This window comes from Lithobates pipiens, unplaced genomic scaffold, assembly GCF_037356315.1.
Source record: "Lithobates pipiens isolate NorthernLeopardFrog02 unplaced genomic scaffold, aLitPip1_a1.2 Scaffold_19, whole genome shotgun sequence".
Taxonomy (NCBI): Eukaryota; Metazoa; Chordata; class Amphibia; order Anura; family Ranidae; genus Lithobates; species Lithobates pipiens.
The window spans coordinates 535,129,764-535,273,942 of record NW_027507764.1 but is presented as its reverse complement, the minus strand read 5'-3'; the positions used below and the strand labels follow the sequence as shown (position 1 = coordinate 535,273,942).

At 42.4% G+C, this 144,179-nt stretch overlaps 1 protein-coding gene across 1 annotated transcript; it reads left to right on the top strand.

Moving 5' to 3' along the window:
* Positions 1-25,457: 25,457 nt before the first annotated feature.
* Positions 25,458-130,547, top strand: TMEM74 (transmembrane protein 74). The gene is made up of 2 exons (XM_077493219.1): positions 25,458-25,604; positions 126,442-130,547. The coding sequence occupies exon 2, from the start codon at positions 126,497-126,499 to the stop codon at positions 127,304-127,306; it is 810 nt and encodes a 269-aa protein (XP_077349345.1). The 5' UTR covers positions 25,458-25,604; positions 126,442-126,496; the 3' UTR covers positions 127,307-130,547.
* Positions 130,548-144,179: the final 13,632 nt, after the last annotated feature.

The following is a 144,179-nucleotide window of genomic DNA, read 5'->3' as shown; positions in this document are numbered from 1 at the left end:
CCTACAGTACAGACCCCTCCCCCTACAGTGCAGACCCCTATAGTACAGACCCCCTCTACAGTGCAGGACCCCCCTACAGTGCAGGACCCCCCCTACAGTGCAGGATCTCCCCCTACAGTGCAGACCCCCCTCACAGTGCAGACCTCCCCACAGTAAAGAACCCCCTACAGTGCAAAGACCCCCCTACAGTAAAGAACCCCCCCTACAGTGCACAGACCCCCCTAACAATACAGGCCCCCTACAGACCCATAATGTACCTCGGAACACACATGGAGAGCCCAAGGCAGTGGCATTGCAGGGTGGAGGTGCGAACCCCGAGTGAAACCTGACAGCTCAGTGATTCGGGACCCGGTGCAACAATCCTCTTCTCTCTGTGGTCGCGTGACGTCGCGCCGTTCTGATCAGTCTCGACAGCAGCTGTCACTCACAGCCGAGCAGAGTGAAGCCGCCTCCCCCTCCTCCTTTATGTCTACACAGTGCTGTGCATGCAGGAGGAGGGGGAGGTGGCTTCACTCGGCTGTGATTGACAGCCACTGCTGAGACTGATCAGAACGGCCTCTGCCTAACCCACGCCACTGTCTCCTCTTCAGTTGCGGAAGGGGGAGGGCGCTGGCCTGACACCCCCCCCAGTGTGTGGCACCCGGGGTGGCCCGCCCCCCACTTAGTACGCCACTGAAGCCTATAGACGTGGTGTATCTGGATTTTGCAAAAGCGTTTGTTACATTTCCCCATAAATGTTTACTGTACAAAGTAAAGTCCATTGGCATGGACCATAGGGCGAGTACATGGATTGAAAACTGGCTACAGGGGCGAGTTCAGAGGGTGGTGATAAATAGGGAGTACTTCGAATGGTCCTGGGTGGAAAGTGGGGTCCCCCAGGGTTCTATCCTGTGACCAATCCTATTTAGTTTATAAATAGGGAGTATTCCAAATGGTCCTGGGTGGAAAGTGGGGTCCCCCAGGGTTCTATCCTGGGACTAATCCTATTTAGTTTATTCATAAATGACCTGGAGGATGAGGTAAACAGTTCAATCTCTGTATTTGCGGACGATACTAAGCTAAGCAGGGCAATAACTTCTCTGCAGGATGTGGAAACCTTGCAAGAAGGCATTTGGGTGGCAAAAATATGAATGCAATTTACTCACTGGGGGGGGGGGGGAACTCTGGAGAAGTCTAGGATGAAAAAGGACCTGGGAGTCCTAGTAGATGACAGGTTCAGCAATGGCATGCAATCTGCTGCAAGCAAAGCAAACAGAATATTGGCATGTACAGTGGCGTCTGGTGCTCAAAATTTCAGTGGGGGTACAAACAAAGTGAAACTTTTTGGAAAATACTGAAACAAAAACATAATTTTCAGCCTCACTGTGCCATCAAATGCAGGCGTTGTGCCCCATCATATGCAGGCACTGTGCCCAGCAAATGCAGCCACTTGTGCCCATAATATGCAGCCAACTGTGCCCATAATATGCAGCCAATTGTGCCCATAATATGCAGCCTCTGTGCTCATCAAATGCAGCCAACTGTGCACCATCAATTGTAGCCTCTGTGCCCATAATATACAGCCACTGTGCCCCGCAAATGCAGCCAACTGTGCTCCATTAATTGCAGCCTTTGTGCCCATCATATGCAGTCAATGTGCCCCCTCTGCCTGCCTGCTGTCTGCTCGGCACTTACCCCATCGTGGTGGCGGGTCAGGTGGTGAGTTGTGGGACGAGTAGCACGGCGATAGATGCTGAGTCCTCCATGCGTGTCTTCTTCCTGTTTTGCTAGGCAGCCAATGGAATCGCCTCTGCCTTCAGCCAATCAGGTGCCCAGTATTACATCCACACTTCCTAATTGGCTGAGAGGCGGTTCTGTGTTTGCAAAGCAAATATTAATTTGCTTTGCTAACACACCTGGGTGCACTGCGAGCGCACTGGTTTGCACTCACACCTTTTTTGAAGCCTATTAGAGCACCGGATGCCTGAATAGGGGGTGGCTACAGCGGCCGTGGATAGATTCATGCAATGCATGAATCCATCCATAGTACACAGAGGGGGTGGCTGGAGAGAGGGGACAGCACCCGTGCGCTCTTAATGAATGCACCACCACTGGGCATGCATTAAAAAGAGTATTAACTCCAGAGATAAAACTATAATTCTCCCGCTCTACAAGACTCTGGTCTGGCCGCACCTGGAGTATACTGTCCAGTTCTGGGCACCAGTCCTCAGGAAGGATATGCTGGAGCTGGAGAGAGTCCAGAGAAGGGCAACAAAACTAATAAAGGGTCTGGATGATATTAGTTATGAGGAAAGTTTACGAGCACTGAACTTATCTCTGGAGAGGAGACGCTTGAGAAGAGATATGATTTCAATGTACAAATACCGTACTGGTGACCCCACAATAGGAATACAACAAAAGGAAATTTAATAAGACACATGGCCATTCACTAAAATTAGAAGAAAAGCGGTTTAATCTTAAACTCCGTAGAGGGTTCTTTATTGTAAGAGCGGCAAGGATGTGAAATTCCCTTCCACAGGCGGTGGTCTCAGCGGGGAGCGTTGATCATTTAAAAAAAACTATTAGATAAGCACCTGAACGAACTACAACATACAAGGATATACAATGTAATACTGAGATAAAATCTCTCACATCACACACATTGGGCTTGATGGACTTGTGTCTTTTTTCAACCTCACCTACTTTGTAACTTTAGAAATTGACATGGCTGCGAAGGGCCCTGTCTGCAAAATTGCATCTCTTCATTCACAGAGATCTGTGAATGAATGAACTACCAGTCCTGTCTACCACTTCAGTAGATGGACTTTTAGTTCTCAACTGAACACAAACAAACGCAGTGATCACCACACTCATAGTCCATTGACACTTACCAGCTACTGAAAGTTCATACTTTGATACAGACACAGAGCTGGAGGAAGAGTCTGCAGGAGCCTGGTATTGTACCCCCTATCCACTGAGCTTGGGTGCAATGCTTTGCAGGCTCCTTTGAAAAAAAAGCTAATAAATGCTCATTTGTTCCTGCAATTATATGTGCATTTGTTATTTTTCTTTGAAAGGTGGACTTAGCCTTTAAGTCTATTGGCGTTCTTTGATTAAAATAATAACCGGTATGGCAAATTACGACTACTATAGCCACAATTTTATGTAATCAGTTAGCTTATTTGTGTCCATGCACCCTTTTTGTTCAGGACAGGTTTCCTTTGGTTTATTTCATAGATAGACAGCTCTCAGAGCAGAAAATAAATCCATAGCTTTACACGTGTTTGATATTCATTCTCGGATCTGGCATAGTAGTCACTAGATAACACTTGTAGTTGCCATGACAACGTCAATCTCACAAAGCTAAATGCGGCCGTGTCTTCCAATAATGAAGCAATGTTTGAAATTTGAACCTTCACTAGCAGAAATGCTATCAGACGGGCAGGATGTTGTTGTCAACACACAGAGAAAACAACTGTCTCTCTTGAAAGAGAACTTCACTCGAGATGAAGATTGGCAGTTAAAAAAGGAAGCAAACAAAACAAAAACGCATAAAATCAGATTATGTGCTAATAGAATTTCTTTCTTTCTTTGTAAGCTGCAGAGATAAATGCACCGAAGGCTACAAAAGCTGATGGAAGCAGATTTGTACTCAAGGCATGAAGATTTGGTGGGGTCCAAGGCTGGACTATCATACAAGAGTGTTATGTCCCGTACACATGAGCGGAATTTCCGCTCAAGCTTGGCTTGCATACACACAGTCACACAAAAGTTCACTGAACTTTCAACCGCCAAGAACGCGGTGAAGTACAACACTACGACGAGCCGAGATAATGAAGTTCAATGCTTCCGAGCATGCATTGAATTGTTTCCGAGCATGCGTAGGAATTTTGTTTGTCGGAATTAGTGCAGATGATCGGAATTTCCAATCAGAATTTCTTCCGACCAAAAAATTGAGAACGTGCTCTCAATCTTTTGCTGGCTGGAATTCCACTAGCAAAAGTGCGATGGAGCATATACACAGTCACATTTTCTGACCAAAAGCTCTCATCGGTCTTTTGTTGGTCGAATTTCCAATCGTGTGATTTATGAAAAGGAAATGTGCAAGAGTGGAGAGGAATGACTATAAAGATTAAAGAGGGTCTGTCTCTGCTCCAATCGGGATAAGTGGCAAGGGGGTTATTTACAAAAAGCAAATCCACTTTGCACTTGGAAGTCCAGTTACTGTAGATCCGAGGGGGACATGCAAGGAAAATAAAAAAACAGCATTTTAGCTTCCACAAGATTGGATGATAAAATCAGCAGAGCTTCCATTCATTTCTGATCTTCCCCTCAGATCTACAGTGACTGCACTTCCAAGTGCACTTTCAGTGCACTTGTAGTGCAAAGTGGATTTGCCTTTCATAAATAACCCCCAAAGTCTCTTTAATACCATCCCCTAATCCAGTGTTTCTGAACCTTTTTGCAGTAATCACCCTTTGAAATTATACAACATTTTGGGCACTCCAATCTAAAATGGGGTTCCCCGTCACATCGAATTCTCCCTTTCACATCAGTCCTCAGTTCCCTCCATTTCATATTAGAGTCCTGACTCTCCCCCCTTTTCATTAGTGTCATCACTAACTCCCCCCCCCCCATTTACATTAGAGTCCTTTGTCCCCCTTCTGCACATCAGTGTCCTACCCTCCATTCTTCTCTACAGCACGACTGTGGCAGCATAGCAGTGGACAGGAGGTGGAGCAGGTCTACAGAGGTGGATTTCCATACCCTTCTAAATGCAGGTGCTGCCATGGCTAATGTCCACCCTGAATTAGTATTGTGTGTCCATGGCGTTGGCTGCTGGACTGCTTGCACCATGGAAATTCATGAGGTTGGGGAAAAATACTAGATGCAGTGCAGCACCCCTCACAACTCCAGATGGCAGATCAGGGTCCTGCAGTTGAGAAAGACTGCCCTAACCCTCACTTTTCACTCCTTCCCCACATGTCTCCACTGCTTCATGCCTGCACAGCCCTTACCCTGTTTAAGCTGCATGCTGAAGGGGGGGTCAGAGCTTACGCAGAGATGATGATGTCCACAACCACTGCATCCTGGGAGGTAGGGCACATGCCCTCCCATACAGGGGTCAAGTCCTGGGGAAAAAAGTGTGGGAACTCCCACCCAAGATCCACTCCCCCACCAAAAAAAAAAATGATACGCTCATATGCATATATATTTCACAGAAAATACAGTGCAACATAACAGAATAATCACCACAAGAACGGAGGGGGACAGCAGAACAGAGGGGGACATGGAGGAAAACTGGAGGGGGACAGTAGCATATATACCATGCAGAAGGGCACGTACAGGCAGACTAAAGTACCTGTACGTTGCCCTTTAAGAGGCGGTTTTCGGGTGCGCGGGCGCCCGCCGGGAACTCCGTGAGTGTGATCATGGGTCCCGCGGGCTCGATGTCCACGGGGATACCCGCAATCGTCTCACGGTGAGGAAGAAAGGGGAGATGCTAATGAAAATAAGCATCTCCCCGTTCTGCCTAATGACACTGAAGAAATCCACCAATTAAATTTGAAGGAAATGACATACAATTTTTCCAGGATTTAACACAAGAGACTTTAAAAAGAAGAAAGACACTTAAACCCCTATTAAAAATTCTTCAGGAGCAAGAAATACAATATACTTGGTGGTTCCCAGCCAGCTTAAATGTAACAAGAAACGGAGTTAGCACCAGATTGAGATTTGTGGAAGAAATCCCAGATTTCTGTAGAAAATTAGGATTTGCAGCTTTGGGGGGGGGGGGGGGGGAAGGAGTAGAGGGGGCAGAGGAAGTGGGTGGGAGAGCATGGCAAGGGCCTCGCTCCTGGTAAAAAAGGGAGAAGGAGGGCCTGAGCATCAACTAGATTTCCACCTCAAAAAAAAAGGGGGGAGGCAATGGAAAATGTGTTTGCTTCCATGACCATAGGGTCAAAACATCAACGTATAGTGAGAGGGAGGGGGGAGGAGGGGTGAGGGGGGAAGGTTCCAGTGCTCTTTTATGAAGAAAAGGGAAGGAAAAGAGAAGAGAAAAGGAAGAAAAAAGGGGAAAGAGGGAAAAAAAATACAACCGGACCAAATACAAAAGTTGTGAATGCCCCGCGTGTCGCCGCGGTGGGTACCCGATCTGGACCTCAAATAGGGGGTCTGGGGGGGCCCCCCGCAGGGATGCTCGGGGAGCTGAATGGAAATGGTTGAGAAGAATAATGTCCAACTTGTGTCGTACAATGTACGGGGTCTAAATTCCCAGAGGAAAAGAAATATAATTATGATTGAACTGGAAAAATATAATGCTGAAATAGTCTTCTTCAGGAGACGCATATTACACAGGATTCAAATGTTAAAATACGCTCAAGAGCCTTACCTACTTGGTTTTATGGGGACTCCCCAGTAGAAGGGGCAAAAGGGGTGGCGATAGGTATAGGAAAAGTTTTGAAATATAAAGTAGGAAGGTAGATCCGGAAGGAAGGTTTCTTTTCCTGGTGGGAAAGCTAAACAATGAAAAATATACATTAGCCAATATATATTGCCCAAACATTAACCCGAAAAAATATTTGGTAAAAATGTTGACAGAGCTAAACCAATTTAAACAAGGGAGATTAATATTGGCGGGAGATTTTAATTTTCCCTTGTACCACAAAATGGACAGTACGGCAAGCACGATGGAGAGAGAACTTAAACAAATGAGGATAAATAAAAAAAAGTTTTTTGAACTTCAAATTGTAGACCCCTGGCGAATACAACACAGGAATATAAAGGACTATACATTCTATTCAACGGTACACAGAGTATATTCCTGCCTGGATTATATTATGGTTGAACACAGAACATTAGATGACATTTCAGGAACAAAAATTGGGATAACAACCGTATCAGACCACGCACCAATATTGTTAAAATTAAATCTACAAGGAGAACGTAAAGGCCGAGGAACATGGAGACTAAATGAAGATCTGCTGGAAGATAAAGAAAACCAAGCTATTATCAAGGAGGAGATAGAAAGATACTTTAGAAAAAATGATTCGCCGGATATCACAAAAGCTACTATCTGGGAGGCCCATAAGACAGTAATTAGGGGAAAATTGATTGCAATAGGATCTAGAAGAAAACAAGATCGGAAAACAGCTAAGATGAAAATCACAAAAGAAATTCATGAATTAGAACAAAAACATAAAAAACAAGGGAACAAGGGGATATTACAAGATCTGATGAAAAAACAAGAACAACTAAAGACCATAATAGAAGAAGAAGAAAGAAGTAATTATTACAGGGTAGCCCAGGAGAGATACAAATGGGGGAATAAACCAGGGAAATATCTCGCAAATATAGTAAGAAAAGAGGAGGCAATAAATTTCATTGACAACAAGATCAAAAAAGAAAAAGGTGAAATAGTTAACAAAACCTCAGAGACTGCAGCAGCATTCCATCGTTACTATAGTGAACTATATACAATAAGAAAAGAAGAGTCGGTTCAGGAATGGGAAACCAGAAGATGGAAGATCCAAAATTACTTGAAAGAAGCAAAGCTACACAGAATTCAAAGGGAGCAATTACTTGAACTTGAAAAAAATACTCCATCTGGAAAAAGCCCAGGACCAGATGGCTACACAATTAAAATATTACAAGCAATTTCAAGAGCCCCTGATCCCCAGAATGTATGAATATTTCAACAATTTGGGAGAGAAAGAGAAGACCGGGAAAGAATCCCTACTGGCATATATCACGATTATCCCAAAAGAGGGGAAAGATAAAACCAATTTCTAGTTATAGACCTATTGCTATTTTAAATACGGACATCAAAATCTATGCTAAGATCTTGGCCACTAGATTAAATTTTTTTATATCACATTGGGTAAATCCCGACCAGTCCGGGTTTGTACCCAGAAGAGAAGGAAGAGATAATAGTTTAAAGACAATTCTTATGTTAGGCAAGCAAAAGAGGAGTGGGTCCCCAGCTCTACTCCTATCATTAGATGCAGAAAAAGCATTTGATAGGGTAGACTGGGGATTCATAATGGAAACACTTAGACATTTAGGAATAGGACCAAGATATATGCAATGGATTAAGAACTTATACAATGGACCAACTGCGATGGTTAGAGTAAATGGAAGACTGTCTACTGAGATAGGGATGAGTAACGGTACACGACAGGGTTGTCCGCTCTCGCCCCTCCTATACGTCCTATCAATGGAACCATTGTTGGCGACCCTAAGAAACAACGAGGATATAGGAGGGGTGAGAATGGGAGAAAAGACCCACAAGATAGCGGCATACGCAGACGATGTGCTGATGTATGTGACAAACCCAGAGGTGACCTTACCAAATATCCTGAAAGAGGTAACAAAATATGGGGAGCTATCAAACTTTAAAATAAATCCAGTGAAAACAGAAATCTTAAACATAAATGTGGAGGAAGAGGCGGCACTTAACTTGCAAAAAACAGCAGAGCTTTTTTTGGATCATGAAAAAAATCTTTTCAAAATATGTCTGGCAGAACAAGAAGCCGAGAATAAAATATGCACTAATCACAAGGAAAACGGAAAATGGAGGATTGGGAACACCTGACGTAAAGAAGTATTATAAAGCGATAATATCGACACGGTTGATAGAATGGACGATGAGGAACACTGAGAAAAAATGGGTTCTGATCGAAAGCACACTAAGTGATTGCACATTGCATAATAACATTTGGGTTCCACAAAAATACAGGACACTCGGACAAGACACACTTTATAACTAAAAATCCGTTTAGAGTCTGGGATACAATAAATGAGAATTGGGAGTACAATTCCCCTTTAATGGCACTTTCAGGGACTACATTTTTTGCACATGGTAACGTGATGTTCACGACACGAAAAATAAAAAACTTTGCAACTGAAGGACGTAGTGGTGAAGGGTAAAGTAAAAACAAGATAAGAAATAGAAAATGACACTGGATGGAGAATAAACAATTGGAACTACCTGCAATTAGCACATTTTGTAAAATCACTCGTACAGCCAATAAGAGGAGAAAGAGAAAAAAAGCAGTTGGAAAAGCTCTGCTATACCCAATACTCGGTAAGGAAAGGAATATCCAAAATATATAACATACTTACGGAAATGGAGGGCCACAGAAGACCAGTATATATACATCAGTGGGAAAAAGAACTGGATTCAAAAATAGATGATGAACAAGCAAAGAGGATGATAAGATCGGTATACGACGGTGCCCAGGATATGAATTCCATTGAGATGAATTATAAACTATTAGCCAGATGGTACCTGACGCCGGTAAGACTAAATCGATTTCAACCAGAGATCTCCCCATTATGCTGGAGAAAATGTAACCAAATGGCAACAATGTTGCACATATGGTGGAAATGCCCAAAGAAAGAGGAGTACTGCGTATTGTAAATGAAATAACAAAGGAAAACATAGAATATAAAATACAGACATGCATGTTTCAAGATTTCAAAGCATCGAAGAAGCAGATAGGGTAAACAATAATACCGATACTTCTTAACACGGCAAAAGGACTGATCCCCAAAAATTGGTTGAATCCCGAAAAACCGGAGATGAAAGATTGGTTCGATAAAATTGAGTACCATAAAAAAAAAAAAGGAAAACTTAGAGAGGAGGGATAAAGGAATAGCGGGGAATAACATCAGAAAATGGGAAAGCTGGGAAAAATTTAAGTGTACAGAAAACTTTATACTTATAAAAGAAACTGGTCGCAGGAAGTAGAACAGATGAGAGCACAAGGAACAGGGGTGGGGATGGGGTGGGTGGGGTAAGGGCAAAATTGGGGAAACAGATAAATTAAAAGAGAAATATTACTTGTTTTATATGGAAAACTGAAAATATTCTAACTGAAATAAGAAAGATCAATAAAAAGTCATAAAAGATGAGTACCCACAATGATGTGAAAACGAGAAGAGACCAACATTTGAACTGAGCAAGTTGAAATTAGTCTCTCGCGGAATTTCGCTGAAGTGGAAAAAAAAAGAAAAGACAAAAAAAAACCCAAAAAAACATTACAACCACTTTCACCTACAGGTAAGCCTAGATTAAGGCTTACCTGTAGGTGCAAGAAATATCTCCCAAACCTAAAAGGTTTAGGAGATATTTGCAGAACTGGCTGCACTGATGTCTACAGCATGCCATTTCTACTGCCGATCATGCCGTTAGTGGCGGCACCAGCGCGCATGCGCGGTAGTGATATAATTGCGGCTCTGGCCAGTCACAGCGCCGGAGCCGTGATACCCGGAAGTCACTCCCGGATACATGGCGGCATAGGAGGAGGGGAACGAGGACCGCTTCGGGGGCTTCGACCTCAGGAAAGTAATTCATAATGAGCTAATATGTATAGCATACTAGCTCATTATGCCTTTGTCTTGCAGGGGTTATTTTTTTTTTGAGGCTTTACTTCCTCTTTAAGTGGTTAAATTACTTTACAAAGTATTTTGGGGGAGCAAAATATCAGGTAAGTAAGACAGTTTTTACTGTCCCCTGGAATAAACAAGTACCGTAGTTAACACTTGAAGTGCAGATGCAGCCCTGGCCGTGCTAGATAACATATATTCCATAAATAAACATCAAATAAACGTCGGATCATCACATACATACTAAATCACTCTAAAACCCAAAATATAATTAGGTAATTAATACTAAGCCTATAGAATAATTCCAGCACAAGAATTACAGAAAATACAAAAAATAATTGATATAAACCAAAAAGAGAGCAGCACTCGTGGGTCTTGAGTGCCATCAAAGTATTCATACCCCTTGACATTTTCCACATTTTGTCATGTTACAACCAAAAACGTAAATGTATTTTATTGGGATTTTGTGCGATAGACCAACACAAAGTGCCACATAATTGTGAAGTGGAAGAAAAAAATTCTAAATGGTTTTCAGATGTTTTTACAAATAAATACCCAAAATGCTTGTCACATTTTACAAATGACCTCTGATTTTGGACATGTTTTGTGACTTTTCATGTATTTTGTACTTTTAGTGGTGCTTTACCGTCACTTTAGGGGTGCTTTCCGGCCACTAGCGGGACGCTTTTAACCCCGAAAAAGGGTTAAAAGCGCCAGCAAAGTGCCGCTGCCCATTGATTTCAGTGGTCAGGGACGCTTTAGGAGCGGTGTATACACCGCTCCTAAAGCGCCTCAAAGATGCTGCTAGCAGGACTTTTTTTTTAGCGTCCTGCCAGTGTACCGCTGCAGTGTGAAAGCTCTCGGGCTTTCATACTGGATTGATAGGAGAGGCATTTTGCAGGCTCTTTGCAGGTGCTATTTTTAGCAATATAGCGCCTGTAAAGCACCTCAGTATTAAAAGTAGCCTAATATTTGTTGTTGTTTCTACACGTGTGTAGTCAATTTGGGGTTTGTCCATGGCAGTCTAATCAAGCACCTATTACATTCAGCTGTATTTGTGTTATTGAAGAGCTAAGTCCACAGGTGCTATCAGGGTTACGATTAAGTGAATTTCTTCATGAAATGCGTCGACCATGCTACAGTACTCATGTATCGTGAAGTTCTGATGTCCTGTATGGATTTTATGAAATAAAGCTTACTATTCAGTAACGTTCGGAGTGCGGTCAGCCTTCCTTGTACATATCAGGTACTTTTACCCCTGTCCTGACCAGGCCAATTTTCAGCTTTCAGCGCTCTTGCACTTTGAATGACAATTGCACGGTCATGAAACGCTGTACCCAAACTACATTTTTTTATCATATTGTTCACACAAATAGAGCTTTCTATTGTTGGTATTTAATCACCACTGCGTTTTTACTTTTTGCTAAATAAATGCTAAAAGACTGAAAATCTTTTTTTTTTTTTTTAATGTGTTTTTCTTTTTCTTAACATATTGTCACCAGTGCAGGACAGCAATACCATATAACGGGTAGGATGTGTCAAAGACACTGGTGACAGTACCATACAGATTTTTTTAAATTACATTTTTCTTATTTGTTCTTTAACATTTTTCAGCAACATTGTACTACTCTAGAGAAGATATCAGGATTTTTTTTTACACATTTGCACATAGCAGTGCATTACATTTCTATAGGCAAACATTTCACTGAATGAAACGGATTCATTCAGTCTGTTTTGTTTTGATTAGTTGGGATTGGCCAGAGTTAATCATGTGGTATAGATGGGCTGTGATTGGTCCTATCTGTACCATGTGATCACACACTGACCAATCACAGCTAGCAACACAGTTGTATTCAATGAATCGCGTGAAATGAAGTCACCCATTGTGTACAACTGCTGTGTGACCTTCCTTGATACGGCGATCACATGGTACCATCAGCGAGCCAATACTCAGATTGGTCATCAGCCATGTCCCATGGTTGGTACATCCTGATATGATGTCCCATCCATTAAGGGTGCACGGGCGCCGCCCCCTCCCCCATCGCAGCCTTCCCTATCCAGGCTTCTGGCCCCTTTCGGGACACCGGCGCATGGATTCCAATGCGGAGGGGCTGTTTTTTTTAAAGCACCGATTAGAGCCAGAGGCTCTAATAGGCTTCAATATAGGGTGGGCTTGGGTCGCAGAGAGTGTGCTCCGATCCCAACCAGGTGTGTTGCAACAGCGAATGAATATTTTCTGTTGTAACACTGACCTCCTCCTGGTCAATTGGGAAGCTGGTTTTGACACCAGTCACCAGATTGGCTGAAACTTCCAGGCAATCCTATTGGATGTCTAGGAGGAGGAGGGGAGGAGCTGGAAGCCACCATAAAGGAGAGGATCGGAGGTCGCCGCATCATGCTGCCTGCCACCCGCCACCATGGGTTAAGTGCCGCCCGACCAGCAAACAGCAGGAGGGGGGTGGTTAGCCACTTGGGGGGGGGGGGGGGTGGTTGTTTGCTATCCTTTTCCCAAAAAAACACCAGTTGCCACTGGAGTGCAGCCACCTTCTCTGGCGAGTTTCCGAGCTAGACTAAGGACTATAGATCATGTGATTTGTAGTGTACTTAGAGCAACTAACATGTACTGCTTGCTTCAAAAGAATAGAAGTGAGGGGGGAAAGGAGATGTTCACAAGCTCACAGAGGGCATTACAAGGGGGCAGGAAAGGGGGGGTAGAAAAATATATTTTATGAAAACTAGATTACAGGACCGTCAAAGTGGTTGTAAAGCCTTAAGGTTTTTCACCTTAATACATTCTATGCATCAAGGTGCAAAACCTTCTGTGCTGCTGCTCCCCCACCCCCCCTCCTTTTTCTTACCTGAGCCGATCCGATCCAGCGATGTGCAGCGACTCCAGCCGCCATCTCTCTCCTCATTGGCTTCCGCTGCTGTTAATCAAATCCTGTGACACAGGAACAGGGATAGGGCCAAATCCCACTGCCTGTGTCAATACACGCAGCAGCAGGACTCGGGAGCGAGCACGCACAGGTGCCTCCATGGAAAGAGGTTTTCCGTGGGGGCACCTGATGAGGAGCAGCCTGGAGTGCCAGCAGGGTCCCCAGAAGAAGAGAAACGGGGGTGCTTGGTGCAAACGCATTGCACAGAGCAAGTAAGTATAGGCATGTTTGTTATCTTAATACAAAAAAAAAAAAAAAAAAAACTTTACAACCACTTTAAGTAATAGATGTGTATAGATTATTTTTGTAAAATCAGGATATTATTTAGTGTCACTTTAACTATCTTCAAGCTCCACAGCAATGTCAATCTCTTTACTGTTACTTTGTATCCCTCAAAACTGTTCCCCATCAGCAGAGGTAGTTGTTTTCCTTATTAATAGTTTATTTCAATATAGACAATCCTAAAGTAGTTTTAAAGTCAAATAGTTGGTTACCTTAATGCATTGGGATAAAAAAATCTTTCAGTAGCTGTTCCTACCCCCCGCCCTCCCCACTCCCCTAAATACTTATCCGAGTCCTACATCAGTCCAGCAGTGTGCCTCTCTGCATGTCTCCTCTCCCCTCTCACAAAGGCTTGGCTGAGAGCAGCGGGAGCCATTGACTCCTGCTGTTGTCAATCAAATCATGTGAGCAGAGATCAGGAGGCGGGGCGAGGTACGCTATGTGTGTCTATGGATGCACACAGTCAGGAGCGAGCCCACCCATCTGCCCCTATAGGAAGTGGCTTCTTATGGTGGCACATGGACAAAGATAGGAGCTAAGAGTGCCGGTGGGGGACCCCAGAAGAGGAGATTTGGGGGCAGCTCTGTGCCAGGTTATTGCAGGTAAGTGTAACATCTTATTTGTTTTTATTATATTATATTTTTGCTTTACAACAACTTTAATACATGCTGTTATAATTGTGAGATTACTGTGATTTGTATTAAAATCTATAATTTATAACAGAAAAGCAAACTCTAATAATTAAAAATGAGTATGAATAATAAATGTTAATATGTTGCTGGTGCTTAGTTCATCTTTACAGAAAAAAATATCAAGGTGAACTAACACTGTACATCCTCCACCCCCTTCCCCAGTCCCTGCTGTAGTTACCTCTGAGCAGGGCATTTTTTCTCAGCGAATAGGTGCAGGAACTCCCCCTTTCTGAGTCACCCCTTTTCTCCACCTCTACCAACCTGCGTGCACCCTCTACCTACCTCCCATTACTGAGCTTTTAGAAAATACAGAACCAAGTATAATGTTGTGGTGATAAAGAATTTGTATGGAATTTGTTAATGATAACAAGAAAAGCAGTAAAATAGGTCCCCTGTAGCCAGTAACAATAAAGCCCCCTCTAGCAACAATAGATCCCCCATTAACAATGGGCCACCCAAAACAAAATCCCCCGGCAGTAACAACAGATCTCCTCAAAGCCAGCATCAATAGACTCTCCAACAATAATCCCCTCCCTCAACAGTAGATCTCTCCCAACCATAACTGACCCCTCAGCGATATACGACCCACCCCCAGCAACAATAGGTCCCCCACCTGTAAGAATAGACCTCCCTGCAAAAAATAGGTCCCCTCCAGGTAGAATAGAGCTCTTAGCAGCCAGCATAAATAGACCTTGCAGCACACCCCAGCACCTCTTAGCATTACATACTGTCAGCACTGGAGGTGTCGGAACTGCGTTCCCCTGCTTTCCCGCTGAAAAAAAGCCCTGCCTCTGAGGATGCTGAATTGCCAGTGCCCACGCAGCTGGCCAGAGATTTAAAATCCCTGCTGTTCTTGCAGCGCATCCAGGATGGACCAGAGTGATTCACTAGGACAGTGCTGGCCAATCAGAGCCTTTATGGTCCATCCCAGAATCGATGCACAGAAACGAAAAGCAGGGAGTTTAAATCGCTGGACCTGCGACCATGGCACTGATGGCTCAGCATCCCCAGAGGTAAGTACAGTGGGGATGGGGACCGGGGGGGTATTGGGGAGGCTGTGCGGTGTTAGTTCACCTTTTCTATTTTTCTGTAAATGTGAAATAACCCTTTAAACTAATATTATTGTTGTTATTACTTGTTATTTACTTTAAAAAAAATATATATATATATATTTTTTTTTAATATTACATTGTTTAAAATATTTACCTAATTTACCTAAATTATATTTCTATTTAAATTGAATTGAAATTGTATTTACCCAAATTGCATTCCATTTAAATTATATATATATATATATATATATATATGTATATATGTATATTGTTTTTTTTTAAACTGTTAAATAGTGATGGCCGAACGGTTCGCCCGGCGGTCGTTTCGCGGCGAATTTCCGACTTTCGCCGTCCGCGGGTTCGAACGCCTTTTTCCGTCGTTCGCCCCGGCGGACTTACGTGTTTAATGTATACAAGAACTTTAACCTTTCGTGACACGTTTATCATGTGTTACAGGACAACCAATTGAGACATGACAGCTCATGGACACTTGGACATTCCCCCTAACCTATAAATACACCCGATCCGGTGGCCATTTTACATTCTTTCTTCTGTCACTGTAGGGAAAGGATCCTGTGTGGAGTAGGGACAGAGAAAACGCTAGCTATTTGGTACACAAAAGTTCTTTTCAGGACTGGTATAGGTGTTAGGTCAGCAGCCTGAGTTTCTTTTGTCAGTTTAGATAAAGGGACAGAGCGCTGTATGCTGCTATTTTAGGGACAGCTCAGCCAGATTAGTCTTTCTTCATCATCATCATCATCATCATCATTAGCTGTTACTATCAGGTCCACAAAAGAGCTGTTCCAGCTAATCGTTCCAGCCTACTCTTTTTTGCCAATTTGTATAGGGACAGGCAGGAAGCAGTGTGTCAGGCAGTGAGGATAATTTTAAAGACTTGCTGTTACTATTAGTTCCACAAAGGTTCTTTTCAGGACTGGTATCAGTGGTACGGTAATAGGCTTGTACACGTATAATATTCTTTCTTCCAAATATAGAAAGAATATTATACTTGACTGCTGCCCTTCTGCTGCAGTCTGCTAATCATTCACAACTCACTTGTTCCACAAAGCTCTTTATCAGGACTGGTAACTTGGTCTGTCTAGGGTGCTACGGTACATAGGCTTGGGTGCGGTACAGTCTGCTGTTCTGTAAGGACCGCTATCGGTCCACAATACATAGGGTTGCCGTGCACTACTGCTGACCGCTGCCCTATACTGCAGCAGTCCTTCATTGGTATAGGGACTGACGTACAGTCTGCTAATCACTAACACACAACCTGCTTGGTCCACAAAAGTTCTTATAAGGACTGGTAACTTGGTATAGGGTGCTACGGTACATAGGCCTGAGTGCGTTACAGTCTGCTGTTCTGTAAGGACCGCTATCGGTCCACAATACATAGGGTTGCCGTGCACTACTGCTGACCGCTGCCCTATACTGCAGCAGTCCTTCAGCGGTATAGGGACTGACGCACAGTCTGCTAAACACTAACACACAACCTGCTTGGTCCACAAAAGTTTTTATAAGGACTGGTAACTTGGTATAGGGTGCTACGGTACATAGGCCTGAGTGCAGTACAGTCTGCTGTTCTGTAAGGACCGCTATCGGTCCACAATACATAGGGTTGCCGTGCACTACTGCTGACCGCTGCCCTATACTGCAGCAGTCCTTCATTGGTATAGGGACTGACGTACAGTCTGCTAATCACTAACACACAACCTGCTTGGTCCACAAAAGTTCTTATAAGGACTGGTAACTTGGTATAGGGTGCTACGGTACATAGGCCTGAGTGCGTTACAGTCTGCTGTTCTGTAAGGACCGCTATCGGTCCACAATACATAGGGTTGACGTGCACCACTGCTGACCGCTGCCCTATACTGCAGCAGTCCTTCAGCGGTATAGGGACTGACGTACAGTCTGCTAAACACTAATACACAACCTGCTTGGTCCACAAAAGTTCTTATAAGGACTGGTAACTTGGTATAGGGTGCTACGGTACATAGGCTTGAGTGCGGTACAGTCTGCTGTTCTGTAAGGACCGCTATCGGTCCACAATAGATAGGGTTGACGTGCACCACTGCTGACCGCTGCCCTATACTGCAGCAGTCCTTCAGCGGTATAGGGACTGACGCACAGTCTGCTAAACACTAACACACAACCTGCTTGGTCCACAAAAGTTTTTATAAGGACTGGTAACTTGGTATAGGGTGCTACGGTACATAGGCCTGAGTGCGTTACAGTCTGCTGTTCTGTAAGGACCGCTATCGGTCCACAATACATAGGGTTGCCGTGCACTACTGCTGACCGCTGCCCTATACTGCAGCAGTCCTTCATTGGTATAGGGACTGACGTACAGTCTGCTAATCACTAACACACAACCTGCTTGGTCCACAAAAGTTCTTATAAGGACTGGTAACTTGGTATAGGGTGCTACGGTACATAGGCCTGAGTGCGTTACAGTCTGCTGTTCTGTAAGGACCGCTATCGGTCCACAATACATAGGGTTGACGTGCACCACTGCTGACCGCTGCCCTATACTGCAGCAGTCCTTCAGCGGTATAGGGACTGACGTACAGTCTGCTAAACACTAATACACAACCTGCTTGGTCCACAAAAGTTCTTATAAGGACTGGTAACTTGGTATAGGGTGCTACGGTACATAGGCTTGAGTGCGGTACAGTCTGCTGTTCTGTAAGGACCGCTATCGGTCCACAATACATAGGGTTGCCGTGCACTACTGCTGACCGCTGCCCTATACTGCAGCAGTCCTTCATTGGTATAGGGACTGACGTACAGTCTGCTAATCACTAACACACAACCTGCTTGTTCCACAAAAGTTCTTATAAGGACTGGTAACTTGGTATAGGGTGCTACGGTACATAGGCTTGAGTGCGGTACAGTCTGCTGTTCTGTAAGGACCGCTATCGGTCCACAATAGATAGGGTTGACGTGCACCACTGCTGACCGCTGCCCTATACTGCAGCAGTCCTTCAGCGGTATAGGGACTGACGTACAGTCTGCTAAACACTAATACACAACCTGCTTGGTCCACAAAAGTTCTTATAAGGACTGGTAACTTGGTATAGGGTGCTACGGTACATAGGCTTGAGTGCGGTACAGTCTGCTGTTCTGTAAGGACCGCTATCGGTCCACAATAGATAGGGTTGACGTGCACCACTGCTGACCGCTGCCCTATACTGCAGCAGTCCTTCAGCGGTATAGGGACTGACGTACAGTCTGCTAAACACTAATACACAACCTGCTTGGTCCACAAAAGTTCTTATAAGGACTGGTAACTTGGTATAGGGTGCTACGGTACATAGGCTTGAGTGCGGTACAGTCTGCTGTTCTGTAAGGACCGCTATCGGTCCACAATACATAGGGTTGCCGTGCACTACTGCTGACCGCTGCCCTATACTGCAGCAGTCCTTCATTGGTATAGGGACTGACGTACAGTCTGCTAATCACTAACACACAACCTGCTTGTTCCACAAAAGTTCTTATAAGGACTGGTAACTTGGTATAGGGTGCTACGGTACATAGGCTTGAGTGCGGTACAGTCTGCTGTTCTGTAAGGACCGCTATCGGTCCACAATAGATAGGGTTGACGTGCACCACTGCTGACCGCTGCCCTATACTGCAGCAGTCCTTCAGCGGTATAGGGACTGACGTACAGTCTGCTAAACACTAATACACAACCTGCTTGGTCCACAAAAGTTCTTATAAGGACTGGTAACTTGGTATAGGGTGCTACGGTACATAGGCTTGAGTGCGGTACAGTCTGCTGTTCTGTAAGGACCGCTATCGGTCCACAATAGATAGGGTTGACGTGCACCACTGCTGACCGCTGCCCTATACTGCAGCAGTCCTTCAGCGGTATAGGGACTGACGTACAGTCTGCTAAACACTAATACACAACCTGCTTGGTCCACAAAAGTTCTTATAAGGACTGGTAACTTGGTATAGGGTGCTACGGTACATAGGCTTGAGTGCGGTACAGTCTGCTGTTCTGTAAGGACCGCTATCGGTCCACAATAGATAGGGTTGACGTGCACCACTGCTGACCGCTCACCTATACTGCAGCAGTCCTTCAGCGGTATAGGGACTAAGAGTTTTGTCACAGGGTCATTTAAAAAATGACATGCAGAGGAAGAGGCAGGCCCTTCCGCAGGGGTGGTAGGGGTAGGGCAGGAGCAACAGGCTTGAGCCAAAGTGGGAAGTTGCAGAAGGTGCGTTCAATTACTTTAAAGGATGCACCAGACTTGGTTGAGTGGCTCGCTCAGCCTTACTCTTCTGCACCCTCCTCATCCTCTCGATCTGCACCCTCTTCTTCACTCTCTGCTATGTGCACCCCCAAAGACACTACCACCAACAACACGACCACCACCACCACCACCACATACCTTCCGCTTGAGTCACTGGAATTATTTTCCGATCCATATCAAGAGGACATTTCTGATGCGCAGCCACTCTTGGTATTGGATCAGGAAGAGGAGGTAGCAACAAGCGCTACTCAGCAGTCTGACGCCAGTACCCAGATCAGCCCAAGGAGGAGGTTGGTCCCCGGTGTTGCTGCCTACTCTACTTATAGCGGTGGGGAAGGTGACGTTGATGATGACGTGTCTAGTGATGTCACGTGGGTGCCCACAAGAGAGGAAGAGGAGGGGAGTTCAGAGGGAGATATGGACCAGCAGATAGGGAGGAGAAGCAGCAATGACTTACATTGCACAGCAGGGACAAAGCAGACTGCAAATGTATCAGGAGCGAGTCATCGACCATGTACGGTCACATCTGGCGCTCCCAGGACACCGGCACATGGCTCCGCAGTGTGGGCTTTTTTTAACGTGTCCGCTGCTGACAATAGCGTTGCCATCTGCAATCTTTGCAGTCAACGCGTTAGTCGCGGTAAGCCCAATACTCACCTAGGGACGACCGCCTTAAGAAGGCACATGAGCAGCCATCACCGAGCCCAGTGGGAGCAACGGAACACACAAAGCCACACTGCAGGCTCTCACCGTCCAGCCTCGTCTTCTACTTCTCCTTCTCCTCTCTCCTCACAATTGTCCTCCACTCCACCTTCCATCACGCCAAGCTCACATTTTTCTGCAAAAAGGCAGGCTTCCGTGGGCCTAATGTTTGAGCGTAAAAAAATGATGACGCCGGATAACCCTCTTGCCCAACGGTTGGCGGCTGGCTTGTCAGAACTCATAGCCCGCCAACTACTGCCATATAAACTGGTGGACTCGGAGGCCTTTCGCAAATTTGTGGCCATTGGAACACCACAATGGAAGGTCCCAGGAAGGAAGTATTTCTCAGAGAAGGGCATCCCAGAGCTATATGGCCATGTTCAGCGGCAAGTGAATGTATCTCTGGCACACAGTGTCGGTGCCAAGATACATCTGACCACAGACACGTGGTCTAGCAAACACGGGCAGGGAAGGTATATCAGTTTTACTGCCCACTGGGTGAACCTTCTGACGGCCGTCAAGCATGTAACCCGTGGCACCCGTGTAGATTTGGTTTTACCGCCACGGATTGCATGCAGGCCTGACTCTTCTTCTCCTCCTCCTACTCCATCCTCCTCCCTCTCCTCCTCAGCTGCCTCCTCCTTTTCCGCTGCTAGCGTCTCTTCCACTGCACCGCCCAAGCTCCCCAGAACCTATTCCACATGCCAGGTGAGACGTTGCCATGCCGTGCTGCGTCTGTTGTGCCTGGAAGCAAAGAGCCACACTGGCCCGGCACTCCTTTCAGCTTTGCGTTCACAGGCAGATGAGTGGCTAACACCGCTCAATTTGACAGTTGGTAAAGTGGTGTGTGACAACGGTGCCAATCTGCTTAGCGCATTGAAACAGGGCAAAATCACGCACGTGCCGTGCATGGCACACGTCTTAAACTTGGTCGTGCAGCGATTCCTTGTCAAATACCCTGGGGTCCAGGACATCTTGCGGCAGGCAAGGAAAATCTCGGCCCATTTCAGAAGATCTTACACGGCCATGGCTCGCCTTGCTGACATTCAGCGGCGACACCATCTGCCGGTCAGACGTCTTATTTGCGATTGCCCGACGCGATGGAACTCAACCTTCTATATGCTTGATAGGCTGCTCCAGCAGAAACGTGCAGTTAACGTCTACCTGTATGAACTCTGCGAAAGAAACGGTTCTGGGGAGCTGGGTTTTTTTTCACCGCGCCAGTGGCTGCTCATGCGCGACACATGCAGACTTCTGCGGCCATTTGAGGAGATCACCAAACTGGTCAGTCGCAGCCATGGCGCCATCAGTGACATGGTACCTTATGCCTTCTTTCTGGAGCGTGCATTGCGTCGTGTCATTGATCAGGCTGTGGAGGAGCAGGAGCGGGAAGATGAGGAAGTCGCAATGCTGGATGAATTCCCAGGGGGGGCTACTCTATCTGAGACAAGTCAACAACAGGAGTCTGATGAGGAGTCAGAGGAGGATGGTGCCGGGGCGGATGAGCAGGAGCAAGAAGAGCATGCTTTAAACCTTTCTGGGATCCCTGTTGTGCGAGGATGGGGAGAGGAGAATGAAGAGGACGACATTATCCTGGATGATGAGCAGGAGCCAGGCCACCACACCGCTTCCACTTTAGTGCAAATGGGGGCCTTCATGCTCCAGTGTTTTAATAGGGACCCCCGTATAAAAAGCATGAGGGTCAAGGACCAGTACTGGGTGGCAACGTACTTAGACCCCCGGTACAAACACAAAATGGCGGAAATGTTACCGCCGTCGCAGAGGGCTGTCAGAATGCAGCACTTCCAGGCCTTGCTTCGAGAAATGCTGCATTCTGCTTTTGCGTGCGCTGGCAGAGGAGCAATTCCCACTCCCAGAGAAGGATTTGCGGGTACCAATCCAACAGCGCCTGCAAGAAGAGGCCGGTTTGAAGATGTGTTGGTGACTTCGGATATGAGGTCATTCTTTCAGCCGACCCATCGACAGGTGTCATCCGGATCCAGCATCAGGGAACGCCTAGACCGTCAGGTGTCCGACTACATTGGGTTAACGGCCGATGTGGACGCTCTGAGGAGTGATGAACCCCTAGACTACTGGGTGGGCAGGCTTGACCTCTGGCCAGAGCTTGCCCAATTTGCAATCGAACTGTTGGCTTGCCCCTCATCCAGTGTCCTGTCCGAAAGGACGTTCAGCGCAGCAGGGGGGATTGTGACCGATAAGCGTACTCGCCTAGCTCACCACAGTGTTAACTACCTCACATTTCTAAAAATGAATGAGGCATGGATCTCGGAGGAATTCAACACATGTGATCAGTAGACCATGTATATGTCTATAAACAATTTTTGGAATCAAGCACACAGACCTTCTTAATTCATTTGGCTCACTTCCCTGACCCAAAAAAGCACACCGTACTATATGCCCCTACCCTCCTCTTTGAAGAGGTTGAGCGGTGTCATATTTCTACTGGGGCTGCTTATTATGAGGGGTTCCCACCATCCCTGTGCTGTGCTGACTTCCTCCTGGGTGTTCTTATTATGAGGGGCTCCCACCATCCCTGTGCTGTGCTGACTTCCTCCTGGGGGTTCTTATTATGAGGGGATCACACCATCCCTGTGCTGTGCTGACTTCCTCCTGGGGCTGCTTACGGTGCTGCTGTCAGCGCTGTATGTCACGGAGCTGCTGTCAGCGCTGTATGTCACGGAGCTGCTGTCAGCGCTGTATGTCACGGAGCTGCTGTCAGCGCTGTATGTCACGGAGCTGCTGTCAGCGCTGTATGTCACGGAGCTGCTGTCAGCGCTGTATGTCACGGAGCTGCTGTCAGCGCTGTATGTCACGGAGCTGCTGTCAGCGCTGTATGTCACGGAGCTGCTGTCAGCGCTGTATGTCACGGAGCTGCTGTCAGCGCTGTATGTCACGGAGCTGCTGTCAGCGCTGTATGTCACGGAGCTGCTGTCAGCGCTGTATGTCACGGAGCTGCTGTCAGCGCTGTATGTCACGGTGCTGCTGTCAGCGCTGTATGTCACGGAGCTGCTGTCAGCGCTGTATGTCACGGAGCTGCTGTCAGTGCTGTATGTCACGGAGCTGCTGTCAGCGCTGTATGTCACGGAGCTGCTGTCAGCGCTGTATGTCACGGAGCTGCTGTCAGCGCTGTATGTCACGGTGCTGCTGTCAGCGCTGTATGTCACGGAGCTGCTGTCAGCGCTGTATGTCACGGAGCTGCTGTCAGCGCTGTATGTCACGGAGCTGCTGTCAGCGCTGTATGTCACGGAGCTGCTGTCAGCGCTGTATGTCACGGAGCTGCTGTCAGCGCTGTATGTCACGGTGCTGCTGTCAGCGCTGTATGTCACGGAGCTGCTGTCAGCGCTGTATGTCACGGAGCTGCTGTCAGTGCTGTATGTCACGGAGCTGCTGTCAGCGCTGTATGTCACGGAGCTGCTGTCAGCGCTGTATGTCACGGAGCTGCTGTCAGCGCTGTATGTCACGGTGCTGCTGTCAGCGCTGTATGTCACGGAGCTGCTGTCAGCGCTGTATGTCACGGAGCTGCTGTCAGCGCTGTATGTCACGGAGCTGCTGTCAGCGCTGTATGTCACGGAGCTGCTGTCAGCGCTGTATGTCACGGAGCTGCTGTCAGCGCTGTATGTCACGGTGCTGATGTCAGTGCTCTGTATTACGGTGCTGCTGTCAGTGCTCTGTATCTCCTGCACCCTCTTGTTTGCCTACCCTGGTCCCTGACCTTCCCTCTCCTCCATTGCCTTCATTAGCTCCATAGTCCTGAATTGTCAGAACAATTTCCCAAATAAAAAAAAAATGCTTGTAGTTATCGATCCCAAATTCACCTCATACATGTATTATGCTATTGTCCAGGTGGTGGGACTACGTGCTACCCCCTAATAATTACCCCGTGGCCGCAAATTCGACCTAAAGGTTTGCGAAATTCGCCTCCCATTGAAGTCAATGGAGCCCGCGGCGAACGGTCGTTTTCGCGAACGTTTGTGTCCGTTCGCGTTTCGCGTTCGCGAAACGTCCCGTCGGAAGTTCGTCCATCACTACTGTTAAATAGTTTACAATATTTACTTAAGTTAGGTTTATTATAAATATATATATATAAATTTAATGGAACATATATTTACTTAAATTGTGTTGCATCTAAATAAACATGCACTTTTTTTTTTTTTTTTACTAATTAAAAGATGCAATCCTTCTAATAACAACCCCTATCTTCCTGGCCATTCCTCTGAACACACAGGACCAGAGCATCCTTCTTCCCAAACTACAACACCCAGCAGGCTTTGCACACAACCACTCCCCAGCTAAGAACATCCTTGCTGGAAGCTGAAGGTGAACTAACCCTTTAAACTAATATTATTTATATTTAAACTACATTGAAATGATATTTACTTAAAAAAAAAAAAAAAAAATATATATATATATATATATATATATATATATATATATATATATATATATATATATATATTTATATATTTATATTAAATAGTTGAAAATATTTACTTAAATTATATTTATAATTAAAATTTTAATTATATTTACTTAAATTGCATTGTATATAAATATGTATTTATTTTAAATGTTACATCATTGTTTAAAACATGTACATAATCTATTTATATTTAAATCAAATTGAAATTATATTTACTTAATGGCCATCCCCGACAATCATGCTAGGTCTTATTTTCGGGGGAAACAGGGTACATACATTTTTTTTTTAATATTACATTGTTTAAAATATTTACCTAAGTTACCTAATTTACCTAAATTATATTTCTATTTAAATTGAATTGAAATTGTATTTACCTAAATTTGCATTCCATCTAATATATATATATATATATATATATATATATATATATATATATATATATATATATATATATATATATATATATATATATATATTAAACTGTTAGATAGTTTAAAATATTTACTTAAGTTATGTTTATTATACATATATATATAAATTAAATGGAACATATATTTACTTAAATTGTATTACATCTAAATAAACATGCACTTTTTTTTTACATTATACTAAATTAAAAGATGCAATCCTTATAATAACAACCCCTATATTCCTGGCCATTCCTCTGAACACACAGGACCAGAGCATCCTTCTTCCCAAACTACAACACCCAGCAGGCTTTGCACACAACCACTCCCCAGCTAAGAACATCCTTGCTGGAAGCTGAAGATGAGCAGAACACACTGAGCTGGGGATACAAAGTGCTGCTGCTTTCCCAGCACCTCCTGCTGCAGACCGGACAGGGGAGCAACCACACACTCCCACCAGTAAGTACCGGGACCCCTGGAACAATAAGCCAGCCGGATTCTATTCCTGGCAATTGGCTGTATTTAGTGCATTGTGACAGTTCATGCATGCTGCTTTCTGTCTCTCTTGTGAAAAGGCAGACATTGCCTGACATCTCCATGCATATGTCAGTCCTTTTATGATTTCCTCTTTTATCTTTAATTAAAGTCGTGCACTTTTAAGAGGTTTCGCATCAATTATTTCAGTTCTTTTATTATTTTAAATTGTATTTGCTTTCATTTTTTTTATTTTGTTCTTGTTATATTATATCACATATGATTCTTCTTACATACACGTCATTGTTATTAATATTATTTTTTAAGTACATGTAAGAATAAATGTGTAATGCTTTTTGATAAAAAATACTTTTAGAATGTATTCATAGATGTATTTTTATTGTAATACTGTTTAACCACACTTTATTTATAGGCTGTTACATTGTTGTGCTTTGCTCGTGTGTTTTTGTTATTATAGACCAAGAGTAGGAGTAAAATTATAATACATGGCAATTAATAATACTTTGAGAGTATAATGATATAAAATTGGAATTTGTGGACTCATTTAGACCGTAAATCTTGTTGGATTTTTTTTTTGGATGCAGATTTAATTAGAGACGGATCTTAAGCTCGTCTTTATTTCTGCTGCTGTAGCATCATCGTGCCTCCTAGGAATATCATATTTCCTTGGAGAATCCTCAGCATCTCCGGGTTACAATAACCTGCCCTATAGAGTCTGTTTATTGTCTGGTCACAACCTGCTTTAATCTGGATAATGCATATCTTCCTCATTACCCTCGGGGAACGTGGAGAGTTTGCTCTGACTCCATCGATCAGGCGCTATGGGTTTTTTTTTTTATATATATAATATATGGACAGTTTTTTTTCTCAGTGGCGGCTTTAAACAGCTGCCATCGATGTGATTTATGAAGGTTAAATGGATCCTGACTTTGTGTTTCAGCTTTTTCCTGTCCTTATTTAGTTTCCATCTACGTTATGGATTTGGATGCCTTGTAGGATGAGTTAGTGTTCTCTGTCGCTTTCCAAGTGGAAAAAAGCACAGCTTACATTAGGGAAAGATGGCAGGCAGGCTGTTATTAAAGTAACCGCTGTCCATTTACGGGCAGATGTCTCACCAAGAATTGATGGCGTTCTCTGGAGTTGTACAAGGTTTCCCATGGATTCACCTACCTTTTGTAGGTCAACTTGTGTGGAAGTTGACCTACATTTTGAAACACAACATTCCTCTTGCTCAGCACCCTTCATCCTTGTTTTGAGTTTCCACAGTGGCCGGCCATGTGACCAAATGCCCTGGCATTTAGTCATGTTATTTCAGCTAAAGTTTCATGAAGACAGACTTTCAGGAAGAGCAAGCCAGTCGGTGATCCTTCCATTCTGGTGAGATGATGTAAACCAATAGCTAGCTATGTGAACATGACAGTATTTTCTGCAGTAGGGTATTGTATCAAATCCTTATATTACCAGGAAGAGTGATCAGGACACATTAGGGGGTTTATTTTTAATCCATAAGGCCCCCCGTTTTCACCTGAGCATTTTTCTGCTTGAAGCTTGTAGCTCTAAAAACGCACAACAAGCAAAATCCCATTCATTTCATTAGCCTCTGATCACATCTGAGCGTTCTGTCGCTTGAAGCAAAATGTCTGTCACTCAGAAAAGTACATGAGCTTCTTTTTGGCTGATTACAAGAGTTTTTGGCCCAATAAACTTCAATAGAAACACCTGACTTGAGCGTTTTAATGAGTGTTTTTTGCTCAAATAGCAGCTCTCCACCCCTAATTTCCTCTCCCTGTCCTCCTCCTAGTGCTTTCTACTGACTAAACAAAGAAAAAAACACTTGTAATACACTTCTAAAGCACTTTAAAGATGTTTGTAAAAAAGGCTTTCAAAAATGCTTGTAAATCACGATGCTCATTTACAGCTTAATCAAAAAGCATATTGTGTTTTCTTAGGTCAGTAATTCTCAGCCAGGGTGATGCCGCATCCTGGGGTGCTGTCTGGACATCTCCAGGATGCTCTAAGCATGGGACCCAGTTTGCCTGCCAGCACCATAACAGCCAATGACGCTCTAGTGCCAGGACACATGGCATCATTCATTGCTATGTTGCTGGCAGTCGGTTTGCCCGCACTAGGGCAAAATATGGTTCTGATCCAGGGCACGTGGCATGTAGGGCCATGCCCAATACTCAGGAGAAGATGAAAACCCACCTCCTCTAGATGTTCTCCACCTCTCGCTCTTTGTTGCACTTCTGGAACCAAAAGATAGGGCTCTGATGTGATGGGATGACGCATGTGTAGGGGACTTCTGATGTATAGTAGTGACCACTGACGGCTAGTGCTCAAAATGTTGGGGGGGGTGTCACAAACTAACATCACCCCCACCCCCACACGGGAGACGGATGGCAGCTGTCCTAAGACTCCCTGGCCAATAGAGACTTACTGATTGGCTGGGAGGAGAATGAGGGAGACAATATTTATTCGCTATTGTCACACAAGTGGGTGTGCTCGGGGCACAGTGCTCCACGAGCCCACCCTTTTTTGTAGCCTATTAGAGCCTCTGGCTTAAAAAAAATATAAACCCCATTGGAATCCATGCGTCCGGTGCCCTACATGTAGATTAGGGGCTGGACACATGAATGGGAGGATGGGCCACCACTGGGAGTGAATTTGATGTAATGGAGGTTCTCATGTATGGAGGGGGGGGGCTCTGACATAATGGGAGGGGGTTAACCTGATGAGGGACTTTTGATGTGATTGGGGGACTCTGATGTGATGTGAATACCTCTTATGTGAAAGAGCCTTCTGATGTGAAGTTAATTGTCCAAGGCTCAGGTTTTCCATTGATATGTAATATTTACGTTTTTACATTATAGTCTGGGGAGCCTCAAGATTTTATATACTTTTAAAGAATGCAGCGTCTGAAAAAAACAAGTTGAGAAACTCTGTCTCAGATCACACAGGAGTTACCCACAATGCAGTATCTCAGCTGCAAATCATACCCAAATTCTTTTGTAGATTAGAGATTAGACTGCACGTGGGGGTACCTTTCTCGTACGTGTGCTTATCAATGCCCAGGAGTAGGTGGGGCCACATTCATGTGAAAGTCAACATTATGGTGGCACCCCAGCTTAGAGATGAGCCGTACATTGTGTGCAGTATTTAAATATACAGAGTTTCTCTATAGAATGTGCTATCCCATGTTGCTACACACCTTGCTTGATGTATATTGAATTTTGAAGGGACACTGCTGAGCCTGTGCCCTCTCTACCGGTCCAGCATACCTCTGCCATCTCACTCCCAGGGACAGAATGGGGTCTTACCAAGCACCTAGTGTGGATCTCGTGCGTGCTCTCACTTAACTCCTTCACTCTCTCATACAATGCGTCTAGGTATAGGGGGTCTGCATACTATGGGATCGTTCATGGATACTTTGGAGGAACAGACCACTGCGGAGGGAGCCTGTCCCCTTAGTCAGGTACCACACTTCATGACTGGCTGCAACACACTTCCCACCAGTTCTTGGTTTCCTGTGGGAACTGCTCTCCATCTCCAACTGCGTTAACCTTTCGTAGTTGTTTTGCTTCATACGCCATGTGTGCTTTACTGGCCCTGTTCTTTTGATATGCCATATGTTACCATGCACCCCTTTGAATAACTTCAGACCAGGCTTAGAACGCTTTAGTAACTGTACTGTAAACTCTCATGGCCATGTCCATATAAACAAAACACAGCCCATCCCTAACTGACTAAACTAAGACTGCCCAGGTGCAAGTGAATAAGTGGTGTCCTCCGAAAGTTTGGCAGATGCCCCGATGTCCAGTGTTCTGTTCAACTACATGGCGCAGCAGCCTTTTCTCAGTATCTCATGTGTGGAGTCAGCGATAGCCCCAGACTTGTCCTTCCCCCTCTTAAATATGCACAGGGAAGGAAGGCAGGGCTCAAAGCCCTGAAAAAGAGTCCAAACCCAATTAACCCCCATCCCAGCCTGGGGAGGCTAACAGAACCCTCATTGTAGGCAACCTGCCTACAAGCTGAATTGCTGCTAGCTTTGCTTGGATTTGTGTCATTTCAAGCAAAAAGCAACTGGTTCTCTTGAAAGGGAAAACTTCCCCAACTATTCCAGACCCCTGTCTGAGTCCTTCTGAGTCCTTGCTCAGTTGTTGGGAACAGGGTTTCCAGGTATGGAGGAGCATGTGATCTCCCTCATATGATAGTGCTCAGGCAATAACTGTTGTGCAGATCCATCTTGCTTAGGGTGAACTCCTGCGGGGTGCGGATGGTTGAGTACACCTTGCTTAGGGGTGGGCTATCCGGATGCAGTATCATGGTTCATTAAAAGAGGCAGGTAACATTTTCTCTTTAAGTACATCCTTTCCAGATGATACAGTATCACACAAAAGTGAGTACACCCCTCACATTTTTGTAAATATTTTATTATATCTTTTCATGTGACAACACTGAAGAAATTATATTTTACAGCCACGGTCAGTTTTAAATGGCAATTTTTCCTTTAGAAATGTAATTTTGCTGTGGTACTGTTATAAACATGGCAAAAATACGCCACTTTACAGGCATACTATAGACACCCCCCAGGCATGATATTTAAAGGAATATTTCATTTTCATTGTTTCACTTTAAGCATTAAAAAAATCGCTGCCCCCAAAAAACGTCAGTTCTTACAAAAAATGTTTGCATTGATACATGTCCCCTGGGGCAGGACCCAGGTCCCCAAACACTTTTTATGGCAATAGCTTGCATATTAAACTTTAAAATTAGCACTTTTGATTATTTGTGTTCGTGTCCCATAGACTTTAAAGGTGATCATGTGTTCTGATGATTTTTTTGCCTGTTCGCATGTCCTGCTGCAAATTGAACCGGGGGGGGGGGGGTGTTCGGCTCATCCCTACTCCTCACCTGCTTGCCGTCACACACACTTGACCCCATCTGAACCAAATAAGTTTATTTTGGTCTCATCAGACCATGGGACATGGTTCCAGTAATCCATTTCTTTAGTCTGCTGGTCTTCAGCAAACTGTTTTCAGGCTTTCTTGTGCATCGTCTTTAGAAGAGGCTTCCTTCTGGGATGACAGCCATGCAGACCAATTTGATGCAGTGTGTGGCGTATGGTCTAACCACTGACAGGCTGACCCCCACCCCTTCAACCTCTGTAGCAATGCTGGCAGCACTCATATGTCTATTTCCCAAAGACAACTTCTGAATATGATGCTGGGCACGTGCACTCAACTTCTTTGGTTGACCATGGCGAGGCCTGTTTTGAGTGTAACCTGTCCTGTTAAACTGCTGTGTGGTCTTGGTCACTGTGCTGCAGCTCAGTTTCATTGTCTTGGCAATCTTCTTATAGTCTAGGACAGTGATGGCGAACCTTGGCACCCCAGGTGTTTTGGAACTACATTTCCCATGATGCTCGGCTACACTGCAGAGTGCATGAGCATCATGGGAAATGTAGTTCCAAAACATCTGGAGTGCCAAGGTTCGCCATCACTGGTCTAGGACATCTTTATGTAGAGCAACAATGCTTTTTTCAGTTCTTTGCCCTTTCGGGATATTCGGAGTTTGGAAGTTCGAAATTTCGGAAATTGGAAAATTCTAAATTTCAGAAATAAAAAATTTCGGAAATTTGGAATTTCAAAAATTCTAAATTAGGAAATTCAAAATTTCATAGATGCGAAAATTAAGACTGAAAATCCGAAAATTCAAAAACCTGAAAATCTAAAATAATAACTAACTAATAACTATAAAATTATAGGTATTTGAATTTAATTTCAAATTTGGATGTTAGCGAACGTAACGAGTAGGAATTTATCCGAAGTTACAAATTATCTGAAATAACGAATGCATAGTTACATAGTTACATAGTAGGTGAGGTTGAAAAAAAAAAAAAAACATCAAGTCCAACCTATGTGTGTGATTATATGTCAGTCTTACATTTTATATCCCTGTATGTTGCGGTCGTTCAGGTGCTTATCTAATAGTTTCTTGAAACAATCAATGCCCCCCCGCTGAGACCACCTCCTGTGGAAGGGAATTCCACATCCTTGCCGCTCTTACAGTAAAGAACCCTCTACATAGTTTAAGGATAAACCTCTTTTCTTCTAATTTTAGTGAGTGGCCACAAGTCTTGTTAAACTCCCTTCTGTGAAAAAGTTTTATCCCTATTGTGGAGTCATCAGTATGGTATTTGTATATTGAAATCATATCCCTCTCAAGCGTCTCTTCTCCAGAGAGAATAAGTTCAGTGCTCGCAACCTTTCCTCATAACTAATATCCTCCAGACCCTTTATTAGCTTAGTTACCCTTCATGGTACTCGCTCCATTTCCAGTACATCCTTCCGTATGCCGTATCTAAACAAATGAAACATAATGATCTAATAATAATAAATAACAACAATAATAATAAAACGTTATTATTATTATTTATTATTAATAATAAATAAAACTTTTTTATTATTATTATTAATTATTAATTTGTTTCATTCCATTTGTTTGGATGCAGCATTCGTTATTTTGGATAATTCGTAACTTCAGATAAATTTGTATTCATTACGTTCACAAACAGCTAAATTTGAAAGGAAATTTCAATGCCTATAATTTAATAGTTGGTTATTATTAGTTAGTTATTATCTCGCATTTTACTGATTTTCTTTCTTTTTTTCAGATTTTCAGATTCGGAAATTCGAAATCTGGAAATGTGGAAATCCAGAAAATCAAAAATTTGAAAATCTGAATTTGCGGATTTACGAATTTTCGAATTTCCAAAAAAAGCAAAAAAACAAATGAATTGTAAATGAAAACGAACAAATTTTTTTTCAGTGCACATGTCTACTTGTAACATTAAGGAGTCACATGACAACGGGGAGGGAAAATGGCAAATTAGACCCAATTTGGACATTTTCACTTAGGGTTGTACTCACTTTTGTTGCCAGCGGTTTAGACGTTAATGGCTGTGTGTTGAATTATTTTGAGGGGACAGCAAATTTACACTGTTATACAAGCTGTACACTCACTACTTTACATTGCAGCAAAGTGTAATTTCTTCAGTGTTGTCACATGAAAAAAATATAATAAAATATTTACAAAAATGTGAGGGGTGTACTCACTTTTGTGAGATACTATATATGTCATTAATACATATCTACATCATCTGGATAGAAGGGATTCCAATTTTTGGAATTCTACTATGGAAAGTGAAAGCAGAGCTGATGTGCATATTTATTCCATGGCAGAGAATCAGAAAGTTTTGAAGCCAAGTATCAACATGACATCAAAGCAACTAACAATTTTTTTAAGGCAGAGTTCCACCCTATTTTCCAACTTGTTCTTAAAAGAATGACCACCCCTCCACCACTCATTTTTGGATAATGTTTTTTTTTACTTACGTTATGTGATGTACTGAGTGTACTTCCGTCCTACCTCAGCCGCGGCCCACGGCGTAATTTCTTCACAAATTACAGTGAAAATATTGCACTACTTCAGAAACATTACCGAAACAATCACCAGGGAATAGAACGTGTATTTTACATGAGCATGGTAAAGAGAGTGTTCTAGAACACAAGCACACTTACTATTCCCGTCCCCAAACCTGGGCAATACAACAGGTAGCCATGAATATGAGTACAAACCTTCAACGATGCAACCGTATAGACTAAGAGAACAGGGAGGGAAGGGGGGGAGGGAAGAGGGGGAAAGGTAAGTCAATGGTCTGACCTTCCTATGCTCATATCTGCTTTCATTTAGTAAGGAAGTCACTACATCTAAACCTGGTGTTTTATTTATTATTTTTAGTCCAGACCGTCCACACTTTCCATTGGGTATCAAACTGTTTCTTGTGCCCAGATCTACCAGCTAGAAGGGACTCATAAACATAATGGGTTGGAGTGGCCGTAAAAACCTCTGTGACATTTGGTGCCTTGTCTGCCTTCCAGTGCTTTGCTATTAATGTTCTTGCTCCTAGTAGGATATGGGTGATCACTGTCCTAAATTCAGTCGGAAAGGTTTCAATACTTAGGTTCAGTATTGCTAGGCATGAGTTGGGACGAGTCAATACCCTGGTCATGGTTTATATCACGCGGAAGATGGAGTTCCAAAAACTGGTTAAATATTTGCACGTCCAAAACATATGTAGCAAATTCCCTATTGCCCCACAGTTTCTCCAGCATTGCGGAGAGTGCTGTGGTCCAAACATAGATATTCTATAGGGTGTAAGGTACCACCTAAGAGCTATCTTCTGGGACAGCTCCCAATGGCTTACACATTCAGAAGCTTTGTATGTTGTGCGAAATGTGCATTGCCATTGTGCATTCGTGAAGCTCCTTCCCAAATCCGTCTCTCATTTTACAAAAATCAAGTTTATGCTGGAAAGAGTTGTAGAACAAGGAAATCCCCTTAGGAGGGGTTGGTTTTGTGGTGAAAATTTGCCATATTTCCTTTGGGATCTGTATGTAACGTGACTTAATAGATACTAAGAAGTGGGTAATTTGAATATATTTATAGAGGTCCGAGGTCGGAAGATTAAATTGTTTCCTTAATGCAGCAAAGGGAACGGGGGCTTCGTCTAGGTAAAGGTCATCAGTCACTTTAATGCCTCTGTGAGTTTGGGATGGCGTGAGACAAGATTGATAGAGGTATAGGGATATCTATTTGGTCGTGGTTTAGGGTTGAGATGTCACAGAGATCCCTCCATGGCAGCAAGGATGCTTGGATGGTGAAGGGTAGGCCCTGTAAGGGAAAATGTTTCCAGATGTCTAGGAGCAGAAGGTCTTTCAAAATTTTAAACGGGCTTAGGGCTTTTTCGATATTACACCATGGAGAGTCGGATGATGGGTCAAAACAGTTTTTAATTTGGGTTAAGGTTGCCGCTCTAAAGTAGTCTTTGATGTCTACATAACCCATACCTCCCACCAATCTATGCTTAACCAAAAGAGCCTTAGTGCACCTTGGTTTCTTTGATTTCCAGACATAATTGGAGAGTAAAGCATTGAGAGCTTTGATATATGTGTTATGTATTGGAATTTTTAGGGTCCTAAAAACATACACGTATAAACAAGTATTTGTGGTAGTAGCAGCATCTTGAATGAGGCCAGTCGTCCCGTCCATGTTAGTTCAATGTCAGTTAGTCTTTTTGTTTCCTTGGAGAGTGAATTAGGGGCATATAATTGGCTGCCGCTAAGTTTTGTAGATTTTTTGTCAGTTTTATTCCTAGGTAAGTGATGCTTGGGCCACTCCATGCTTACGGGAATTTTGCTTGTAGGTGGGATTTTACAGTGGGGGGATACCCATTTCAAGAATAATTGATTTTGTGAAGTTAACTTTATAGAATGAAATCCTACTAAATTCAATTAGGGTGTTATGTGCATGTAGGAGTGACACCTTTGGTGATGTTAGAAATAGGCTAATGTCATCTGAAAATAATTTTATGTTGTGGGATTGTCCTTGGATGGTAAAGCCTGAGATCTTGGGGTGGGTTTGAATGTTCTCCGCTAGGGGCACTATAAGTAAATTAAAGATTGAAGGGGAAAGGGGGCAACCCTGCCTAGTACCATTAGATATTGTGAAGGTGTCTGAAAGTAGGTTGGATGTGTAAACCTGTGCGCAGGGAGATGAGTGTCATTTCCTCCTTAACCTGACTGCCTTCTGGGACCTACGTGTGTCCCAGAAGACGATGCGGCATTCAGAATGCGCCGCGTGACTTGCGCATGCGCAGTAGGAAACCGGCTGCCAGTTCCCCTTAGTTACAATGGCAGTGCCTGCACCTGAGTAAATGGACAGATTGGCCTGGGAGGGGGGGGGGGGACATCGCGGGGTTCCCTGGACAGGTAAGTGTGAGGTAAGAGCTGACCTATAAAAAAAAATAAAAAATGCAGCTGAAACACCACTTTAAGGACAGTAAAAAAATCAGATTCAGTATTTCTTTTGATATGTTTCTTTTAAACATTGCGCTGTTTTTCAGTTGCACAACCTAATGTTTTATTAACTTGTCCTTATTGATGCCCCTTGGGGGTAATTTTTTTTAAATATAGCAGGCCATACACAGGCAACTTCTTGGTCTCTGGATCTTTCTCTTTTCAGCTGGGGGTGGCCTGATCTAAAAGGTATATGATAGATAAGGCGTGTCTAGGTGGTGTGCATATCTATGTTGTATTAGGGGACATTTGAAGCAATAGTGCAAGAGCTGCATCTCAATAAAGGATACATGAAATAAAGAGGTCTTTCAGGGACTTACCTTTAACACACTCATCCAACCAGTCAACAGTCAGATGCTTCGTTGGGCTTCGGGCATTGGGCAGGGAAGCGCAGGTAAGTTCTTACTGGTGGATCCTTCTAGCAGTCCAGGAGGGGAATCAGTGGGCATCCATAAATGTCCTGATTGGCACCTTGATCTATAATGAAGTTGTCCATGATATGGTTTTTCCTAGCTTATAAATTCAGCTTTCATATCGGTTTTTATTTGCATTCTGTATGCCTTGTCCCTAATGTGATGCCATTCTCTTTGTTTTTGCCTTTGTCTGGTTTTAAGACTGCTGATGCTCCCCAAAGCCCAAGTAAGAATGCATGCATATGAAGCATCTTTAAAGTGTGGCTACTTTGGGTGAAGAATGTTGCAGAACACGATGTTGGCCATACATTAAAGGATCATTCTATTTATATGAACGTATATATGTCTGTAGGACCATATCCATGCAGACCAATGTTGTCATATATGGACAGCTATTGCTTCCTACTATAATATATTGCTGAGCTTTTTTATATTATATAATGAGGTATTATGTTATTTTGCTGCATGTTGTAGCTTTACCATGCTGTCTTTATAAAATAAGGGTGTACAAAGTACCATAAACCAGGGAAACAAATAAGATTTCACTTTACTGCAGCACTTTTGAACCATTGATAGACAAGTTCTCGTTAGCTGTGGGGATTGCTGTACGTTTAATGTTTGCCTTATTTATTTTATTATATTATTTTTTTTATTTTTTATTTTATTATATTATTTTGCCTTATAAGTCTCATTACTTCTTGGTGCCATAATTGGTAGTATTTTCATTGCTTCCCTTAAAAAAAGAGCCATTCAGCTTTCTGTTTATCTGGCAATATAAACATTATTATGTTACTAATATAAAAAGAGGAATTTAAGTCGTTGATGTAAATCTTTTCTTTTTATCAAGACAGTTAGCTAATGGTACTGCATTACTGTGCATTCTAGTAGGATTCCACAGCAACCTCTCCAAAACAAATATACTCGGAAGAGTTATTACAGCTTTGTTGATGCTTCCTCCGCTTAATGACATTGCCCTCTCTCACCCAGCCTGTTGAGTAGTACAGCATGGAGTGGCAGGCGATAAACACACAGAGTCCCGATTTCCAAAGAACATTGAATTGAACAGAAAGTCAACAGCACAACAGGCCCGGCAGGGAGGTCACCTATACAGAGCCGATTACAGGCATACAGAGAATGACAGTGTTCAGAAGACTAGGGGGGTGCCGACAGCGGCTGCCATGAGGAGTAAAGTGCGGCCTGGCCAGTCCACACCCAAATGGGAAACTTCCTGAAGAGGTAGACATAGGGTCCTAATCTCTCCCTACTTCACCAGAACCTTTCACTACCACTACCACTGTTTCTGCCAGAAGGGGAACCTGCCCCTACCCTGTTCACTCACATAAAGCACACCAAATCCAGGGGCAAGAGTCCTAAATAGACTCTTCCTGACCTAAGATGAATGCCAGGGTCAAGTGGAATGTTTGCATCTAACCAGTAGACATGTGCATTTGTTTTCGTCCTAATGCATTTTCATCCGAATTTCAGGTATTTTCGTTATCGTTTTAACAAACGATAATGAAAGTGCAGAATCTGAAAAACGAAAGATCCGAAAATAAATAAATGCTTTATTTTCGTTTTCGTTGTGACAACAGTTCGATATAGATAGGAGATTCGACATGACACTGACAATAACAATCTGTGTCTATCGAACCTGTGGTCGAATGTGCCTAACCTTAACTCTATTAGTCCGTGGGAGTCTATGCCCGGAAGTGGGTGCAAATACCTGTCTTAGACAGGTATCTGCACCCCCTCCCCCCTGAAAGGTGCCAAATGTGAGGGGTGAGGGTTCCGAAAAGCAGAGGTTAAATTTTTATGTGAACCTTCTCTTTAAGTATATTTTCCTGGCAAAGTAGGACTTTGCAATTAATTGCAATTCATCTGATCACTTTTCTTAACATTCTGGAGTATATGCAAATTGCCATCATAAAAAACTGAGGCAGAAGACTTTGTGAAAATGAATATTTGTGTCATTCTCAAAACTTTTGGCCACAGCTATATGTAGGAATGTAGCCCCCCTTCCTTACTTGCTCCTGCCATTGACTATGGGGTTTGTAATGTACATAGAGCAGGGCAAGTGACTACCCCTACATACCTTCCCAAATTTTTGAGCTGGTAATGAAGGACACCTATCAGCAAAAGTATGCAGGCATAGGACCTCTGCCATGCCCCCTTAAAGGAGAATTGTAGAAAAAAAAACAAGATTGGTTAAACCAACAAGTGCTTTTTTACCACTACTATTCCGTTATATTGGCTTTTGGAATTTACAAATGCAGCAATTTAGAAATCAGATGAAATGTTTAACGATGGGAAAAAACTTTTTGATAGATAAAAAGGGTATTTTATATACAATATATAGATCAGACCAAAATGAGGGACAAATGAGGTGGAATGAGGGACATTGCTGCAAATCAGGGACAGTCCCTCAAAATCAGGGATAGTTGGGAGCTATGCGTCTAACATGCAGTGCTTGTTCCAAACAACAGGAAGTGAAGAGAAAAAGGAGAAGTTTAGGAGCTCAATTAGGATGTTACACGGAGGCAAAAAAAACCCCCCAGTAATAAAATAAAAAATAAATAAAATAGATTACAGGGCCATTAAGAAGTAGATGTGTATGGATTCTTTATGGGGAATAAGGATATAATTTAGTGTCACTTTAAGGAAAACAATCTGTCACAGAAAATTCCCTGCCTAACCATAGGGAGTTGGGAATTTCTATACATCCTGTTTGCTATCCATATGCTGAAATCACAGCTATCAGGTCACCTCAAGGGTGTCTTTACTTTACCAATGCACCTTGAAAACATTGTAAGCAGATTCCACAAGACTGCGTACAACACTGTGTCAGCATCTGTTCAAAGATATCTATAACTGCCTTAGAGGCATTTGCTGGCAAGAAATAAAAGAATGGCGCATTGATATCAGCATCAGAGATTTGAAAATCCCCAGGAAAGAAATACTCAGCATTCTATGATTTCCAGGTGTTAGAAGAAATTAAACTTCTGATGCTAACTCTTCTAGGGTTTCAGGTTAAAGAACAAGGCTGATACACAAACTTCTTTTAGTTTTAGGCTAAGTTCACATTTATGCATGTCAGGAACACATGAAAAATTGCGTGCTTGACTGAAAATGTTCTGCCATTTAGCAGCTATTGTTAATGGCACCCCTACACATCTTCAAACACTTGTGTTTTCATGCACGCCAAACTGCACGGTGTGCATGGTTCAGCGTGTAGGTGTGAACAAAGCCTTATGCCGCGTACACGCGACCGGACTTTTCGACAGACTAGGTTTGACGATCTTCCCAACGGACTTTCGAATGAACGGACTTGGCCACACATGACCGGACTAAGTCCGTTCGAAAGTCCGTTCGGTTTGAACGTGATGACATCAGACGGGACTAAACAAGGAAGTTCAATAGCCAGTAGCCAATAGCTGTACTGTCCTGTATTTGGTCCGTCAGACTAGCACGCAGATGAACGGTTTTCCAGATTTTTAGTGCGTCTGAATTGAGTCCATCGGATAGATTTGAAACATATTTTATTTCTAGGTCCATGTGATTTTTTTTCCCCGAAAAACGATCGGACTAGCCCACACACAATCAGATTGTCTAACGGACTGATTCCGTCGGACCTAGTGTGCCGGAAAGTCCGGTCGTGTGTATGCGACATTAGTGTCTACCTTCAAAAGTCATTCAATTGCTTATAAGTAGGGTTGCACCCATACCATTTTTGTACGAGTACCGACACTTTTGGTCAATTGCTCGCCGATACCCAGTACCGGTACCTTACGGTGCGATTTGCGTCAATACTAAATAAATGGGCACAAATTGCACTGCAAATAATCGCATGCAATTCGAAAAGGCATGCGGTGGTGCGATTGTATGTCGGTCCAATTACAGCTGATCACAGCGTAAACAGGAAAAGGCGTTTATCGGCTTTTCCTCCACTCGCACTGACAGATGCGAGCGGAGAAGAGCTGATCAGCTGTTTTCCCGACACTGACGGGGGGGTCTGCTCTGGTTATCAGTGCACCCCCCCCAGGATGCCCACCGGGTAAAGTCCACCCAGGACCACCAAGTATGCCCACCCATGGCCACCAGGGTTGCTTGCCAATCTGTGTCCATTAGAGGGGACAATCAGTGCCCATCAGTAATGTCTGCTAATGCCTCCTTATCAGTGCTGCTGCCTATCAGAGCCATCTCTCAGTGCCCATCAGGGCCTTCTATCAGTGTCCATCAGTGACACCTATCAGTGCTGCCAATAAGTGCCCATCAGTGTCGCCTGTCAGTGCCACCTATGAGTGCCCATCATTGCTGCATATTAGTGCCTCATCATCAGTGCCCATCAATGCCACCTCATCAGTGACCATCAGTGAAGGAGAAAACTTACTTATTTACAAAATGTTATAACAGAAACCAAGAAAAACTATTTTTTTTTCAAAATTGTCTGTATCTTTTATTTGTTTATAAAAAAAATAAAAACCCCAGTGATGATGAAATAACACCAAAAGAAAGCTCTATTTGTGGGAACAAAATAATAAAATTTTGTTTGGGCACAGTGCTGCATTGTCATTTAAAATGTGACAGTGCTGAAAACTGAAAATTGTCATGGGCAGGAAGGGAGGGGGGGAGGGGGTGCCTGGTAGTGAAGTGGTTAAAGGAGTTGTAAAGGCGGCAGAAGTTTTTTTGTTTTTTTTCTTAAAGTGGTTGTATACCCCCAATGCGGAAGTTGTACCTATAGGTAAGCCTATAATAGGGCTTACCTATAGGTACTGTAAATGATGTCATGTGCCCTCCATGCCGTTTCTTCACTAGCAAGTACCGGGGCTCAAGAGTGACGTCACGCGACTCCGGCCAGTCACAGAGCTGGAGTCTGCGGCCTTGGAAGGGAATGGGGCAAAGATGGATGTGGCCACCAACAGGGACAACGCGGGCTTCTATTATAGGTAAGTTGCACATAATGGGCTAGTATGCATTATGTTTTTACTTTGCAGGGGAAAAAAGAGGAAGTAAAACCCACCAGGGTTTGCTTTTGGGTTTAATATTGGGTTTAATATTGCTTTAAATAAGCATATTCTAATGTGTCCAACAGCCACCTAAGCATATTTAGTACCATCTGCTTATGGAAGCCATTTCCCTTTCTTTTTTTTTGATAATATGTAGATTTGAATGGAGTTTTTATATGACTCATCCGCACTTCTGAACCTGAATAAGTATTGGCCTTTCCATGAATCTCAGTTTTCACTCTGAGTGGCTTTGTAGCTGAATAAAGGTAATGCTGATCCTGCCGGGTATTTTTAGTCCCTTTAACTTCTCGCTCTATAGCAGTATTCATCTGAAGACCTTTCCATTACACAATGCTTCTGTACGCTCTAGTCTTCCCCTTCTCCTCCTATTGCCCACCTATGTATGGTACATTCACCACATTGTCTTTCTGGTTTTTTACCTATACGTTTTTTTTAATGTTTCATTCATGAAGTTGCCATGGTTACTTGACCCTGCACTTTACATGGGGGAAAAAAACAAACAAATGACCTTCCAGGCACACGGCATATCAATTAATTTTGCTGCACATAAACAGCAACATTATGTAGTGCTTGAAGTAAAATGAAATGCCTTTTTTTTAATGGCTCTACTCCATTTGAGTGGGTGAAACATTCCGCAGTATGCTGTTTAGTGAACACTAAAAGTTATTGTAAAGTCTTGTTGTTTTTTTTTTCAATAAAAATAACAAACATGTTATACTTACCTGCCCTGTGCAGTGGATTTGCACAGAGCAGCCCAGATTCTCCTCTTCTTGGGTCCCTCTTCTGTTGTTCCTGGCCCCTCCCTCCTGCCAAGTTCCCCCACAGCAAGCTGCTTGCTATAGGGGAACCCGAGTTGAGTCACAGATCCCTGTGTCCATGTAGACACGGAGCTGCGGCCTGGCCCTGCCCCTTTCTCTCCTGATTGGCTGACTGACTTTGATTGACAGCAGCGGGAGTCTCAGCCAATCAGGAGGGAGAGTCTCGAGCGGCTGAGACACTCGTGGACCTTGCTGGACAGAGATGGGGCTCAGGTAAGTATTGGGGCGGCTGCTGCACATAGAAGGCTTTTTATCTTAATGCATAGAATGCATTAAAGTGTTTGTTAACCTATGTTTTTTTACTCTGCCAGCCCCCATCCACCTATAACACGCAGTGTAAAGCCCTACACACATCAGATTTTCTGCCGATTTTTTCCAATTTACCAAACCATATAATATGAGGTCAAACCTTAGGAGTTTCAATTTGTATGCAATCAGGCAATCCCTTGCACTACACAGTTTTGGTAAATCTGAAGACAAAAATCTGCAGAAAATCTGATTTATGGGGCTTAAGTGTATGTGGTGAACAAAGCTTCTATATACTTTTTTGCAAATCTCTTCAGGCCCGTCACATTACTACCGGCCACTCTTCTACTACGATCCAGGGCTTCAGTGGGAACAGCCGAAGTCTCCTGCTGATGTCAGCCGGGAGATCACATGACCAATGTGCTGACCGCGTGGCTCCTCCCACTGTATCTCTTAAATGGGGTGGAGAGCGGACGGGAGTCAGGTCACCGCTCTGAAGAGATCTGCAAAAATGTTATTTAGAAGCTTTATTTTCCACATAAACATACACTGGGTGTTATACCCGGGTACAAGAGAGGGGAGGGCAGCACGTTTTTTTACGTTTTAATGCCTACTAATAGCATCAGGAGGAGAGGGAAGGGGCAACTCTCGCACACATACAGAGCTGACAGGTAGGAAGGGAGGGGGGAGAGAGGACACAGGAGACGGAGAGCAGGGCTGCGGATGACAGAGGCACGGAAACTGACTACTGTGTCAGGGCTCAGCAGTCATGATATTTTACAGGGGGGAGAGCATAACCAGGTGGGATCAGCCAGGTATTTCAGGTGTTACGGGGGGGGGGGGAGGGGGGGAAATAACACAGCACAAGCACTTCAGGCTAACAAACACTTTAAGATAAAAAACCTTCTGACTTTACATATCCATGTGTTACTAAACCCACAACAGGAAAATCAGTCTGTATATGCAGTAAAGCATGTCTGTTATAATCCCCTGCATTGTGTAAAAAGTCTGTTTTATCCTTTCTTCTCTGATTCGTCCCTTTTTACCATTGTCCCCAAACCATCCCCAGATAGAACAGAGTCACACCTACAGTTATAACGGTTATAACGGACCTGTTGGCAGCAACGGAGGCAATCGGGTCCTTATGCTGGCTGGGCATGGAGTTGGAGACGAGAGAGGGAAAGACCCCCACATTTCTCCATTACATTGCAGGGCGGAGGCAATGTCAAAACATCACGACAATCTAAGGAAAACACAGTGCTGCAAAGAGCTAGGAGGGTGCTGCTCACCCCAAGTAGATACAAATGAAACCAGTTCCCCCACAAACGGGGTTTTTAGGCAGCAAGAGACAGTAATAGAAGCCAATAGAAGTAGTATAAAAGGTATTTTAATATTATTTGGTAAAAACAAACATGAGCTTCACCTGAACATTTGTATAGCAGACAAAATCATGTGTATAAGGTACATATAATGTCACATGGAAGTATATTAACAGACACAGCTATATGTTACACTGTATGGGTTAGTAGCAGTGAAAACATGAATTTAGCTATATGTTACACTGTATAGGTTAGTAACAGTGAAAACATGAACTAACGCGTTTCAACCCCAAAGGGGGTCTTCTTCAGAGATGATAGTCTGTTAAAAGAAAGACAAGGTTACACTGAATAAATAAATCCGGTGTTATGCATGTTGGGAATACCCAATATTAATTTAATATGGTTTACCCGATGATGTACTTCCAGGTAGGTAAGGTGGATTATAGTACTTCGGATAGAATTCCCCCAGAGGGCAATGTCCCAATTTCCTTTATGCAACTGGAGTGGTACCTGGTCCATATGTGTCGCCAGACCGTCAGGGGGAAGAGGAGACAGCGTCACAAGCCCACTGACGTGACTCACGGGAGGTCAAACAAATGCCTTGCCCCCCAGAACAGAGAAGAATCCGGGGGGTAGGTGCGAGTAAGGGTACCACGATGATACAGTGGGTCACACCTGCAGCAAAATCCCAACAACAGGCAAAAAATTAAAAGGATTATTTAATATTGGAAACATGGGGTGCATACGTGGTATGAGGTTGATACTATCATAGCCTCATTATGTATACCAAGAATTATATATATATATATATATATGTGCACCCCCAATTAACCAAATATCCATGTAGGGTGCTTTCTAAAAAAGAAAGGAAAAAGAAAAAAGGGGACCATGCCTGGAGGTATCTAAGGTGCCTAGGAAAAAGGGGAGAGGGGGAAGGGAAAGCCAAAAATGAGTGAATGTGTTGATGAGTGCTGCTGTGTAAGCCATAACAACAAGGAAAGAGGGGGATGGGAAGAAAAGAAAAAGAAAAAGAAAAAGGAGTGATGAACAGTGGACTGGTGGAAACGGTGAAAGTGTGGGCACTCAAACAGGAGAAGAAAGGAAGAGAAAAAAAAAATATATATATAATTGCGCTGGAAGATGGTGAAAAAAGTAACGAAAATATAAAACGTGCAACAAGAAAAACCACATGTAAAAATATACAAGACAAAATGCCTTGAAGTAGGTGACAGCAATAGGAAACATAACCAATAAAAGTATCAAGTGCATAGACGCATGTACATGCGTGAAAAAATATATGTGTGTAATGATAGTGGGAGAAAGTACCAAGCAGATATATTAGCCTCATTAGAACAGCCAGACCAGTAGTGAGGTCATTACCTAGATTATAAGACCTGGTGGGAGACTATTTCAGAAGGTATTGAGGAAAGGACGGCTACTTGAGCGTTAGTCCACAATGGGTAACTGGCGCAGTCCCTGACTCATGTTTACTAAAGTCCGATCTGTAAGTTAGTTAGATCAGTCCTCATACCAAACAACTAATAAAGAAAATTACTTTGGTGCAATGCATCACCAAAATGCAGGTCAAATACAAAGGAAAAATCATGCTCACCAAACAACAGGTGCAGGTTTCTTTCCCCCTGGGTAAATGTGCACTTCCTGTGAAGGAAGGTTTATATTTAAAGCCTGAAAATTGGCTGCAGGTGCATGCGCCCACCAATCAGCCGGTGTACACCCGGACGCATTGGCCGCCAAAACAGGATCAGCCTCGTGTGGCCGCCCCGGCGTCCTGGAAGGCCGGAAAACGGCCCCGAAATAACGTCACTTCCGTCGCAATCGCGTGGCGTCGCAGTGTCACGGACGTCCGCTAAAACGAGCGGACGCGCGTGAGGTATGCGTGACGCACGTCCGCTAAAACGAGCGGACGTGCGTGAGGTGTGCGCCCGGAAGTGTCCGAGGATGCCGCCGGCAAGGGACTATGGGTCCCCCATCCCTGGGCGGGACCATCCGCCCCTTCAGCAGGGGGGGGAAACCAACGGAGAGGTTTGTCCGTAATAACCAGACAAAAACCACTCCTACCCTTGCCGGGGAGTCAGGGCAGGGGGCAGACACAGTTCTCTCCTCTTCACCTCTAGACTGTGATTGGGCGAAGGACCATTTTAGATTGCGAGGGAAGAGAGACATATGCTCAATGAAAGGAAAAATTATATTATAAAAATGTTAATATACTTCCATGTGACATTATATGTACCTTATACACATGATTTTGTCTGCTATACAAATGTTCAGGTGAAGCTCATGTTTGTTTTTACCAAATAATATTAAAATACCTTTTATACTACTTCTATTGGCTTCTATTACTGTCTCTTGCTGCCTAAAAACCCCGTTTGTGGGGGAACTGGTTTCATTTATGTCAAAACATCACTTCCACCCAAAGCTCTGAAAGGGCCATTTTTTTATTCTTTTCTTTTTTTTTTTTTTTGCATTTTAGTGTAAATATGAGATCTGAGGTCTTTTTGACCCCAGATCTCATATTTAACATATCTGACCGCCGGCCGTCAAATGACGGCCAGGCGGCGCACCTATTGTGGCGGGAGGCCATCATATGGCGGCCTCCCGTTTAAACAGGAAATGCGCGCGATCGGGCGCGCGCATCCCTGTTTCTTCGGTGGCGGCGTGTCACGGAGACACCGCTCGCCACCGAAGGGGGTGAACAGCCATTGCTTATGGCTGTTTACCACGTGATCGGCTGTGATGGAGTCACGGCCGATCACAGATGGTCACACCCCGGCTGTGTACGGCGCATGCGCGTGATCGCGAGCGCGCTGCGCGTGCACGTCGTTGGCGGCATGTTCCCCGGGAACACTGCTCGTCACCGACGCTGGTAAACAGCCATTGGCCGGCTGTTTACCCACGTGATCGGCTGTGAAAGGATCACAGCCGATCACTAAAATGTAAACAAACCGCGGTAACGGGATGTTATCGGGTTGTTCTCCTCCTCACACACCGATCGTGTGAGGAGGAGATTGCGGTAACATCTCGTTACCGCCTAGTGTACACCAATCACACTGATTGCGCCCCCCCAATAAAGAGGACCTGTCACCACCCCTCATAGTACCTGTCAATCACAGTCCATCAGAGTACCTGTCATAGTCCATCAGAGTACCCGAGTACCTATCACGGGCCATCAGAGTACCCGAGTACCTGTCACCAGTCCATCAGAGTACCTGAGTACCTGTCACGGCACATCAGGGTACCCAAGTACCTGTCACGGCACATCAGGGTACCCGAGTACCTGTCACGGTCCTTCAGAGTACCTGAGTACCTGTCACAGTCCATTAGAGTACCCGAGTACCTGTCACAGTCCATCTGGGTACTCGAGTACCTGTCACAGTCCATCAGGGTACCCGAGTACCTGTCACGGTTTAACAGTGTACCCAAGTACATGTCACAGCCCATCAAAGTACCCGAGTACCTGTCACAGCCCATCAAAGTACCCGAGTACCTGTCACAGCCCATCAGAGTACCCGAGTAGCTGTCACAGCCCATCAGAGTACCCGAGTACCTGTCCCAGTCCATCTGAGTACCCGAGTATCTGTCCCAGTCCATCTGAGTACCCGAGTATCTGTCCCAGTTCATCTGAGTACCCGAGTACCTGTCACAGTTCATCTTAGTACCCGAGTACCTGTCACAGTTCATCTGAGTACCCGAGTACCTGTCACAGTCCATATGAGTACCTGTCACTGTCCTTCAGAGTACCCAAATACCAGTCACCAAGCCATCAGGGTACCTGTCACCAGGCCATCAGAGTACCCGAGTACTTGTCACCAGGCCATCAGAGTACCCGAGTACCTGTCACCAGGCCACCAGAGTACCCGAGTACCTGTCACCAGGCCATCAGAGTACCCGAGTACCTGTCACCAGGCCATCAGAGTACCCGAGTACCTATCTCCAGCCCATCACAGTACCCCAGTACCTATTTGCAGCCCATGTCTCATAGAATATACGTTGGGATGTTTGCTTTCCAAAATGGGGTAATTTTGTGGGTAATTTCACTGTCCTGGTGGTCCAGGACCTTCAAAAGTGTGATAGGTAGGAATGAAATGAGATGTGTCATTTATGCTCCTAGAATGCCTGAACGTACTACTTCAATGTTCGGCCTCTCTATGTGGCCAGGCTGTGTAAAAGTCCTACACATGTGGTATCGCCATACTCGGGAGGAGTAGCAGAATGTGTTTTGGGGTGTAATTTTTGCTATATACATGCTATGTGTTAGAAATATCTCATAAATTGACAATTTTGTGTAAAAAGAAATGTGTTTTAATTTTTTTTCCACATATTCCAAAAACTTCTGGAAAAAAATTAACCATTCAAAAGACTCATTATGCCTCAAAGATTATACGTTGGGGTGTTTGCTTTCCAAAATGGGGTAATTTTATTGGCAATTCCATTGTCCTGGTACTCAAGGCCTTCAAAAGTGTAATAGGTGATTGAGAAATGAGATGCGTCATTTTTGCTCATAGAACGTCTGAAGGTACTACATCAATGTTGGTGCTCTGTATGTGGCCAGGCTGTGTAAAAGTCTCACACATGTGGTATCGCCGTACTCGGGAAGAGTAGCAGAATGTATTTTGGGGTGTAATTTGTTGTATGCATATGTTGTGTGTGAGAAATAACCTGATAATTTGACAATTTTGTAAAAAAATATAATAATAATAAAAAAATCTTCATTTGCAAAGAATTGTGGGAAAAAAATGACAATTTAAAAAAAACTCATCATGCTACTTACTTAATACCTTGGAATGTTTACTTTGTAAAAAGGGGTCATTTGGGGGGTATTTGTGCTTTCCTGACTTGTTAGTGTCTCAAGAAATGAGACTCACCTGATGTACTGAAGGCCTGATCAGAAGTGATCAATTTTCAGCGATTGGCACCATAGTTTGTAGACTCTATAACTTTCACAAAAACCAAATAATATATACTAATGTGGGTTATTTTTACCAAAGATAGGTAGCAGTATAAATTTTGGCCAAAATGTATGAAGAAAAATTACTAATTAGCAAAAATTTATGACAAAAACAAAGAAAAACTGCACTGTATTGAGGTGGTTAAGAGGTCCTGTCATGCTTTTTTTTCTATTACAAGGGATGTTTACATTTCTTGTAATGGGAATAAAAGTGACACCATTTAAAAAAAAAGAAAAAAGTGTAAAAATAAAAAATAAAAGGTAAAATAAATAAGAAAAGAAAAATGTTTTTTAAACGTGCCCCGTCCCAACAAGCTCGCATGTAGAAGCAAACGCATACGTGAGTAGCGGCCACATATGTAAGCGGTGTTCAAACCACACATGTGAGGTATCGCCCCGATCGGTAGAGCGAGAGCAATAATTCTAGCCCTAGACCTCCTCTGTAACTCAACACATGCAACCTGTAGTATTTTTTTAAACGTCATCTATGGAGATTTTTAAGGGTAAAAACTTCTCGCCATTCCACGAGCGGCCACAATTTTGAAGCGTGACACGTTGGGTATTAATTTACTTGGCGTAAAATGATCTTTCACAATATTAAAAAAAATTGGGCTAACTTTACTGCTGTCTTATTTTTTTATTCAAAAAAGTGTATTTTTTCCCCAAAAAAGTTCGCTTGTAAGACCGCTGCACAAATACGGTGTGACAGAAAGTATTGGAATGACCGGCATTTTATTCTCTAGGGTGTTAGAAAAAAAAGTATAATGTTTGGGGGTTCTAAGTAATTTTCTAACAACATTTTTTTTTTTAACTTGTAAACAACAAATCTAAAAAAGAGGCTTGGTCCTTAAGTGGCTAATTTGTTAGCTACTTACACTAAGTCCTTCTAAATCTACTAGTCTGTCTAATGGTGGCCATATACATTTTGTTAAATGATTGATTTCTTTCCTGATCAATGTCTTCTAATAGGATTACTTGATTGATAGTCAACAACATAATCAATTGATATGCCCCATACAGGGAAACAAAATTCAATCAATATTTAGAGCATATGATTGTAAGTTATCTATTGTTCTCTGTTACACTATTCACCCAGAATATGATTGGGTTTATTACCAAATCAGCTCAGTATTGCCAATTGATCAGTATTGCCAATTTTCCAACCTGTACAATTTACTCAGTTTGATCAAATCTAAATTAAATGCAATCCAGTCAAATGAACAGAAGCTATTGGGTTTCTGATTTGATCGAATCAACCAGATAATAAAATCAAAGAATATATGGCCACCATGACACTACCGTCCCCACAGGTTGACCGCTCTGGATTCCAAAGGGTGACAACACTTTCGTATTCGTTTCCTCATGGGGCCCTTTTATAAAGAGTGTTGTAGTACATTTTGTTACTTGTCAGAATAACAGTTTCACCTAAATTGTTCTCAAATCAGTTTTCTAATACCGCTCATATCTAAAGATCGCATTTATTGCCATTGGGATAAAAAATTATGATGAAAAAAAGCAAATAAGCATTTAAATGGATGAAATGTTCTCATTAAAAGTCACTTCATTTCTCTATCGTGCCGGAAAATTGTGTTGGTTAATTAAATGAGAAAGGGAACAACTCCATGCGTCACGCACTCATGGTTTCAGGAGTTTTATTAAGCAGATAACATTTCATGTTAAATTTACCACTGAATTCTGAAAATTTGAAAACAAAGGGCATCATTTCATTTGTTTGTGTTGAATTTTTTTTTTACTTAAGGTGGAGGTTCACACAAAAATTGAACCTCCGCTTTTCGGAATCCTCCCCCCTTCCGGTGTCCCATTTGGCCCCTTTCAGGGGGGAGGGGGGGTGCAGATACCTGTCTAAGACAGGTATTTGCACCCACTTCCGGGCATAGACTCCCACGGGAGTCTATGTCTCTTACTGTCCCACCGCGCTGTCTGCTGGGACACACACGGGTTCCAGAGACAGCACGGATCATTCTCATTGCACTGCGTGACTTGCGCATGCGCAGTAGGGAACCGGGACGTGAAGCCGCAAGGCTTAATTTCCTGATTCCCATAGCGAAGATGGCGACGGCAGCATCCGAGGACTGAGGGACGGTTCGGCCTTGGGTGCCGACATCGCTGGACCCTGGGACAGGTAGGTGTCCTTATTTTAAAAGTCAGCAGCTGCAGTATAAATTAAATTTTAAAATTGCGGGACTCCCTCTTTAACTTATTTTTGTACTGTGATTAATTGATTGATTGATATTTTTTTTTTAATATCCCAATTACAGCCTGTCACTTTAACCATGTGAACACTGGGCACTTAAACCCCCTTCCTAACCAGACCAATTTTCAGCTTTCGGTGCTCTCACATTTTGAATGACAATTACTTAGTCATGCAACACTGTACCCATATGACATTTTTGTCCTTTTTTTTCACACAAATAGAGCTTTCTTTTGGTGGTATTATTTTTTGCGCTATAAATCAGAAAATACTTAAAATTCTGTAAAAAAAAATTCTTTGTTTCTGGTAAAATTTATTGCAGAGTATTGGCGAGTATTGGCAGACTATTGGCAACTATTGGCCGACTATTGCAGAGTATTGGTAGAGTATTGTAGAGTATTGGCACTGAGCAGCGCTGTGGGCAGTACAGATCCAGCCCACAGCGCTGCTACAAACGATCTCTCCCCTCTCCCCCTCTCCCCTTGCACTATACAGATCGGTACAGAAAGGGGAGGCAGGAACCGGCGTCATTTGACAGAGCAATCACGCGGTAAACGGCCGCTCCCAGTGGCCATTTTTACGTGATCGGTGATGCGCTGGGTCTTCCGGAGCATGCCAGAGCATGCATGAACTGAGCAAAGCAAATGGGTACTTTAGGTTGGCAGACAGGCAGAGTGGTTCAATGACAGTCCAAGTAAAAGGCAGGCAGAGTTAAGGGTCAAACAGGCAGTAGTGAGGAATCACCTCAACAGGATCTGACGCAGCAAGGCCAATGTTTGGAGAATAAGCCCCATCCAATGTTGAAGGAGAGGTTTCAATTTCAGAAAACACGCTCCAGGATGTGTGGAAGGACCACATTAGATGTTAGGGTGATCCATGATTGTATTTAAAAAAGCAAAACACCACACATAGTGTACCTTTGAATGACAAGTATTTATTATAAATTATACACTTACAAAAATTCCAATAAAATCTAGCAAAAAGATCCTTCAATGATATAGGTAAAAAGCAATAACTCCACGAGCGTCACCCGTGTTTCGTCCTATTGGACATCACCTCATAAAGAGAGCCGGCCGGTTACATGAGCACTGAGCGGCGCTCTGAAATATGGTATATACTGCTTTTTCTTTTTATAAGTCACAGAGACAGGAGCATGCATCATTAGCAAACTCACAGGATTCTATACGTTTTTTTATGTTATTTCAGCAGCAGGAGGGGAGGGGGCAGGCACTTGACACAGAGCAGACAGGCAGGGAGGGAGGGGGGAGAGGGGACAGAGGAGGACAGTAGATCTGCGGATGACGGAGGCATGCAAACTGACCACGGTGTCAGGGCTTAGCAGCCATGATATACCATGGTCAGTTTACAGAGGGGAGGGCAGAACCAGGCAGGATCAGCCAGGTATTTCAGATGTTACAGGGGACCAAATGACACAGCACAAGCATTGTGCTGTATAACATGCATTATAAAAATGAAATGAATCCAAATCAATTCAGATCATTTATTGTGTCTTTCGATTATTTCAGATGCTTTAACCATTTGACCCCCGGAAGATTTACCCCCCTTCATGACTGGGCCATTTTTGTGATACAACACTGCATTACTTTAACTGACAATTGCATGGTCGTGCGACACTGTACCCAAATAAAACTGATGTCCTCTTTTTCCCACAAATAGATTTTTCTTTTGGTGGTATTTGATCACCTATGAGTTTTTTTTTTCAGTATAAACAAAAAAATGACCCACAATTTAACCACTTCAGCCCCGGACCAATAAACACCCAGAGGTCTTTTTCCAATTTCGCACTGCGCTGCTTTAACTGGTAATTGCGCGGTCATGCAATATTGCACCCAAACGAAATTTGCGTCCTTTTCTTCCCACAAATAGAGCTTTCTTTTGATGGTATTTGATTGCCTCTGCGATTTTTTTTTTTTGCGATATAAATGGAAAAAGAGCGAAAATTTTGAAAATAAAAGATATTTTCTTCTTTTTGTTATAAGAAAAATCGAATAAACTAAATTTTAGTCATACATTGAGGGCAAAATGTATTCAGCCACATGTCTTTAGTAAAAAAAATGTCAATAAGTGTATATTTTTTGGTTTGCGCAAAAGTTATAGCGTCTACAAACTAGAGTACATTTTCTGGAATTTACACAGCTTTTAATTTATGACTGCCTATCTCATTTATTGAGGTGCTAAAATGGCAGGGCAGTACAAACCCCCCCAAATGACCCCATTTTGGAAAGTAGACACCCCAAGGAAATTGCTGATGGGTATGTTGAGCCCATTGAATATTTATTTTTTTTGTCCTAAGGGATTGAATAATGACAAAAAATAAAAATAAAAACATTTTTACAAAAAGTTGTCACTAAATGATATATTGCTCACACATGCCATGGTTATATGTGGAATTGCACCCCAAAATATATTCCGCTACTTCTCCCAAGTATGGGGATACCACATGTGTGGGACTTTTTGGTAGTCTAGTCACGCACGGCACCCCGAAAACCAATCACCACCTTCAGGATTTCTAAGGGTGCAAATTTTTGATTTAGCTCCTCACTATCTATCACAGTTTCGAAGGCCATAAAATGCCAAAATAGCACAAAACCCCCCAAAATGACCCCATTTTGGAAAGAAGACACCCAAAGCTATTTACTGAGAGGCATGTTGAGTCCATGGAATATTTTATATTTTGCCACAAGTTGCGGGAATATTACAAACTTTTTTTTTTTGCACAAAGTTGTCACTAAATGATATATTGCTCACACATGCTATGGGCATATGTGAAATGACACCCCAAAATAAATTCTGCTGCTTCTCCTGAGTACGGGGATACCACATGTGTGGGACTTTTTGGGAGCCTAGCCACGTACGGGACCCCGAAATCCAAGCACCGCCTTCAGGATTTCTAAGGGCATACATTTTTTATTTTACTCATCACTACCTATCACTGCCTATCACAGTTTTGAAGGCCATAAAATGCCAAGATGGCACAAAACCCCCCCAAATGACCCCATTTTGGAAAGAAGACACCCCAAGCTATTTGCTGAGGGCCATGTTGAGACCATTGAATTTTTTTTTTTTGTCCCAAGGGATTGAATAATGACAAAAAATAAAATTTTTTTTTTTTTTTACAAAAAGTTATCACTAAATGATATATTGCTCACACATGCCATGGTTATATGTGGAATTGCACCCCAAAATATATTCCGCTACTTCTCCCGAGTATGGGGATACCACATGTGTGGGACTTTTTGGGAGTCTAGTCGCGCACGGCCCCCCCGAAAACCAATCACCACCTTCAGGATTTCTAAGGCCGCGTACACACGGGCGGACTGTTCGTCCAACTTTGTCCGCTGAACAGTGTTTCAGCGGACAGTCCGCTCGTGTGTGGGCTTCAGCGGACAGTTTCAGCGGACAGTCTGACGAACAAAGTTTTTCGGAATTTCCGTAAGACTGTCCGCTGAAACTTGGTTTGAGCGGACAGTCCGCTCGTGTGTAGGCTTGTTCGGCAAACTAAGTCTCGCGCATGCTCAGAAAGAATTTACACGGCGAAGGTTGCATTGCAGTGTATCGGACGCCGAATTTCTCGTCCCGTCGTACGTGCCGTTCACGTCATCGTGCAAGTTTTCAGCGGACTGTTTGTTCGTCATGTGTGGTCAAGTCCGTTCATGCTAATTTTGAACGGACTGTTTGTCAAACTGTTTGACGAACCTAGTTGGGCGGACAGTCCGCCCGTGTGTACGTGGCCTAAGGGTGCAAATTTTTGATTTAACTCCTCACTACCTATCACAGTTTCGAAGGCCATAAAATGCCAAAATAGCACAAAACCCCCCAAAATGTCCCATTTTGGAAAGTAGACACCCCAAGCTATTTACTGAGAGGCATGTTGAGTCCATGGAATATTTTATATTTTGCCAAAAGTTGCGGGAATATTACAAACTTTTTTTTTTTTGCACAAAGTTGTCACTAAATGATATATTGCTCACACATGCTATGGGCAGAGGTCAAATTACACCCCAAAATAAATTCTGCTGCTTCTCCCGAGTACGGGGATACCACATGTGGGGGACTTTTTGGGAGCCTAGCCACGTACGGGACCCCAAAAACCAAGCACTGCCTTCCGGATTTAAATATAAAATGCTACCAAAAAAACTGTTAGCGATCGCAGGGATCAGGCCTGACTCTGCGATCGCTGCAGTTATGTGTTTAGTGTTTTGTAAGTGACAGTGATCGATCGATACTGCACTTGGGTGGGCTGGGCAGAGGGGTAAAACGCAGGTGCTAGCAGGTATCTGGGCTGATCCCGCTAACAATGCGTTTTTTTGGAACCCTGAACTGCTGGGGACGCTAGTATAGATCTGATCAGATCAGATATTGATCTGTTCAGATTCTATACCACTACGGGAGGTGTATGCTTTGCGCATGGGTGTTAGCGGTACTGGCACTAACCTAGCGCTGCCTGGGGCGACGCAGACCCTGACCCTAAAACCTAATTGATATCACCCGCCAGGTGATCAGGGGGTTAAACCTTTATTGGGTAATAAATGGTGGGTGCCCTGATGCTATAAAAAGCAAACTAACCAGAGTCACCCGTAACACTTATACGGTGATCAGTGGTGAAAGGGTTAACTAGGGGCAATCAGGGGGTTCAAATTTTTATTAGGTAGTATATGGGGGTCCCTGGCGCTATATAAAAACCTGACGGGGAACCTAAATAACTAACTGGCTAACCAGCGTCACCAGTGACACTTATACTGTGATCGCTGGTGAAAGGGTTAACTAGGGGCAATCAGGGGGTTAAAACCATTATTGGGTAGTATATCGGGGTACCTAGCTCTATAAAAACCTGGCGGTGAACCTAAAAAAATAACTAGCTACCTAGCGACAGTAGCGACACTGATGCAGCGATCAGAAAAATTATCGCTTAGTGACACTGGCAAAAGGGGGTGAAAGGGTTAACTAGGGGCAATCAGGATGTTAAAACCATTATTGGGTAGTATATCGGGGTACCTAGCCATATAAAAACCTGGCGGTGAACCTAAAAAAATAACTAGCTACCTAGCGACAGTAGCGACACTAATGCAGCGATCAGAAAAATGATCGCTTAGTGACAGTGGCAAAAGGGGGTGAAAGGGTTAACTAGGGGCAATCAGGGGGTTAAAACCATTATTGGGTAGTATATCGGGGTACCTAGCGCTATAAAAACCTGGCGGTGAACCTAAAAAAAACTAGCTATCTAGCGACAGTAGCGACACTGATGCAGCGATCAGAAAAATGATCGCTTAGTGACACTGGCAAAAGGGGGTGAAAGGGTTAACTAGGGGCAATCAGGATGTTAAAACCATTATTGGGTAGTATATCGGGGTACCTAGCGCTATAAAAACCTGGCGGTGAACCTAAAAAATAACTAGCTACCTAGCGACACTGATGCAGCGATCAGAAAAATGATCGCTTAGTGACACTGGCAAAAGGGGGTGAAAGGGTTAACTAGGGGCAATCAGGATGTTAAAACCATTATTGGGTAGTATATCGGGGTACCTAGCGATATAAAAACCTGGCGGTGAACCTAAAAAAATAACTAGCTACCTAGCGACAGTAGCGACACTAATGCAGCGATCAGAAAAATGATCGCTTAGTGACAGTGGCAAAAGGGGGTGAAAGGGTTAACTAGGGGCAATCAGGATGTTAAAACCATTATTGGGTAGTATATCGGGGTACCTAGCGCTATAAAAACCTGGCGGTGAACCTAAAAAAATAACTAGCTACCTAGCGACAGTAGCGACACTGATGCAGCGATCAGAAAAATGATCGCTTAGTGACAGTGGCAAAAGGGGGTGAAAGGGTTAACTAGGGGCAATCAGGATGTTAAAACCATTATTGGGTAGTATATCGGGGTACCTAGCGATATAAAAACCTGGCGGTGAACCTAAAAAAATAACTAGCTACCTAGCGACACTAGCGACACTGATGCAGCGATCAGAAAAATTATCGCTTAGTGACACTGGCAAAAGGGGGTGAAAGGGTTAACTCTAAGGGCAATCAGGGGGTTAAATCTTTATTGGGGGGTGATAGGGGGCTACCCTGGACCTAACACTAACTGCCCTGACAGTTTTTACTTTTACAACTGACACTGAATGCATTGATCAGTAAAGAAATGATCAATGCAATCAGTGACACTGTGACTGGGGGGGGGGGGCGGGGGGGCGATCGGGGGGGATCGGGGGGGGGGGTTTGTGTACCTATGTGTACCTATGTGTCAGTGTAGTGTTTTGGTGCACTTACTTTTAGTCTTCTCCTCGTAGTCCGGTCAAAAAGACCGCCCCGAGGAGAATGACATCACTTCATCCTTCCTGTGTAAACAATACACAGTGGGAGGAAGTTCGTCATTGGCCAGGAGCGATCGAGAGGGGGTGGCCAGAAACCAACGGCCATCCCCTCATCACGGATCGCTCCCGGAGGGAAACGGACCGCCGTATCCAGCGGGAGGGGGTCCGATCGGACCCCCCACCCGCTGGAAGGCAGGCACGTACATGTACGTGCTTGTGCCTGCCTGTGCCATTGTGATGACGTACAATGGCAATACGGCGGTCCTTAAGTGGTTAAAAAGAAAAAAAAACATTTTTTTTTACTTTCTGCTATAACACATATCCAATAAAAAACATTTGAAAAAACGAATTTCTTCATCAGTTTAGGCTAATATGTGTTCTGCTACATAATTTTGGTTAAAAAAAATCCCAATAAGTATATATTGATTGGCTCGTGCAAAAGTTATAGCGTCTACAAACAGTGATCAGCGACTTATAGCAGGGCTGTGTAATTGTGGTGGACAAATTGGACAAAAACTGATACCTTTGACACTTTTTAGGGAACAGTGACACTAATACAGCTAAAAAATGTGCACTGTGACTGTACTAAGGACACTGGCTGGCTAGTGGTTAACATCAGGTGCGATTTAAGGGTTAACTGTGTGCCTAGCCTGTGCTTTCTCACTGTGGGGGAGGTGCTTTTACTACGGGAAGGCATTGAACCATGTTCCTGGATCACAGGATCAATACCTTCACTACTGACAGAACAGCAATCTGCCTTGTTTACATAGGCAGATCGCCATTCTGCCCATTTACTGTATAATTGGCACGTTGCGGCAGACATCGAGTCTACGGTACCCATCCCTGGACTCCCGTTGTGTGTGATCGCCATGGGGCGGGTCGCCGGTGACGTGACCCAAAAGCGTCACATCACATATTAGGTATGTGATCTTGCACAGTGTGGTCGCCCTGCCACAGTATATTTGCAGTGGGCGGTCGGGAAGTGGTTAAACATTAACAAAAGGTCAGAATGAAACAAATTAATTTGTTGTTTCATTAAAATTTATTTTGGATTTATTGAAATGTATTACTGTTGTGACTCGGAGATTCAGATACATCTGAATAATGAAAAAATTAGTCAGAATTTCGACTCGTAATAAAACAAATCACACGTGTCTATTTAAACTCATCGTGAGGAGCAACTTGGTAAACAAGGACTTTTCAAAAATGATATTTTCCTAACTTAGACAGTGAAAGTCTTTTTTGATAAGTGAAATATAAATTTTGCTTGCAGATACACTTGAAATAAATATATTTAAAGTCTCAATGAATTGTTTGAAGAAATTAATTGCTTGAAGAAATGTCATCTGGTTGTATTTTTTCATGCACCTATCTGAGCATTTATACAAAGTAATGAACCGCTCTTCTGGAAAGAGCACATATACCTTAAAGGGTAATGTCACCCACCCAAATCAGAAACCATTGTGCTGCCAAAAAGCTAATATTATGTGTGTAGATTTATGTCTAAAACCACTCTTCCAATTACCTGGCCTACAGCCCACAATACTGACATTCCTGGGACCTCTGCTGCAGTGACAAGAGGCAGGCACCATACTCCGGTATAGTGAAGAGTGATGGTTAGGCCGGTTCATAGTGAATAAAGGATTGTATTATTAAAGACCTGACCCTGTCCTTGCTTGAGTACACAAGCACCCAAACCACTGTAGCAGATCTTTAGGGGATGCTGAATCATTGAATCCCTGAATGTCAATACTATAATGATGCACCTGGGAGTTTGGCCGAGAAGATTCCTAAATAATAAAGGTACTGAATTGTAGTAGCTTTTTAGCAGCACCTCTTATGCCGGGGGGTATAAAATGAACCGAGAAAGTCCAGTCACCCTTTAAAATACAGTACATAGTTACATAGTAAAGTTGAATAAAGACACCGGTCCATCCATTTCAACCTGAGTGAGTGTGGGTGCATGTCTACAATTGTCTCCCTATCCCTGTACATTGTGTCTCATTAAGATGCTCATCTATTATATTATTATTTATTTAAGGTACCCCTATAGCGCCATCTATTTACGCAGCGCTCCACACATACATCGCATACTCACATCTGTCCCTACCCTCAAGGAGCCCACAATCCAAGGTCCCCAACTCACATTCATATACTAGGGCCAATTTTGGAAAAAGGCCAATTAACCTACCACTATGTCTTTGGAGTGTGAGGGTGCTACCCATTACACCACTGTGCCGCTCCACAGTAAAAGTGGTAAAGGTGCATGAACAGCCAACATTCCAGCATGTCTAATATAAAGCTGTAATTAATTATAGTATTTTGGGCTTACAAAAATGTTTAGAAATTGTGTATCGGTGACTACTTCCTCATATTGTGCCACATACTAATAGTCTAGACAAAAAATAGAAATACCTTTTGGTGGACTTTTAAGGCACTCAATTTTATAACAAATATAATAATAAAATATAATATTCCTTGAACAAACATTAAAAACATGGAATGTGTGATTCTGTCTAAAAAATTACACCATCAAAAATAATGTGATCCTCCTTCACCCAACGTTTTTCAGAGCATAGATAACTCCTTCTTCAGGGGTGTATCTTATAAAATGATCACATGTATATAACATAAATACAAAAAATCAGAAAATCAGTGACAGACTAATGATAATAATACATTTGTCACAATATTTATTTATTTATATATATATATATATATATATATATATATATATATATATATATATATATATATTTATTTTTTTTTTTTTTTATTTATATATATATAAGAGAGTACCAAGAGACCGCTATCAGAATCAGTCTATGCCAATATACTCAATAGAAAGTTGCATAAAGACCTGAACAGAAGGAGAAAAAAGTCGATCGTGAGTAGGCTAGGCCTGAAGGGAAAAGAGGGAGAGGGGAAGAAGGGCTTGGGCACACCTGGGAAGGGGAAGGTGGGGGGGATATGGGGTGAGAGAAGGGGGAGGGAAGCCCCTAGAGTGTACCAGGACAATTGTGACAGGTAGACCTCAGGTCATCTTTGAGGGAAAGGTCCCAACTAGACTGCCAAGGCAGCAGAAGAGTGTCATCAAAGTCTGGAGGCAGGTAGTGAGCGATTTAGGGCCTCCAGAGTTTGTCATAAGAGGGCATTATCTAATATGACGTCCTACATTTTGGCAGTAAGTCTTTCTTAAAAGTCAACAGCTACAGTACTACTGAGTATCAATTTTCACATACTTAGATGAAGTGACTCTTTAAGTCTACTGGTCATGCAGCACCTCTCATACAGGACAGGTAACATCTAAGTACTGAATAGAGAAACCGGAAGACAGGGCACAAACAAAGATGTGCATTTTAGCTTACACATATATTTCTACACTTTGGTCATTTGCCCTCTCTTCTGTTTTTTCTCAATTACACATGAATATGCAGTGTGGTTGCTGTAGATTGCTGGAGGGTGAGCATGTAGCAAGCTCAGTAAGGTGTTGGCATTGTTCTTGACATGGTGTAAAAATCTATTTTCTTTGCATTCATTGCAAGTTGTTGATGCATGAGGTAGAGAACACTGGAGAACACTGGTTTAGTAGTGCAAACTGCAGTATGCTATGCAATACAGAAATATTGAACATCTTTGTAAAAACAGTTTGCATTATTCAACGATCTTGTCCTATGTAAGCCTCCTTTATTCTGGGAATGGTATTCAAAACACAGTACTTTAACCACTTGCTTACTGGGCACTTAAACCCCCCTCAGTCCCAGACCAATTTTCAGCTTTCAGCGCTGATGCACTTTGAATGACAATTGCGCGGGCATACAACACTGTACCCAAATGAAATTTTTATCATTTTTTTCCCACAAATAGAGCTTTCTTTTGGTGGTATTTAATTTTTATTTTTTGCTAAACAAACAAAAAAAGATGCAAAAAAAAATAAAAAATCATGTTTAATAGTTTGTTATAAAATTTTGCAAACGGGTCATTTTTCTCCTTCATTGAAGTGCGCTGATGAGGCGGCACTGATAGGCTGCACTGGTGGGCACTGATGGGCTGCATTGGTGGGCACTGATAGGCTGCATTGGTGGGCACTGATAGGCTGCACTGGTGGGCACTGATAGGCATAGCTAAGGCGGCACTAATAGGCACAGATAAGGCGGCACCGATGGGCACAGATAAGGCGGCACTGATGGGCAAAGATGGGCACAGATAAGGTGGCACGGATGGGTGGCACGGATGGGTGGCACGGATGGGCACTGATAGGTACCACTGATAGATGGGACTGATGGGCACTGATAGGTAGCACTGATAGGTGGCACTGCTGGGCACTGATGGGCGGCACTGCTGAGCACTGGTAGATGACACTGATGGGCACGGATATGTGGCACTGGGGTGCAGCACCTTTGTTGAGGCAGATTGTGGGCACTGCTGGGTGGCACTGTGGGCACTGCTGGGTGGCACTATGGGCACTGCTGGGTGGCACTGACGGGGGGCACTTACTTTTTTTTAATGTGGCACTGGCAGGGGGCAGGTGGGCACTGGCAGGGGGCAGGTGGGCACTATCAGGGCTGGCCATGATCGGGACTGATGTCCCGATCACGGCCGCCAGTGATCGGCTTTTTTTTCCTCCTCCCCAGCGCGAGGAGGAATAATAGCCGATTACCGGCTCCGTTATATCACATGATCAGCTGTCATTGGCTGACAGCTGATCACGTGATAAGGGGTCGGGATCGACCCCTTGCACGGATCGGTGATCAGGCGAGTCTCATAGACTCGCCGATCACAGAGCGTGCCACGCGCGCCCCTCAGGGGGCGCGCAGGCCGCTCGTGCACGGGACGACGTCAATAGACGTAGTCCCGGAAAAGGAGATCCACGCTGTAGCCGTCATTTGGCTATAGCGCGGATCTCAAGTGGTTAAAGGGTCAGTCCACTAACAAAAATATTTTATATATTAGTTATTGGTTGAGCATGATGGATTGAGTAATCTCCTTGTCTCTTATATATCCCATACACTCCAACAGCAACATCTGCTGGCCATAATTCTTAACTCCTGTCCATTTGGGACTTTTGGGAGATCCTGTCCACATTTGCATAATCCATGTCTGTCACATTTGCCATAATATAAAAAAAAAAAAAATCCAACAGGATATGTAGGACCCCATCATAATGGTCACAAAGACTTACGTGCAGAGGCCAGCAAAGTTTAAGAGATAGAAACTGTAACTTGGTTCACTCTCCAACACACAGCTACAGATGGAGTGCTTGCTGCATATTAAGCCCTTAATGATACAAGGGATAAACTATCCAAAACCAACTGAACCCAAACTAGCATAATTCCCATTGCCTTGAATAAGGAGGTGCCTCGAAGATCCCCAAAATGTGTTGACTGTATTTATGTCTATTTTTACAAAAACACAATGGATTCTGCACATTTTTAAATCATCTACTTTATACAGCTCTCTTCACCTACCAACAGCCAAACTTGAAAGATGTCAGTTGGGGCAAGGGAAGGTTTCAAAAATATATATAAAGTAAGAATAGTTCTATAGTCTATAAATATTTTATTGAAAGGTCTCATAAATTTTGCCTGACTGGAGGTCTAATGACCCAAAGGGGTTTGGATTTTGAAAACCGTATCTAATTGTGATTTTTCTTTTGCATTTTGTCTAGTTTGATGTCTGATACCTTGAGTCCATTCTCTGTATTATGCATGGATATTGTGAGACTAAAGCACCCTCTCTTTTTTATTTAGAGGCTGGTTGAATAAATAGTCCACTTACGTGTGTCATACCTGCATTGGACTGTGGTTGCTTGCTTTGTTTATAGAAAAATAAGTTGGCACACTGTCAAGCCTGTTGGCCAGAAATGCCAGGGATAAATAGTTAAGCTTCATTTAAGGGGACACATATTATTGATGCTGTGCCCAAGAAGGAGAAGGTGAGCTCACAGAACTACTTACTAATAATTCCTATAGGCTTCCTGCAGCTGACCTTTTCTTCGTTACTGACTTACCATGCATTTTTTTGCTCTGTGTGAAGGAGGCCATCTTGGTAGGGAAACAGGACTTTGCTCATGTTAGAGCTGCCTCGTGGATGATCGATGGAGTAATATTCAAAAAGTAGCAGGAATTGTGTAGGATGCACAAGTCCGCAGAATGAATGAAGCTAAAGCAGGAAGATCTCTATACTGTAGGTCTTCGGGGACAGCTTTCTCTCTAGCATGGAGAACAGTGAGAAAAACGGTAAGACATAACTTAGAGTGGAGTTTCACCCAAAAGTGGAAGTTTCGCTTTAAGGACTGCTCACCCCCTTACATGCCACATTTGGCATATCATTTTTTTGGGGGGCAGGGGAGTGGGTACCTAATTGTCCCAGTTCCGCTTGAGCCGCCTAGGCAATCTTCTGTGAAATGTCAGAGCTAAATATACGCTGATAGCTGATAAACGCTGTTGCAAAAACATAAAAAAATGTTGAAAGACTCACTGCAAAGCTGCTGGCGTTTTTATAATGTTATTTTAACATCCAGTGTGCATGGAGCCTAACACCTAAGGCACAATGTGTTACGGATAGGAAGAAGAGCTTTAGGGTTTTTACTTGTGGTGGCCATGTAAAACACTTAAAGTCTATAGAAAAAAAATAGGCTTTGGAACGATTACAAAAAATCGTTTCTTGGATGTAATGAAGTGTGTATGACTGGCTTTTTAGAGAAATGTGTAATGCACACTGCCCCCCTGGACTCACAAGCCCTACATCCTACAGCCAGCAAAGACATATCTTAATAAGGGCTAAGAAGTCTGAAACAGATGCATGCAAGATAGTTATACTGGCTTTATAAAATGATAACTATAATCTATGCTGTACACTAGTGCTTCTGGATGAACTTATTGCAAAAAGGAATGATTTGCATGACTTGAGGACATGCAAATTTTCGATTTTAATAAAGCAATGCTGCATCTAATGTATAAATGTGAGAGATGTCAGGTTATATTTTACTACAATATGCTCTAGTACTATAAAAATTTGTCCAACTGATTCATGTGAAGTGTGAATTTTAAAGAACATTTTACCAAAAATATACTTGCTGAGATCTGTCCAGGTCCCTCAGTATGCAAATAAGGTCTCCTGACAGCCAAGAACCGTAACCCATTGTGTGTTCCAGCATCCCTCCAACTCCAGGACTTGTTTTTGGCAGACTATATGCTGGCTATATGCATATCACCATGGATCAAGTAGACAAGCAGGTCTTCAGGAAAGTTTATAAGGCCAGATTTCATCTGTTTTTGCAGTGATGTGCAGACAAGTTTGAATATTTCTGCATCTTGGGGACTTTTACAGCCATATAGACCCTAGAAAAAAGTGTTTTGCATAGATAGGGCTGTCGTTTCTGAGCAACCTGCAGGGCAAGTTTTAAACTGACAATAAAAACATAAACATTGCTTCCTGGAGTACTTGTGGTAGTCCAGATGAGACCTAATGAAATGTGTTGGTTTGTCTATTATCTGGCCATCCATCCTTCTGTTCCTTGGTGTATTTATCTCTATCCAGCTCTCTGCAGAAGGCAATGTTCTGTTTAATGAATAAACTGACTCACAGAAAATAAAAGGGATTTTTTTTTAACTTCTGACTAGCATGTTTTGTTGCAGCCTACACAGCTGTATGGTAATTAATCTTATGATATAGCATCATAGCTTTTTCAGAAAATGTGGTCCATATTACTCCAGAGCTCAGTACTATTTTAAGGTGATCTAAAAAGTCGACATTTATGAAAGCTGATCTCAAAAACAGAAAAGTGCAGATGACTTCTGATAACTTTAAAAGCCTTCTCAAGAGGCCTAAACAGTAAAGGGAATATTTAAAGCTGAACTCCAGGGAAAGGAAAAATACTCCCTTGCAGTTGGGCTGCCCCAACACTACAAGGTTTTAAATGCTTGTTTAGGTACAGAGGGCCTCAAAAAGCAGTTTCAGGTGCCTAATCCCCCGCTCCCTCAAGGCAATGCCAAATGCCCCACATTGGACATGAGGATAGCAAAGGACGGTGCACTGCTAGAGCATAGGGCAGTAGTTTAGCACACTGGCTGCTAGAAAAGAGGAGGATTAGGTTAGGAAAACATTTAACCCTTGCAGTGTGGGGGCAGCTACACTGCAAGGGAGCATTTTTTCCTTCCCCAGAGACATGCTTTACTATTACCTCTCATCCATATATAATGCTATTCTTACATTTCTACACTAGCAATTTAACAACAGTTCACTCCTTCATCCATGTAAAGCCCCATACACATGGTCAGAAATTTCAAGAGACATTTGCCAGTTTAAAAAAAAAACAATGGCTGACATTCTGCCCGTGTGTGCGTTAGTCTGGCTTCAGTTGGATGTGCATGCTGGAAAACTAGCATCCAACCCACTCCTGATCAGCCAATGGCAGAGAGCACTGATCGGAGTGTTCTGGCGAAGGGGCAGTCCCCCTATCAGAACACAACAGCTCAGCGGGGGAGATCGCTGGACTAACCTCGCATGGTTAGTACAGCAGCTCGGACCGGAGCTGTCAGTTCTTTTTCGTGCAACCCGCTGGATTGCATGAAAAAAACTGTAGTGTGTACCCGGATTGGATTATGTAAATTTAAACAGGGTGTTTTCTCAAATCCATATTCTTGGACAATTAAAATTTGCCTTGACGCATTGCATAACGTCACAGTGATTACATTTTGGTGAAAGAGTTTGTGTACAAAAAGGCCGGGGTATGTTCCGACAGTCATTTGAGTTGAGAATGCTGCTTGATGGAGCAGTGTAATGTATTACACTTTACAGAACAAGAATGTGAGCTACAAACTTCTCAAAAGAATCTAATGCTGGCTCATTAATGCAAAGGCCAATGCTTACTCGCAATATTGAAAGCGGCTCTTGTACCTTCCCCTTGGCCAATTACTATGATGGAACGCCTTACTGGCCAATAAGAAGGTGTGTGAATGGACTGCCCATTTTAGATCTTGAAAATTTGAATGCAAAAGCACTTCTAGACGTAAACCACACAGGGCTCTGTAGAAGACTTTAAGAATTGCAGTCTGATTTTTATGTCTGCGGTTTTAAAAACCTTTAAACCATGATTAGCAGGTACCTAATAATGCCGAGCTGCCTGTTTGGCAATGTAGTATTCATCTAAATAGTAAAGCAATTTCTTAACTATCAGTTTGCTACACAGAACCATGCACTTGTTTCACAGATTTGTTTGAAAGGACATCTGTCAAAATAGAGATATGGAGACTGCTGTTACTGAACTGGCCTCCTAAAGATCCTAAAGATGGTCCTCTCTTTTAATATATATATACTGTGGCACACTCCACCTGGAAATAACGAGGGATCCTCAGCAGCCCATTTGAAGCAAGCCAGAGAGCGACACAGTAGCTCATACTGTGGAGGCTGATCCACCCCGGATGGGGTTATTTTTCTGGTGAGAGTACAACCTAGAAGTGTCCACAATGCATGAAGAATAGTTTGGATCCATCACATCCCTTCCTTTACCCACGGGAAATCCCCCATTAATTGCACTGCACTAGAGACTTCTTGCTTGTTTACTTTTTATCTTTTATATTTTTAGACTTTTTCTTTGTATACATTTTTTGGGACAAATATTTAATTTTTATTTTTATTTATTTTTTATTTTATTTTTATTTTTATTTTTATTTTTATTTTCATTTTTATTTTATTTTTTTGAAAAACAATTTTTATTTTTATTTTTATTTTTTCAGTCCCAATATTTGGCATGTTTCACTTGATGTATTGATATCTATCACATATTTATTGTACATTTTATTACTGCATGCATAGACCTTATTGTCACATCTGTGCACTCTAAATCCAATTACTGGGTTATTTTTTGTGGTTCATATTTTATTCGTATAATTTTTATCTAATTGATCACTAATATATTAAGCAGTTCACAAGTTTAAGGTATTTATATGTTCTAGAGTTTAAGAAGTGATCACTATTTCAGGTTTTCTATTGCACCCAAGCTAATCTTACAATTTATAGCCAGCACGCTGGCAAATACTTACCAACGCGACAAATATTTTTTACACACACATTTTGAACTTTTTCGCTTATAGTTTATATATTTATATTTTTATTTCAATACTAGAATTATTTATTGCACATTGGCACTTACACACCAGGTTGATATAACACTTTTAATTTAGTACACTATTAAGTTTTTGGCAACATATATTCTCATATATAGGTATAGCGCCAAATCTATTCATAGTACCCCCCATCCTAAAGATGCCAGACCTCTGGAGGACGTTCTGACCCTCCTCCTTTAATACTTTGAATTATTGATGTGGAACAAATATACCAACAAGGAGTTCTGACACTTAATCAACTTTCCCAATATACCTATTTGTTCTGGGTCAGCAAGTATTAAAACCAGTCAGCATGACAGTCCAACAAGCAGTCACCTAATGTTTTCAGAAGGAGTTGAGCAATGGCAGTACTTATATTGCTCATGGAAGGTTTACTACAAAAATAAAAAAAGGAAAATGTGCACTGCCATTTCTGCATGCTACATATGTTGCTTAGACGGGCTAGGCCCTTCATCAAGTGCTAGATAAGATCCTCCAGCCCTGTCACTGTTACAGTGATATATATATACATAGCTTCCCAAGAGACCCAGCAGTCTTACCCTAACAGCAAGTTAAGTTCCGGAGTACAAATATATCAGGATAATCAATAACAGCAAAAGGAAGAGATCAAGAGATGACAAGAGCAGAGCCAAGGTTGAAGATCAAGTCATGATATATTCCCTAATTGAAAAGTGGAAAAATCTATCCACTTTCTGACTCTTTCTAAAAGAATACTTATTTAAAGAGAAAATGCAGGAAAAAAATAAATCAATTAGTGGCCTGGTAATCCTTTATTTGTTGCATTCCTTATTTACAAATTCCTTTTTCATCTCTTAACAGTGGTCAGGTATTCTTGCCATGGAAATTCTACCATAGAAATATATTTTAATTGTGTTAATGTCCAAAAATGTTAAAAGAAAAGAAAAAAAGTTTCTGTTTCCACCCCTAGCTAATCTGGCTTAAAAAAGTGTTTCTAAACCCTGTAATTACTTACCTTAATGTGCAGTCATATGACTCTACATTGGTAGCTTTTCCAGTGGTGGGAACCGGTGATCTCTTGCTGTTCTTTGCTGGTCGTACTTTTAGCAGTGTTGTTACCGCCCCCTAATGACATCACAACATTTGTCCTTATCCACCTGGATCCTTTAGTCTTAAACAACTTTAGCAGCCAATAGGCAGTATCCACATCACCAGTAAGAAATGTGGTCACTTTAAGAAGGACCTGCCCATGTGGAAATGGCTACATGTAAATTTGGATTAATTTGTACAATAAATATTGGCACTTTTTACTGATTCAGTGCTTTGGTGCTTATCAGTTTGTTGGACATCCCATTCCAAAACCAGGGGAAATAATATGGCATTGACTCAACCTTTTTGGTTACAACAGTCTCCAATGTTTTAGGAAGGCTTTTCACAAGTTTTCTGAGGGTGTCTGTATAACCATTGAGGTAAATGAGCATCTGTGGGGTACTTATGTTGGATGAGAAAACTTGACTTAACCAGTGTTCCAATTAATTTCAAAGGTGTTCAGTAGGATTTAGGTCAGGGCTGTGTGCAGGTCACTCAAGTTCCTACACACTAATCTCATCAAACCATGTCTTTCTGCTCCCAGCTTTGTGCAGTCCTATCGGACCAGAATAATTTTTTCACAAGCTTTGGAGTGCACAACCGTATCTGTCTGCTGTAGCATTAACCGTACCCTTTAATGGAAAACCCCGAACTCATACCTTATACCTTTCGGCGGAAGCCTTGTGAGCTGCTAAAATTAATAAATGCAATTAAAAATGAATAATAAACTAGTGGGGAAAAAATGAAAATAAATAAATAGAATAAACATCTGCCAGTACTCCCCACACTTCCCTAAATGTGACAATACAAAATTACATAACAAATGTGCGGCGCTAAGACCAAACAGCGAATAACTAGATGAAATAACTATAAAATATCTATCTATATATATATATATATATATATATATATATATATATATATATATATATATATATATATATATATTGCACAAATCTGGGAAAAATATATTGAATAAATTAATATATAAAATTATAAAATTACTATATATATCCTATAAAGCAAATCCAAAAACGTGCAAATGACAGTGAATTATTTATAATGTCCAAGATAAAGTGCAAGTGCTCCGTGTGCTGCACAATATCCTTAATATTTATGCTGAATCAAATTCTTTAACAGTCCATCATAAAACCATAAAAGTAATGCTGAGGCCTTCATGCAGTGTGCACACAATCTTCGTGTACCCATCCACCAGATGTACCCTCACCTTAAGGGATTTTTATAAAAGCCTGTAGTAAATGTTAACAGCTTTAGGAGATCTTCCTGTGATTCCTCCTTCCTGTGGTAACTAGTTCACCCCGTCCTGAGCCTGTGCTCCAGAGCACTTCCTGATTCCTTTCACGTCAGCCAATCAAGCTCCTTCAGCTTACGTGAAAGGAATCAGGAAGTGCTCTGGAGCACAGGCCGATGACCGGGGCTGCAGCTGCAGCTTCAAGTGACACTATCATCCCACCACATATGAGTTTACTAAGGCATGTTTTTTATCATAATATGTGAGTGTAATTCTTGTGGCGTTTAAGTTGGAATAAATCTTTTTTAAAAACAATATCACACTATTGCAAGCCTCTATTGTTTCTACATGTGTCAAATATGAGAGGAGGTTGCTGGTAATCAGGAGGAAGGAGTTGTTCTTGATCCACATTTTAAGCCAAATAGTTACCACAGGAAGGAGGAATCACAGGAAGATCTCTGAAAGCTGTTAACATTTAGACCCCTTTCACACCACACCGCCCATTGCGTCGGCGGTAAAACACTGCTATTTTTAGCGCCGTTTTACCGCCAGATTTGTGGTGGATTTGCGGCGCATTTCGGGCGCTAGCGGGACACTTTTACCCCCGCTAGCGGCCGTGAAAGGGTTAAAACCGCCAGCAATACGCCGCAATAGCAGCATTTTGCCAGCGGTATTACAGCGCTGCCCCATTGATTTCAATGGGGAGCAGCGGTGGAGGAGCGGTAAACACACCGCTCCTTTACCACTCCAAAGAAGCTGCTGGCAGGACTTTTTTCTGACGTCCTGCCAGCGCACCGCTGTAGTGTGAAAGTCCTCGGGCTTTCACACTACATACAATGGTGCAGCTTCTTTAGGGCGGATTGCAGGCGCTATTTCTAATGCTATAGCGCCTGCAAAACGCCCTGGTGTGAAAGGGGTCTTACTACAGGCTTCTATAAAAAGCCCTTAAGGTGAGGGTACATCTGGTGGAGGGGTACATGAGGATTGTGTGCGCAGTGCATGAAGGCACCAGCATCACTTTTATGGTTTTATAATGAACTGCTAAAGAATTTGATTCAGCATATATATTATAAGGATATTGTGCAGCACACGGAGCACTTGCTCTTAAATTAATTGAATTACAATAATTGAATGTTATTTGCACATTTTTGGATGTGCTTTATAGGATATAATTATTATTAATTTAATATATTCATGTATTCAATATATTTTTTAGTAGATTTGTGCAATATATAAATATATATGTATTATAGTTGTTTCATCTAGTTATTCACTGTTTGGTCTTAGTGCCGCACATTTGTTATGTAATTTTGTATCCTTGCACCTTGTCCATATATTGTACATATCTGCAACAGAGAGGGTTGGCTAAAAAGGAATATGTTATTTGCATACCTGAATAAGAAAACTATGGTTTCACATTAACAAACGTCTGGGGCAGTGGGGAAAATTTCCATTATTGTAGAAATAGACATGGAAGGAACCTGGAAGAGGTACCCCAATTTTTGGTCCAGCTCCTAATGCCTCTGCTGCTGGATCTGTCCAGTGTGATTATACTATGTACCTAGCAAACTTCAGCTCCGTGAACAATGATCTCCAGTCTGAACTGCAGATCTTGTAGGCCACTTTCATGTGGGCCTTGTAGTGTGACAAAACCAGACAGTTATGACATGTTTTTTAACATGCCTCAGCCAACTGTCAAAACCCAGCACCTTGATGCCGGCTGGCCCCGTACACAATGTTGTGCCTGCAAGGTTTTGCTTCATGGCACAGCATAAAAGTATTTAATTACAGACAATGGCGCAGGTAGGAATGCAGCTAAGCTACAGCATAATAATACACATGAATGAGTGGGGGTGTAGGATTATGCAAAACATTCTATAGGTCCAAAGATATCCATGGCAGCTCCTCAGTAAGATGATAAGAGCATGTAATCCACCCAGTGTGGTGTGCTGTTGAACTTGTGGGGTTGATTTACTAAAACGGATCTACATACAGGGCATTGGATGCATGGATTCCAATGGGGGGGGGGGGGAAGGGTTTGAAGCATGTGATTATCAAGCACCAGCCACCACTGACATCAACCCCTGTGTGTCTTCAGGAGACAGGAAGCAGATGGCGCTGTCAGTAACCATGCAGGGCACCAGAAACAAAACCAGAAATCCTGGAGCCACCCTGGAGCATATCGACTGCACAAAACTGCAAGTTATATCACCAGGGCCTGGACAAGGGGTGGGCAGGAGGGGCGGCTGCCCCTGGAGCAATGGTTTATTGCAGGGGTAGGGGGCACCCTGACCCTAACCCTAAGGGAAAGGGGGGTGCAGTTTGGCATCTTTGCCCTGGGCGCTGGGTGACCTTGTCCCGGCACTGAATATCACACATGGGAGGGCCGGAACATGGGGAGCATGGCTACATGTGTTCGAAGCTAACTGCGCCTTTTCAAGCCTTACAAGGATGATTTTTAATAAAGTATTGTTCTATATACTGCACTTAGTTGGGGCCTTCTGCTGTTTCATTTATATAGGGCCAAAAAATTAGGGCACAACTTATTCGGCAGGTGATACTGCCTGGCAATGCACTTAGAAATGTAAGGAAATAAGTACGTAGGATGCAGAACAATGTAATGATGGTTATTTAAAAAAAAAATGTATACACGATAATGGAATGGAATGGAATGAGATTATAACACTATGTATATGGCTTGAGGTGCCTCTCAAATGGTTGTATGGACTTTTGTAAAAATTATAAGAAAAAAAAAGGGGCTATGTCGTAACAACACTACAGCTGTGTCTAATGGACATGGTTCTTGCATGGTGAAGAGGGGTTTCAATGTGAAAACCCTTTTCAAACAGGCATATTGCCTCCTGATCGCCTGCTAACCGCAGGCCAGCTACTGCTGACAGAGAGATCCACCATAGACCTTAAAACACCACCTTAAAGTGCTTTTATGTTCTACAATACGTGGCAAAACACAAAGCCTAAAGGCTGAATGACATAACTCAGATAACACTCACAGGGTGCCATTCATGGCTTTAAATACAGCACAAGGAATAAACAATTAAGCTAGCCACCTAGCAACCACTGAAAGCTCCTCCGCACCCGGCCAATTTTATTTACATTTTATTTGGCGCTTTTGCTTGTTGATCAGTTTATTTTTCGCAAGCTTGGCATAAAGAAATTGAGGCTTAATGGGAAAGTTAAATTTCAAAGTGTACTGGTTCTTTCAGCTAAATAAGAGGATTTGGACTGCATTGTCGGGTTTCTATAAACTGAGTGGATAATTCCAGATTGAAGGTGCGCAGGATAAACTCAGTTCATTTCAAAATAAACTGCCGACAGTAATGATCTGTACTGTTCCTGTGCCTTTTTTTTTTGGCAAAAATCCTCTAATAACAGATTGCATTATATTTTCTTATCTTCAACCCATTTCTCTGCTGTAAAGAAACACTGAGAATGGACAGTGATAGAGATGGTTTTAGATGTTCATTTATTTATTCAGTGATGTAGCTTTAGCCAGTTTTGCAGTGCTGTATGGAGTAGAACCAATGATATCAGTCTCATCCCCACTAGACCTAGATTTTAATGTTATTGGCACTCACAGACCAACTTTTGGGTAGGAGATGATTAACCACTTGCAGACCGGACCATTTTGCTGGTCAAAGACCAGACCACTTTTTGCGATTCGGCACTGCGTCGCTTTAACTGACAATTGCGCGGTCGTGCGACGCGGCTCCCAAACAAAATTGATGTCCTTTTTTTCCCACAAATAGAGCTTTCTTTTGGTGGTATTTGATCACCCCTGCGGTTTTTATTTTTTGCGCTATAAACAAAAATAGAGCGACAATTTTGAAAAAAACGCATTATTTTTTACTTTTTGTTATAATAAATATCCCCCAAAAATATATAAAAAAACATTTTTTTCCCTCAGTTTAGGCCGATACGTATTCTTCTACATATTTTTGGTAAAAAAAATCGCAATAAGCGATTATTGATTGGTTTGCGCAAAAGTTATAGCGTTTACAAAATAGGGATAGTTTTATAGCATTTTTATTAATAATTTTCTATTATTTTATTTTTTTACTAGTGACTATTGTGACTGCGACATTGTGGGGGACCCATCGGACATTTTTGACACATTTTTGGGACCATTGTCATTTATACAGTAATCACTGCTATATAAATGCAGTGATTCCTGTGTAAATGACACTGGCAGTGAAATGGTTTACCAGTGGGTGGCAGTGTAGGGGTTAAGTGTTCCTAGGGGTGTGTTACTAACTGTGGGGGGGTTGGGCTTTCATTTAGTGAACACTGATCTCTGCTCCAATCACATGGAGCAGAGATCAGCGTCACTAGTTGCTAGGCAGAATGGAGAAATGTTGCTTACACAGCATTTCCTCCATTCGGCCGCTCTGTGAGACGATCGCGGGGATGCCCGCGGCGATCGAGTCCACGGGTCCCGCTACCGGATGGCAGGGCGGCATTGAATATTGGACGTACCTGTACGCCAATATGCCTGCCCGTGCCATTCTGTCGACGTACATCGTCGTGCGCTGGTCGGGAAGTGGTTAAAGTGTATCTACATTTTTCTTTTAATTTTGGATAGATTGGTGAACCCCTTGTTGGTTGTGTTTGAGGAGATTCACGCTCCCAAATTTGTCACCAGAACAGGAATAGGTGGGAAATCTTCCAGTGGGGACAATTCTTTTCAATTACTATGAAGAGAATTCTCTTGACTTTGAGATTTCCTCTCAGTTCCTGTTGTCTATATAACAGTAAATAAAGGTAAATCTCTATAGTGGATACAAAACAATAGGGCAAAAAAAAGGACTTTAATGCCGCGTACAATGAGTCCGTCGGACAATTCGATCTCGTGTGGGCTCCATCGGACCTTTACTTGCCAAAAATCCGGCGGACTGTAGAAATAGAACATGTTTAAATGTTTCCACTGGAACTCCGCCGGACCGAGAAATCTATTCGTGTGTATGCTAGTCCGACGGACAAAAACCGACGCTAGGGCAGCTATTGGCTACTGACTATGAACTTCCCTATTCTAGTCCAGTCATACGTCATCACATTCGAATCCATCGGACTTTGGTGTGATTGTGTGTGGCCAAGTTCGTTCATTCGGAAAGTCAGTCGGAACTCCGCCGAAAGTCTGTCGGAAAGACCGTTGGACCTAGTCACTCGAAAAGTCTGGTTGTGTGTACGCGGCATAAAGGTTGCCACTTCATGATCCCAGGTAAGTATTCATAACATATTTCCATAAAATAGTATAAAACCATTAAGACCTGTAATCCCAAGCGGGACTATGGCTTGGGTAACCCATCAAAATCCAACCCATGTACATCACACATATACCATGTTTCCCCGAAAATATGCCCGGGTCTTATATTAATTGTGGCAACAAAAGACACAGTAGGTCTTACCATGTAATATGCAGTCTTCTCTCCCCCTCTCCCTCCCTACCTGTCAGGAATTCCCATTGTGAACCAAGTTAAAATTCTTGTAAAATCCCATAATCCACTCTATTACAGTAGTATATAATGTACAATGTGTGTGTTTCTGTAATATAATTGTGCCAAATACCTTCATCCCACCAGAGCTCTGTTCCCCGCTACGGGGTGGGGGGGGGGGGGGTTGTAGATCCCCCACTGACAGCTGGGAGAAGGGGAGAAAATTAGCAAATTAGCAGGAGGTCAGCTGAGCACCAAGTATACCGAAGGTATACTTGGCACAATTATATTACAGAAACACACACATTGTACATGATATACTACTGTTATTGAGTGGATTATAGGATGTTACAAGCATTTTAAACTAGGGCTTATTTTCAGGGTAGGGTTTATTGCAGCCCAAATACAGTGATTATAAACATCAGTAAACACAGATGTGACCAGCTGGTGTATGGGGTATATTGATCTTGGTCTCTGATCTCTCTGTGGGCAGCAATCTTCTATTGTGGGGTCCATGTAGACCCACACCAGGACTTGTGAGGCAAGCTTGATATGATCTATTCAGGCTGAATCTTTTCATATTACATGGATGATGTCAAATATATTATCCAGTTACCTTCTCTGGATCAGCCATATTCAACCAATTTTTTTTTTTTTTTTTTTTTTCACAAAGGTTTTTATTGGTTGAACAGCAAATAAAAATCTGATGAAACATTACAGTAAGTAAGTCGTACATATGTGCTACATAAGGTGTTTTTGAAGCCCAATTTTACTCATTCAGGTGATACACTGCCTTCTGGGCTCTTCAAACAGATATAGTATCCCTGGTGTTAATCAAAATATATGGAATGGCACTGAATTTGTTTCTAAATCTAACCAAATTATAATGTCCACACTGTTCTTAGTGAAAGTGCTAAGTTGTTGCTTCAGAATCCAGTGGTAAAAAAATCACTCATGCAGTCCGATACTCTAGCCGAAAGAATAGATATACTTCACCAATAAGTGTAATGGTCACTCACCTTAATCAACAAAGTATCAGGCATTAGATCAAACAGTGGCCTCCATAGAGTATCTGTCACTCAATCAGGATGGTGATCCGAACTTCTGGTCTCAGCTGTCACCGGAAGTGACGTCACCCAACTCCTCCCGACGCGTTGTGTCACCTACATGTGACTTTATCAAGAGAACAATTTTTTTATCACTGGATTCTAAAGGAACAATTTAGCACTTTCCCTAAGAATTGAGTCTTATGATACTCACTTTTTTGCACTGGACTTCTGTTATTCCACACAATGGGGGTTATTTACGAAAGGCAAATCCACTTTGCAATGCAAGTGCAATTGGAAGTGCAGTCGCTCTAAATCTAAGGGGTAGATCTGAAATGAGTGGAAGCTCTGCTGATTTTATCATCCAATCATGTGCAAGCTAAAATGCTCTTTTTTATTTTCCTTGCATGTCCCCCTCAGATCTACAGCGACTTTACTTCCAAGTGTACTTTCAAGTGCACTTGCAGTGCAAAATGGATTTTCCTTTAGTAAATAACCCCCAATATGATCACTTCTAATTATTATTCAGTATTTATTTATTCATCAATTGTTGTGCTATTCACACTTTTTTCACTGGGTTTTGGCAGTACTGCATATGTCACCTTCTAGTGACATAATTTATCACTTGTCCTTATTATATATATGATTTTTTTTTATTGATATTTTTGCATATATATGTGAGCACTCTAATTTGGTTACATTTAGAAACAGATTCAGTGCCATTCCATATATTTTGATTATTATTGTTTATGTATGTAGTGCCACTACAAGGAATGGCTTTATCCATTGAACACTATACATTGCTCACTGTTTAGAAACACGTTTGTTTTATTTATATTTTTTACATGTGCATTCATTTGTTGTTTTTTCTTCAAACACGAAAGAATGAAGGTAATAGGTTGCGCTAAGGAACTTATGTAGAAAATACAAAATATAAAATATATAAATTATGGAGGAAGAAAAAATAGGTGAGAGCTGCCTCTATTAATATCCACCTGGTGGGGTGGAGAATGTTAGATAAGGGAGTACTATGAATAGATCTGGCGCTATACCTATATATCAAAAACTAAAATTACAAGTGTTACATCAATCCGGTGTATGAGTGCCAATGTGCAATATATTAGTGTTGAAATAAAATATAAACTATAAGCAAAAAATATGTGTATATAAAATGTTTGTCACATAGTAAATAATTGCCAGCGTGCTGGCTAAAAAGTAAGATTTAACTCAGGTGCAATAAAAACCTAAATAAGTGATCACCTTATAAACTCTAGATCATATGAATACCTTAAACATGTGAACTACTTGATATATTGGTGGTGAATTAGGTAAAAATTATACATGTAAAATATAAACCACAATTAACACAGTTGTTGGGTTTAAAGTGCACAAATGTGACAAATGAAGTCTATGCGTGCAATGCTAAAATATACAATAAATCTGTGATGAATATCAATACTTCACGTGAAACATGCCAAATGTTGGGAGTGAAAAAATAAAAATAAAGGTAAATATAAATGTAAAAATGAAAATAAAATAAAAATAAAAATAAAAATAAAATAAAAATAAAGATGAATTAAAAATTCCCAGAAAAATAAAATTGAAAATATTAGATATTTGTCCCAAAAAATATAAAAATATAAAAATGTATACAAAGAGAAGATGAACGATAAAAAGTAAAAAAGATAAAAAAGCAAGCAGTCTCTGGTGCAGTGCAATTAGTGGGGGATTTCCCGTGGGTAAAGGAGGGGATGTGATGGATCCAAACAACTATTCTTCATGCATTGTGGACACTTCTAGGTTGTACTCTCACCAGAAAAATAACCCCATCCGGGGTGGATCAGCCTTCACAGTATGAGCTACTGTGTCGCTCTCTGGCTTGCTTCAAATAGGCTGCTGAGGATCCCTCGTTATTTCCAGGTGGAGTATGTCCCAGTGTATATATATTGAAAGAGAGGACCATACATAGTGTGATACTGTATAAATCAATTTATTAAGAAGATACTTAAAACTACTCACACTTTTGGTAGAAATAATGGCTTAAATAGATGCAGTATAAGGGTGCAATGTGAAAGGTATGGAAGCTGCTGGGAGCGTTCCGTTCGTCTTCCACGCCGTCTGTATTGGAAGTGTGTATTCGATAGGCCACGCCCTACGCGTTTCGTCACTAGGACGTCATCCGGAGCCCAGTCCTAGTGACGAAACGCGTAGGGCGTGGCCTATCGAATACACACTTCCAATACAGACGGCGTGGAAGACGAACGGAACGCTCCCAGCAGCTTCCATACCTTTCACATTGCACCCTTATACTGCATCTATTTAAGCCATTATTTCTACCAAAAGTGTGAGTAGTTTTAAGTATCTTCTTAATAAATTGATTTATACAGTATCACACTATGTATGGTCCTCTCTTTCAATATATATACACTGGGACATACTCCACCTGGAAATAACGAGGGATCCTCAGCAGCCTATTTGAAGCAAGCCAGAGAGCGACACAGTAGCTCATACTGTGAAGGCTGATCCACCCCGGATGGGGTTATTTTTCTGGTGAGAGTACAACCTAGAAGTGTCCACAATGCATGAAGAATAGTTGTTTGGATCCATCACATCCCCTCCTTTACCCACGGGAAATCCCCCACTAATTGCACTGCACCAGAGACTGCTTGCTTTTTTATCTTTTTTACTTTTTATCGTTCATCTTCTCTTTGTATACATTTTTATATTTTTATATTTTTTGGGACAAATATCTAATATTTTCAATTTTATTTTTCTGGGAATTTTTAATTCATCTTTATTTTTATTTTATTTTTATTTTTATTTTTATTTTATTTTCATTTTTACATTTATATTTACCTTTATTTTTATTTTTTCACTCCCAACATTTGGCATGTTTCACGTGAAGTATTGATATTCATCACAGATTTATTGTATATTTTAGCATTGCACGCATAGACTTCATTTGTCACATTTGTGCACTTTAAACCCAACAACTGTGTTAATTGTGGTTTATATTTTACATGTATAATTTTTACCTAATTCACCACCAATATATCAAGTAGTTCACATGTTTAAGGTATTCATATGATCTAGAGTTTATAAGGTGATCACTTATTTAGGTTTTTATTGCACCTGAGTTAAATCTTACTTTTTAGCCAGCACGCTGGCAATTATTTACTATGTGACAAACATTTTATATACACATATTTTTTGCTTATAGTTTATATTTTATTTCAACACTAATATATTGCACATTGGCACTCATACACCGGATTGATGTAACACTTGTAATTTTAGTTTTTGATATATAGGTATAGCGCCAGATCTATTTTCTTCAAACACAGCCTAGCGCACTAGTTATTCATCCTATTTTTTACTATTCCTGGTGTGTTGCTCCCAGTGCTGGATGCACCTGGATCTGACCATTTGGACTAAATCCTCGGTGCCTATTATTGTTTGTATGATCTCTTGAAGAAGCAGAGACCACGATCAATATACCCCATATACCAGCCAGTCGCATCCTTTTTTTACTGATGTTCATAATCACTTTATTTGGATATATATGTGTGATGTACGTGGGCTGGATTTTGATGGGTTAACCAGGCCATAGTCCCACTTGGGATTACAGGTCATACATGTTATTAATGGTTTTATACCATTTTATGGAAATATGTTAGGAATAAACTTTTGTAATTTTATACTAACATTTTGTGTACTCACTTCTCTTACCTGGGGTTATAAAGCGGCAAGTCCTTTTTTCTGCCCTATTGTTTTGTATTCTTTGTTTGGATGTGGTGCCACATAAAGGACCTGCACTTCACTATGGTTCAAATCTCTATAGCGGGTTGGCAACTAAAAACCTGACAGTAGTTTTAATCATTCCCAAAGCTATCCAAAATAAAAAAAAGTTTAAGATATACTTTAAAGGGATTGTAAAGTGAATTTTTTTATTTTTTTTTAAATAACAAACATGTTATACTTACCTCCACTGTGCAGCTCATTTTGCACAGAGTGGCCTGAACCTGCTCTTCTGGGGTCCCTCGGCGGCTGTCCTCCCACAGGTGCATCTCACCTTTACAACCCCTTTAACCTACTAGTATGTTTTTAGTTAATTGGAGGATATCTGAACACCCAAAGCAAAGCAACTGAAGATGGGGAGCACAAGCAAACTTCACTAAGATAGTCCCTGAGAATATTCAGATGTAGGGCACTTAAACTTCATGACAATTTGTGACAGTAATGCCCTATACACATGGTCAGAAATTCCGTCGGAAAAAGTACGATCGGATTATATTGTTGGAAAATCTGATCGTGTGTGGACTTTTTCAGTCGGAAATTCCGACGGAAAAAATTTGAGAGCAGGATCTAAAATTTTCAGACAAAAAAATCTGATCGGAATTTTTCCGATCATTTGTAGAGAATTCCGACGCATGCTCAGATCAAATTACAAGACCAAAGCTATTGGCTACTAGCCTCTACGTAGTCCCGTTGTATGCAACGAACGTCACCACGTTCCAAACGATTGGATTTTCCAACAACTTTGTCCGACCGTGTGTATGCAACACCAGTTTCGGACAAAATCCGTCGGAAAAAATCCGACGGATTTTGTGGTCGGAATATCTCTGGTTTTTGCTCTACTGGTCCTTGGTCTAGTTGTCATGAATTAACCACACAGTCTGGCTGTAATATAGGACACCAAAATATTTTTATTCCGAAAAAGCAAGATTGCTATGTATACTCCAGTCTATATTTCTGCTCTGAAACTGACGGTTAAAGTTTGGTAGCATGTTTTTAGTGTGAAGAGCTTCATTGTAAAATGTTCTTATTAACAGCAAGGACCTGCCTTTATGATGACTTAATAAAGGCTTTCCATAAGGTCCCTTGTGTAAGCTTGTGAAACTCAACCAATGAAATGCACTTAAACTTATGTCACGGGCATTGCATATGCAGCAGATTGTTAAATTTATCTCTTTGAAAAGTAAGGGAAGGTCAGATGAGAATGTGTACCCCTAACACTAACCCCCACACTAACCCTTCCTGTAACCATAACATTAACTTTCATGTTAACCACACATGAACCCTAACACAGACCCTCCTTATAGCCCTATTAACTACCCTTCCTATCACTATCACCTATCTCTATAACTCTAAGCCCTTGTACACACGGTTGGAGAATCCGTCGCAATGTGTCCTATCGGACCGTGTCGTCGGATAATCCGACTGTGTGTGGTATGCATCGGACTGATTCCGTCCGAATATCCATCGGACCCAATTTTCCAACATGTTGGAAATATTTCCCGACCAACTGGTTTGATCGGACATACTCCGATCATGTGTAGCGAATTTCGATCAGACCAAGTGCCACGCATGCTCAGATCAAATTCCTACATCAAAGCTATTGGCTACTAGCCTGAATGTAGTCCCATCGTAACGAAATTACGTCATCACGTTCTGAAAGATCGGATTTTTCGACAACTTAGTCCGACCATGTGTATGCAACAGTTTCGGACACAATCCGTCGGATTAAATCCGACGGACAAAATCCGACGGATTTGGTTGGCAGAATCTCCAACCGTGTGTACAGGGGCTAACACTAACCTTCCCTGTTACCCTAATAACTACCCTTCCATAACTCTAACATTAACCCTCCCTGTAATCCTAATAATTACCCTTTCTATAACTCTAACACTAACCCTCTCTATAATTCTAGCCCTCCCTGTAACCCTAATAACTACCTTCTCTATAATCCTAGCACTAACCCTCCCTGTAACCCTAATACCTACCCTCTCTATAACGCTAACACTAATCCTCCTTGTGACCCTAATAACGACCCTCCCTATAAACTTAACACCAACTCTTCTTGTAGCCCTAAAACTACCCTCCCTGTAACTCTAATATTTTCACTCTATAACTCTAATACTAACCCTCTTTAATTGCTAACACTGCCCTCCTTGTAACCTCAAAACTACCCTCCCTGTAACCCTCACTTAAATCCTACTCCATAACCCTAACATGTACTCCACTTTAGGTAAACTTAACCCTTTGTTTGTATGGCTGGATGGCTTAATGCCAACTTAAAAATGCATATAAAAGTAAAAGAGAAGAAATACAGAAGTAAAAAAATACAAGGCTGAGGGATCATCATCAGCATTCCATCTTTACAAAGACTACAACAAGAAATGTAAGGTGCAATCAGGACGGCTGAGATAGAAGACAAAACGCGCATAGTGGAGGGGAGTAAAAAAAATCCCAAGAAATTCCTTAAGTACATAAATAATAAGAAAGGGAGGTCAGATCATATTGGTCCCATAAAGAATGATGAAGGGAATCTGGTTACTAAGGATGGAGAAATGGCGAAGGTATTGAATTTATTCTTCTCCTCAGTCTTCACAAGGGAATCAGGGGGTTTCAGTAACCAAATCTGCAATATTTATCCTCATGACACATCACAGGAAGCATCCTCATGGCTAACAGAGGACAGAATTAGAAATAGACTTGAAAAACTTGACATTAATAAGTCGCCAGGACAAGATGGCTTGCACCCGAGGGTCCCTAAGGAACTCAGTCAAGTAATTGCCAGACCATTGTTTCTAATTTTTACGAACAAACTACTGACTGGAATGGTATCAGCTGATTGGAGAAAAGCCAATGTAGCACCAATATTTAAAAAAGGGCACATCCCTGCGAATTACAGACCAGTTGGCCTAACATCAATTGTATGAAAGCTCTTGGAAGGGATGATAATGGACTATATACAAGATTTTAGTAATGACAACAGTATCATTAGCAGTAATCAGCATGGATTCATGAAGAATCGTTCTTGCCAAACCAATCTTTTACCCTTCTATGAGGGGGTGTGCTTCCATCTAGGTAAAGGAAGGCCAGTAGATGTGGTGTATTAGGATTTTGCAAAAGCATTTGATACAGTTCCCCATAAATGATTACTGTACAAAGTAAGGTCCATTGGCTAGGACCATAGGGTGAGTACATGGATTGAAAACTGGCTACAGGGTGAGTTCAGAGGGTAATAATAGATGGGGAGTACTCGGAATGGTCCAGGTGGAAAGTGGGGTCCCCCAGTGTTCTGTTCTGGGACCAATCCTATTTAATTTATTCATAAACAACTTGGAGGATGGGATAAACCACTCAATCTCTGTAATTGCGGACAATACTAAGCTAAGCAGGGCAATAACTTCTCCGCAGGATGTGGACACTTTGCAAGAAGATCTGAATAAATGAATGGGGTGGGCAATTACATGGCAAATGAGGTTTAATGTAGAAAAATGTAAAATAATGCATTTGGGTGGCAAAAAATATGAACGCAATCTACTCTCTCTTTCTACACTGAGTTTCTTTCACTCATGGTTAGTGTTTGGCTGAAGCCATTTATTGTATTGCCACATCCCCCCTACAGCCTGGACCTCACTTCGAGTGATATCCACCTGTTTGGACCCCTAAAAGAGTTCCCTAAAATAGTTCCTTGGGGGTCAGCATTTCAGCACTGATTGTGAAGTGAAGCAGGCTATCCTAGGATGATTCAGATGTACTGACAAATCTTTCTATCCCAAAGCTTTCCTGGCATTAGTTAAACAGTGTGATATGTGTATAAATGTAGCAGGGGAGTAGGTTTAAAAATAAATGCAGTTCCCACTCCTTGAAATTTGTTCTTTTATTACATAAACTCAAAAGTCCCGGTTTGAATTGAACTAATTTCCTTTTCAATCTGTAGCACTGTCATTTTCTTTCAAATGCAATGCACTATGGCTAGAAATGTCATTTCCTGCTTGTGTGATTGGCTTAATGGTTTCCTCAGAATCCCATACTAAGATACAAATGAGATTTTGAGCATCCCTTGCAACAAAAATTAAATTTTTGGTGAGATACTCCCAAAGGGAAATCACATCTAAAGGGATGCAGACCCCACAACCTTCTTCATTAGAGAAATGCAGGTGCAGCAGCTGATTGATAATTGCAAAACCTCCCCCATACAGATTCACTCTGTACATGGACACAGACAGACAGCTATTCCTTAAGAATAACAAAAGGTAGGAATCTGCTACAATGTTTGATAAAATCCTTGTAATGTACATAGATCACCCAGGGGGGATTGTTTTTTTCGCAACAAAAGTGGAATTACTCTTTGAAAGACATAGTTCACCTTTACCAAAAACTGCCTTAACGCAAGTAAGGGGCAGATCTAGATAAAAACAAACTGTGCAGCTTTGATCAAAGTTGAATAGTGCCCTTACTAGAACTATGCCACTCAATAGAAAAAAATAGAATACATTGTTGCCACTGGCAGCCAGTAAAAAAACAGGCAATTTTCTCCTGCCAGTAAAAGCCAGTAAAAGGAAAAAGTTGCCAGTAAAAAAATATGGCTGTAATGTTCGGCTCGGTCCAGAGCCAACCAAAACCATCCGAGTCCCTGCTACAGTGTGTTCGGGCAGCTCTGGTGGAGGCGGAGCCCAAGCGTGTCGTGTGATGTCAACTCAGAGCCATAGAGGAAGTTTAAAGAGAAATACCCAAGGAATTACAAACATAGGAGGGATGTCAAGATATGAAGACATATGTAACACATATCTGTATATAACCCAGAGTTCCCCTTCAATATAGGAATGTATTTCAGTATATAATGTTTTTTAATTCTTCTTGGGTATTCTCAATATTGCAACACATATCTTGTTATTCACTTGTTATTGTTATTCACTTATGCTCTGTACTGTTGACATGAGATGTCCTGTACTGTTGACATGAGATAAAGCATATTATTCCCAGAAATGATGTTCAAATGTTTTTATGGAAAGTCCCTGTTTATAACATAACTTTTCCCCTTCTTAATTAATATCTAAATTACCAAAAAGTCAGAATGACCTTTAAAGTTGTTATTGTGTTATGGCAAAAATGACCATGTGAAATATGAAATAGATTATCCTGGAATGTATTGTGTAATTTCTATTTTGACTTTTTCCCACACATAAACTGTAATGTTATCATTTTCTTATAAAACCCTGTAACCGTGATGAATTCAGAATCACTCCCTTTGGGTGAGTAAATATACATTGAGACGAATGCTACTTCGTAGAATGTCCTTTATTTCAAGGCTGTACATAACATGGTGCAAGGGAGCCAAGTAGAGCAGCCAGAGCCTCGTGTGTGGGTCTGCAGGACAGGAGCAGGGTAGGTCGGGAGCGAGACTGTCAGTGCTGTTTAGACTGGAGTGGACTGAAGGGACCAAGAATAAACTTCATGTGTGTGTGTGTGCATTCCTATTCTAATTTATTGCCCTCCTGAGTCCTGTCCCTGAGCTACTTACTTACTATATTGAAAATAAAATAAGAAATATGTTTTTTGCCCTAATATCTACCTTAAATCACATTGCTAATGCATATTGTATTTGTTTGTAGCCTAAATACTAAAATTTGCACTTAAAACTGTATTTTTGTAACTTTTGGAAATGCCAGTAAAAACTTGGCTGTTCCAGGAAATTTTGGGTATCGTGTCAGTAAATTTCAATCTGGTAGGTTGGCAACACTGATAGAAGATATCATTGCTGATCTCTCCTTTTGCCTTAAGAAGTGCATTTATTAATGTCAAGGGTTTTGTAAAATAAAATGCGAATCCAGTGATCGCTGAAACAGAAAGTGGGACTTACTGCAGAGTTAGCCCCCGTACACACGGTCGGACATTCCGACAACAATATCCGTCGGATTTTTTATGACGGGTTTTGTCCGAAACGTGTTACATACACACGGTCGGACAAAGTTCTCGGAAAATCCGATCGTTCAGAACGTGATGACGTTCGTTCGTTCTGACGAGATTACGTTCAGGCTAGTAGCCTATAGCTTTGCTCTCGTACTTTGATCTGAGCATGCGTGGTACTTTGTCCGATCAGAATTCTCTACAAACGATCGGAAAAAGTCTGATCGGATTTTGTTGTCGTAAAATTTTTTTAGATCCTGCTCTCAAATTTTTTCCGTCTGAATTACCGATGGAAAAAGTCAGATATAGCCCACACACGATCGGATTTTCCAACAATATAATCCGATCGGACCTTTTCCGTCGGAATGTCCGACCGTGTGTATGGGGGCTTACAATGTTGCAGTGGGATCACTGGGGAAAAGAGACTGAGGACTTTCTACTTTCTGCCTGTGGCAGACTGATGGTCTCACACCAGCCTAGGCTAAATCACAGGACTGGAGCTTAAGGAATAATTGTAATGACACCTTTTTTGAAAAAATATGCTGTTACTTTATATTATCAGCATGTCAGGAATTTATTCATGTTTACTTGTAAAGGTGGCTTTGATAAAGCACAATTTGTGTGTAAAATGCATAAGCTGCTCCTCCCTTGCTTGTACATGTAGTACTCTTCCTGTTCTTTATGATTTTATGTGAATAAAGGCATTTGGATCACAGTTTAGTGTGCAGCCATCCGGACTTTCCTTTCCTTATTACTTGTAAAGTTACTGACAGGTCCACTTTAATTTCTGATATTGCCTGGAGTGTACCTTTAACCCTCAGAAAACAATTGCAAGTGTTTAGTCTATTATGCAAGACGCCTTTCAAAGGCAAAGCTAAGTATGTCTTCATTCTTGATATATACAGCGACTAGAATTCATTGTCGCATATTAAATAAATGTCGGAAACCAATCAAATAGGCTTTGTAAGTCCTAGTTCTGAATTACAAGCTATGTGTGCCTCTCCACCTATTGCACACGGTGTCCTCTCTGCTTCTGTGATTTACAGTACTTGTCAGTGGAGTTTTATGAGCCATTCAGCCATTGAAAAAAAAAAATCATCTTTCAAGGATATAAAAATGGGCCAAGTTGTCTCTTTATTACAGGTGGCTGATAAACATAGTAAAAAGGGAGAAAAACCTTCGCTCCTAACAGTTTAATCACTGTGAAAGCGCAGACAGTTTTAATCAGTGTTTTTACGGGTTTAATTAAAGAAAGAGTCAGTACTCTACATAAAACATGAAGCTGACACTTCGCCGTTTCCTTAATTAAAGAAAATACTTGCAGTAGCTCAGCTCCTCTTTTCACACCAGGTGAATGCAAAAACTTTGTTTTGGACCAGCAGACTCTGGTGCAATGATGACAGTATTGTCATACTTGACAACTGTCATTGTTTAAAATGATTTGTCGATGGAAATATTTTGGGAAAATGTTGTAGGTTTTATGAACAGGCTAAATACGGTAGATCATTAAATCCCTTTTTCTGCAATGTATTCCATTCTTACACTCTATGAATCATAATTATATTATTTTAAAGGGTAACTCAATCCCAAAATGTCTGATTTTGGTGTTGGTACCTTTTGGTGCAGGAAGGTTGGTGTTCAGTACAGAGAATCCTGGCAGAGGAGAATACATAGTTACATAGTTACAGTTCATTTTTTTATATATTCTTTATTTATCTTTTTTCCACTTTGTACATATCCATTTATAAAAGGAAAACATCAATACAATTTATTAAGAGGTCTTCTCACATCCCTCTTCTTACACTTTAATACACAACAACCCTTTAGTACCTTCTTACCCCTCCCCTGAGGCAAAAAAAGGGAGGGGGGGATATGCCCCCCTATCTCCCCCTTCTCCATCGCCGCCCTCTCTGTCCCCTTCTCACACCAACATAGCACGACAGTCCCCCTTCTCCAAGAATGCCAGCCATTTTTGCCATTTCCCTTGACATACCCCTTCTAAATCCTGAACTTTGTGGATAGACTCTTCCATTAGCCTAACCTGCTCCACCCTCCTCACCCATTCAGGAATTGTCGGAACCTGTGTAGCTCTCCAGTGGTATGGGATCAAGGCTTTGGCTGCATTCAATAGATGAGGGACTATCGTACCTTTATATTGTCTTACTCCTATCTCTGTGTCATGGAACAGACAAGCCCATGGGCATTTACTAATCCTCCTTCCTGTCACCAAGAATATGATTTCAATTATTTTGTCCCAGAAAGGGGTTATTTTCGGGCAATCCCACCATATATGTTTAAGGGAGCCTTGTTCCATACATTCTCTCCAGCATTTTGATTGCTCTTCCCCTCTAAACCTCTGCATTCTTTGGGGCGTCATGTACCATAGTTACAGTTCATAAGTGCTCATAAGTTTACATACTCTGGCAGAATTTATTTCTTGGCAATTTTTCAGAGAATATGAATGATCACACAAAAACTTTATTTTCATTCATGTTAAGGGCATTTGGCCTGGTATGGTTTAGGGGGCTCACTCGTCCCCTCCCTTACCTGACCTGCAGGGCTGCATGCTCAGATAAGGGTCTGGTATGGACTTTGGGGGGAGACCCCACGCCATTTAAAAAAAAAAAATCAAATCCATACTGGACCCGAAGGGCCTGGTATGGACCTAGAGGGGGACCCCACGACATTTTTTTCACTTTTTTTTTTTGCCGGCAATTTATTTATTTTTTTTTACATTCAGCTGTTGAGGACATGGCAGCCGGCTTCCCAGCCCACTCCTTAGCAGCCAGCTATATATAATGTATGAAGTTCAGGTCAGTCACTTTTTTTGTTGTAAAAAAACTGATGTTAGCAGATATGAAAACAGATGTAAAAATTGACATCCGTGTCCGTTTTTGATCTGTTTTTTTACAAAAGACAACGTGACTGAACTGAACAAAAAAAAACGGAACATTGTGTGTAACCAGCCTTACTCTTGAAGTCTGGAAAACTGAATAACATATGCGTCCCTATAATTTTGATGTTTCAACCCCTCCTTATTTCTGGTTGTGTCAGCAAAGAAAACCTCCCTCCAAACCAAGGACACTGACACCAATGAAACTCAACAGAAGTTCTTATCCTTCCCCATTGTCTAAAACTAGAAAAAAATGTTTGTGATGGAAAGGGATGAGCAAATCTGCCTGGTCTGGTTCGCAAACAGTTTTGCAAATCTTGCTTGCAGTTCATGAACCAGTCAAAGTCTATGGGGGGGCTAATCCTAATATCCAATAATGCCTTGCTGTAGGGTTAATAAAAAGGCAAAAAAAGTCAAAAAGTCAAAAAAAGGCATAGCAAGCCAGACACTGCTGTGAGGGACATGTACCAATCTCAATATTAGAATAAATAAATAAAACAAAAAAGATATCTCTCAGTACACAGACTTGTCAGCTCTCCCCAACAATTCCAACAGATATGGACAATATGGCTGCTGTGAGCGCACCTTTTTTTTTTATAGAAAGCGCAATGAGTTATCTGTTCCGACCAGAACTCAGATTTATTTACTATATTTTTTTTATCAAACATAAGAAGAAATGTCCTTCGGTTGCTGTAAAAATTTCCTGATGCATGACTGTCTCTGTGTTTTTTCTCTGGAAATACGAGTGTGTTTGGCAAGGTTTCCAGTAATGACACAGGAAACATTATCATTCATTTGTATGCGGCCAGCTCTCTGTATATTTATTGGTATTACATAATGGTGTGTCACTGTCATCATTAAGAATAACAAAGCTTGTGACTGGTGGTTACGGGAAACTATGCATTTAAAGTCAAACTCCAATAAGGATGCAAAATCTTTTCATATAGTTACATACTGTAGTATTTAAAGAAGGATAAAAAATAAATAGATGCCAATCAATTTTATTTTCTCACAATTCCTTCAGCTTTGGGCTTGAGGAAGACAAAACAACATACACACAGTAAAGGAAGCCGGTCTTGAGAAAACCATGGAGGCTGCCACTGCTGACCATTCATTCTGAAAAAGCTACTTGTCTGACCGATCATGTTGATGCATTGGCTTCATTACATTGTGTCACCAAGTTAGAACTAGTGTAAAGACATAACGAATGTTTTACATTCTTGAAAAAATTCTACAAATGAAGATAAATTGAAGTTGACAAGCAAAGTAGTTGTAGCCAAATGTATGCACTTGCAACAACACAGTTGAGTTGTACCTCCAAGCTTACAATTATGAGCCTATATCCAGTCATGTGGGTTTTACTGGGGACTTTGATGTATTTTTGGTAGATAGTAGCATGATGGTGCTGTTGGGGTCAAAATAAATAATATACAGTACATCAGGTGTGTACCCTAAAGGGGTTGCAGGGGTCATAATTGCGACCCGGCCCCGTGCTCTAGGGCACCCCTGTACACCTGGAAACAAGGAGCAGTGGTACAGCTGCATGCAGAGGAACTGATCTCTCTTTCCATTTTCCTCCTGCAGGTGCTGAATGTCCGCTTCTCCTCCTCTTCTTCTCACAGGCATTCTGCAAGAGGAAATTGGAGAGATCAGTTCCTCTGTATGCAGCTGCCCTGCTGCTTCTCCTATCCAGCTTCTTTCTGCTGCTCTGCTGCTCACCTGTGGGCTACCTGAATCCCCCCGGGCTCTCTCCTGGCCCCCTCAGCTCTGCCAGCTTTCTCCCTGCCCTCCCCCGATGCCTGCTGCGGCGAATGCTGTCAGGATAGAAAGCGGGAAGGGGCCAGTAAATGTGTTATTTACCAATCCCTTCCTTGTCTTAATGAATAGAGGCAGCGAGAGGTGCCGAGCAATAACGCTGTTTTTTTTGATAACTGAGGAATGTTAAACTGTGTTTTAGTTTGCGAATGAATTGGAAGCTCTGTACAGAGCTATTGCTAACCATTCATTCAGTGCAGCTGAGGCTCTTGATACCTTACCAAGGACCCCCTCCCCCCCCCCCCCCAAAAAAAAAATTGTGAAAAAAGATAATAAAAAAAATATTGTAAAAAAATAAAAGTAAAAAATGGTAAAACAAAAATAATAAAAAAATAAAAGAACAAAAATAGAAACTCCTGGCAACAGCTGCGGCATTACCAGGGTCACAAAAGTCGCACTTGCCACTGAACCCTGGCGTTCTGCCACCAAGCCCAGACGGAAGGGCCTTGGCCAGGAGTCAGGGGGCCCTTCATGGTTTCTTACAATGGGCCCTGAATGTTCTATTTATGCCACTGCAATACATACTATGTTTTTATTCAAATCAATGGTGAATCTATTGGTTGGATTTTGTATCTTATCATATTTGTAGTTTCATAACTAATTAAAAACCATAAAGCTTCTTTTGTTACAATGTGAGCATGAACTCTTTCACCCTTGTCTGCAGGGCATAATAGGAGTTTTAAATAATTTTCACGATAACTAATTAGCTGCTTTTTCTGCTCTAGTTAAAACTGATTTATGGATTTCTCCTGGATTGTCATTCACCTAGATCACTCAAGATAATTGCCTGATCACCAACCGTGCATGATTTAAACATGTAGGCAATTGTTCTATTTAACTCTATGATTTGTGGTTATCGGTATTCCATAGAAATGTATAAGATTTCTCTTTTTTATAGTTTTTATTTTTTTAACTCCAATAACCGTGTTAATTTTTAGACATTTCTTTTACAAAACCAACAATCATGCAGGCCAATATCTCTTTACAGTTACAGTTAATTGTCAATATAATTCCAAACCATAGGTTTTTAATTAATAAATCCAGGTTTAATGTTACATAGTACAATTATAGAACACTATTACCACACAAATATGTATGGAACAGCATTGTAAAAAGGCAGGATTCACAAGTTTAAGTAAAGCAACAATAGAGAGGTCTAGTGATCCCTAAAATTTGTGAAAGTCGTACTGTGTCTCCCTAAGGTATCTCCTTTAACAAAAAACATTGCAGCTTAAGATAAATCAACAGAAAAGAGGTCAAGATAGAAGCAGAGGGGTTGTAAAAGCAGAGATGTCGTTAAAAGGCTCCTAATGCAGCTCAGCCATAAAAGGCCAAATTGTTAAACAGTCTTGAGATTGGTCTGAGCAATATACTGTAATTCTGGTTAGATTTTTGTTTAACCACCAAAGTAAAACTCTATTCATATTCCATAAGTCTTGCTGTGATGGAGTTACCTTAAAAAGGTAATATGGTTACACAGCATACCCCACTTTTAAGTACACAATGGGGTTTATTTACTAAAGCTGGAACGTGCAAAATCAGGCTCACTTCTGCATAGAAACCAATGAGATTCCAGGTTTTATTACCAAAGCATAATTGAACAAGCTGGGGTAAGAAGCTCATTGGTTTCTATGCAGAAGTGAGCCTGATTTTGCACTTTTCAGCTTTAGTAAATAAACTCCATTGTGTACTTAAATGTGGGGTGTGCCTGTACACTTATCTATGAGAAGGTAACAATAAGACACCAAACACACCTACATTCACCAGCCACTTTATTAGGTACACCTTTGCTTGTACCGGGTTGGACCTACTTTTGCCTTCAGAACTGCCTTAACCACTTGCCGACCGCTGCACGCCGATATATGTTGGCACAATAGCAGCAGTGGGCAAATGGGCAGTAAATGGTCCACCATAATGTCGCAGTCATGATAGAAATCGCAGATCGCCACCATTACCAAGTCCGCCGGAAAGTCTGATCGTGTTTACGCGGCATAAGGGTCTAACGGAGGCAGCAGCGCTTTAATAAAGCTAGGTAGGAGGTACAGAGAGGTGCACTTCTGTTGAAGGAACCTTTACACCCCTTTCACATTGTGGCCGTGGTTGCATCAGCGTGAAAGTGCTGCTCGTTTTAACAGCGCTTTAGGGGCGCTTTTACCCCAAAAATTGAGTTAAAAGTGCTCGTGTTGCGGTGCATCTAAAGCACTATTCATTCATTGCAAAGGGCAGGGCGTTTTCGGAGAGCTAAATAGAGCGCTCCCAAACCACCCCAAAGATGCTGCTTGCAGGATTTCTCCTAACATCCCACAAGTGCACCGCCCCAGTGTGAAAAGTCACACTGAAATGAATGGGAGATGGTTTTCAGGCGGTTTTCAGGCGTTTTACAGTCGCTATTTCTAGCGCTAAATCGCCTGAAAACCGCCTCAGTGTGATAGGGGTCTTCTTCTCAACCCTTTAAAATCTAGCAGGGTCACTTTAAGAATGCACACTCTTTTTTTTACAAAGCCTGTAAGTTTCTCTGACCACAAAGCAGGGAGGGACTTAATCTGCTCTGGTTTAATATCTGGTATTATAGTGCTGTTTGGATCTAGTGGAACTATATCACTATAGGTCTGGTTACTCCTAGCAATGAGCACCGATGACTGAAAACAAAGATTCCTCTGATAAGGGCTGTGTCTTAAGGTGCTCATGCATGTGTAATGATTGACGCAGCTGGATGCTATATTTAAAAGTGCTATTCTGGTTATTTTTGTTTGAAATAACATTAAGACTTTTAACACGTTATTTACTATTGGGGTGCTATCAATCTGACTTCTATCAAGTAACATTTGTTGATATTCTAATATTGATTCATATACATCACATTTATCATTTACTGTATTATTTTTATTATACCTTAAGGTATGAAATAGATACATTTTTGCTAGCATTACAATGTATTGTGTAGTGAACCTTGGGGTGCATATTTATAAAGCAGTGAATGTGGCCTTCAACTACCATTCAATGGTGGTTACTCATTCCCAACAATGTATAATGCATGCACAATGAAGGCTTTACCTACAGTGATATTACACCTTGTAAGGACAATGTGCTGTTCAGGGCACAGCATAGGGTATCGAACCCAGATAGCAAGCAATTGTGCTGCTAGTTTGTAAATGACTTGCTAAGCTTTTACTAGACTAGCCAGGGTTTACAAGTTTGTTGTACAATTGCGCATTGCATGACTCCAAACCAACTTTCTTTGCAAACATTCTGCAAGTCTGCTACAAGTTCTAGTTCAGTTATGCTGTGCAATAGTCATCCCACCACAGGGGTCACAGCCAGTGACAGTGCCTGATACAGCCAGTGACAGTGCCTGATTACAGCCAGTGATAGTACCTGATACAGCCAGTGACAGTGCCTGATTACAGCCAGTGATAGTACCTGATACAGCCAGTGACAGTGCCTGATTACAGCCAGTGATAGTACCTGATACAGCCAGTGACAGTGCCCAATTACAGCCAGTGACGGTGCCTATTTACAGCCAGTGACAGTACCTGATACAGCCAGTGACAGTGCCTGAATACAGCCAGTGACAGTACCTGATACAGCCAGTGACAGTGCCTGATTACAGCCAGTGATAGTACCTGATACAGCCAGTGGTGACAGTGCCTGATTACAGCCAGTGATAGTACCTGATACAGCCAGTGACAGTGTCTGATTACAACCAGTGATAGTACCTGATACAGCCAGTGACAGTGCCTGATTACAGCCAGTGATAGTACCTGATACAGCCAGTGACAGTGCCTGATACAGCCAGTGACAGTGCCTGATTACAGCCAGTGATAGTACCTGATACAGCCAGTGACAGTGTCTGATTACAACCAGTGATAGTACCTGTTGAGGCACCACCGAAGCGCTTTGCAGGTGCTTTCGCAGCGCTACCCATTCATTTCAATGGGTAGGGGTGGCAGACGAGCAGTGTATACACGGCTCCCGCAACCTCCCCAAAGATGCTGCTTGCAGGACTTTTTTTTCCCATCCTGCAAGCGCACTGCCCCAGTGTGAAAGCACTCAAACTTTCACACTGGGGTGGCTGGAGAGGCCCTTTTCAGGTGCTTTACATGCACTGTTTCTAGCGCTAAAATGCCTGAAAACCACCCCAGTGTGAAAGGGGTCTAAAGCCAGTGTAGCGCATCTCTAAAGGAGCTGCAAGTAACTGGTATCCCCCACCCTGCACAACCAGGCACACCAAATCTCCACAGTCACTGCAGAATCAGAGAACAGTCCGTGACTTGGATAGGGATGGGAGATTATGAGATGCCCATTTGACTTCAAACTAATTTCAGGGACAACTTCTCCTATATACAGTCTCTATATATAGCTCCTCTTCTTCTTCCCAGCATTTCCTCTCTGTGATCACTAATCCCAGCACAACCTCTTCAGACCCTGCCAGCCCATCTGGCTGCAGCTGCCCCTTTCACTAGCCCTCCAGGCTAACTCTCCACCACAGTCCTCCAGACTCACACTGACCAGCCCACCTGGCTAAATCTCCGGAGATCCTCCAGATGTGCTGACCTGCTCCCGCTGTCCTCTCACTTGCTCCCATGCCTCCAAGAAGGGGTTCCTCCATGTGTTGCAGGGGGAATCTTCAAGTTCCCGAGCCCCAGGCCTGTGGTCACCCCCCCCCCCCCCCCAGACTAGGGGGCACCATCAAGTGCCACCAACAGCCTTCTCAACACTCCATCTCCATCTGCCACCTGACTGCCCTGGCTGACATGACTCATGTCTATTTATGAGGTGGCCTGCCCCCTTCCAGTGTCTTTTTGCTGGGGACTGGTCAAGGACCTCATAAACATGCCCCTCCTTACTCCCACCCTCCAGCTCTGGAAGTTTCTACCAACTTCCAGACCAGGGGGAAGTGTCAGAGAGAGCTGTCAGATGAAGCATCCAGCCCCTAAATCACTAATCATTTACTTTTGTATCTTTTGAAAATACATTGATGCATTATAATAAATAGATATATATATTAATTAGTGTTTTATATCTGACTGGAGTTCAGCTTCAATTGACTACATAAGGTAGGGCAATCATATTGTAAAAAGTTGATGGCCATCAAAGGGGAACATCTACAGTCTGTTCTCTACTGCATTAGCTTTCCTACTGATCATACAATACCAGGGAATGTAGCTTTTGTTGAGCATTCCCACCATAGGCATTATGAGGTTTTTTTTGTCGTTTTTGTGTCTTTGTATTTAAAAAATAGATGGTAAAGGCTTACCCCTCCTGCTGCTCACTTCACTCTGATGAACAGAAATCGTCTTCTTTAAGACATTGGGGTCAGCAGTAGGAGCAACACGCTCAACGAAGAGACTTCGGAGGACAATTTCTCTTTATCAGAGCGGCTTTCAGCAGGGGGGAGAATTTGCCTTCTTTTTTCACAGAGACAACTTTTATTCACACTTTCCTTTTAGCAAGAGGTCAGGGAAAATATTGCTGTAAAGAGCAGCAGCCACTACAGTTAAGTCAGATTCATGGAAGATTATTCGACTTAATACACTTTGCACAATGCTCCTGTGCTTAGTAAAACCAAACCTTCCATCAACCTGATAAAGGCACATTTGAACTACATACTATATATATCAACTGTTTTATAGTTACATAGTTACATAGTAGGCGAGGTTGAAAAAAGACAAAGGTCCAACCTATGTGTGTAACTTTATGTTAGTATTACATTGTATATCCCTGTATGTTGTGGTCGTTCAGATGTCTATATAATAGTTTTTTAAATTATCAATGCTCCCCACTGAAACCACTGCTTGTGGAAGAAAATTCCACATCCTAACCACTCTTACAGTAAAGAACCCTCTACACAGTTTAAGGTTCAACCACTTTTCTTCTAATTTTAGTGAATGGTCGCGTGTCTTATTAAAGTTCCTTTATCCCTATTGTGGGGTCACCAGTACGGTATTTGTACATTGAAATCATATCCCCTCTCAAGGGTCTCCTCTCCAGAGAGAATAAGTTCAGTGCCCATAACCTTTCTTCATAACTAAGGTCCTCCAGTCCCTTTATAAGTTTTGTTGCCCTTCTCTGCACTCTCTCCATTTCCAGCACATTCTTCCTAAGGACTGGTGCCCAGAACTGGACAGCATACTCCAGGTGCGACTGGACCAGAGTCTCGTAGAGTACGAGAATTATCGTTTTATCTCTGGAGGGCCGGCCATTGTATTGCACAATGGTCACTTTTCACTCTCCTCTTCACTATCCCTTCCTCACTTTTTATTTATTTTATTTGTGTGTGTTTTGTCACAGTCTGTCACTGCACGTTTGATGAGTAGGGTGTCGGTCCTCGGACCAATCCTGAAAGTCTCTGGGAGAGCGGACATAGGCCTTCAGGCTTGGTCCAATCTCCATGAGGGGGGCCTACCTTCGGGGAAGCCCCCATAGTACCAAGTACCTAGGAGGTTCTGTTTCGGCAGTCCTCCCGGGGAAAGGAGGTCTTCCGGTTTCGTCCGGGGACCACTGTGTTGAGTCTGGTACCTCAGTCCCTGTCTGGAGCCTAACGCCCCGGGGGATCAGGGTATGGTCCTTCTTTTGGAGGACATCAGACACCCGTCTGCACTTTTTAGTGTGTCACTCTTTATGTGTGTGCACTTTTTTATGCACCGGGTGGAAGTTTTTTGGGTGTGTTTGCACGCCATGGGCTTTTTCAATAGAAAAAATTATCGTTTTATCTCTGGAGTTGATCCCCTTTTTAATGCATACCAATATTCTGTTTGCTTTGCTTGCAGCAGCTTGGCATTGCATGCCATTGCTGAGTCCATCTTCTACTAGAACCCCCAGGTCCTTTTCCATCCTAGATTCCCCCAGAGGTTCTCCCCACCCAGCGTATAGATTGCATTCATATTTTTGCCACCCAAATGCATTACATTACATTTTCTACATTAAACCTGATTTGCCATTTGTCCACCCCATTCATTTGTTCAGATATTTTTGCAAGGATTCCACATCCTGCAGATAAGTTATTACCCTGCTTAGCTTAGTATTGTCCACAAATACAGAGATTGAGCTGTTTATCCTATCCTCCAGATCACTTATGAATAAATTAAATAGGATTGGTCCCAGGACATAACTCTGGGAGACCCCACTTTCCACCCCAGACCATTCTAAGTACTCCTCATTTATCATTACCCTCTGAACTTGCCCCTGTATCCAGTTTTCAATCCATGTACTAACCCTATGGTCCATGCCAAAGGGCCTTACTTTGTACAGTGAAGGTTTATGGTGAACTGTATCAAATGCTTTTTCAAAATCCAGATACAACACATCTATGGGCCTTCCTTTATCTAGATGGCAGCTCACCTCCTCATAGAAGGTTAATAGATTGGTTTGGCAAGAACGATTCTTCATGAATCCATGCTGATTACTGCTAATGATACCTTTGTTATATTATATGTTATATATTGTATATAGTCCCTTATCATCCCCTTGCATACTATTGATGTTATGCTAACTGATCTGTAATTCCCAGGGATGTATCTTGGCCCTTTTTTTAATATTGGTGCTATATTGGCTTTTCTCCAATCAGTTGGTACCATACCAGTCAGTTGACTGTTCGTAAAAATTAGGGACAATGGTCTGGCAATTACCTTTACCTGCCAAAAGATTTACCTGCCAAAAGATTTGTAATTCTGCTTGGTCACTCTAGTGATCTAGGCAGGGGTGTATCTACCGTGTGGCAAACAAGGCTTTTGCCTTGGGCGGCATTCTGTAGAGGTGTAGCATAGCCCCAGGCAGAAGGGACACTACAAGGACTGCAAAGAAGCAGTGACATCACTACATGGGTGTGGGGGGTGCAGACTGCACCTGTGTGACACCCGCCAGAGGGGTCACACCTGGGGCCGTCATGGACTGACCGTTCGGTGATGGGAAGGAAAGCAGAAGCAGGATGTGGCGGTGGCGGTGGCTGCAGCCTCCAATGCAGGAAGTACCTCAATTGGCAGAGCAGGTCAGAGTACCAGGCTGTGATCGTGCCTCAGCAGCCTTGTTACACATAGCTGGTTAAAAGGAGCTGGAGGGCTGTGGAAAGGTGAGAGTTTAGTGTAGTTTTTTTGTTTTTTGGGAGGGGTGGGAGAGTCTGAGTGTAGTATAGAGGGTAGGGGAGCCCTATCACAACCCCCGCACTCTCTCTCACCCCCTTCTCTTTATCACTCCCCTCTCTCTCTTCTGCCTCTCTCTCTCAACCCCTCTCTCTCTCTAGAGACTCCACATAGCCACCAGAGACCCCACATAGCCACCAGAAACCCCCGAATGACACTTGAGAAGGAAGGGGTGGGCCAAATTTAAATGGGGGTGTCCGATTTTAGTCTTGCCTAGGGCAACACAAAATACACCACTGGATCCAGGCATCCTCGTCAGAAAACAGAACTAGGTCTGTGGCCTCCCTGTAGACTAAACTGCAGTCTAGCAATGAAGCCTAGACACCGTGTCTCAATCTTTGTGCAGACAATGAAGCAACAACAAAACGGGGATGAGGTCATTGGTCTGCTACTATCAGCAAGCTCCCAGAGGTACATTGGCCGTACTGTGCTATGTACAGTTGAGTTTGAATCACTTACAGTGGTGCCCTTCCCTCTTCCAGTCTGACTTCTGCTGGGCAGGGAATCACTGGAGGATAATTTCTAGACAGAATTAGGTACTTAGGCTAGCTGTATTCAATAATGCATCTATTATAATTATTTGTAACTCATTTTATTTAGATTTGTTAACAAGCTCTTTTGATTCAATAGGTAATTATTAAAGTGAAACTTCACTCTATCAATCAACATTGACTATTTTTAATCCTTATGCTGTTAACATTAGTAAATAGACAGGAAAGTATCAAACTTTTTCTTTACATTTTTTCAGCTACTTTCTAGTTTTCAAGCAAACTATGTCAAATTATGTCATTAATACCAGGAGTCTTCAGAAGGGGAGGGGGGGTTTTCTCAGCTAAGTACACCTTTCTGCCTGCATGCCTTAGCTAAAGGCAGATGGATTCTGGAAAGTGAAAGCTACATGAATCATCTGCCCTTACTCAACGTGGCTACAGACAGAAATGCTAGGTGCTTAGAGGCAATGTAGTTCCACTTTAATGTTTCAAGGGTGGGAACAGGTACAAGATCACAGCAACAGTGGAATGACATAATTACATATACCACTTCATGTAGATATTATTAAAAAGGCAAAAGAGACACATAATTGTAGTAGTCACTGTGTACACATAGATGGAGATTCATGATGAGTTTGCTGTGTGGGGATAGGGTAAGTGGGGGTATGGAACAACAAATGAAAAGTAGAGGGATGGAAAGAAAAAAAGGAGGAGTATTCAGAAAAGGGAAAGAACAACAGATGAAAAATAAGGTATATAGATTCTTCTAACCGAACAAACTGTAAATACCGGAGCTGAAAATGGGATCTGTACAATTTATTCTGTAAAAAAAAAGGAAAAAATTGAAGAAGAAAAAGCAAACAAAATGATATATCAGCGTATTTGCCTGGGTAAATGTGCATTTCATTTGCAGCAGCTGGCTGAACACTAGCCGACCTAGAACCCCAGCATTGCATGTCCAGAGTGTTGGTTGGCATTGAAACTGGTGTTTTGCCTCGGTTGTAGGAAGAGGGTCTCAAAGAGTATTTATTGTCTGGCATTTTTTCTTGCTTGTTGTAAAATCCCAGCTTTCCCATTGGTCTTCTTCACAACCAATCATGGCACTCTTCTTTGTATTTAAACCCCTTCCTGCTTTCTTTTGGTTGTCTACACTTGCCATTGAGGTGAGCTGCTGAATAAGCATAAAGGAAGTCCCATAATGATAAAAAAAATGAGTTATATATATAATGGGTATATACATATGCAGTCCATCAATGATAATACAATTAACAAAGACGTAAAAAAGATAAAAGCGGCAGCTGTCCTGAGAGTTTAGCCAGCTCTGTGTGAAAGACAAGAAGGGGGGAGAAAAGAGATTAAAAGTTCATTTAATTCACAAGAATCAATACATTTACAAGATGCAAGTAGGTTTCAAGCTTAGTAAGGTGAAGGAGGGTTTCTACCCCAGTCCGTCCTTCGGATATAATGCCCTCCGCGGTGATGTTAATCCAGATGCAGGCTCTATGGGTGTCCTGTGGCCACCAGGAAGCAAACCAGCATGGAACGCGGGCAGAAATGACATCACCAAATGGACAAGAACAGACTGGGAGACAAGCAGGCTATGCGCTCGGAGCTCCTGCTCCTTTTACAGGCCTGGAGGGGGACTGTTCTTGGCAGCTATTTAAGTGTGTCAAATGGCCTTGGGACTACAATGGCCAGCCTGACCTAAAAGACAGTGTGGCTCAAGAATTTGTTTAAAAAATTGTTAGGATTTGGGCCAGCTGGTGTACATTTGAAAACAAGCTGAACAAACAACCAACCCGTCTGGGTAAAGTAAGCAAACAGTACATATATCATACATTTGCAAAGAAATATTCAAATAATGTTCGATATACAATGTTAAAATGTTTGCCATTGATTGCAGTCTTTGTTTAAAGTCTTCTTCCTGACATTTTGTCTTCTGGACTGCTCTTGGCCTGTGGATTTGATCCTGAACCTTCTCTGCATGCCTCCATCCCTACCTGAACACCAGCTACAGTATGAGTGTTCTCTTCTACCCAAAGAGCATTCACAGTAAGGTGCTGTTTCACCTTCAGTCTCTGTTTGTAGGTCTGCTTCCTATTTTTAAGGTTTTGCTATGCTGGACGTGGCAGCTAAGCCTCGGCAAGGAATAGAAAGCATGGATGGGTTTAAGTAGAAAGGAGAAGGCTGTGATTAATTGTATAGGAGTCCAAAGAGAAGGCTGGGAGTGTAGAACAGGCAAATCTTCCTAGAACAATTGTTCTCGACTCCTGTCCTCAGGGCCCACTAACAGGCCAGGTTTGCAAGATAACTGAAATACATCACAGGTGATATCATTTGCTGCTCGGTGATTGCAGTATTCTAGTCTGCATCTCCCAAAGGTAATACTTAAAACCTGGCCTGTTAGTGGGTCCTGAGGACAGGATTCGAGAACCGTTGTCCTAGAATATAGGTAATGCAAAGTACTACAAAATGCCACGTCCAGGGTTGGCCAATATTTACTGTCATGTCCAGAGTAGCAAAACCTTAACCACTTAAGGACCGCCGTATTGCCATTGTACGTCAGCACAATGGCACAGGCAGGCACAATCACGTACATCTACGTAATTGCCTTCCAGCGGGTGGGGGGTCCGATCGGACCCCCTCCCGCTGTTTACGGTGGTCCGATTCGGTCCAGGAGCGCTCCGTGATGAGGGGATGGCCGTTGGTTTTCGGCCACCCCCTCTGGATCGCTCCTGGCCAATGAGAAGCTTCCTCCCCTGTGTATTGTTTACACAGGAAGGAGGAAGTGATGTCATTCTCCTCGGGGCGGTCTTTTTGACCGGACTACGAGGAGAAGAGTAAAAGTAAGTGTGCACCAACACTACACTGACATGTAGGTACACACAGGCACACAAACCCCCCCTATCCCCCCCCCGATCGCCCCCCGATCCCCCCCCCGCCCCCCCTCCCCCCCCAGTCACAGTGTCACTGATTGCATTGATCATTTCTTTACTGATCAATGCATTCAGTGTCAGTTGTGACAGTAAAAACTGTCAGGACAGTTAGTGTTAGGTCCAGGGTAGCCCCCTATCACCCCCCAATAAAGATTTAACCCCCTGATTGCCCCTAGAGTTAACCCTTTCACCCCCTTTTGCCAGTGTCACTAAGCGATCATTTTTCTGATCGCTGCATGTGTCGCTAGGTAGCTAGTTATTTTTTTAGGTTCACCGCCAGGTTTTTATATCGCTAGGTACCCCGATATACTACCCAATAATGGTTTTAACCCCCAGATTGCCGCTAGTTAACCCTTTCACCCCCTTTTGCCAGTGTCACTAAGCGATCGTTTTTCTGATCGCTGCATTAGTGTCGCTACAGTCGCTAGGTAGCTAGTTATTTTTTTAGGTTCACCGCCAGGTTTTTATAGCGCTAGGTACCCCGATATACTACCCAATAATGGTTTTAACCCCCTGATTGCCGCTAGTTAACCCTTTCACCCCCTTTTGCCAGTGTCACTAAGCGATCATTTTTCTGATCGCTGCATGTGTCGCTAGGTAGCTAGTTATTTTTTTAGGTTCACCGCCAGGTTTTTATAGCGCTAGGTACCCCGATATACTACCCAATAATGGTTTTAACCCCCTGATTGCCGCTAGTTAACCCTTTCACCCCCTTTTGCCAGTGTCACTAAGCGATCGTTTTTCTGATCGCTGCATTAGTGTCGCTACAGTCGCTAGGTAGCTAGTTATTTTTTTAGGTTCACCGCCAGGTTTTTATAGCGCTAGGTACCCCGATATACTACCCAATAATGGTTTTAACCCCCTGATTTCCGCTAGTTAACCCTTTCACCCCCTTTTGCCAGTGTCACTAAGCGATAATTTTTCTGAACGCTGCATCAGTGTCGCTAGTGTCGCTAGGTAGCTAGTTATTTTTTTAGGTTCACCGCCAGGTTTTTATAGCGCTAGGTACCCCGATATACTACCCAATAATGGTTTTAACCCCCTGATTGCTGCTAGTTAACCCTTTCACCCCCTTTCACCAGCGATCACAGTATAAGTGTCACTGGTGATGCTGGTTAGCCAGTTAGTTATTTAGGTTAATAAAATTAGGGGGAAAACACTGCGCTAAAGTTAAACATGTATAACAAAATGGCCTCAACAGCCAGGAAATAGCAGCTAACACCAAAAACAAACAAAGTTCAGCATGCAAATGGAAAAAATTTGTGTAGCGCTTGAATAATAATGAGTGTAGTTAACATGGATTAAAAGGTAATCAAATATCAAAGATCATATAGTGAATAATATAAGAAAAAAAAAAGAAAGTCCATAAGGTGAAAACCAATTTCACAATAAAGCTGGTATGGAGATGGCTGGACCGTCATAGGCAAAAACAGTTCATTGAGCAGATATGTTCATATAAGCCAGTTTGTCTGTAAACATCAAAAGAGGTAGATAAATACTTCTTACCAGCTGTGTTGGACTCACAAAGTCATATGACAGTTGAGTCTAAAAAGGCTTGAGGTCTCACTCTGGGACCAAGGGGTATATGAAGGGAGGTCCGATGAACTGGTGGAGGAACTTCAAACGGCTGTATACTCAATGGTGTGTTTCACGAATGGAACATCCGGGTAGTCCAAAGTCCAGCTCAGACACGGCCCATTATACCGATACTCCAATCACCCCAAGTGGGGGGGGAAATGTTTGGGGGTTAAGCCACAAAGAGAAGAAAAAAGAAGAAAGAGCGTAATTTTCCTTTTTTCGGCCTATCCTCATGTCAGCACGGGACTCCCTCCCAAGTGGCCTGTCACAGGCTAGATTATCGAAGGTACCCCTTGGTCCCAGAGTGAGACCTCAAGCCTTTTTAGACTCAACTGTCATATGACTTTGTGAGTCCAACACAGCTGGTAAGAAGTATTTATCTACCTCTTTTGATGTTTACAGACAAACTGGCTTATATGAACATATCTGCTCAATGAACTGTTTTTGCCTATGACGGTCCAGCCATCTCCATACCAGCTTTATTGTGAAATTGGTTTTCACCTTTGGACTTTCTTTTTTTTTTTCTTATATTATTCACTATATGATCTTTGATATTTGATTACCTTTTAATCCATGTTAACTACACTCATTATTATTCAAGCGCTACACAAATTTTTTCCATTAGTTATTTAGGTTCCCCGTCAGGTTTTTATATAGCGCCAGGGACCCCCATATACTACCTAATAAAAATTTGAACCCCCTGATTGCCCCTAGTTAACCCTTTCACCACTGATCACCGTATAAGTGTTACGGGTGACTCTGGTTAGTTTGTTTTTTATAGCATTTTATATTCAAATCCGGAAGGCAGTGCTTGGTTTTCGGGGTCCCGTACGTGGCTAGGCTCCCAAAAAGTCCCCCATATGTGGTATCCCCGTACTCGGGAGAAGCAGCAGAATTTATTTTGGGGTGTAATTTGACTTCTGCCCATAGCATGTGTGAGCAATATATCATTTAGTGACAACTTTGTGCAAAAAAAAAAAAAAGTTTGTAATATTCCCGCAACTTTTGGCAAAATATAAAATATTCCATGGACTCAACATGCCTCTCAGTAAATAGCTTGGGGTGTCTACTTTCCAAAATGGGGTCATTTGGGGGGGTTTTGTGCTATTTTGGCATTTTATGGCCTTCGAAACTGTGATAGGTAGTGAGGAGTTAAATCAAAAATTTGCACCCTTAGAAATCCTGAAGGTGGTGATTGGTTTTCGGGGTGCCGTGCGCGACTAGACTCCCAAAAAGTCCCACACATGTGGTATCCCCGTACTCGGGAGAAGCAGCAGAATGTATTTTGGGGTGTCATTTCTCATATGCCCATAGCATGTGTGAGCAATATATCATTTAGTGACAACTTTTTGTAAAAAAATTTTTTTTTTTTTTTTTTTGTCATTATTCAATCCCTTAGGACAAAAAAAATAAATATTCAATGGGCTCAACATACCCATCAGCAATTTCCTTGGGGTGTCTACTTTCCAAAATGGGGTCATTTGGGGGGGGGGGTTTGTACTGCCCTGCCATTTTAGCACCTCAAGAAATGAGATCGGCAGTCATAAATTAAAAGCTGTGTAAATTCCAGAAAATGTACTCTAGTTTGTAGACGCTATAACTTTTGCGCAAACCAAAAAATATACGCTTATTGACATTTTTTTTACTAAAGACATGTGGCTGAATACATTTTGCCCTCAATGTATGACTAAAATTTAGTTTATTCGATTTTTCTTATAACAAAAAGAAGAAAATATCTTTTTTTTTCAAAATTTTCGCTCTTTTTCCATTTATATCGCAAAAAAAAAAAAATCGCAGAGGCAATCAAATACCATCAAAAGAAAGCTCTATTTGTGGGAAGAAAAGGACGCAAATTTCGTTTGGGTGCAATATTGCATGACCGCGCAATTACCAGTTAAAGCAGCGCAGTGCGAAATTGCAAAAAGACCTCTGGTCCTTAAGGTGTTTATTGGTCCGGAGCTGAAGTGGTTAAAAGCAGGAATCAAACCCACAGAGTGTTAAACTGAATGCTGTTGGGAGTTGAAGGGTAGGCTGGTAGTTAGTGTTCAGGCAGGGCTGAAGGCAGGCAATTACGGTTTAGGATCATGATCCGAAGTGAAGATCAGTACAAAAAAACAATATAGCAGGAACAAGGTATCAATAAGCAAACCCTTACAAGTGCATTATACTAGTAGTTTTCTTCGGGCATCAATGTATCGTAGATCTAAACTGTACAATGCAATCTAAAATACTGTATATGTTTATTCCGAGACAACCAAGCACTCTTCTCCATAGCCTCTGCCCATCAGAACGTTAAAGTTGTCACCTGTTTGTACAAATCATTAGTAAGACCTCATCTGGAATATGCAGTTCAGTTTTTGGCACCAGTTCTCAAAAAGGATATCGGGGAACTGGAGAAAATTCAGAGAAGGGCAACCAAACTGATAAGAGACATGGAGGAGCTCAGCTATGAGGAAAGATTAGAGGAACAGAATTTATTCTCTCTTGAGAAGAGGTGATTAACCACCTCAATACAGGGCACCTGCACCTCCTTCCTGACCAGACCAATCTTCAGCTTTCAGCGCTCTCACAGTTTGAATGACAATTACTCAGTCATGCAACACTGTACCCATATGAAACTTGCGTCTTTTTTTCCACACAAATAGAGCTTTCTTTTAGTGGTATTTAATCCCTAGTGGGTTTTTTATTTTTTGTGCTATAAATAAAATAAAACTTAAATTTTGTGAAAAAAAATGCCTTTTTCTTTGTTTCTGTCATACATTTTTGCTAATTAGTAATTTTTCTTCATACATTTTGGCCAAAATTTATACTGCTACATATCTTTGGTAAAAATAACCCACATTAGTATATATTATTTGGTCTTTATGAAAGTTATAGAGTCTACAAACTATGGTGCCAATCGCTGAAAATTGATCACATCTGATCAGCCCTTCAGTACATCAGGGTTATCTCATTTCTTGAGATACTAACAAGTCAGGAAAGTACAAATACCCCCCAAATGACCCCTTTTTACAAAGTAGACATTCCAAGGTATTAAGTAAATAGCATGGTGAGTTTTTTTAAGTTGTCATTTTTTCCCACAATTCTTTGCAAATTAAGATTTTTTTTTTTATTATTATTTTTTTTTTTTTTTACAAAATTGTCATATTATCAGGTTATTTTTCACACACAGCATATGCATACAACAAATTACACCCCAAAATACATTCTGCTACTCTTCCCGAGTACGGCGATACCACATGTGTGAGACTTTTACACAGCATGGCCACATACAGAGCACCAACATTGATGTAGTACCTTCAGACGTTCTATGAGCAAAAATGACGCATCTCATTTCTCAACCACCTATTACAATTTTGAAGGCCCTGGAGTACCAGGACAATGGAATTTCCCATAAAATGACCCCATTTTGGAAAGCAAACACCCCAACGTATAATCTGTGAGGCATAATGAGTCTTTTGAACGGTTCATTTTTTTCCAGAAGTTTTTGGAATATGTGGAAAAAAACGCATTTTTTTTTACACAAAATTGTCAATTTATAAGATATTTCTAACACATAGCATGTATATAGCAAAAATTACAACCCAAAACACATTCTGCTACTCCTCCAGAGTATGGTGATACCACATGTGTGTGACTTTTACACAGCCTGGCCACATAGAGAGGCCGAACATTAAAGTAGTACGTTCAGGCGTTCTAGGAGCATAAATGACACATCTCATTTCATTCCTACCTATCACACTTTTGAAGGTCCTGGACCACCAGGACAGTGAAATTACCCACAAAATGACCCCATTTTGGAAAGCAAACACCCCAACGTATATTCTATGAGACATGGGCTGCAAATAGGTACTCGGGTACTCTGAGAGGCTGGAGATAGGTACTCTGGTACTCTGATGGCCTGGTGACAGGTACTCGGGTACTCTGATGGCCTGGTGACAGGTACTCGGGTACTCTGGTGGCCTGGTGACAGGTACTCAAGTACTCTGATGGCCTGGTGACAGGTACTCGGGTACTCTGATGGCCTGGTGACAGGTACTCGGGTACTCTGATGGCCTGGTGACAGATACTCTGATGGCTTGGTGACTGGTATTTGGGTACTCTGAAGGGCGGTGACAGGTACTCATATGGACCGTGACAGGTACTTGGGTACTAAGATGAACTGTGACAGGTACTCAGGTACTCAGATGAACTGTGACAGGTACTCAGGTACTCAGATGAACTGTGACAGGTACTCGGGTACTCAGATGGACTGGGACAGGTACTCGGGTACTCAGATGGGCTGTGAGAGGTACCCGGGTACTCGGATGAACCGTGACAGGTACCCGGGTACTCGGATGAACCGTGACAGGTACTCGGGTATTTTGATGGGCTGTGACAGCTACTTGGGTACTCGGATGAACCGTGACAGGTACTCGGGTACTTTGATGGGCTGTGACAGGTACTCGGGTACTCTGATGGACCGTGACAGATACTCGGGTACTCTGATGGACCGTGACAGATACTCGGGTACCATGATGGACTGTGACAGGTACTCGGGTACCCTGATGGACCGTGACAGGTACTCAGGTACCCTGATGGACCGTGACAGGTACTCGGGTACTCTGATGGACTGTGACAGGTACTCGGGTACTCTGATGGACCGTGACAGGTACTCGGGTACCCTGATGGACCGTGACAGGTACTCGGCTACCCTGATGGACCGTGACAGGTACTCGGGTACTCTGATGGGCTGTGACAGGTACTCGGTACTCTGATGTGCCGTGACAGGTACTCAGGTACTCTGATGGGCTGTGACAGGTACTCGGGTACTCTGATGGACCGTGACAGGTACTCGGGTACTCTGATGTGCCGTGACAGGTATTCGGGTACTCTGATGGGCTGGGACAGGTACTCAGGTACTCAGGTGAACTGTGACAGGTACTCGGGTACTTTAATGGGCTGTGACAGGTACTCAAATACTCTGATGGACTGTGACAGGTACTCTGATGGACTGTGATTGACAGGTACTAAGAGGGGTGGTGACAGGTCCTCTTTATGGGGGGGTTGGGCAATCAGTGTGATTGGTGTACACTGTAGGCGGTAACGAGATGTTACCGCAATCTCCTCCTCACACACGATCGGTGTGTGAGGAGGAGAACCCGGTAACATCTTGTTACCGCGGTTTGTTTACATTTTAGTGGCTGTTTAATGGCTGTTTACCAGCGTCGGTGACGAGCAGTGTTCCCGGGGAACACGCCGCCACCGGCGTGCACGCGTGGCACGCTCGCAATCGCGCGCATGCACCGTGCACAGTCGGGGTCTGACCATCTGTGATCGGCCGTGACTTCATCACGGCCGATCACGTGGTAAACAGCCATAACCAATGGCTGTTCACCCCCTTCGGTGGCGAGCGGTGTCTCCTTGACACACCGCCACCGAAGAAACAGGGATGCGTGTGCACGATCGCGCGCATTCCCTGTTTAAACGGGAGGCCGTCATACGACTGACTGCCGGCGGTCAGCAACCAGTTAAGGGGGATATGATCAACATGTACAAATACATAAGGGGTCCATATAGTGAACTTGGTGTTGATTTATTCACTTTAAGGTAATCACATAGGTCAAGGGGGCACTCTTTACGTCTAAAGGAAAAGAGATTTAATCTCCAAATACGGAAAGGTTTCTTCACAGTAAGAGCTGTGAAAATGTGGAATAGACTCCCTGCAGAGGTGGTTCTGGCCAGCTCAGCAGATTGCTTTAAAAAAAGCCTGGATTAATTTCTTAATGTACATAATATAACTGGGTACTGACATTTATAGGTAAAGTTGATCCAGGGAATATCTGATTGCCTCTCGGGGGATCAGGAGGGAATTTTTTCCCCTGCTGTAGCAAATTGGATCATGCTTTACTGCTGTTTTTCACCTTCCTCTGGATCAACTCTGGGTATAGCATTGTGTATATGGGATTGTGTGATTTTATTCTCCTCTTTTATCGGTTGAACTGGATGGTGTGTCTTTTTTCCACCTGACTAACTATGTAACCTCTTTGGTCTCCAGGAAAAAAGACTTAGACTCAGAGAGACTAGATAGATCATTCTTCAGAAGATGTGACAGCAAAGCTATGTAACTTACATTCAGTACTTCGGCACACACAGCTAACTGGCAAAACATCTAAAGGTGACAGACTAGCTGCTCTGGTGACTGCATCTTTGTACTGTCCAACTGTGGACTACACACGAATAGGCTATGACAGATATACTCTGCTTTCACAAAGCTGCAACCGACTTCTATTCCTCTGCCTATAACTCATGTTGACAGTTTGTTTTACTGTACTGAACTTAGTTGTGACAGTTAACTGCTGCTCTGCATGGTGGGGGGGGGGGGGGGGGGGTAGGTTATGGCACAAACAGGGAGATAGCTGATGCCTATAGCCTGGCTTCTCTGGAACACTCCTAATATGTATTTTAAAAAACACATGCTAAAAGTGCATTTCCACTTTTGGAGTCAAATCTGAAAAATGTTTATGTGTTCCCATTTACATAGCAAACTTAAAGGATGAGTTCACCTTTGTGAGAAGAATAATAAATGCAGATCTTTTTGCAGGTAAAAAAAAATGTGCATTTATTATTATTTTATAAAGGAGCCTGCAAAGCATTGCACCCATGATTAGCAGATCACAGAGACTGTCACTGTAAGCTGGCTACTTGTATGGGAAGGCAATTACACACTGACAGGAAGGAGCAATGAACTATGTAGAGTGCTCAACAGCACTTCACTGAGAACTACAAGCTGACAGCCCCAAAGGTTCTCAGTACTTGTAGTACTCCCATTCAAAGAACTCTGAGAATGAATGACGTGGCCGAGTGGGCGGAGCAGCCATTTTCGGATAATGTCTGTCTGTACCAATAGAAAGAAAAACTTAAACAGGCCTAGTCTCCTCTCATTGGCATAATTAATATGTAAGAAGCCTAATAATGAGATCAGCCAACACAATACAGATAGGGTTAATTATGGCAAACACAACTCCAGCTAAGAAAAATCCTACTTAATTCTCTTTGTTTGTGAGAGGGCTGGGGAGTTATCAGAAAACAGAATTTTAAAAGGTAATGAGCAATTTGTATTTTTTATTTTTTTGGCTGCAAAGGTAGTCATACATTTTAACCATTTCAGTCCCAGAAGGATTTGTCCCCTTAATGACCAGGCCATTTTTTGCGATACGACACTGCGTCACATTAACTGAAAATTGCGCAGTCGTGCGCCACTGTACCCACACAAAATTGATGTCCTTCTTTTCCCACAAATAGAGCTTTCTTTTGGTGGCATTTGATCACCTCTGCGGTTTTTATTTTTTGCTCTATAAAGAAAAAAAAGCGACAATTTTGAAAAAAATAATTGTTTTTCTTTACTGCGTGCTATAATACATTTTACAAATTCAAGTTTACAATATCATAATATCATTTTTAAAAGCAGATGATGGTTAAAGTTCATGTGAAAAAGTTCCAATTATTGGGATATACAGTAGATCTCAGAAGCCAATAAGTCCAAGCATCTTGTTTGATTCAGCTCTTTCTACAAACAATGTTCCTTATGCCCACATTGCTTGGTACACCTCTAGAGATCACGCTGCTCAATCAGCCACTTACCAGGAGCACTTAAACCTCACAACAACTACGTCTAGGAAGCACATTACACCACTGGTCATCTGGGGAATACTAACATGCACTCTATAAACGTGTTGCTAAAACAAATCTTTGGGTTTCTTGGCTTCTCTATCCCAGTAATTGGACGTTTGTGTTATGAACTTCTGTCATCATCCATTTTTCTGAATCATAGTAACTTTTTTATTCAGTTCATATTAAACACTGCAACTTAACAAGCTGAACATTGGTGTTCTCACTGCTTGCCAATAAGAGAGATCCATCTCAGGCGCCATACTCATAAACTGGCACTTACTCATGCGACAGTCTGGTTTGCTCAGCATTGTGCAGCACAGGTGTGCTACATTTGTCCAGGACACTGGAGCCTTTAGGACCCTGGTGCCCGGCGCCCCGACCTGTGGTTTGAGGACTGCTTCTGGCTCTTTGGTACTTATTGTGTGCCCTTAAACCCCATCTTTTATAAGTGTGAGCATTGATTTTTACTGTAGGGACTGTAGTACCAATTTCATGTAGCATGTCTACAGTCATGTCTCCTGAAGCATGTCACCAGTCTCCAGAAGTCTGCAACCACATCCAAATACATCTAAAATCTCTGACTATTTTATTTAATAATTCTGCAGTCACTGACAGTTTTCTGTAATATTACATATACTGCTAAGAATGTGTGGCTAACATGGTGACCTCAGGAGCTGCAGTTGAGACCCCTTGTACCTTGTAAGTTGACAGCCACTGCTGCAAGCAGAAAACCTTTGGCAACCAAACTTATACCCCTCTGTTAGGATCACCGATTACACAAAATATTGTTTCTTGTTTTACTACTTCTTAAAATTAACTTTTGCTTTTTCATATAGGAAAAAACAACTTCACTTGTGTCATGAACCTGGTGGGGAGCCTAAAGTGCTGAGGAAGGCCTCTCTTACACCTCTGGCCTGGGACCCCAGATAGAGTAGATGGGTAATGCAGAAGCACAGAGTGGCACAAGTGCCTGTTGGTGTTGCTAGCAGTGAAGTCAATAGGATGTCCAGGCCAAGCAGCAGGAAGCTGGCAGTGAACTACATTGGAGTAGGTGAGCTGGGTTGTAGCATGTCAGAAGTAGGCAGGGCAGGCAACTGGGCAGCTTGCAGCAGAGGACCAGCAAGCTGGATAGAAGCAAACTTAGGCAAGCAGGTCAGATACTGCTAGTCGGATCAGGTGCCCAAGCATGGTCAAAATACAGGCCAGAGTCAGTAACAGATCGGCGGTATAGAAGCAAATGGAGCAGGTAGAAGCAGAACCAGGAGACAAGCTTGGGTTGGTGCAGGCAGAGTTCAAGGAGTAGTCAAGACAAGTTGGATTAGTAACTGGGAGTAGATGCAGGTTACTCAGGAACGCTGTAGATGAGACAGCACTGAAGCAAAGCACTGAGTTAAGTAGCCCATTTCTTTTGACGAACCAATCCCAACGCACATGTTCCTGTAGAAATGGCTGTGCATATAAATGGGTGCTGCAGCAACTAACAGCTGGAACCATATCAAGTCAAGGAAAACAGATGTCTCCGGTGCACCAAGGATCTCCAGAATAGGTCCAGAGCTTTAATCAGTGATCACATCGTTACAGCAGATTGCAATGTTTCAGAGCCACACACGACCCCTTCATCAGGCATGTGATGAAATCACATGCCACATTCCTGATGAAGGGGTCCCACGTGGCTCTGAAACATTGCAATCTGCTGTAATGATCTGATCACTAAGCCCCTTCATCAGGCATGTGATGACATCATATGCCACATGCCTGGTGAACGGGTCCTACGTGGCTCTGAAACATTGCAATTTACTGTAACAATGTCATCACTGATTTAAGCTCTGGACCTACTCTGGAGACCAGGGGCGGACTGACAACTCATGGGGCCCCCGGGCAATAGGAGATTATGGGGCCCCCAGGCAATCAGAGATTATGGGGTCACATATTTCTATTGGCTGAGAAGGTACTGGAGAGGTGGGGCAGCTATAATCTCTGGATTTTTAGACCAAAAGGATGAGGGTAAGGGACATTTCAGAGACATATGTAAAAAAAAACACACAGATTTTTACATACTGTCCCTGGTTTTACTGAGGCTGGCAACCCTGATGGGGCCCCCTAGTGGCATGGGGCCCTCGGGCAGTGCCCGAGTGGCCCAATGGTCAGTCCGCCCCTGCTGGAGACCCTTGTTGTGCTGGTGACATCTCTTTTCCTTAAAGAGACTATTTGGCGCCATGAACTGTCACAGATGCACATGCCTGCACATGAGGATGTGCACATGCACATTTCCTAAGTGTATGTGAAGGGCAAAGAACTGGCCTGTGACTTTGCACAGGCATCCACCCAGTGCAGTAGGGTCATCTTGGTTTTTGGCATGCCCTTCCCGACAACTTGACTGTTTTCCCCTCCCAACTATACTTACTCGCCATAATTAGGGCATGCGGGAAATTGTGGGTATTGCAGATATAGGGGAACTCTCCATGTAACAGCACTGGCAGATATTTGTTGCTGGTGGGGCAGCCATTAAAGTCAATCAGGTGCTGTGGCCTAAATGAAAAAGTGCAGGTTTCCTTTAAAAACAATCACAGTCCGGTGAGATAACCTAAACATCACCAGGATTGGTATCTATTGAATGATTATGGACAGGATGTGGTGTGAAGGAGGGATCTAAAGTCCAAACTCACTTTTCATGGATATACTTTAATCATTCCACGTTTAGGTGGACCATTAGATTACCGTCTCCAATTTTTATTGCCCAAAGTCTTTGAATGGCCCAATTAATAAGTTAATTGTCTAGTTACAGCCTTCATAAAGTTAGCATACTTTCGAGATGTGTGGCGTTTTGTCCACTTTTTTTTCTTACAATTACCCATGTAAGCCTACAAGATTATCCTTTGTCCAGACTGCTCCTTCTCCTCTTTTATTTTTTAATTATTAATCTAATTACAGCTCAAGACTGCCCTAAATCTGCCAAGGAACATCTCGCTTGAGGTAAACATAGCACTTTTATGATTCTTGAGGATGAGCCAAGACTCGTTAAAATAGGTTTGTGCAGGAAATTAATTGGCAAGGCAGGATCCAATGAAAGATTTAAATGGAGACATATAGCTCGGTATTCATATGGATGTGATATTGCCTGACATCTCTGAGTGCTGATAAAAATAGAACGAGACATTACACAATAGCACTGATACTGAGCTCAATGCACTCAGCGAGATGGTAGAAAGAATCAAAGAACCATTAATATCACACATAAAAATCAGATAGGATGGAAAGGACAGTGCACTTACTATAGCATGATGTCATCTTTAACATGATCTCATTGCTACTTAATGTTCTTATTGTCATTCAATGTAAAAACTGTTTTGGCATTTTGGCTTACGGTCAGGGACAATCAGTGACACTGCCATAAATTGAAACATAAATTAAAAGTTGTTTATATGAATGAGGTTTTAGAAGGCAACTCTAGACCTTTTCAGTTGGTACTCTGCTAACGTCCTCCAGGGGAGGTTGTGATCTGCACCAAGGTCTGGTGAGTCCTGGATGTGGTCTGGGAATGAGCTCAGGTAATCCATGTAAAGTATAGGTTAGGTGTAGGACTTGGAGCAGGTGACAAGCTTGAGGGCAGGGTGGGACCCATTTACCATAATTGGATTGTTGTTTTAAAATCCTTCCAGTTAGGAAGATGATTACATGTCCTTCCTGGTAGGATCTCTTGAATACAATGCCTTGCAAAAGTAATCACCCCCTTTGGCTTTTTACCTATTTTGTTACATTACAGCCTTTAGTTCAATGTTTTTTTTTTATCTGAATTATATGTGATGGATTAGAACACAATAGTCTAAGTTGGTGAAGTAAAATTAGAAAAATATAAACATAAAAGTATTTTTCAGAAATAAAAAAATAATAATTGCCATGTGCGTATGTATTCACCCCCTTTGTTATGAAGCCCATAAAAAGCTCTGGTACAACCAATTACCTTCATAAGTCACATAATTAGTGAAACTATCCAAACAAGTAAGGGACAATGTTGTTGAGAAGTACAAGTCAGGGTTAGGTTATAAAAAAATATCCAAATCTTTGATGATCCCTAGGAGCACCATCAAAACTGTCATAACCAAATGGAAAGAACATGACACAACACCAAGCCTGCCAAGAGACGGCCGCACACCAAAACTCACAGACCAGGCAAGGAAGGCATTAATCAGAGAGGCAGCTCAGAGACCTAAGGTAACCCTGCAGGAGCTGCAGAGTTCCACAGCAGAGACTGGAGTATCTGTACATAGGACGACAATAAGCCGTACACTCCATAGTTAGGTTTTATGGCAGAGTGGCCAGAAGAAAGCCATTATTTTCAGCAAAAAACAAAATGGTACATTTTGAGTTTGCGAAAAAGGCATGTGGGAGATTCCAAAAATGTATGGAGGAAGGTGCTCTGGTCTGATGAGACTAAAAATGAACTTTTTGGCCATCAAAAAAAACACTATGTCTGGCGCAAACCCAACACATCACATCACCCAAAGAGCATCCTTGAGGGTAGGGACTGATTTGAGTGTGCGATGTACAGTATGTGTAAATTTATGGCACTATATGGGTAAGTTAAATAAAATAATAATATAGTATATAGCTAAGCATCTTAACCACTACAGCCCCGGACCAATAAACACCTTAAGGACCAGAGGTCTTTTTCCAATTTCGCACTGCGCTGCTTTAACTGGTAATTGCGCGGTCATGCAATATTGCACCCAAACGAAATTTGCGTCCTTTTCTTCCCACAAATAGAGCTTTCTTTTGATGGTATTTGATTGCCTCTGCGATTTTTTTTTTTGCGATATAAATGGAAAAAGAGCGAAAATTTTGAAAAAAAAAGATATTTTCTTCTTTTTGTTATGAGAAAAATCGAATAAACTAAATTTTAGTCATACATTGAGGGCAAAATGTATTCAGCCACATGTCTTTAGTAAAAAAAATGTCAATAAGCGTATATTTTTTGGTTTGCGCAAAAGTTATAGCGTCTACAAACTAGAGTACATTTTCTGGAATTTACACAGCTTTTAATTTATGACTGCCGATCTCATTTCTTGAGGTGCTAAAATGGCAGGGCAGTACAAACCCCCCCCCCCCAAATGACCCCATTTTGGAAAGTAGACACCCCAAGGAAATTGCTGATGGGTATGTTGAGCCCATTGAATATTTATTTTTTTTGTCCTAAGGGATTGAATAATGACAAAAAATAAAAATAAAAACATTTTTACAAAAAGTTGTCACTAAATGATATATTGCTCACACATGCCATGGTTATATGTGGAATTGCACCCCAAAATATATTCCGCTACTTCTCCTGAGTATGGGGATACCACTTGTGTGGGGCTTTTTGGGAGTCTAGTTGCGCACGGCACCCCGAAAACCAATCACCACCTTCAGGATTTCTAAGGGTGCAAATTTTTGATTTCACTCCTCACTACCTATCACAGTTTCGAAGGCCATAAAATGCCAAAATAGCACAAAACCCCCCAAAATGACCCCATTTTGGAAAGAAGACACCCCAAGATATTTACTGAGAGGCATGTTGAGTCCATGGAATATTTTGCCACAAGTTGCGGGAATATTACAAACTTTTTTTTTTTTGCACAAAGTTGTCACTAAATGATATATTGCTCACACATGCTATGGGCATAAGTCAAATTACACCCCAAAATAAATTCTGCTGCTTCTCCCGAGTACGGGGATACCACATGTGGGGGACTTTTTGGGAGCCTAGCCACGTACGGGACCCCGAAAACAAAGCACTGCCTTCCGGATTTAAATATAAAATGCTACCAAAAAAACTGTTAGCGATCGCAGGGATCAGGCCTGACTCTGCGATCGCTGCAGTTATGTGTTTAGTGTTTTGTAAGTGACAGTGATCGATCGATACTGCACTTGGGTGGGCTGGGCTGAGGGGCAAAACGCAGGTGCTAGCAGGTATCTGGGCTGATCCCGCTAACAATGCGTTTTTTTGGAACCCTGAACTGCTGGGGACGCTAGTATAGATCTGATCAGATCAGATATTGATCTGTTCAGATTCTATACCACTACGGGAGGTGTATGCTTTGCGCGTGGGTGTTAGCGGTATTGGCACTAACCTAGCGCTGCCTGGGGCGACGCAGACCCTGACCCTAAAACCTAATTGATATCACCCGCCGGGTGATCAGGGGGTTAAACCTTTATTGGGTAATAAATGGTGGGTGCCCTGATGCTATAAAAAGCAAACTAACCAGAGTCACCCGTAACACTTATACGGTGATCAGTGGTGAAAGGGTTAACTTGGGGCAATCAGGGGGTTCAAATTTTTATTAGGTAGTATATGGGGGTCCCTGGCGCTATATAAAAACCTGACGGGGAACCTAAATAACTAACTGGCTAACCAGCGTCACCAGTGACACTTATACTGTGATCGCTGGTGAAAGGGTTAACTAGGGGCAATCAGGGGGTTAAAACCATTATTGGGTAGTATATCGGGGTACCTAGCGCTATAAAAACCTGGCGGTGAACCTAAAAAAATAACTAGCTACCTAGCGACAGTAGCGGCACTAATACAGCGATCAGAAAAATGATCGCTTAGTGACAGTGGCAAAAGGGGGTGAAAGGGTTAACTAGGGGCAATCAGGGGGTTAAAACCATTATTGGGTAGTATATCGGGGTACCTAGCGCCATAAAAACCTGGCGGTGAACCTAAAAAAATAACTAGCTACCTAGCGACAGTAGCGACACTGATGCAGCGATCAGAAAAATGATCGCTTAGTGACACTGGCAAAAGGGGGTGAAAGGGTTAACTAGGGGCAATCAGGATGTTAAAACCATTATTGGGTAGTATATCGGGGTACCTAGCGCTATAAAAACCTGGCGGTGAACCTAAAAAAATAACTAGCTACCTAGCGACAGTAGCGACACTGATGCAGCGATCATAAAAATGATCGCTTAGTGACACTGGCAAAAGGGGGTGAAAGGGTTAACTAGGGGCAATCAGGATGTTAAAACCATTATTGGGTAGTATATCGGGGTACCTAGCGATATAAAAACCTGGCGGTGAACCTAAAAAAATAACTAGCTACCTAGCGACAGTAGCGACACTAATGCAGCGATCAGAAAAATGATCGCTTAGTGACAGTGGCAAAAGGGGGTGAAAGGGTTAACTAGGGGCAATCAGGATGTTAAAACCATTATTGGGTAGTATATCGGGGTACCTAGCGCTATAAAAACCTGGCGGTGAACCTAAAAAAAGAACTAGCTACCTAGCGACAGTAGCGACACTAATGCAGCGATCAGAAAAATGATCGCTTAGTGACAGTGGCAAAAGGGGGTGAAAGGGTTAACTAGGGGCAATTAGGATGTTAAAACTATTATTGGGTAGTATATCGGGGTACCTAGCGATATAAAAACCTGGCGGTGAACCTAAAAAAATAACTAGCTACCTAGCGACACTAGCGACACTGATGCAGCGATCAGAAAAATGATCGCTTAGTGACAGTGGCAAAAGGGGGTGAAAGGGTTAACTAGGGGCAATCAGGATGTTAAAACCATTATTGGGTAGTATATCGGGGTACCTAGCGCTATAAAAACCTGGCGGTGAACCTAAAAAAATAACTAGCTACCTAGCGACAGTAGCGACACTAATGCAGCGATCAGAAAAATGATCGCTTAGTGACAGTGGCAAAAGGGGGTGAAAGGGTTAACTAGGGGCAATCAGGATGTTAAAACCATTATTGGGTAGTATATCGGGGTACCTAGCGCTATAAAAACCTGGCGGTGAACCTAAAAAAAGAACTAGCTACCTAGCGACAGTAGCGACACTAATGCAGCGATCAGAAAAATGATCGCTTAGTGACAGTGGCAAAAGGGGGTGAAAGGGTTAACTAGGGGCAATTAGGATGTTAAAACTATTATTGGGTAGTATATCGGGGTACCTAGCGATATAAAAACCTGGCGGTGAACCTAAAAAAATAACTAGCTACCTAGCGACACTAGCGACACTGATGCAGCGATCAGAAAAATGATCGCTTAGTGACACTGGCAAAAGGGGGTGAAAGGGTTAACTCTAGGGGCAATCAGGGGGTTAAATCTTTATTGGGTAGTATATCGGGGTACCTAGCGATATAAAAACCTGGCGGTGAACCTAAAAAAATAACTAGCTACCTAGCGACAGTAGCGACACTAATGCAGCGATCAGAAAAATGATCGCTTAGTGACAGTGGCAAAAGGGGGTGAAAGGGTTAACTAGGGGCAATCAGGATGTTAAAACCATTATTGGGTAGTATATCGGGGTACCTAGCGCTATAAAAACCTGGCGGTGAACCTAAAAAAATAACTAGCTACCTAGCGACAGTAGCGACACTAATGCAGCGATCAGAAAAATGATCGCTTAGTGACAGTGGCAAAAGGGGGTGAAAGGGTTAACTAGGGGCAATTAGGATGTTAAAACTATTATTGGGTAGTATATCGGGGTACCTAGCGATATAAAAACCTGGCGGTGAACCTAAAAAAATAACTAGCTACCTAGCGACACTAGCGACACTGATGCAGCGATCAGAAAAATTATTGCTTAGTGACACTGGCAAAAGGGGGTGAAAGGGTTAACTCTAGGGGCAATCAGGGGGTTAAATCTTTATTGGGGGGTGATAGGGAGCTACCCTGGACCTAACACTAACTGCCCTGACAGTTTTTACTTTTACAACTGACACTGAATGCATTGATCAGTAAAGAAATGATCAATGCAATCAGTGACACTGTGACTGGGGGGGGGGATCGGGGGGCGATCGGGGGGGGGGGTATCGGGGGGGGGGGGTTTGTGTACCTATGTGTACCTATGTGTCAGTGTAGTGTTTTGGTGCACTTACTTTTAGTCTTCTCCTCGTAGTCCGGTCAAAAAGACCGCCCGAGGAGAATGACATCACTTCCTCCTTCCTGTGTAAACAATACACAGTGGGAGGAAGTTTGTCATTGGCCAGGAGCGATCGAGAGGGGGTGGCCAGAAACCAACGGCCATCCCCTCATCACGGATCACTCCTGGAGGGAAACGGACCGCCGTATCCAGCGGGAGGGGGTCCGATCGGACCCCCCATCCGCTGGAAGGCAGGCACGTACATGTACGTGCTTGTGCCTGCCTGTGCCATTGTAATGACGTACATTGGCAATACGGCGGTCCTTAAGTGGTTAATGAGATGCAATGTACAGGGATAGTGATAATTGAAGACACGCACACTCACTCAGGTTGAACTGAATGAACTGGTGTTTTTATTCAACCTTACTAACTATATAACTATGTAACACCATCTCTACAATTAAACATGGTGGTGGCAGCATCATGCTGTGGGGATGTTTTTTAGCAGTCAGGACTGGGAAACTGCTCAGAGTTGAGGGAAAGATGGATTGTGCTAAATACAGGGATATTATGGAGCAAAACCTGTACCGCTCTGTGTGTGATTTGAGGCTAGGGTGGAGGTTCCCCTTCCAGCAGGACAATGACCCTAAAGCAGCACTTGAGTAGTTTAAGGGGAAACATGTAAATGTGTTAGCATGGCCTAGTCAAAGCCCAGACCTCAATTCAATAGAAAATCTGTGGTCAGACTTAAAGATTGCTTTTCATACAAGCGCAAACCATCCAACTTGAAAGAGCTGGAGCAGTTTTGCAAGGAGGAATGGGCAAAAAACACAGTGGTAAGATGTGGCAACCTCCCCAGCGACTTGGACCTGTGATAGTCACAAAACGTGGCTCTATAAAGTATTGACTTTAGGGGGGTGAATAGTTATGCACATTGACTTTTTCTGTTATTTTGTCCTATTTGTTGTTTGCTTCACAATAAAAACAAAAAACATCTTCAAAGTTGTAGACATGTTCTGTAAATTAAATTATGCAAATCCTCAAACAATCCATGTTAATTCCAGGTTGTGAGGCTACAAAACACCAAAAATTCCAAGGGGGGTGAATACTTTTGCAAGGCACTGTAGCTTGGGCGAAGCTTAGCTCAGTGCAGTTGCTGGCTATGGGAAGAAAAGGAGCCACGGGAGAGAGCATTATCTAGGGACTGAGATTTGTCTTTTCTACTTCCCCCTGGAGCAGGCTCCCCTGAAGCTGGCCACAAAAGGTACATTACCAGACTCAAAGAGACTTATTATACTTGAATGAGAGATGCAAAGCATGGAGGGCTGAGAAGATGTTAACTACTTTATTAGAACTGTGACTGTTATAATAAAATTGCATTGGGCCGAGCCTCTGGCCACTTCATGTGTCTGAAGTGGATTTCAGTAACCTTGTTGCTGAGTACCAGGAGTCACCCTGTTACATTAAGCTAGACAGAGCATTCCTTACAAACTCCCACTTGGTGAAGAAGAATCCAAATGTATCCAACAGTGTCGCAAACCTGGTCTTGCTAGGGGCCATTGATGGATATGCAGAGAGAGACGCTTTCCTGGAACCACAATAATTTTGCAGGCCTAAAGTATCTAGTATCCCTGGTAGGAAGATGCACTTTTGTCAAAAAGAGACCAGGAGCATAACCTTTCTGCACATATATATTCCTCACAATATAGAACAGTAGTATATTTTTTTAAGCACTTTGCTTAGGCTAAGATAATGTCACCAGTCCACTGCAGGCAGAAGAAAACATTTCCTCAGTCTGTTCCCTTAAGTGATTATAATACAACATTGTAACTGTGTAATTCACAGGATACTGAAGGGTTCTCTGCCAGACATTTGTGAAAATTGTCTGTTTAATGAGTTAAAAAATTATTAAAAAAGCAAGGGTTGCATACCTTTTTGGTATGTGTTGTAAGGTACCAGAGTAGATATTTTCTCTTGATTTTATTAAACTGTTTGTATTCATATAAAATGCTATGCAGGGTAATGGTAATTATTTCATTGGTGTGGTCTTGAGTCAGGTCATTAGGTTGGGGCAGTTTGGTGACCAAGCTGCTTTTCCTAACGTGAGAAAGATCTTTTACATCACCAACCTTGGCAGATGTGCTTGGAACACAAGACTGGATGAACAGAATTTCAAATGCTTTGGAGGATTATTCACTTTTTGCTAGCATTGTAAAAAGAAAATAGGATTTTTATAACAGCTTACCTGTAAAATTCCTTTTCTTGGAGTACATCATGGGACACAGAGCCTTAAGTGATTACTTAATGGGTCATAGGCCACCTTCAGGTGTTGACACTGGAAGTTCACTCTCTATATAACCCCTCCTCCTTCCAGGAGCACATCAGTTTTTGTAGCAAAGCAATATACTTAAACCCCGAAAAAGAGGGGAGAGACGGCTGTGTCCCATGATGTACTCCAAGAAAAGGATTTTACAGGTAAGCTGTTATAAAACTCATATTTTCTTTATCATACATCATGGGACAGGACGTCCCATAGCAATGCTACTTGAGGGGAGGGAGACACAACCCGGAGGGTACTCCCAGACTTGAGGATCTATACTGCTGCCTGCAGCACACTGCGCCCGAAGGCGATATCCTCATGCCTCCTTACATCCAGCTGATAACATTTTGTGAATGTATGCACTGAAGTCCAAGTTGCAGCCTTACAGATCTGGGCCATGGAGGCCTGATGACGCACTGCCCAAGAAGCACTAACCGCCCTAGTAGAGTGTGCCTTAACTTGAAAAGGGGAAATATTACCCCTTACACGTAACACCACTCTGTCCTCATGAAAAATCAAATATGGCTCTTTACAAGAAAGAGCAGCCAATTCTGAAAACCCTCCTTGCTGAGGATATAGCAACCAAAAATACCAACTTCCTTGTCAGAAGGGCTAGGGGAATATGTTGTATCGGTTCAAATGGCTGTTTTTGTAACACAGACAAAACTAAGTTCAAGTCCCAAGGGTTCAAGGGAGGTTTGACGGGCGGATTAAGCCACGTTACTCCTTATATAAAACCCCGGATTAAATAATGAGTAGCAAGTGGCCTTTGAAATAAAACAGATAAAGCTGAGACTTGGCCTTTAATAGTACTCAAGGCCAACTTAATTTCTACCCCTAATTGTAGAAAGGCAAGAATTCTGCCTATGATATATCTTCGAGGTTGCCAACCCTTGGATTCACACCAGTAAACATAAGCCCTCCAGACTCAGCATTAATCAGGGTAGAGATAACTGACCCGCAAAGCCCACGTTTCTTCAGAATGTGGGTTTCAATAGCCAATCCATTACATTTAGAGACTGTAAGGAAGGATGGAATATCGGTCCCTGTGAGAGCAGATCTGGCTATAGTGGGAGGGACCATTGTCTCTCCACTACCATCTTTACGATTTCTGCATACCATGACCTTCTTGGCCATGCTGGTGCCACCAGAATTACCGGCTTTCTTTCCAGCTTGATCCTGCAAAGAAGTTGAGGCAGCAACTGAATGGGGGGAATGCATAGATCAGTGAAAACTGATCCCATGGGGTCACTAACGCATCTGTTACAAATGCTAGTGGATCCCTTGTTCTGGCCATAAAGTTGACTAACTTCATGTTGAACCTGGACGCTAGTAGATATACGTCCGGAGTCCCCCATCTTTGGCAAACAGCCCAAAATATGTCGGGGTGAAGAGACCATTCACCTGGGAATAACTGCTGGCAACTCAAGTAGTCTGCCTGCCACTTCTCTACTCCTGGAATGAAGACTGCCGATAGGCACAGAACATTCCTTTCTGCCCAAGAAAGAATATGGTTTACCTCTCTCTGTGCTGAGAGACCTTTGGTGCCCCCTTGGTGATTGATATAGGCCACAGCTGTGGCATTGTAAAATTGAATCCTGACAGGACAATCCCGTCACCTGAAAGTCCAGGCCTTTAGAGCCAGATGCACTGTCCGATTCTCTAGGATATTGATGGGCAATGTTCTTTTGGTTCTTGACCACTGTCTCTGGACAGTTGTCTTTTCTAGTACCGCTCCCCAGCCTTAAAGGCTGGCATCCATGGTTACCACTTTTCAGATGACTGGTCTGAAGGATCTTCCTTTCAGCAGATTCTGGGTTAGTAACCATCAAGTGAGGCTTTGGGACACTCTTGGGGGCAGCTGCATTGGCAAGTCTAAAGCTAGAATTGTTTTGTTCCAAGCAGACAGGATACTGTTTTGCAACATTCTTGAATGAAGCTGGGCATAGGGAACTGCTTCAAATGAAGCCATCGTGGTTCCTAGCAACCTCATGCAAAGGTGAATGGAGGGATTGCCATTTGACCTGACCATCCGCCCCAGCTCTCTTATGGAGTTGATCTTTGCCTGAGGTAAGAACACCCTTTCCTGGGATGTGTCTATGATCAGACCCAAGTACTCCGGCCTTGTGTCCTTCCTGTATCAGGAATGCCAGTTTTGCAACCCATACGTGTCCCACAGCTCTTGTGTCCCTGTGTTGCAGGCTGCTTGTCTCTTCCTCATTAGCCGAGGAGAGACTGTCACAGCTGTAGCTTTATCTGTTTTAGCCTGCCGTGCCTCCTCGTGGACATTCATGTCACCGCGTTTAGGCCCCGCCCCCTCCGAGAAAAATTCGGCCCTTTTTTAATTTTAAAAATATTCCTGCGCTTGTGCGCAGCGTTTTCAGGTCCATGGAACCAACGCAAGGTGGGGGGGAGGGAAGGCAGGGACACCATCCAGCAGTAGGCAGACAAACAACAGTAAAATCAGCCACAATAAAACAATTAGCGGTACCAGCGGGACTTCCGCACCCCCCGAAGCGGGGGGTAATGTAAGGGTGGTACAGCGCTGATGTCCCCCTAACCCTCTGGTTCCATCAGGGGGGAGAAAGAAAACATTTTTGCAGATTTCTTTTACCTTGATAAAAATTTCCCTGCACATGCTGCTGCAACCACACACAGACAACAGAGTAAGGTATGTGCATAGACTCCGTCTAGTGGAGAATTAAGGCATGACAACATTTTTCCCTAATGGAAGAATACCTAGGTGTTTTTAATACCTACGTTTCTTCCCTTACCTTATCCCCGCCACAGGATTTTCTGAATTAACAGACAATCCAACCTTCACCCATCACAGCGGGCTGCGTTTAGCAAACCTTCAAGCACCGGGTCCCTAAGAGAGGAAAACATTTTCTTTACATTAAAGTGTTAATAAATCCACAACAGTAAAATCAGTCTGTATATGCAGTAAGGCATGCTTTTTCGCTCCACATTGTGTAAAAAGGCTGTTTGATCCTGTCTTCTTTGATCCTCCCTTTCTTTTACTGTCCCCCAACCCATCTGCTGACAGAGCAGAGCCCTAGGAGGCACGCTGCACATGCTCAGTTTGGTGTGTCTTGCTAGAGAGTTTTTTTTTGTTTTGTTTTTTGGGAGGGTGCATGTGATCAGCACAGGGCCAATCAGCACTTTCCAGACAAAGGGTCATGGGTCATGCAGCCTCATAGGACAGTCAGAGGAGAATGAAAACTCCTCCTACAATTTTAACCAATGCTCAGCCAGACACTGATAGTCATAAGACTGCTGTATACTACTGATGAGAAAAGGTATTAAGCAGTTTATATTTACTAAAATAATTGCATTTCCATAAATGCAGGGTCCTGGATTTAGTAACACTTTAAGTGTGAGACCATTGCTCTTATCTGTCAGCATGGAAAACAATGTTAAAATAAAATTTCCTGGATTTTTAATCTAATCTGAATCATTCATTAATACCTAACCCTTAGAACTGACATTAAGTGATCCATTAAAGTAAAGGGCTTAGTTTAAATTTAAATTGTAAGGGTTAGGTTAAATGCTTGGGTTGGGATTAAAGTGTATGTCAAGGAAAAAACAAACATATTTATCACATCTGAAATACATGCATATATGCCCATGTTTTAACCTCTTTAAACACATTGCAAGTGCAAAATAATTAAATGCTGATGTACTAGAACTATAGTATATTTCTACCTTCCTCATTTACATGACAACGGGGCTCTTAATTCCCAATCCCAAGCATGTGGTGTCCACCTAGCCTACTTCATTTCTGATAGATCACAAAGAACACAAACCTCTCCTCATCACCCTAGCCCTTCCTTGTGCAAAGGCAAAGAGCAGTGGAAGTTATTAGGCTCACAAGATTTTTGGCGAAATTAACAGGTATTTTTGCACTAAAATGGAGCAAATAAAGGAAAGTTCCTTATTAGATTTTACATGCACTTAAAAAATATCCCCTAAATGAACCCCTAACACTAGTCATACCTATAATGGTGCAGTAATCCAATGTATCATTTAACAAAGCAATATATGAATAGTCTTCTAAAGAAAAAAAAATGTGAAGCAAAGAAAAGGATTTTGGCTTGACTTCAGTAACCAGTCAAGCATTAGCTTTCATTTCCTCACCTGTAATACAACAAATCTAGTTTATTCTGTTTTCTGAGTAATGCTTGCTTTCCTTTCTGTCGTGTTTTTATAAAGTGCCATTGCTGTGAGAAAGCAGAAATTAACATTTTGAATTTTCTTTCACTAGATTTCAATAAACATGGACTGCTTTCTGTGAAATAAAGTAGAGCCCTATAGCATGCATGGAGCTTTATCACATTAATAGGCAGCCACAAAGACTAGATGAATGCAACAATGTGGACTGGGGCTATAATGTCAAGGACCCAAAAGCCTTTTGTTATGAAAACCACTGTGTTACCTCTGCTTTGTCTCCCGATCAATATGAGTCTATATCATTGAGTACCTCTGATGAAGGCCATGGTCTTAAGTTATCTCAAGATGATTACAGCAAAGAGAGGAGGAAAGTTTGCTGCTTGGAAGAACTGGAAACCTCTTTTACGTATGTCGATGAAAATGTCAACATAGGACTTGTGACCCATCCAACTCTTAGGGAGGACCATGGGCACCAACCCCAGGTCTCAGATAGAGAAATTCAACAAGATGGCATTAATGAAGCCTCCATTATGTCTGATGATGAAGCAACTTCAGAAGCTTCAGGAAAATCTGTAGATTATGGCTTCATTAGTGCAGTGACTTTTCTAATAACTGGGATAATGCTTGTTATCATCTCATATCTGGTCCCCAGAGATAACAGATCTGATCCAAATTCAATCCCAGCCAGGGAAATGGAAAAAATTGAGAAGAAAAATGCTATCATCGGAGCTCATTTGGATAGATGTGTAATTGCTGGACTTTGTCTTTTAACTCTAGGAGGAGTTGTGTTGTCGATTTTATTGATGATATCAATGTGGAAAGGTGAACTCTACAGGAGGAAAGCATTTGCAGCTAAAGACTCTGCAAAACTGTATGGATCAATTAATTTTAACCATTCCAAGTCTGGTGGAACTGAGAATACCTTGGTCCAAGAAGAAACAATTGACATAGTTACCTAAGTACCAATGTTTTTATGTGTTAAAAGTAAAATACATAGTATGATCAGTGAAATATATGACAGATGGAAAAAGGTGACTGTGGGATAACAACAAGGAGACTGAGGTTGTGCCACCGTCCATCACAGTTTGATATGAGGAGAATGTGCATTTCATAGGAACCAGCCTTACCCCTCTGAGATGGCTTGATTATCTATTATTTCTATGTATACCCCCAGGCTGGATACAGCGTCAATTATCAACCCCGAGCTTAAGCAGCAGCCAGGTCAGCCTCTATGGGGACCTAACAGCTTGACAATGAGCTGACATTTCTGCTGTCACTGAAAGATAATATGACTAAATTCTAGGATATACAGTTATCTCTGAGAGGTAAGGCTTTGCTGCTATAACAACTTAATAGTGAAGAGACAGGTGTCCATTCTTGGCCTGTTCATTTTAAAGGATGAGACTAAATTCCATATTAGCCTGCCCTCCACAGCAGAACATATACTGTCTGTGTATATATATATATATATATATATATATATATATATATATATATTTACAATATACATCTATTACATCCCTACTGCTCCATATGACAATATGTTATTTATTGCTATTCAAGCTATTCTATTTTCTTCCTTTCCAGGTGACAACGATTTCCTGTCCTTTCTTTTCCCAGTGTCAGGAAATGAAGGAAAATCTCCCTCCCTAGTTAAGTAACAGATACTAATAAAAGCTTTTTGCCAAATCTAGCCAAAACTAGAAAAAAAGATTTGGTTTGAGTAATGCCCAATATACATGGGCCGAATGTCGGGGAGCATTGGCTATTTCAATAGAAACTGTCTGACATTCAGCCTGTGTGTGTTGTACCCGGTCCAAGAGAATTTGGTCATTCGCCGGCTTCTGTCGAGGGGCATGACTAAAAAAGGTCTGCTGATCTTCAGCTCCCGATCAGCATTGCCAGCCAATGGCTGAGAGCACTAACCAGAGTGTTTTGGCAGTGGGGCCGTCCCCCTGTCAGAACACAATAGCACAGCAGCGGAGATCGCTAGTTAAAAAAAAACTAGTAGTGTATACTAGGCTTTAGGCTTTTAAGTGGAATAATAAACAGCGTACAAGAGAGTGGCTAAAGATGTCTTCTGTGCTCATGGGGAAATTGCCTTTTCAATTGAACTTCAGGGATATGCATGAAAATGTGTGTGCAGTTTTTAACACATATTGCACTGTGCTAATTATGCACTGTGATAGCTTTTCATGTATTTATATTAATTTTAGTTAAAACACATTCACGTTAACATTGAAAAGTGTAAATGCACCTGAAGAGGAAAATATGGCTGAATTTCTGAGAAGGAAAGTTACACAAAATATTAGTGCCTTCACAAGAACAGAAATTATGAAGATGTTAAAGTGGAACTAAACTTTCTTAATCAACCTATTTTTGATCCTTATGCTGTTAGCCTTAGTAAATACATAGTAAGGTATATTATATTTACTTGTTTTACCCTTTTTCTTTTTTAAATTTCAGTTGCTTTCTGGTTTCTGGCCTAGGCCAAACTGATTTCATACATCCCAGGAGTCTTCATGGGCATTTGGAGAGGAGGGGCTTTCTCAGCTAAGCACATCCTGTTATATGCCTGTGTCCTATCAGAAAGCCACAACCCATCAGAAAATGCAACCAAAGTGACGGCCATCTTGGCCATCTTGGTACACCTATAAAATCAAAGGGCATATACTAATATAAACGCTAATAGTAATGTTAAATGAAGACAAAAATATTCAGTGAAGAAAAAGCTGCGACACATAAACATGTGATATATATGCAAGGAAAGAATTGTATAAGAGAAAAGGTGGCGCTAATTAAGAAGATATTAAATTCTCAAAAAACAATCTGAATTAATATATATGTGTAAAGTCTAATGTGCAAACTCACAGTAAATATTGAGTGAAAATTAAATCGATAAAAATAGACAACAAAATAATTGAAAAAATGTCCACATCAATCCATATAGTGTAAAAATAATAAATATAGAGCAAAATGAATAAAGGGATTGACTCAATCGCTATGTGCAAAAATCCACATATGGTGTATATCCTGCCCAATTCCACAATAAAAAGAAGAAGAAGAGAAAGTTCAGAATGCAGGTTGAAAAATGGTTCTGGCATCACCAAGAGAGTGAAGGTTAGGTCTATCCTTGGGGTGCACACCAAAAAGTAATGGGGACCCTTACCGGATCAGGTGGACCTCCTATCCATAGCGAGGTAGTTAGCGCCTGCAGATATAACCCTCTGTGGGGTCTTTGTAGTAAGCGTGCCTCCAAAGTTCTTCCTCACCAGTAACACCTGTTTCTCTTCCACTGTACGGAGAAGCTTACTTCCTGTCAGAAAGAGCCAAGATACTCGATCGGATCGAGACCAACCGTATGGGAGGACAATGAAAGGAAAAGTGACTCTAAGTGTAGTATCTTCCACAACATTTAATAACAAACCAAAAATTGCCTGGCCAATAGCCTGAGAAAGGAGCACGTACACACACCTCCCGGTGTTCTTGGCATGCTTCGAAAAGCATTGCGCATTTCCGGATCGGAGGACAACTTCATGCCAGCGATGCAGGTCACGCTGCGCTCCATGTCCCTGTAGAGCTTACTTGTTCCACTGGGGCAGTCGGTAATGGGCAACTGGCCCACATACACCTCTCTCTCAGACAGCTGAAAGGAGCACTTGCCAGCCTATAGTGATATTTCAGGACCGTGGATGTCATTAATACTCCAGATGAGCTTGCTTTTATCATGTACCATGCAAGTGGCACATTTTTGGCTTGTTAGTAAATGTTGTTGAATATACTACACTTAGAGGCACTTTTCCTTTCATTTCTGTTTACACCCATACACAGAGCTTGCTTCAGCTCTAGTATAAGCTGCCATTTCTTGCCTATCAATCTAAGTGCTGTCTAACAACAAAGTAGCGCCCTATACAAAAAATGGCCAGTTACAATCAAATTGCAAATTATGCTAGAATTAAAAACATTATTAAAATAATATATCAGTTCATGAAATGCATCAAATTTCATGCATTAAGTTCATACAAAAACATGTTTGTGTTGTCTTCTAAGTGCAATGATTTTACATTATTCCTCCAAAGTGCAAACCGTGTTCCAATATTCTTGTGCCAATAATGTGCAGTTAAATTAAATAAGGTGCTGCGCTCCCCTCCCCATGTGCCCTCACTCACCAACCCCTAATAGGTATTGCACCTATTAGTATAAGGACAATCCTCTGATTCTTATGATGGGCAATTCTCAATTCCTCTATGTTTTCCAACAGAATAGCAGATCGCTCATTTACAGTGTCATGGAAGGAGAATCAGGACATATCAAATCCATAGCATAATTTCATTTTTATTAAAAAGCTTACACTAACACTCACATAAAATGTACTTGTACAATAGTGTGTAACGCCAGCTTGGAACACAACATCACCAGAAGATCTCACCTAACGCTTCTCGCTCCTCCCCCGGAGCGTCTTTAGAGGTGCCTTTTGATATCTATGGATATCTCCTGTCCTGATTCTCCTTGCATGACACCATAAATGAGAGATCTGCTACCCTGTTGGAACACATGGAGGAATTGAGAATTGCCCATCATAAGAATCTGAGGATTGTCCTTATACTAATAGGCGCAATACCTATCATGCCACGTACACACGATCGGACTATCCGCCCGTGTGTTTGCTCCGGTAGGCTTTTTGTTCTCAAAAGTGCGGCGGACTTAGAAAGAAGTTTTGACTCAAAATTGTCAATCCGCCCGTCTGTGTGCTAGTCCGCTGGACTTTTGAAATGAATGGACTTGCCCACACACAGAGTAAAGTCCGTTCATTTTGAACGTGGCTCCAGGTAGACGTAACATAGAAGGAAGTCAATGTCGCCGCCTCCATCGGCGAAATTGACACCTCGCTAGCCCTGTCAGCTGGTATGGATTTAAAGGGGAACCCCTACGCCGAATAAAACGGCGGAGGATGCTGGGACTGTGACATCCTAAAGAGCGGGGTCACCGAAGAGCGGGACAAGACCCCGAAGTCGGAAGAAGATTCCCGGATGGCGGCGGCGAGGAAGGAGAAACCCAGGCTCCTCCACTTGCAAAAGAGCAGAAGAGTCCGGCGAGAAGACCCCGGAAGACGGAAGAAGAGAAGACCCCCGGAGCTGTCTAATAAAGTATTTTAAAAACCTGTGTTTTTTTTTTATGTACACTTTTTTCCCCAGGTGAATGGGTAGGGGTACCATGTACCCCATACTCATTCACATAGGGTAGGGGGCCAGAATATGGGGGCCCCCTTATTAAAGGGGGATCCCGGATTCTGATAAGCCCCCCGCCCCACAGACCCCGACAACCAACGGCCAGGGTTGTCAGGAAGAGGCCCTTGTCCTCATCAACATGTTGAGGGCACGAGGCCTGGTACAGCTCAGGAGGGGGGGTGCTCGCTCATCCCCACCCCCTTTCCTGACCAGCCGGTCTGCGTGCTCAGATAAGGGTCTGATATGGACTCTGGGGGAACCCCCACGCCGTTTTTTCGGCATAGGGGTTCCCCTTTAAATCCATACCAGGTGACGGGGCTAGCGAGGTGTCAATCTCGCCGATAAAGGAGGCGACATTGACTTCCTTCACTAGTTCTGTCTACCTGGAGCCACGTTCAAATTGAACGGACTTTACTCCGTGTGTGGGTAAGTCCGTTCATTTCAACTCTCGCCATAGTCCGGCGGACTGTCTGCCGGACCTACTCCTTTGGAAAAGTCCGGGCATGTGTGGGCAGGTCTGCTCATTTGGACTAAGTCCGCCGAATAGTCCGATCATGTGTACGTGGCATTAGGGGTTGAAGAGTGCGGGCACATGAGAAGGGGAGTGCAGCACCTTATTGTCTTTAACTGCACATTATTGGCACAAGAATATTGGAGAATGGATTGCACTTCGGAGGAATAATGTGAAATCATTGCACTTATAAGACCATACAAACATGTTTTTTTTTATAGGAACTTAAAGCAGAGTTCCACCCAGGGATGGAACTTCTGCTGATCTGGTTTCCCCTTCCCTCCCTCCAGTGTCACAATTTGCACCTTTCAGGGGGGAGGGGGGAGCAGATACCTGTCTAATACAGGCATTTGTGTCTACTTCCCGCGAAAGAGCACAGCAGAATCCATGATGAACTATGCCATGTCTGACCCCTCCTCCACTCCCCCCCCCCCCCCCACGCTGTTTTTTTCAGGAGACACACAGGTCCCAGAAGACAGCAGGGACAATTCAGAACACGCAGCGCTTCTGGTGCATGCCCAGTAGGAATTACGCTGTAAAGCCGCGAGGCTTCACTTCCTGATTCCCTTACTAAAGATGCCGGTGCCTCCACCTGGAGCCGAGAAACGCAGCTCCGGGTGGACATCACGGGCGCCCTGGACAGGTAAGTGTGCTTATTTTAAAAGTCAGCAGCTGCAGTATTTGTATTTATTTTTTTTATTTATTTTGTAGGCGGAACTCCTCTTTAACCTCCCTAGCGGTAATCCCGAGTCTGGCTCGGCTTAGGAATTTACTGATAGAAGCGGTAACCCCGAGCCAGACTCGGGATCGCTTCGCTGGATGCATGGGAGGACACAGGGAGACTTACTTACCTTGTCCCCTGGATCCAGCGATGTCCGCCGCGCTGTGTGATCGAGCTGTCCTCCGCTCGATTCACAGTGCCGAATGCCGCCGAGCTCCGTTCCCTGCGACGTTACGGCGCACGGGAGCGGAGAACGGCGGCAAATTCCAAAAAGTAAAAAGACACAAAACACACACAGTACTGTAATCTTACAGATTACAGTACTGTATAAAAAAATTACACACCCCCTTTGTCCCTAGTGGTCTGTGCAGTGCCCTGCATGCACTTTTATATTATAAATACATTTTTTTCTGCCTGGAATTTGGAGATTGTCCATAGCAACCAAAAAGTGTCCCTTTTTCAGTGTTTTAGGATTTGATTACATTATTGAATAATTTTTATTATTCTTTATTATATTATAAACTTTATCATACCCGGGATGTCTGCTAGACTCTGGTTTGAAGAGATTTAAGAGCGTTATTCCTAAGAATTACAGGCCTACAAAATAAAACGCCAAATTTCCATGCAAAATAATTGTACCGCTTTCAGCACCTAATTCCAGACTGAATCATACCGCCAGGGAGGTTAATGCATAAAATTTTATGCTTTTTTGAACTGATATATTATTTTATTATTGTTTTGAATTCTAGCATAATTTGTGTTATTGGCTATTTTTTGTATATGGCACTACTTGTTGTAATTGGTAGTCATAACGCAGCCCGGGGACACCAACACCAAAAAATATTGTGGACTATCATTCCCCTTTTTTTCCCAGCTGGACTCTTAATTTGGACTTCCCCTATGTGGTTCTATTAAATCATTAGGCGCATACTACGTTATTAGTTTTTTCCAAAAAAGCTGCGCTAAAATGATACAAGAATACTATGTGAAATAGATAAATAAATAAATCAAACAACAATTAAAATATAAACCAAAAATATATGTGTTCAAATATTAGTCCATATTCCCCATCAGCAAAGATTCTGATTGTTGTCTCCAATGTGTAACACACCACACCAGTAAAGGAAAAGTGTCATCAGAGTTGCAGAGACAGGCTTCCACCACCAACACTACTGCCGCTTACCAGCTAGACTGATCCCATCACAGAGACCAGATATCGCCACAAGTAAAACACTCCCTCTGCACATGGACCGCCTGGAGGATGTATCCCTATTAGGCACTCGGTTCAAGTAGTTGGAAAGATCCTACGGCCACACCGCTCATTGCCCAGCACATATATAAATGAGAGGAATCGCCATAGTGTAATAAAATCTTAGGTTTAATAAATAAAAAAAGGATTGCACTTACATCAAGTTGAAAAAAGGTTCACTTTTTAAAAGACAAGTTTGCCGGCCGGCTTCATGAACGCTGCCCGTCGCTTCCGGGTTCAGCGTGGATCGCGGTGACGTCAATACGCCACTCCTCCCTACGCCGTTTCGTTAAAAGTAACGTCTTCCAGGGGCATACTATGTTATTGTCAATAAAGCAAGGAGATATGGATGGATGGGTGAGCTTGCTGTCAATTTTAAAAATGAATTAAATAGGATTTTCAGCTTGTGGTGCTCAGATACAGTTTAGTTCTGCATTAAAGTAAATGGAAACTTCAGAGCTCTGTGGGTTTTCACCTACGTGTTGGCCATGTATCCAAATTATCTCTCAATCTGAAAAGTACTTTGTGTATGTAAGACAATATAAAAAAAAACTCTGTTTTCTGTATATAGTGTATTCTTCTTCATCATCTTATACTGTGTGCACAGCAGCTTTGTTTTATGACATATTGCAGATCAATTGCATTGTTGCAGGGAGTTTATGCTAAATATTCTGTCTCATATTGATGAGAATTTTTGTACAGATCATCCAAATGGGCAGCTGTTCTCCACCATTATGAACAGGTTATGGTTGGCCATACCTAGGAAAGTTGTTTTAAATTTTCAACACACAGTTTGTTTGTGTTTTTGCATTAAATGAATGGCCATCTGTGAACTGCATCTGTTGTTTGAATTGCCATGCATTATTTTCTAATATTTGCCATCAAAAGAATTTTTCCTAGTTATCGATTTTTCTTCTCAAAAAGGGATCAGCTGGTTTTGCCTAAAGATAATGAACATTTTTTTTAATTTTGTATTTAAAACTCAGTTCACAAAGATTATTACATAGGATATTATTCCATAAATCGAAGTCAAAGCCTTGGTAATTATGACTGTAATGCAGTCAGGCTTAAAGGAGATGTACAGCCAAAGCTTCCTTTTTTTTGTACTTCTCCTATGGGTCACAGGAGTGGGAGTGCAGTTTGTTCTGCACTTCTTTGATCCATAGGAGAAGTATGGTCGAATAGCTCCCAACTGTCCCTGATTTGAAGGGACTGTCCCTGATTTGAAGCAATGTCCCTCCGTCCCTCTTTCCTCCTCATTTGTCCCTCATTTTGGTCTGATCTATATAGTCGTATATAAAATGCACTTTTTAGCTTTCAAAAAGTGTTTTGCAGGGCTAAATCTTTCATTCAAATTCTAAATTGCTGCATTTGTAAATTTTAAAAGCCAATATAAAGGAATAGTAGTGGTAAAAAAAAAAGCCCTACATTAGAGTAGACTGTGTGCATAAAGTGCAGGGACATAAAGTTCCCAAAATAAAGAGAAAAGAGAGTGTGGGGGGAAACGGGCATGGGTGCACTATAGCAATACCTGGATTAAAAAGCACTAGACAGGTAGGCTGTGTTCCCTGTATGTAAATTAGGCTTAAAGAAGAACTTCTTTTGTTGCCCTGTACTTATTAAAACCTACTAAAAAAATACAGCTTTTTTTTACAAACTCAGCTTTATTCCAGAGCTGTCCTCTGCAATACTTCTTTTCCACCAATGGATGTCTTCCAGGTTGATTGACAGGTCTTTCAATCCACTTCCTCTGAACCCAAATTCTGATGGATCTGCGGAGGAAGACATACCTGTGGCCTCACCATACCAACCTGAAGACTGCATGAAAAATAGTATGTATAGGCATAGCTCCCAACTGTCCCTGATTTCGAGGGACTGTCCCTGATTTGGAGCAATGTCCCTCTGTCCCTCTTTCCTCCTCATTTGTCCCTCATTTTGGTCTCATTTATATAGTTGTATATAAAATGCACTTTTTATCTATCAAAAAGTGTTTTCCAGTGTTAAACCTTTCATCTGATTTTTAAATTGCTGCATCTGTAAATTCCAAAAGCCAAAATAAAGGAATAATAGTGGTAAAAACCAATCTTGTTTTTTGTGTACAATTCTCCTTTAAGGGGGCGTGGCAAGGGGTGTCTCCTATGCCTACATACTTTTGCTGATAGGTGTCCCTCATTGCCATCTCAAAAAGTTGGGAGGTATGTGTATAGGGTCTTTTAGGAAGGGTTCACATATGCGCTGTATGCAATTCACAGCAGGGGTCTGGTGCATCCTGATTCAGTGTTTTAGGTCGGATTTCCGCCTGAATTTTGGGCTGAATTCGGGCCTGAAATGGACCAAAAGACGCAGTAGCATTTTTGTACAAATTGCACCGGACCAGCTGCGGAGATATGTGAACCAGCTCCATAGAGAGACGATCTAAATCTCCTCCTATTGCGAATTGGATGTGGGGAACCTTCATCCAATTCGCAATGGTGTGAACCCAGCCTTAAAGCCCAACTCTACTTTCCAAAACTACCCCTGTATTCAAAATGCTGTATTGAAATGCTCTATACCTCTAGGGCAGTGATTCTCAACCAGGGTTCCGTGGAACCCTAGGGTTCCTCCAAAGGTTACTAGGGGTTCCTTCAGCATTGGGCAATTTCTGCCTCTCAGTTAAGTTCCCAATCACACCATTGATCTTTTTAGCTATCTGTAAGGAGGTAATTCTTCCCAATGACCACAAGTGTAAGGACAATTCTTCCAACTGACCATCACACTATTGTATTATGAGTTGTAGATTTCAAATTTTTAGCAGGGGTTCCCCGAGACCGGAGAACTATTTCAAGGGTTCCTCTGTGTTGAAAAGGTTGAGAAAGGCTGCTCTAGGGAATGAGGAATTAGGTGTATTCCTCCACTAGGTAGGAGTATTTAAGGTACTCTATGGCCAGAGTCACATGAAGATGTAATCAATGCAGCAGCTGGAGTTCCGCTTTATCAAATCTGAACTTCTGTAAACTACTTTTAATGCACCTGATCTTGTTTACAACTGGCATATAAATGTGACAACTGATTTTCTTTTTCTTTCAAAATAAAGTGTTTTTTTGTGCAGGAACGCTGACACATTCATTTGGTTCCGATAGTGTGAGTATTTTTTTTCTGTTTGCATATGTCATACATTCATTGCTTTTATGTGTCTCACATTTTAAATGATGACCCTATTAAAATATGAAATTAACTGCTGAAATGCTAATGCACTCAGGAAACATCGCAGCTGTTCTAGATGGTTTATTCTTCTATTATGTGAATAAAACAAGGAACTGAGGACAGAGACAATAAAGCCTGACACTATGTGTATACATGTTATAATTTGTCCATACAGTTCCTGATGAGTCACATAGTATGCAAGCTAGCTGTTTTTTTAAAGGGTAACTCCACTTTCATGGGGAAAAAAATAGCAAATAAAGAGGAAATAATATAGTGTATACAATTGCAACATAAGTCATATTGTAATTGAATGTTATTAACCACTTAACAACCGCCCATTGCCGATTAACGGCTTCAGGGCGGTTGTTTAACTCTGAGAGGCCGTTAATTAATGGCCTCCCAGAATTCTGCTCTCGCGCGCCCCCTGGGGCGCGCACACGAGAGCATCCGTGACCGCTGGGTCCAGTGGACCCAGCGCATCACGAATCACGGTAAACGCCCGCTCATCGCGGCCGTTTACCACGTGATCGCTCCGTCAAATGACAGAGTAATCACTTGTAAACAAACCGGCGTCATAACATCCCCCTCTCTGTACCGATCGGTACAGCGGAGGGGGAAGAGATCGGTGTCAGCAGCGATGTGGGCTGCATCTGCAGTGCCCTCATCGCTGCTCACCGAAAATTAACCCCTCAATTCCCTGCCAACACTCTGCAATACCCTGCCATTACTCTGCATTACTCTGCAATACCCTGCATTACTCTGCAATACCCTGCAACACTCTGCAATACCCTGCATTACTCTGCAATACCCTGCATTACTCTGCAATACCCTGCAACACTCCGCAATGCCCTGCAACACTCCGCAATGCCCTGCAACACTCCGCAACGCCCTGCAACACTCCGCAACGCCCTGCAACACTCCACAACGCCTTGCAACACTCCGCAACACCTTGCAACACTCCGCAATACCCTGCAACACTCTGCAATACTCTGCAATACTCTGCAACACTCCGCAATGCCCTGCAACACTCCGCAATGCCCTGCAACACTCCGCAATGCCCTGCAACACTCCGCAATACCCTGCAACACTCCGCAATACCCTGCAACACTCTGCAATACTCTGCAATACCCTGCAACACTCTGCAACACTCTGCAACACTCTGCAATACCCTGCAACGCTCTGCAACGCCCTGCAACGCTCTGCAATACCCTGCAACACTCTGCAACACTCTGCAATACCCTGCAACACTCTGCAATACCCTGCAACACTCTGCAATGCTCTGCAACACCCGCCAATACCTTGCAACACTCTGCAATGCTCTGCAACACCCGCCAATACCCTGCAATGCTCTGCAACACCCGCCAATACCCTGCAATGCTCTGCAACGCAATACTCTGCAACGCCATACTCTGAGATACCCAGCCATACTCTGAGATACCCAGCCATAGTCGGTGATACCCTGCAATACCCAGCCATAGACATCCCCCCCCCCTCCCGCCGCCCTCCGGTGCTTCTACCGAATCGCTAATACGATCAAAGCCAGAATCTTTTTTTTTTTTTCAGGCTTCCCAGCTTAGAGGTGAGATGCGGGGACCCCACATCTCACTGTAAAGAGGACCTGTCATGCCATATTCCTATTACAAGGGATGTTTACATTCCTTGTAATAGGAATAAAAGTGATCAAAAAAATTATTTTTGGGGAAACAAATGTCAAACTAAAATAAATAAAGTAAAATGAACAATAAAAAAAAATGTTTTTTTTAAAGCACCCCTGTCCCCATGTGCTCGCATGCAGAAGCGAACGCATACGTAAGTCCCGCCCACATATGAAAACGGTGTTCAAACCACACATGTGAGGTATCGCTGCGAACGTTAGAGCGAGAGCAATAATTCTAGCCCTAGACCTGCTCTGTAACTCAAAACATATAACCAGTAAAAAAAAATTAAATCGTCGCCTATGGGGATTTTTAAGTAGCGACATTTGGCGCCATTCCACGAGCGTGTGCAATTTTGAAGAGTGACATATTAGGTATCTATTTACTCAGCATAACTTCATCTTTCACATTATGCAAAAATTGGGCTAACTTTACTGTGTTTTTTTTTTTTTTAAGCACAAAACTGTTTTTTTTCCAAAAAAAAGCATTCGAAAAATTACTGCGCAAATACCGTGCGAGATAAAAAGTTGCAAAGACCACCATTGTATTCTCCAGGGTGTTTGCTAAAAAAAACATATATGATGTTTTGGAGTTCTATGTAATTTTCTAGCAAATAAATGATGATTTTTACATGTAGGAGAGAAATGTCAGAATTGTCCTGGGTGCTCCAGAACACCTGATGGCGCTCCCTGCATGTTAGGCCTCTGTATGTGGCCACACTGTGTAAAAGTCTCACACATGTGCTATCGCCATACTCGGGAGTAATAGCAGAATGTGTTTTGGGGTGTAATTTGTGGTATGCATATGCTGTGTGTGAGAAATAACCTGATAATATGACAATTTTGTGAAAAAAAAAAAAAGTAAAAAAAATCTTGATTTTGCAAAGAATTGTGGGAAAAAATGACAACTTCAAAAAACTCATCATGCCTCTTACTAAATACCTTGGAATGTCTTCTTTCCAAAAAGGGGTCATTTGGGGGGTATTTGTACTTTTCTGGCATGTTGGGGTCTCAAGAATTGAAATAGGCCGTCAGTACTTCAGGTGTGATCAATTTTCAGATATTGGCACCATAGCTTGTGGACTCTATAACTTTCACAAAGACCAAATAATATCCACCAATTTGTACTTATTTTTACGAAAGATATGTAGTAGTATAAATTTTGGCCAAAATTTATGAAGAAAAAATTACTAATCTGCTAAATTTTCTAACAGAAACAAAGAAAAATTCATTTTTTTACAGAATTTTCGGTATTTTTTCTTTTATAGCACAAAAAATAAAAAACCCAGCGGTGATTAAATAAATGAAAATGAAAATGCGGCGCTACCAAAAAAGTGCTAAATAAAAATGAGTGTATGGTAATCTCAAAATAAATGTGGATCAAAATGTTATTCACTAAATATAAATACAATGGAAAATAAATATATCAAAAATTCAAACAAATATGCGTGTATGCAAATATATGCAAAATTAGTGAATAAAAAATTGTGGAGAAATATTCAAACCCCTAAACAATCCACATAGACAATCCCAATCCAAACAAACATAATAAAATAACCATATGAAGAATAAAAAATAGTGAATATCGTGAAAAAAATGAATATTTAGACATATGATGCAAACACGTGATAGTCCATAAATTTAAAGTGCATTAATGACTAATGCCATTGTAAAATTAATAAATAGAGTTCATGCAAAAGATGTGAAGAGGCGATTCCCACAAGTGATAGATCACTGCAAACTTCAGTGCTTAATGGGTGCACCACCTATTTCCCCCAGCCTCTCACCTCCAATATCTGGTATACAGGCACTGTGTACAAGGGGTAACTGCTGGCTTCTATTTCGTTCCCACTGCTTCACCGCTGATTAACTTTTCACTGTGAGGATATATGTTACATGCCCTCCCAATAGCTCCAGGATATCCAGGCCATAAAGAGTGGAAAAACACAGAGGGCTCTCATGTGTAGTAACTTGGCTATTTTATTGAAAACAACAGTAAAATCCACACTTACATTTAAAATATCAGCAGAGTGTGCAGCAGACGCGGACTTCCGGTTTCGGCCGTAAACCGGAAGTGATGGGTCCGACACCGAATTCCTTCCCTAAAATTAAATACCACCAAAAGAAAGCTCTATTTGTGTGAAAAAAAGGACAAAAATTTCATATAGGTCCAGTGTTGCATGACTGAGTAATTGTCATTCAAAATGCGAGAGCACCGAAAGCTGAAAATTGGTCTGGTTATTAAGGGTGTTTAAGTGCCCAGTGGTCAAGTGGTTAAAAATGATCTTCCCTTTTCAATCTGCAGCCGCTGTAATTTTCTGAAAATGCAATACAATATGGCTACCTGGAGGTGTTCTGTACACACAATGTGTACAGAACGCCTCCCAGAAACATAATTTCCTTTTTGTGTGATTGGCTCACTGATTTTCCCAGAAGTCTGCGCTAAGATCCAAGTCAGATTTCAGGCATCTCCTGCAGCAAAAAAATTATTTTTAGTTCGATACTCACAATAGGAAATTACATCTAAAGGGATGCAGACCCTGCAGCTTTCCTCAGTAGTGCCCTGCAGGGTCAGCAGCTGATTGATAATTATGAAACCACTCCCATTAGACACACTCAGAACAGGGGCACAGACAAACACACAGGGATTTCCTCAGAATAACAAAAAGTAAAAATCTGCAACAAAGTTTGTTAAAATCCTTGTAATGTATATAGATCACCCAGAGGGGAATTTTTTCTCAACAAAAGTGGAGCTACTTTTTTAAATTTACTTTAGAAATAAAATGTAAGAAAGTAGATACAAACAAATCAAAAGAAGATTAGTAAGCCTTTATCATTGTAACACTCTCTAGGTAGGTGCTAGAGAGAGAAGTTCGGTAGGTTAGGTAAATTTAGGCAGGCCTGGCTGACAGTCAGGCTTGTTTGTTTATTTTTTATTGTGGGCTGAGAGTGGCTCAGAGTAGCAGCTAACTACTCACAGGCAGCTCCACTGGGACCAACTTCTTCCTTCTGGAGGGTTCTGGAAGGAGAGGAGAGGTGGAGCTGTCTGGGGTACTCTAAAGAGCCCTGACCAATCCCCAACTTGGATTGGCAGGGGGCAGGCCTTATTAAGTACCCTGGATCAGCCCAGCTGGGGAGGAGTAGTTCAGAGCTTGGAGATGGAATGCTAGGCTGTTGGGCCTTTGAAGGAGCTCCCCAGTCTGGGGGAGCTTGGGACTGGGGCACAGGTGCGGACATAGCCCTTCAAGAAATACGTGAAGGTTCTGGACAGGAGGCACAAGAGGAGCAAGAGAGGACAGCAGAAGAGAGCATTGCCGGACAAGTCTCCAGGGAGAGGAACAACTGGTCGCAGCCGGGAGAGGAATGGTGATGGACATGCATAGTCAGGAGGACTGGGGAGGCATGCCTGATAGGACTGGGAGCATGCAGTCTGGGATGGGTGCTGAGCCAGCAATATGGACTGTGGGCATTCACTGGGCGTTCCATACTTCCTATACCCTATCCAAAATTGATCCCGTCAATAAAACATAAAAACAAGCACATGGACTGTTTTCTGTCTTAGCCCTTGTACACACGGTCGGACATTCTGACAACTAAATCCGTTGGACTTTGTCCGACGGATTTTGTCCGAAACTGTTGCATACACATGGTCGGACAAAGTTGTTGGAAAATCCGATTGTACATAACGTGATGACGTTATTTAGTTACGACGGGACTACGTTCAGGCTAGTAACCAATAGATTTGGTCTAGGAATTTGATCTGAGCATGCGTGGCACTTTGTCCGTCGGAGTAGGCTACACATGATCGGAGTATGTCCGATCGGAGCAGTTTGTCGGAAAATATTTCCAGCAAGTTGGAAAATTTGGTCCGACGGATATTCTGACGGAAACAGTCCGATGCATACCACACACAGTCGGATTATCCGACAAAATGGTCCAATAGGACACATTCCGACGGATTCTCCGACCGTGTGTACAAGGGCTAAGAGTGTCTGAGAGGTGAACGTGGGCTGGGCAGGGTGACAGGTGGGCCACATCACTTAGCAGCCCCTACGGGGGTACCACTGCATCATACAAGTAAAAAAAAAGCATACAAGGCATACTCTGGAAAAAAAGGTAAAAAACAACATTTTTTATGGCAATTTATATTGGTAAAGGGGGAGGAAGTGCAGGGAGCTATGGAAGATTGGGGGTGGAGGGGTGGGGGGGATTGGGGAAGAAGCTGTGAAGGTCTGCTTTAATCTAAGTTAGGGTTCATTTACACTTGCTTTAACTTCAACACACATTAAAGTGAAGTTTGGCAGGTGCCCTGTGTGCGTGTTGACACCCCCAACTTTGCGGACCCCCAGCTCCTTAGTACCCCTGTTCAGCATTAGTACCCTCATTCAGCAGATCCCCAGCTTATTAGTACCCTTGTTCAGCAGATACCATGCTCAGTAGTACCCCCAACTTTGTTAATGACCCACTCAGTAGTACTCCCAGCTTTGGTGATCCTCTGCTCAGTAGTAAACCCCCTGTTCTGCTTATCCCCTGCTCAGTAGTAACCCCTTGCTCTGATGATCTCCTGCTCAGTAGTAACCCTCCGCTCTGCTGATCTCCCACTCAGTGGTAACCCTCAGCTCTACTAATCCCTTACTTAGTAGTGCCCCCAGCTCTACTGACCACCCACTCAGTAGTAACCCCCAGTCCTCTCTCTCCAGTCCTGCTTTGAAGTACTATGAAAGGGACAACCATTAAATTTAGTGACAGGGGTTTTGATTGACATTCAGAGTGCTTTAAAAAAGTGTGTCCAATGCCACATTTTGAAGCAAGTGTAAACAAGCTCTTATAGTGGTTTAATTATGCTAGGTTTGCATTAGTGAGGGGCAGGAACGCATGCTAATTGTAAGCCCTTGTACACACGATCGGAGATTCCGACGGAATGTGTCCGATCGGAGCGTTTTGTCGGATATTCCGACTGTGTGTGGTCTGCATCGGACTGTTTCCATCGGAATATCCGTCGGACCAAATTTTCCAACTTGCCGGAAATATTTTCCGACAAAATGCTCCGATCGGACATACTCCGATCATGTGTAGAGAATTCCAATTGGACAAAGTTCCACGCATGCTCATATCAAATTCCTACACCAAAGCTATTGGCTACTAGCCTAAACGTAGTCCCATCGTAACAAAATTACGTCATCACGTTCTGAAAGATCGGATTTTCCGACAACTTTGTCCGACCGTGTGCATGCAACAGTTTCAGACAAGATCCGTCAGACGAAATCCGACGGACAAAATCTGATG

Coding starts and splice junctions, on each gene's coding strand:
- TMEM74 (XM_077493219.1), top strand. CDS start 126,497: ATGGAGCTTTATCACATTAATAGGCAGCCACAAAGACTAGATGAATGC.